The following is a 144,179-nucleotide window of genomic DNA, read 5'->3' as shown; positions in this document are numbered from 1 at the left end:
ATTGTAAACGTAAAGTTGCTTGAAATGTCTGAAAACCTGTGTTATTATATAAAAAATGTTCATGAAAAAACCATTTTAACATCTGTATGAATGCATTGTAGCAACCAAGGGCGTATCCAGCTAAGGGGTCGAAAGGGTCCGGACTCCCTCCCCAAATTTTTAATTTTTACAATTACTTTTTTAGTAAACGATTATTATTATTTAAATAATTCAGTATTACTGACATGTACCGATGAAAGGTCGATCTCAATAAAGAAACGGACTAAGAACTTTTTAAGGAACAAAAATGGGGCCTCACTCTCTGTCCACTACGGGAAAATATTAGTTGCCTGGACACCCCCCCCCCAATTTTTTCCTGGCTACGCTCTTGGTAACAACCTGGAGAGCAATAGTTGCAGACCTTCTAAGAAACTCCATAACAAGGTTTCCGCGAGCTGGCGTTTGCAGGAAAGACAATGAGGGATTAAAAACATATAGCATTATTGTTAACAAAATGTGATTGACTAACTGAGGCTATCATTTACGGCGAGCAGTTCAATATTGGGCAATGTACCGCTCCAATAATTTCGCTACAAAATTCTTGTTTCATCCATCAAAATGAAAATATATGAAAATCCATTTTATCCCTATATTCCTGGTTATATATATATATATATATATATATATATATATATATATATATATATATATTTACCGTATTTGATCCTCCATTATAAAACTATAATAATGAATTTACCCACATTCTAACCTTTTCTGAGAGAACATGTGTCGGAAGGCGTAGTAAAAGGACTTAAACATCAGAAATATAATTCCATTAGCAAATCCTGACATTAACTGTTTCAGAACCTTGATGTGCCACTTGCTGGCTACTTACCCGTCAGAAATTATCGGGATTAGAGGAGAGGAGGAGTATTAATAAAGGACAGTTTAAAAGTAAACACGTTTTAGTCGGAAATATTTGGGAGAGCCCGAATTCATGTTACTTTGTCTCGCCAGATGATTACTCGTGGGAACATATTATCGGCCCCGACAGTGGAAGAAATAAGGTACTACGACCATGATTGGCCGATCTAAGTATCAAATTACTCAACCGAACAGTCACGACTACAAACATGAAGATCTTACCACTTCCTAGAGGGCTACCTGCTTGACTTAGCGATTGTTGTAGGTGTAGCGACCACAATATCATAGGCAGATTCCTATCCATTATGATTTGATATATTGTGTCCTATCACTAAAATGTCCAGGGGAAATTCGATTGGTCATTTTTATTTGTATTATTGTTTTTATTTTACTTCTCAAAACCATACTGTATAACTCATCATACTTCTTTGAGTCTTTGTTGGAAGAGTTGTTAGGCTATAATTTGTTATTACCATTTCAAAATGTTTATATAAGAAACTACGTATAACATAATTTAATTTATTTCTAATGGTAATTAGTACGTGAGTTATATAAATTCAATTCTGTTTCAACACCGAAACACTGGACACTGCTGAGAATATTACACTAAGTCCAATAGATAACAGCTGATGGGTTGGTCACTGAACTCTGCCGTCTAGAGACAGGCTAAGTGGCGATGATTTACAATTGTCCAGGCAGTGGGTCAAGTAGACCGGACTAGAGACAATCACTGAGTATATACATGTGCGTGCATGACTTGATACAACAACAGCTGATGGGTTGGTCACTGAACTCTGCCGTCTAGAGACAGGCTAAGTGGCGATGATTTACAATTGTCCAGGCAGTGGGTCAAGTAGACCGGACCAGAGACAATCACTGAGTATATACATGTGCGTGCATGACTTGATACAACAACAGCTGATGAGTTGGTCACTGAACTCTGCCGTCTAGAGACAGGCTAAGTGGCGATGATTTACAATTGTCCAGGCAGTGGGTCAAGTAGACCGGACTAGAGACAATCACTGAGTATATACATGTGCGTGCATGACTGGATACAACAACAGCTGATGAGTTGGTCACTGAACTCTGCCGTCTAGAGACAGGCTAAGTGGCGATGATTTACAATTGTCCAGGCAGTGGGTCAAGTAGACCGGACTAGAGACAATCACTGAGTATATACATGTGCGTGCATGACTGGATACAACAACAGCTGATGGGTTGGTCACTGAACTCTGCCGTCTAGAGACAGGCTAAGTGGCGATGATTTACAATTGTCCAGGCAGTGGGTCAAGTAGGCCGGACTAGAGACAATCACTGAGTATATACATGTGCGTGCATGACTGGATACAACAACAGCTGATGAGTTGGTCACTGAAACTCTGCCGTCTAGAGACAGGCTAAGTGGCGATGATTTACAATTGTCCAGGCAGTGGGTCAAGTAGGCCGGACCAGAGACAATCACTGAGTATACACATGAGTGTCCATGACTTGGAATCGAAAACATCGCTTTTTATCTCAGCCTTCAACACTTCCCGATGGGGATTTTTGGCAGTTTCAGCAGGATACATGATTAGGTATTGTATACATTTCAACTTAGACTATAGAACGGATTATAAAATATATAATACACATAATATATGTGAAGTGGAAGACCGTAGTTATTATAATATTAGTTAAGATAAGATGTCTGGGTTTTGTTGAAAATAACCGCTTTCGTGTCTTGACATTTGATCCCTAGCAGTTATGAACGGGTGTGAACAAGCATTTGTGGATAATAAACAGATTTAAATGGATTTGAAGCTGGATTTAATCAACCAACTCTAAACTCATGTTCTATGGAGTATCTAGAATTTGAGGTTGGGACTAAAGTCTATCATCTTTTTCTCGTCAGAAAGTGGCTCGTCGATTGTAAATGACTTTCTTTATTTCAGATTCAAGGGTTTTTTGAAAATTTGACCACAACTTCAAGAAATTGTTCAATCAATATGATTCGACAGTAAAGTTTCGTCTCTGAAATGGATTGTATTTAATACAGTACATGGGGCTGGAACTATACCCGAATGTGTACCCGAATCTACAGTGTTATGTGTTACACTATAAAGCTTATATAATAGCGGTCCAGCTATAATACAAACTACTACAAGATACAAATCTACGCATTAAGCAAACGTGAAATGAATATCGACAGATTAAGTTAATGTAAAATCGTATTTCGATAAATTTATATAACAGTAATGCGCGGCTGTAAACATCTCTGAAATATAAACCAATGAATCAATCGGATTGAATTTTTCAATTGATCAGGGTTTCCCACCTGAGAGATAAAAGTGAGGTGACCTAACCTCTCATCAATAACAAGCGTGGCTAATGACTCACGACGCATGCGCCGCACGCACTGCTCTCATACCGGATGTGTGTGATACTCCCTCCTTATTTATAATAATAATAATACTCTTTATTGCGTCAATAATTACAAGATTGCATGCATGCGTCAGGTACATTCATAATAATATAGATTTGCATTAATTCTATTGCAGTTGTAACTTAAAAATCAATTGTATTACAGAACTGGGGTTTTATTTGATTATTGTTTTCAATAGTTTTCAATAATTTTCATCCCACCAACTCAGCATGAACTCTTCAACGGAGTAAAACGCCTTTGACACCACCAGAAGGTCTTTTAATCGAGATTTAATCGTTTATAACTGAGATGTTTAATTCCTTCAGGCAGCTTATTTATCAGTTTCACATTAACTAGGGACGGCAAGTGTTCAAATGCAGTCGTTCTATGTTGTTACAGTCCGAAAGTTGTCCCTGCCTCTTGTCTCGTATTGGTGGACGTCACTGCCTTGGACAACTCATTTGACTGCATTTGAGTCGACAGTATAGAACGACGTCGAGAATATAGAGACAGGGGAAAGTTAACAATCCAAGCTCTCTGAGGGCATCTTTGCACGACTCTCTGAAATCCAATTTGTAAATAATTCTGATAGCTTTCTTTTGAGCTCTAAATACTTTTTTTAATTTGTATTTAGAACAGCTGCCGCATAGTATCAAACCATAAGACAAATATGGATGTATCAGGCCAAAGTAGACAATTTTTAATACATCAATAGAACAGAATTTTGCAAGATTACGCAAAACATAAATGCCAGAAGTAACCTTGGAGCAGATGCTGTCAATGTGAAAGCCCCAAGTCAGCCCTCGGGTACATTCCAAGGAACTTAACGGATTCGGACTCTTCCAAGAGAACATCATCCATCATTGCCGCGGGACGATACTCTTGTTCTTGTCAATGCCGAAGGCAACAATTTATTGAGTTTGATTTTGAGCTGTTTGTTTTCAAATTAATTCTTGAGAAATATTCGATAAATATATATATGAATTTAAATCGATAAGTGACTTCACTTCAAGATCATTTTTAGATTTAGATTTAATACAGAGAGTCGTGCCATTAGCATATTGGATCACCTTTCCATTCTGGATTGATGTATTCAATTTATTGACATAAATAAAGAAGAGAACTGGCCCCAATATTGATCCCTGAGGGACTCTAGAGTAGGATACGAACATGAGGTGAGTAGACCCACAAAGTCGCAATCTACCCACTGTTGTTGGTGCCGAACAATGATAACGCAGCCACTCGCACATGACATGTACCGAAGTTAGGACGGTGAGGGGAGAAGTGATGTACGTCCACGGTAGTCAATGAGATAAAGTTAGCATTTAAAGAGAGATGGAGGATGTGGCTGGGCTTTGTCCCATCTAGAATATTTTGTATGCAAATAAACCCAAACCTCCTAGACTTCTTATCATCGTGTACACAAAGGAATTCCTCATAACTGATTCACCACAAAATCTATGGAACTACTGAAAGGATTTAAATGGCATGTTACACACGGAACGTCTCATTTCTTCGTTAAAAATGTGTTAAAAATTTTACAATCACGCTGCTGACAGAAATGTCTTATTTACGACCGACTACTCAGAGATGAAAGTAGAAATTTTGAATTCGCAAATTTGACAAAATTATCAATCAGTGCCCAAAATTTCGCAATTATATTGCGCATATCTGTAACCACGAACACACACACACACACACACACACACACACACACACACACACACACACACACACACACACACACACACACACACACACACACACACACTTGTGTGTTTATATCATATTTCCCGGACTGAACGGTTAAATGAGATGCGATGTTAATTAAGACTTTAAACTTTGAACTTCTATATGAACTTTATGCTTCTATTTATAAACACGATTTCTACAGAAACGATTTTGATGTGTTTTGTTCTCATTTTGGAAGTTGCGCCAAGGAACTCACATCACGTTCAAATTTTTTAACTGTAAACGAAATAAGGTCTTAGAAACTACTGAATAAAATACAGTACCAATATGAGTTTTGAAATACATTCACAAATTACAATTATTCCGTGCGATGTTGTTCCTGGAAATCATGCTCCAGAAGTCTTACAATTAGTGAAAAGTCATAAATTTTAAACAATCACTAATATTATGCCATACATTTTACAGTGATATTCACGCTATCCATTACTACCGTATAGTCTTTATCTTAAATGCCAAACTTCACACAGCTAGCCTTCAAAGCAGACAGTAAAAACTGCCTACAGTAATGAAATCATACGATATATAAAAATCCTATTACTGGACTACTTCTGCCATGTATAAACAATCACGTTCGTAGTACAAGAAAAATTTTTTCTCTACGGCCTCCAGGCTCCACCATATTGTATTAAATGCACGTATAAAATCCTACTGGACTACTTCTGCCATGTATAAACATTCACGTTCGTATTACAAGAAAATCGCTTTTCTCTACGGCCTCCAGGCTCCACCATATATTGTATTAAATGCAACGTATACAATCCTACTGGACTACTTTCTGCCATGTATAAACATTCACGTTCGTATTACAAGAAAAACGCTTTTTCTCTACGGCCTCCAAGCTCCACCATATTGTATTAAATGCACGTATAAAATCGCCATACTGGACTACTTCTGCCATGTATAAAACATTCACGTTCGTAGTTACAAGAAACGCTTTTTCTCTACGGCCGCCAGGCTCCACCATATTGTATTAAATGCACGTATAAAAATCCTACTGGACTTACTTCTGCCATGTATAAACATTCACGTTCGTAGTACAAGAAAACGCTTTTTCTCTACGGCCTCCAAGCTCCACCATATTGTATTAAATGCATGTATAAAATCCTACTGGACTACTTCTGCCATGTATAAACATTCACGTTCGTAGTACAAGAAAACGCTTTTTCTCTACGGCCTCCAAAGCTCCACCATATTGTATTAAATGCATGTATAAAATCCTACTGGACTACTTCTCGCATGTATAAATTCACGTTCGTTAGTACAAGAAAACGCTTTTCTCTACGGCCTCCAAGCTCCACCATATTGTATTAAATGCATGTATAAAATCCTACTGGACTACTTCTGCCATGTATAAACATTAACGTTCGTATTACAAGAAAACGCTTTTTCTCTACGGCCTCCAAGGCTCCACCATATTGTATTAAATGCATGTATAAAAATCCTACTGGGACTACTTCTGCCATGTATAAACAATCAAGTTCGTAGTACAAGAAAACGCTTTTTCTCTACGGCCTCCAAGGCTCCACCATATTGTATTAAATGCATGTATAAAATCCTACTGGACTACTTCTGCCATGTATAAACATTCTCGTTCGTATTACAAGAAAACGCTTTTTCTCTACGGCCTTCCAAGGCTCCACCATATTGTATTAAATGCACGTATAAAATCCTACTGGACTACTTCTGCCATGTATAAACATTCACGTTCGTATTACAAGAAATCGCTTTTCTCTACGGCCTCCAGGCTCCACCATATTGTATTAAATGCATGTATAAAATCCCTACTGGACGACTACTTCTGCCATGTATAAACATTCACGTTCGTAGTACAAGAAAACTCTTTTTCTCTACGGCTCCAAGCTCCACCATATTGTATTAAATGCATGTATAAAATCCTACTGGACTACTTCTGCCATGTATAAACATTCACGTTCGTAGTACAAGAAAACGCTTTTTCTCTACGGCCTCCAGGCTCCACCATATTGTATTAAATGCATGTATAAAATCCTACTGGACTACTTCTGCCATGTATAAACATTCACGTTCGTAGTACAAGAAAACGCTTTTTCTCTACGGCCTCCAGGCTCCACCATATTGTATTAAATGCATGTATAAAATCCTACTGGACTACTTCTGCCATGTATAAACATTCACGTTCGTAGTACAAGAAAACGCTTTTTCTCTACGGCCTCCAGGCTCCACCATATTGTATTAAATGCATGTATAAAATCCTACTGGACTACTTCTGCCATTTATAAACATTCACGTTCGTAGTACAAGAAAACGCTTTTTCTCTACTGCCTCCAGGCTCCACCATATTGTATTAAATGCATGTATAAAATCCTACTGGACTACTTCTGCCATGTATAAACATTCACGTTCGTATTACAAGAAAACGCTTTTTCTCTACGGCCTCCAGGCTCCACCATATTGTATTAAATGCATGTATAAACTCCTACTGGACTACTTCTGCCATGTATAAACATTCACGTTCGTATTACAAGAAAACGCTTTTTCTCTACGGCCTCCAGGCTCCACCATATTGTATTAAATGCATGTATAAAATCCTACTGGACTACTTCTGCCATGTATAAACATTCACGTTCGTAGTACAAGAAAACGCTTTTTCTCTACGGCCTCCAGGCTCCACCATATTGTATTAAATGCATGTATAAAATCCTACTGGACTACTTCTGCCATGTATAAATATTCACGTTCGTAGTACAAGAACACGCTTTTTCTCTACGGCCTCCAGGCTCCACCATATTGTATTAAATGCATGTATAAAATCCTACTGGACTACTTCTGCCATGTATAAACATTCACGTTCGTAGTACAAGAAAACGCTTTTTCTCTACGGCCTCCAGGCTCCACCATATTGTATTAAATGCATGTATAAAATCCTACTGGACTACTTCTGCCATGTATAAACATTCACGTTCGTAGTACAAGAAAACGCTTTTTCTCTACGGCCTCCAAGCTCCACCATATTGTATTAAATGCATGTATAAAATCCTACTGGACTACTTCTGCCATGTATAAACATTCACGTTCGTAGTACAAGAAAACGCTTTTTCTCTACGGCCTCCAAGCTCCACCATATTGTATTAAATGCATGTATAAAATCCTACTGGACTGCTTCTTCCCGTGTATAAGTGACCGGTGATACCTGTGTTGAGGAAAAGAATTTCTTGATATATGCAGTAATATGGTTAAAAGAAGAAAACAATAAGTCAGTTAAGTCGCATAAATCACTATCTATATTGTATAGTTGGCAATTTGTGGTCATGGTTCTCATGAACCTATGGGATATCCTGTATCTTTATCCATCTATATTTATCTATTTATCCTGTAGAAAGTTCATTACTATTAAAACTCATCGTACATATTTTAGCCCCTAAGATCGATCAGTCTTTGCTGAAACTTCCATCACATGGACCAAACTGTAGGTACGATTGTGCTAGAATTGGACATATAAAATTTGTGGTTTGATCTACTCTTTCATTGAGTATAGCTGTAAACTACTTGTTTTATATTCCTAACTCCATATTATATAGGTTATTTACGGAAACACAAGCAATTTCCCTTATGATCATTTTAGCTTAATATTAAAATGTCACTTTTTTTAAGAAGCAGTACTGCTATTTAAGCAGTTGTTTGTACCATTAATTGAGATTAATTTCTAAAGTGTCGGCGATAATTTAACAAACCAAAAGAAACAATGTTTTATTATGACGTAAATAATTACGCGTAATGTTAATGAGATGGAACTGTGCTCCCTTTTTGGGTCTTTTGTGCAAGAGATGTTTTAATTTAATTTTCATTGAGAATCATATATAAGCACGTCATATTGTTTTCGGAAACATTTCACTACTCTTTTAAACTTTTAAGATAATAAAGTAAACATGAAACTAAAATATTTTTGAAATCAATAATCAGTAATTTGCTTACATTTTTACTGTAAGGATGAAATTTTTCTCCGAATTACTCTAAATAATGGTTTATTAAATTGTAACCATTTCTAATGCTTAACAAAATGTATCACATCACATATCTATTCAAATTTTCATTTAAAGTGTATAAATAAATAAATTTTAAACGATATGTAGTACAAAATTACATTTAACCATTTCAGTATCAGGTGGAGAAGTATGGTGTCTCCAGTCTCGTATTTTATACTGTCAGAGACTATAAAGTACTAGTAATTTACTTAATTTACTAATTACCAGCGTGATTTAAACCTAACGGATAGCTGGCTTAGTGCACTTTGTTCACACACACACACACACACACACACACACACACACACACACACACACACACACACACACACATATATATATATATATATATATATATATATATATACATATTTCTTGTGTTCGTGTGTATGTGACTGAACTCCTCCTAAAACGACTGGACCGATTTTGACGAAATTTTGTGTGTGTGTTGAAGGGGATTCGGGAATGGTTCAGATTCACAATTTGGTCCAATTTAAATAGTTTATTTAATTAATTTTTTTAATTATAAATATTGTTGTTGATGTTGGAGTGTTTTTATATTGGATCCGACAGACTGCGCTACGACACGTAATACAAAGCGAACTGGTACTTAACAGCTGTTAATACTTTCAGCTGAAGTTCATCAAAGAGGCAGAAACATTTGTTTACATTTAAAATTTAGAAAATTGTTATTGTAAAGTGCTAATATATTGTTAAATATGTGTCAAGGCCAACTTGTGAATACTTGTATGCGAATATTTCCTTCTTTTATAACTGGGGATGTTTTAAATAATTTACTGTATATCAAATGAACAACTAAACAAAAATGTACGTATGCCGCGTACGTACGTGCGGTGTACAAAAACGTATTGTTGTCAACATGAACAACTAAACAAAAAATGTACATATGCCGCGTACGTACGTGTGGTGTACAAAAACGTATTGTTGTCAACATGAACAACTAAACAAAAATGTACATATGCCGCGTACGTACGTGCGGTGTACAAAAACGTATTGTTGTCAACATGAACAACTAAACAAAAATGTACATATGCCGCGTACGTACGTGTGGTGTACAAAAACGTATTGTTGTCAACATGAACAACTAAACAAAAATGTACGTATGTCGCGTACGTACGTGTGGTGTACCAAAACGTATTGTTGTCAACATGAACAACTAAACAAAAATGTACGTATGTCGCGTACGTACGTGTGGTGTACAAAAACGTATTGTTGTCAACATGGCATAAACTTTTCTTGCGTTTTCAATCACATCTGACTTATTTTAATTTATTGCAACCTAGAAAAATCAAATTCCAAATAAAATACATTACCAAATTTAAATTTAGGATAAATATTAATGAGATAGTGTGTTTATTATCAATAATGCCTAATAAGCCGAGTATACATAAGCCTAATAGACTAGATCAGAATCTTTGGATTTTAAAATAATCCAGTTTTTTTTTTTAACTTTCCCTGCTTGACTCAAAATAACTTATAGATCACTGACAATTCTAAAAAATGCACTTTTTTGATTAAAGTAAAAAGAATTGTGTACTTTCTTTGGATGTTAATAAATGTCTTAGGAAACCCCAACACATGTGAACGGTTTCCGAACAATAAATAAAAATCAATTTTTTAAACAGTGTTTTAAAATCTGGTTTTAACAGAAACATAATAGACCTAATTATTATTCATTGTATTGTGTTAGCCACCCAAATCAATAACAAAGCTTATTTTTTAATTTATAAAGTTTCCAAAAACAGATTTATTTAAAAAGTAATATTTTTTTAATTTGTAGTTTTTAGTTATTTAGGACATAATTTTTGCAATATCCTTTAAGAAGTAGAAGAATGTTTATGCCCATTACATTATGCTAAGCAGTCAATATAATTCTCGCAACAATTGTATGTAAAACATGAAACTAAAAATGAACATGCATTATTTATTAAGCTGTGGATGTAAAATCGATGTCATAAAATGTAAAATAATTGTTTTGCTCCAAATAAAATGTAAAAAGCAAATAACAAATAACAAAAAAGTAATAACAGAATATTTGCTATTGGTTCAACTGAGAGGAAATCAGCTGCCAGAGTCAATAACCTAATTAACGTTCCAAGTAATTAACTCAATAAACTGTCCTGACGCCTAGAGCTAAGAGCTAAGAGCTAATCACTTACAGCGAATACGATGTCCTCCTTATTATCCGTATCAGACACAGGAGCACAGGACACTGATAACAACAACAAGGACAACAAGAGTGCGCGCACCAAGGAGGCCGCCATAGTGTCTCTCGGCAGTTAGCCTCGACCGACACAGGGTCCACGGTACTTATAGATGGCGCTAGCGACAGGTGACTCAAACCTCACCACGTCACTTTTCTTTACTAGGAACTTTTATTGGCTCCTATTCAAAAATCCAAGCCGGTTTTTGAGTAGTTTGTTGCCCTCGTTTTGGATTCTAATCTTTTCCTCGAATTTCTGGACACTTTTCATAATAAAACTGATTCTGCACGCATATCCGAAGCCCATTGGACGAATCTTGTCAGTCATGGCACAGAAAGCCCTTTTAGAATTATTCGCAATTCTCCAAATAACCAGAAATTAGTGTATTCTAATAAATGTCCGTGATGAAAGACTACAAAGCAACGTCAGATCATCTGGTCCAAACTGTTTTCGGATATCATGTACCGTTATTTAGTTGTACTTCATATAGTACATATTTTCGCAACCCAGTTTACTCGTTACTGGTTAGTATAAGTTACATCCGATGTTCTTGGAACTAAATTCTTGGCAGATTGATAACCTAATTGGCACGCGTATTAATTTTTTTCTCTCGGAAACTTTATAGCTGCCGTTCTTGCTGCCGAGTAACATTCTCGCGCGCCTTGTCCGTAAGTAAAATTTATATTTTCGTATTTAAGTTAGCCCTTTCATGCGAGACATCTAACTTTGAATGTAATGTGAAGTAAAATTATAAGTTACAAAGTAACTTACCTTGAATGTGTTTTATTTGCCAGATAAACTTGGATAATATTTGTGGCGATGTCCTTCTGACGAGACCACGTTGTCGTGATTATAAGTTGTCTCGATAAATGGCTAATACGGACTAGATTTTGTTTTAGGCGAGTTGCAGATCGCTCTTCGAGCTCACTTTTTGAGTTCAAGCCCAATTACTTCATGTTTTAGACTTCCCTTTTCCGACTACAGCTGCATTGTCGAGCCAAGAATGCTGACGCCCGCGTTTGTGAGTCGAGTTCATCATAAAGGGAAGTTATTTGTAAAGTTTTCATAATTATTAATTTCGAAGGTAGGCTACAATCCATAGAACATTGGAATATTTACGCCCATTCCATGGTATAATATTTTAGTTCATTCATACTCTATCTGGCAGCAACGTGGCAATACTTTATTTTATTCACCAACTAGAAGTGGTGCTTTTATGTTTATTTGCCAATATTAAACATATACGTAAACTTCGAATTTCGAGTATTCATTACTTTACCAGTATGTACCGTATGAATAGTTTTAAAATAAGTTGACACAAGGGAATGAAATGTTTATATGCGAAGCATGCATTTTACAAAAATGCTAAATGCTTGTAGCTCTCTTTGATAAGCAGATTCATCGAACAAACCTTGTTTCCTTTACCTGTGTGTAAGAAAATACAGAGGTGTGACTTTGAAAAGAAAACAATCTAAACATACAATTTTATTGACATTAATTTGTTTGTTACCTGCCGGTTGTAAAACTAAGTCTGAAGCGGGATGAATAAGTTTTTGTTTTGTTTTCAACGTTTTAACCTCTCGTAGACAAGGTATAATGCTGCAGACACTCTTACATTATAAAAGAACACTGTAACGTAAAAACATGAATTTATTATAATCAAACCTAAATGTTTCCTTTCAATGTTGGATGCAGCTTCAGTTCACCTTCTTTTTCTTGCAGCATCTGGCATCTGACGCTATCTCAGACTTGACTCCTGGAATCTGGAGTCATGTTCGTCTGAAGAGATCGAATAAACAATATAACGCGGCTTGTTTAAGCTGTCCCAAAGAAGCCCAAACAAATTAAACTTGGAACGAAAATTAATTGATCTAAAAGTTCCGTTATGAACCTCAAGAAAAATTAAAAGTGGTTTGGGATGCCTAGAACATCTCCTAAACATTTTTTTGTTACATGCAATTTTCTATGTAGCAAACGGTTTCAAGATATAGAGTACACGCAAATCCCATGAGAATAAATTAATAATATTTCAGTTGTCAAAAAATCCACCTGTTTTTTCCGACTGACCGGGACTATTTTTATTATTATTCAGCAATATTCAATTAGAAAATACAAGTTTTAAAATAATTTCTAATACTAAAGTTCTATAGTGAAGTAGGTGTAAGGCGTTCATAGAGTTCGTTTTTTGTAACAACGGATTTATTACAGTACTCTAGAGTAGGTGACTCAGATAGGCTCCATACCCGAGGCCACTCTGCTTTTACAAGAGGCTAAAGTTCAAAGGTCAAGTTTATTAGTTTATAACAAGCCTGATGTCCATTTCTATGATTCAGGAGTGACTAACTTACTTTACACCGTTTATTTGCTACGCAACCAAGGCGTCTACTAACCAAGCTCCTTTTTAAATCTCTTTAAAAGTTAGATTCATATTTCAGAATACTTTTAGCGCTCTATGGGCTGACTTGATTTCCAGATCATTCCGAACATCGTAATATATTAATATTAAATCCTATATATATATATATATATATATATATATATATATATATATATATATACATCCTTGTTTACATCTAAATTTTAGAAAATGTTAAATTATTGTAAAGTTCTTGATCAGCAGTGAATGCAGATTTTAAAAGACGAAGTTATAATCATCAACATTATAATATTATAACACAATCATAATATGTTTAATTAACTTAAGTAGCATTTTAAATGAATTGATGCATATATAGCCTTGAAAGCATAGAGTAAGCATAAACATATAAAAATAATATCACTTCTTACTTCAATATTTTCTGTTATCACTTTGGAGCACAGAGGTTATCCAGATATAAAATTGGAAGCTTATTGGAAGCTATTTCGTAAAATATACTTTTAACTAAAATGTTTAGTAAATATTAAGTATGCAGCTCAATTAGTAGGCCTAGCGTAATGCAGGAATTACGGATAATGTTACTATATATATATTGCTACAGATATAAAGTTATAAAACCCAACTTAAATTTTTTGTAAGAAGTCGCTTATCAGACCTTTATAAGCTATGTGTATATTTTCTTGTCACGAAAATCAACTGTGTAACCACAAATATCTTAGGCCGGATGTATATTACAACGGGCATAAGTATACTTTGGTACGGGCATAAGTGTACTTTTTGAAATATTTACTTGATCATGGCACCATGGCAAACTCAACCATGGCGTAGAAAACATAATTCTTTCAAATCGGGAGTATTCATCTACACGCAGAGTAAAAAATAAGAGCCATTAGCAATTTTTCTTATCAATTGAAGTTGTTAACCATGGACACTAACATAATTTATAACAAAAAAAGCTTATTTCCATTCCTTAACTGCACAGAATTCTACCATGCATTTTATCATTAATTCATTTTGTCTTTGACTTAAGGATTCCTGCACACTTGCCTACAATAGTTAAATTGTTATTGAGATCGTTGGAGAAATTCAATAACTATCATGGAACGTTGGAGGGAAAATCGAATCTTATAAAAACAGTTTTAACTCTTGGCTTCAGGGTCCTAAAACACTGTTATTTCAACTTAAATCTAAAATGAATCAGGAGATTGGAATAGTTGTGAGTGACTTTCAATTATCTCAGGAGTGTTTAGAATGTCGTAAAAAAAGAATACGTGAATAAAAAGTCCTGCTTTTCAACAGAAAATTGCGTACGGAAGCCGTGGGTAACTACTAGTTTATATAATTTTCTTTTTATATGTCGTCACTTCGACATACCGTAAAATGTTTTTTGCTGTTCGAAACAGACGAGTGTCAGTCGGCTCTTCAGAGTCGTGTCGGCCGGTCTTAAGTGTAGACAAGCCCCAGGAAGGACTCACCTCTGGCCTGTACTTTCCTGTTGAAACAGGCGAGTGACAGTCGGCTGTTCAGAGTCGTGTCGTCCGGTCTTAAGTGTAGACAAGCCCCAGGAAGACTCACCTCTGGCCTGTACTTTCCTGTTGAAACAGACGAGTGACAGTCGGCTGTTCAGAGTCGTGTCGGCCGGTCTTAAGTGTAGACAAGCCCCAGGAAGACTCACCTCTGGCCTGTACTTTCCTGTTGAAACAGGCGAGTGACAGTCGGCTGTTCAGAGTCGTGTCGGCCGGTCTTAAGTGTAGACAAGCCCCAGGAGGAATCACCTCTGGCCTGTACTTTCCAGTTGAAACAGGCGAGTGACAGTCGGCTGTTCAGAGTCGTGTCGGCCGGTCTTAAGTGTAGACAAGCCCCAGGAAGACTCACCTCTGGCCTGTACTTTCCTGTTGAAACAGGTGAGTGACAGTCGGCTGTTCAGAGTGGTTCAAGTCGTGTCGGCCGGTCTTAAGTGTAGATAAGCCCCAGGAGGAATCAACTCTGGCCTGTACTTTCCTGTTGAAACAGACGAGTGACAGTCGGCTGTTCAAGTCGTGTAGTCCGGTCTTAAGTGTAGATAAGCCCCAGGAGGAATCACCTCTGGCCTGTACTTTCCTGTTGAAACAGGCGAGTGACAGTCGGCTGTTCAGATTCGTGTCGGCTGGTCTTAAGTGTAGATAAGCCCCAGGAGGAAATCTCCTCTGGCCTGTACTTTCCTGTTGAAACAGGCGAGTGACAGTCGGCTCTTTAAGATTGGTGTCGGCCGGTCTCAAGTGTAGATAAGCCCCAGGAGGAATCACCTCTGGCCGGTACTTTCCTGTTGAAACAGGCGAGTGACAGTCGGCTGGTTCAGAGTCGTGTCGGCCGGTCTTAAGTGTAGACAAGCCCCAGGAAGACTGACCTCTGGCCTGTACTTTCCTGTTGAAACAGGCGAGTGACAGTCGGCTGTTCAGAGGTCGTGTCGGCGGTCTTAAGTGTAGACAAGGCCCCAGGAGGAATCACCTCTGCCTGCCCTGTACTTTCCAGTTGAAAACAGGCGAGTGACAGTCGGCTGTTCAGAGTCGTGGTCGGCTGGTCTTTAAGTGTAGACAAGCCCCCAGGAAGACTCACCTCTTGGGCCTGTACTTTCCTGTTGAAACAGGTGAGTGACAGTCGGCTGTTCAGAGTCGTGTCGGCCGGTCTTAAGTGTAGAGATAAGCCCCAGGAGGAATCGCCTCTGGCCTGTACTTTCCTGTTGAAACAGGACGAGTGACAGTCGGCTGTTCAGAGTCGTGTCGTCCGGTCTTAAGTGTAGATAAGCCCCAGGAGGAATCACCTCTGGCCTGTACTTTCCTGTTGAAACAGGCGAGTGACAGTCGGCTGTTCGGATTCGTGTCGGCCGGTCTTAAGTGTAGATAAGCCCCAGGAGAAATCACCTCTGGCCTGTACTTTCCTGTTGAAACAGGCGAGTGACAGTCGGCTGTTCAGAGTCGTGTCGGCCGGTCTTAAGTGTAGACAAGCCCCAGGAAGACTGACCTCTGGCCTGTACTTTCCTGTTGAAACAGACGAGTGACAGTCGGCTGTTCAGAGTCGTGTCGTCCGGTCTTAAGTGTAGATAAGCCCACAAGAGGAATCACCTCTGGCCTGTACTTTCCTGTTGAAACAGGCGAGTGACAGTCGGCTGTTCAGATTCGTGTCGGACGGTCTAAGTGTAAGATAAGCCCCAGGAGAAATCACCTCTGGCCTGTACTTTTTCTGTTGAAAACAGGCTAGTGACAGTCGGCTGTTCAGAGTCGTGTCGGCCGGTCTTAAGTGTAGACAAGCCCCAGGAGGAATCACCTCTGGCCGGTACTTTCCTGTTGAAACAGACGAGTGACAGTCGGCTGTTCAGAGTCGTGTCGGCCGGTCTTAAGTGTAGACAAGCCCCAGGAGGAAACACCTCTGGCCTGTACTTTCCAATTGAAACAGGCGAGTGACAGTCGGCTGTTCAGATTCGTGTCGGCCGGTCTTAAGTGTAGACAAGCCCCAGGAAAGGGACTCACCTCTGGCCTGTACTTTCCTGTTGAAACAGGCAAGTGACAGTCGGCTGTTCAGAGTCGTGTCGTCCGGTCTTAAGTGTAGATAAGCCCCAGGAGGAATCACCTCTGGCCTGTACTTTCCTGTTGAAACAGGCGAATGACAGTCGGCTGTTCAGATTCGTGTCGGGCCGGTCTTAAGTTGTAGATAAGCCCCAGGAGAAATCACCTCTGGCCTGTACTTTCCTATTGAAACAGGCGAGTGACAGTCGGCTGTTCAGAGTCGTGTCGGCCGGTCTTAAGTGTAGACAAGCCCCAGGAGGAATCACCTCTGGCCTGTACTTTCCTGTTGAAACAGACGAGTGACAGTCGGCTGTTCAGAGTCGTGTCGGCCGGGTCTTAAGTGTAGACAAGCCCCAGGAGGAAACACCTCTGGCCTGTACTTTCCAATTGAAACAGGCGAGTGACAGTCGGCTGTTCAGATTCGTGTCGGCCGGTCTTAAGTGTAGACAAGCCCAGGAAGACTCACCTCTGGCCTGTACTTTCCTGTTGAAAACAGGCGAGTGGACAGTCGGCTGTTCAGATTCGTGTCGGCTGGTCTTAAGTATAGATAAGCCCCAGGAGAAATTCTCCTCTGGCCTGTACTTTCCTGTTGAAACAGGCGAGTGACAGTCGGCTCTTAAGATTGGTGTCGGCCGGTCTCAAGTGTAGATAAGCCCCAGGAGGAAATCAACCTCTGGCCGGTACTTTCCCAGTTGAAACAGGCGAGTGACAGTCGGCTGGTCAGAGTCGTGTCGGCCGGTCTTAAGTGTAGAACAAGCCCCAGGAAGACTGACCTCTGGCCTGTACTTTCCTGTTGAAACAGGCGAGTGACAGTCGGCTGTTCAGAGTCCGTGTCGGCCGGTCTTAAGTGTAGACAAGGCCCAGGAGGAATCACCTCTGGCCTGTACTTTCCCAGTTGAAAACAGGCGAGTGACAGTCGGCTGTTTCAGAGTCGTGTCGGCTGGTCTTAAGTGTAGACAAGCCCCAGGAAGACTCACCTCTGGCCTGTACTTTCCTGTTGAAACAGGTGAGTGACAGTCGGCTGTTCAGAGTCGTGTCGGCCGGTCTTAAGTGTAGATAAGCCCCAGGAGGAATCGCCTCTGGCCTGTACTTTCCTGTTGAAACAGACGAGTGACAGTCGGCTGTTCAGAGTCGTGTAGTCCGGTCTTAAGTGTAGATAAGCCCCAGGAGGAATCACCTCTGGCCTGTACTTTCCTGTTGAAAACAGGCGAGTGGACAGTCGGCTGTGCGGATTCGTGTCGCCGGTCTTAAGTGTAGATAAGCCCCAGGAGAAATCACCTCTGGCCTGTACTTTCCTGTTGAAACAGGCGAGTGACAGTCGGCTGTTCAGAGTCGTGTCGGCCGGTCTTAAGTGTAGACAAAGCCCCAGGAAGACTGACCTCTGGCCTGTACTTTCCTGTTGAAACAGGACGAGTGACAGTCGGCTGTTCAGAGTCGTGTCGTCCGGTCTTAAGTGTAGATAAGCCCCAAGAGGAATCACCTCTGGCCTGTACTTTCCTGTTGAAACAGGCGAGTGATGACAGTCGGCTGTTCAGATTTCGTGTCGGCCGGTCTTAAGTGTAGATAAGCCCCAGGAGAAATCACCTCTGGCCTGTACTTTCCTGTTGAAACAGGCGAGTGACAGTCGGCTGTTCAGAGTCGTGTCGGCCGGTCTTAAGTGTAGACAAGCCCCAGGAGGAAAACACCTCTGGCCTGTACTTTCCAATTGAAACAGGCGAGTGACAGTCGGGCTGTTCAGATTCGTGTCGGCCAGTCTTAAGTGTAGACAAGCCCCAGGAAGACTCACCTCTGGCCTGTACTTTCCTGTTGAAACAGGCAAGTGACAGTCGGCTGTTCAGAGTCGTGGTCGTCCGGTCTTAAGTGTAGATAAGCCCCAGGAGGAATCACCTCTGGCCTGTACTTTCCTGTTGAAACAGGCGAGTGGACAGTCGGCTGTTCAGATTCGTGTCGGCCGGTCTTAAGTGTAGATAAGCCCCAGGAGAAATCACCTCTGGCCTGTACTTTCCTGTTGAAACAGGCGAGTGACAGTCGGCTGTTCAGAGTCGTGTCGGCCGGTCTTAAGTGTAGACAAGCCCCAGGAGGAATCACCTCTGGCCTGTACTTTCCTGTTGAAACAGACGAGTGACAGTCGGCTGTTCAGAGTCGTGTCGGCCGGTCTTAAGTGTAGACAAGCCCCAGGAGGAAACACCTCTGGCCTGTACTTTCCAATTGAAACAGGCGAGTGACAGTCGGCTGTTCAGATTTCGTGTCGGCCGGTCTTAAGTGTAGACAAGCCCCAGGAAGACTCACCTCTGGCCTGTATACTTTCCTGTTGAAACAGGCAAGTGACAGTCGGCTGTTCAGAGTCGTGTCGGCCGGTCTTAAGTGTATACAAGCCCCAGGAGGAATCACCTCTGGCCTGTACTTTCCTGTTGAAACAGTCGAGTGACCAGTCGGCTCTTGAGATTGGTGTCGGCCGGACTCAAGTGTAGATAAGCCCCCAGGAGGAATCACCTCTGGCCTGTACTTTCCAGTTGAAACAGGCGAGTGACAGTCGGCTGTTCAGAGTCGTGTCGGCCGGTCTTAAGTGTAGACAAGCCCCAGGAGGAATCACCTCTGGCCTGTACTTTCCAGTTGAAACAGGCGAGTGACAGTCGGCTGTTCAGAGTCGTGTCGGCCGGTCTTAAGTGTAGACAAGCCCCAGGAAGGACTCACCTCTGGCCGGTACTTTCCTGTTGAAACAGGTGAGTGACAGTCGGCTGTTCAGAGTCGTGTCGGCCGGTCTTAAATGTAGATAAGCCCCAGGAGGAATCACCTCTGGCCTGTACTTTTCCTGTTGAAACAGACGAGTGACAGTCGGCTGTTCAGAGTCGTGTCGTCCGGTCTTAAGTGTAGATAAGCCCCAGGAGGAATCACCTCTGGCCTGTACTTTCCTGTTGAAACAGGCGAGTGACAGTCGGCTGTTCAGGTTCGTGTGTCGGCCGGTCTTAAGTGTAGATAAGCCCCAGGAGAAATCACCTCTCACCTGTACTTTCCTGTTGAAACAGGCGCGAGTGACAAGTCGGCTCTTGAGATTGGTGTCGACCGGTCTCAAGTGTAGATAAGCCCCAGGAGGAATCACCTCTGGTCGGTACTTTCCAGTTGAAACAGGCGAGTGACAGTCGGCTGTTCAGAGTCGTGTCGGCCCGGTCTTAAGTGTAGACAAGGCCCCAGGTGGAATCACCTCTGGCCTGTACTTTCCAGTTGAAACAGGCGAGTGACAGTCGGCTGTTCAGAGTCGTGTCGGCTGGTCTTAAGTGTAGACAAGCCCCAGGAAGACTCACCTCTGGCCTGTACTTTCCTGTTGAAACAGGCGAGTGGACAGTCGGCTGTTCAGATTCGTGTCGGCCGGTCTTAAGTGTAGACAAAGCCCCAGGAGAAATCACCTCTGGCCTGTACTTTCCAGTTGAAACAGGCGAGTGACAGTCGGCTGTTCAGAGTCGTGTCGGCCGGTCTTAAGTGTAGACAAGCCCCAGGAAGACTCACCTCTGGCCTGTACTTTCCTGTTGAAACAGGTGAGTGACAGTCGGCTGTTTCAGAGTCGTGTCGGCCGGTCTTAAGTGTAGATAAGCCCCAGGAGGAATCACCTCTGGCCTGTACTTTCCTGTTGAAACAGACGAGTGACAGTCGGCTGTTTCAGAGTCGTGTCGTCCGGTCTTAAGTGTAGATAAGCCCCAGGAGGAATCATCTCTGGCCTGTACTTTCTGTTGAAACAGGCGAGTGACAGTCGGCTGTTCAGATTCGTGTCGGCCGGTCTTAAGTGTAGATAAGCCCAGGAGAAAATCACCTCTGGCCTGTTACTTTCCTGTTGAAAACAGGCGAGTGACAGTCGGCTCTTGAGATTGGTGTCGGGGGCGGTCTCAAGTGTAGATAAGCCCCAGGAGGAATCACCTCTGGCCGGTACTTTCCAGTTGAAACAGGCGAGTGACAGTCGGCTGTTCAGAGTCGTGTCGGCTAGTCTTAAGTGTAGACAAGCCCCAGGAAGACTCACCTCTGGCCTGTACTTTCCTGTTGAAACAGGCGAGTGACAGTCGGCTGTTCGGAGTCGTGTCGGCCGGTCTTAAGTGTAGACAAGGCCCAGGAGGAATCACCTCTGGCCTGTACTTTCCACAGTTGAAACAGGGCGAGTGACAGGTCGGCTGTTCAGAGTCGTGTCGGCTGGTCTTAAGTGTAGACAAGCCCCAGGAAGACTCACCTCTGGCCTGTACTTTCTGTTGTTGAAACAGGCGAGTGACAGTCGGCTGTTCAGATTCGTGTCGGCCGGTCTTAAGTGTAGACAAGCCCCAGGAGAAATCACCTCTGGCCTGTACTTTCCAGTTGAAACAGGCGAGTGACAGTCGGCTGTTCAGAGTCGTGTCGGCCGGTCTTAAGTGTAGACAAGCCCCAGGAGGAATCACCTCTGGCCTGTACTTTCCTGTTGAAACAGGCGAGTGACAGTCGGCTCTTGAGATTGGTGTCGGGCGGTCTCAAGTGTAGATAAGCCCCAGGAGGAATCACCTCTGGCCGGTACTTTCCAGTTGAAACAGGCGAGTGACAGTCGGCTGTTCAGGAGTCGTGTCGGCCGGTCTTAAGTGTAGACAAGCCCCAGGAAGACTGACCTCTGGCCTGTACTTTCCAGTTGAAACAGGCGAGTGACAGTCGGCTGTTCAGAGTCGTGTCGGCTAGTCTTAAGTGTAGACAAGCCCCAGGAAGACTCACTCTGGCCTGTACTTTCCTGTTGAAACAGGTGAGTGACAGTCGGCTGTTCAGAGTCGTGTCGGCCGGTCTTAAGTGTAGATAAGCCCCAGGAGGAATCACCTCTGGGCCGGTACTTTCCAGTTGAAACAGGCGAGAGTGGACAGTCGGCTGTTCAGAGTCGTGTCGGCCGGTCTTAAGTGTAGACAAGCCCCAGGAAGACTGACCTCTGGCCTGTACTTTCCTGTTGAAACAGGCGAGTGACAGTCGGCTGTTCAGAGTCGTGTCGGCCGGTCTTAAGTGTAGACAAGGCCCAGGAGGAATCACCTCTGGCCTGTACTTTCCATTTTAAACAGGCGAGTGACAGTCGGCTGTTGAGAGTCGAGTCGGCTGGTCTTAAGTGTAGACAAGCCCCCAGGAAGACTCACCTCTGGCCTGTACTTTTCCTGTTGAAAACAGGTGAGTGACAGTCGGCTGTTCAGGTCGTGTCGGCCGGTCTTAAGTGTAGATAAGCCCCAGGAGGAATCAAACTCTGGCCTGTACTTTCCTGTTGAAACAGACGACGAGTGACAGTCGGCTGTTCAGAGTCGTGTCGTCCGGTCTTAAGTGTAGATAAGCCCCAGGAGGAATCACCTCTGGCCTGTACTTTCCTGTTGAAAGAGGCGAGTGACAGTCGGGCTGTTCAGAGTCGTGTCGGCCGGTCTTAAGTGTAGACAAGCCCCAGGAAGACTCACCTCTGGCCTGTTACTTTCCTGTTGAAAACAGGCGAGTGACAGTCGGCTGTTCAGAGTCGTGTCGGCCGGTCTTAAGTGTAGACAAGGCCCAGGAGGAATCACCTCTGGCCTGTACTTTCCAGTTGAAAACAGGCGAGTGACAGTCGGCTGCTGTTCAGAGTCGTGTCGGCTGGTCTTAAGTGTAGACAAGCCCCAGGAAGACTCACCTCTGGCCTGTACTTTCCTTTTGAAACAGGTGAGAGTGACAGTCGGCTGTTCAGAGTCGTGTCGGCCCGGTCTTAAGTGTAGATAAGCCCCAGGAGGAATCACCTCTGGCCTGTACTTTCCTGTTGAAACAGGCGAGTGACAGTCGGCTGTTCAGAGTCGTGTCGGCCGGTCTTAAGTGTAGACAAGGCCCAGGAGGAATCACCTCTGGCCTGTTACTTTCCAGTTGAAAACAGGCGAGTGACAGTCGGCTGTTCAGAGTCGTGTCGGCTGGTCTTAAGTGTAGACAAGCCCCAGGAAGGACTCACCTCTGGCCTGTACTTTCCTTTTGAAACAGGTGAGTGACAGTCGGCTGTTCAGAGTCGTGTCGGCCGGTCTTAAGTGTAGATAAGCCCCAGGAGGAATCACCTCTGGCCTGTACTTTCCTGTTGAAACAGGCGAGTGACAGTCGGCTGTTCAGAGTCGTTGTCGGCCGGTCTTAAGTCTAGACAAGCCCCAGGAAGACTGACCTCTGGCCTGTACTTTCCTGTTGAAACAGGCGAGTGACAGTCGGCTGTTCAGAGTCGTGTCGGCCGGTCTTAAGTGTAGACAAGGCCCAGGAGGAATCACCTCTGGCCTGTACTTTCCAGTTGAAACAGGGCGAGTGACAGTCGGCTGTTCAGAGTCGTGTCGGCTGGTCTTAAGTGTAGACAAGCCCCAGGAAGACTCACCTCTGGCCTGTACTTTCCTGTTGAAACAGGCGAGAAGTGACAGTCGGCTGTTCAGAGTCGTGTCGGCCGGTCTTAAGTGTAGATAAGCCCCAGGAAGACTCACCTCTGGCCGGTACTTTCCAGTTGAAACAGGCGAGTGACAGTCGGCTGTTCAGAGTCGTGTCGGCCGGTCTCAAGTGTAGATAAGCCCCAGGAGGAATCACCTCTGGCCGGTACTTTCCAGTTGAAACAGGCAAGTGACAGTCGGCTGTTCAGAGTCGTGTCGGCCGGTCTCAAGTGTAGATAAGCCCCAGGAAGAATCACCTCTGGCCGGTACTTTCCAGTTGAAACAGGCGCGAGTGACAGTCGGCTGTTCAGAGTCGTGTCGGCCGGTCTCAAGTGTAGATAAGCCCCAGGAGGAATCACCTCTGGCCGGTACTTTACCAGTTGAAACAGGCGAGTGACAGTCGGCTGTTCAGAGTCGTGTCGGCCGGTCTCAAGTGTAGATAAGCCCCAGGAGGAATCACCTCTGGCCGTTACTTTCCAGTTGAAACAGGCGAGTGACAGTCGGCTGTTCAGAGTCGTGTCGGCCGGTCTTAAGTGTAGACAAGGCCCAGGAGGAATCACCTCTGGCTGTACTTTCCATTTTAAAACAGGCGAGTGACAGTCGGCTGATGAGAGTCGAGTCGGCTGGTCTTAAGTGTAGACAAGCCCCAGGAAGACTCACCTCTGGCCTGTACTTTCCTGTTGAAACAGGTGAGTGACAGTCGGCTGTTCAGAGTCGTGTCGGCCGGTCTTAAGTGTAGATAAGCCCCAGGAGGAATCAACTCTGGCCTGTACTTTCTGTTGAAACAGACGAGTGACAGTCGGCTGTTTCAGAGTCGTGTCGTCCGGTCTTAAGTGTAGATAAGCCCCAGGAGGAATCACCTCTGGCCTGTACTTTCCTGTTGAAAGAGGCGAGTGACAGTCGGCTGTTCAGAGTCGTGTCGGCCGGTCTTAAGTGTAGACAAGCCCCAGGAAGACTCACCTCTGGCCTGTACTTTCCTGTTGAAACAGGCGAGTGACAGTCGGCTGTTCAGAGTCGTGTCGGCCGGTCTTAAGTGTAGACAAGGCCCAGGAGGAATCACCTCTGGCCTGTAACTTTCCAGTTGAAAACAGGCGAGTGACAGTCGGCTGTTCAGAGTCGTGTCGGCTGGTCTTAAGTGTAGGACAAGCCCCAGGAAGACTCACCTCTGGCCTGTTACTTTCCTTTTGAAACAGGTGAGTGACAGTCGGCTGTTCAGAGTCGTGTCGGCCGGTCTCTTAAGTGTAGATAAGCCCCAGGAGGAATCACCTCTGGCCTGTACTTTCCTGTTGAAACAGGCGAGTGACAGTCGGCTGTTCAGAGTCGTGTCGGCCGGTCTTAAGTGTAGACAAGGCCCAGGAGGAATCACCTCTGGCCTGTACTTTCCAGTTTGAAACAGGCGAACGGAGTGACAGTCGGCTGTTCAGAGTCGTGTCGGCTGGTCTTAAAGTGTAGACAAGCCCCAGGAAGACTCACCTCTGGCCTGTACTTTCCTTTTGAAACAGGTGAGTGACAGTCGGCTGTTCAGAGTCGTGTCGGCCGGTCTTAAGTGTAGATAAGCCCCAGGAGGAATCACCTTCTGGCCTGTACTTTCCAGTTGAAACAGGCGAGTGACAGTCGGCTGTTCAGAGTCGTGTCGGCCGGTCTTAAGTCTAGACAAGCCCCAGGAAGACTGACCTCTGGCCTGTACTTTCCTGTTGAAACAGGCGAGTGACAGTCGGCTGTTCAGAGTCGTGTCGGCCGGTCTTAAGTGTAGACAAGGCCCAGGAGGAATCACCTCTGGCCTGTACTTTCCAGTTGAAACAGGCGAGTGACAGTCGGCTGTTCAGAGTCGTGTCGGCTGGTCTTAAGTGTAGACAAGCCCCAGGAAGACTCACCTCTGGCCTGTACTTTCCTGTTGAAACAGGCGAGTGACAGTCGGCTGTTCAGAGTCGTGTCGGCCGGTCTTAAGTGTAGATAAGCCCCAGGAAGACTCACCTCTGGCCGGTTACTTTCCAGTTTGAAACAGGCGAGTGACAGTCGGCTGTTCAGAGTCGTGTCGGCCGGGTCTCAAGTGTAGATAAGCCCCAGGAGGAAATCACCTCTGGCCGGTACTTTCCAGTTGAAACAGGCAAGTGACAGTCGGCTGTTCAGAGTCGTGTCGGCCGGTCTCAAGTGTAGATAAGCCCCCAGGAAGAATCACCTCTGGCCGGTACTTTCCAGTTGAAACAGGCGAGTGACAGTCGGGCTGTTCAGAGAGTCGTGTCGGCCGGTCTCAAGTGTAGATAAGCCCCAGGAGGAATCACCTCTGGCCGGTACTTTTCCAGTTGAAACAGGCGAGTGACAGTCGGCTGTTCAGAGTCGTGTCGGCCGGTCTCAAGTGTAGATAAGCCCCAGGAGGAATCACCTCTGGCCGGTACTTTTCCAGTTGAAAACAGGCGAGTGACAGTCGGCTGTTCAGAGTCGTGTCGGCGGTCTACAAGTGTAGATAAGCCCCAGGAGGAATCAACTCTGGCCGGTACTTTCCAGTTGAAACAGGCGAGTGACAGTCGGCTGTTCAGAGTCGTGTCGGCCGGTCTCAAGTGTAGATAAGCCCCAGGAGGAATCACCTCTGGCCGGTACTTTCCAGTTGAAACAGGCAAGTGACAGTCGGCTGTTCAGAGTCGTGTCGCCGGTCTCAAGTGTAGATAAGCCCCAGGAGGAATCACCTCTGGCCGGTACTTTCCAGTTGAAACAGGCGAGTGACAGTCGGCTCTTGAGAGTCGTGTCAGCCGGTCTTAAGTGTAGACAAGCCCCAGGAAGACTCACCTCTGGCCTGTACTTTCCTGTTGAAACAGGCGAGTGACAGTCGGCTGTTCAGAGTCGTGTCGGCCGGTCTTAAGTGTAGATAAGCCCCAGGAAGACTCACCTCTGGCCGGTACTTTCCAGTTGAAACAGGCGAGTGACAGTCGGCTGTTCAGAGTCGTGTCGGCCGGTCTCAAGTGTAGATAAGCCCCAGGAGGAATCACCTCTGGCCGGTACTTTCCAGTTGAAACAGGCAAGTGACAGTCGGCTGTTCAGAGTCGTGTTCGGCCGGTCTCAAGTGTAGATAAAGCCCCAGGAAGAATCACCTCTGGCCGGTACTTTTCCAGTTGAAACAGGCGAGTGACAGTCGGCTGTTCAGAGTCGTGTCGGCCGGTCTCAAGTGTAGATAAGCCCCAGGAGGAATCACCTCTGGCCGGTACTTTCCAGTTGAAACAGGCGAGTGACAGTCGGCTGTTCAGAGTCGTGTCGGCCGGTCTCAAGTGTAGATAAGCCCCAGGAGGAATCACCTCTGGCCGGTACTTTCCAGTTGAAAACAGGCGAGTGACAGTCGGCTGTTCAGAGTCGTGTCGGCCGGTCTTAAGTGTAGACAAGGCCCAGGAGGAATCACCTCTGGCCTGTACTTTCCATTTTAAACAGGCGAGTGACAGTCGGCTGTTTGAGAGTCGAGTCGGCTGGTCTTAAGTGTAGACAAGCCCCAGGAAGACTCACCTCTGGCCTGTACTTTCCTGTTGAAACAGGTGAGTGACAGTCGGCTGTTCAGAGTCGTGTCGTGTCGGCCGGTCTTAAGTGTAGATAAAGCCCCAGGAGGAATCAACTCTGGCCTGTACTTTCCTGTTGAAACAGACGAGTGACAGTCGGCTGTTCAGAGTCGTGTCGTCCGGTCCTTAAGTGTAGATAAGCCCCATGGAGGAATCACCTCTGGCCTGTACTTTCCTGTTGAAAGAGGCGAGTGACAGTCGGCTGTTCAGAGTCGTGTCGGCCGGTCTTAAGTGTAGACAAGCCCCAGGAAGACTCACCTCTGGCCTGTACTTTCCTGTTGAAACAGGCGAGTGACAGTCGGCTGTTCAGAGTCGTGTCGGCCGGTCTTAAGTGTAGACAAGGCCCAGGAGGAATCACCTCTGGCCTGTACTTTCCAGTTGAAACTGGCGAGTGACAGTCGGCTGTTCAGAGTTCGTGTCGGCTGGTCTTAAGTGTAGACAAGCCCCAGGAAGACTCACCTCTGGCCTGTACTTTCCTTTGAAACAGGTGAGTGACAGTCGGCTGTTCAGAGTCGTGGATGTCGGCCGGTCTTAAGTGTAGATAAGCCCCAGGAGGAATCACCTCTGGCCTGTACTTTCCTGTTGAAACAGGCGAGTGACAGTCGGCTGTTCAGAGTCGTGTCGGCCGGTCTTAAGTGTAGACAAGGCCCAGGAGGAATCACCTCTGGCCTGTACTTTCCAGTTGAAACAGGCGAGTGACAGTCGGCTGTTCAGAGTCGTGTCGGCTGGTCTTAAGTGTAGACAAGCCCCAGGAAGACTCACCTCTGGCCTGTACTTTCCTTTTGAAACAGGTGAGTGACAGTCGGCTGTTCAGAGTCGTGTCGGCCGTCTTAAGTGTAGATAAGCCCCAGGAGGAATCTCCTCTGGCCTGTACTTTCCAGTTGAAACAGGCGATAGACAGTCGGCTGTTCAGAGTCGTGTCGGCCGGTCTTAAGTCTAGACAAGCCCCAGGAAAGACTGACCTCTGGCCTGTACTTTCCTGTTGAAACAGGCGAGTGACAGTCGGCTGTTCAGAGTCGTGTCGGCCGGTCTTAAGTGTAGACAAGGCCCAGGAGGAATCACCTCTGGCCTGTACTTTTCCAGTTGAAACAGGCGAGTGACAGTCGGCTGTTCAGAGTCGTGTCGGCTGGTCTTAAGTGTAGACAAGCCCCAGGAAGACTCACCTCTGGCCTGTACTTTCCTGTTGAAACAGGCGAGTGACAGTCGGCTGTTCAGAGTCGTGTCGGCCGGTCTTAAGTGTAGATAAGCCCCAGGAAGACTCACCTCTGGCCGGTACTTTCCAGTTGAAAACAGGCGAGTGACAGTCGGCTGTTCAGAGTCGTGTCGGCCGGTCTCAAGTGTAGATAAGCCCCAGGAGGAATCACCTCTGGCCGGTACTTTCCAGTTGAAACAGGCAAGTGACAGTCGGCTGTTCAGAGTCGTGTCGGCCGGTCTCAAGTGTAGATAAGCCCCAGGAAGAATCACCTCTGGCCGGTACTTTCCAGTTGAAACAGGCGAGTGACAGTCGGCTGTTCAGAGTCGTGTCGGCCGGTCTCAAGTGTAGATAAGCCCCAGGAGGAATCACCTCTGGCCGGTACTTTCCAGTTGAAACAGGCGAGTGACAGTCGGCTGTTCAGAGTCGTGTCGGCCGGTCTCAAGTGTAGATAAGCCCCAGGAGGAATCACCTCTGGCCGGTACTTTCCAGTTGAAACAGGCGAGTGACAGTCGGCTGTTCAGAGTCGTGTCGGCCGGTCTCAAGTGTAGATAAGCCCCAGGAGGAATCACCTCTGGCCGGTACTTTCCAGTTGAAACAGGCGAGTGACAGTCGGCTGTTCAGAGTCGTGTCGGCCGGTCTCAAGTGTAGATAAGCCCCAGGAGGAATCACCTCTGGCCGGTACTTTCCAGTTGAAACAGGCAAGTGACAGTCGGCTGTTCAGAGTCGTGTCGGCCGGTCTCAAGTGTAGATAAGCCCCAGGAGGAATCACCTCTGGCCGGTACTTTCCAGTTGAAACAGGCGAGTGACAGTCGGCTCTTGAGAGTCGTGTCAGCCGGTCTTAAGTGTAGACAAGCCCCAGGAGGACTCACCTCTGGCCGGTACTTTCCAGTTGAAACAGGCGAGTGACAGTCGGCTCTTGAGAGTCGTGTCAGCTGGTCTTAAGTGTAGACAAGCCCCAGGAAGACTCACCTCTGGTCGGTACTTTCCAGTTGAAACAGACGAGTGCCAGTCAGCTCTTGAGAGTCGTGTCAGCCGGTCTTAAGTGTAGACAAGGCCCAGGAAGACTCACCTCTGGCCGGTACTTTCCAGTTGAAACAGACGAGTGACAGTCGGCTCTTGAGAGTCGTGTCGGCCGGTCTTAAGTGTAGACAAGCTCCAGAAGGGTTCACTTCTGGCTGGTTAATACCTTCCACTTGAACCTACCCTGGGTACACTAAAAAGTAATATTATTAAAATCTAGGCTACCTTAGGGATGTTCAGAAACGGTACAACGCAAACCGTAAATTTTGAGATATTGGAGATTAAAGGTAGATTGAGAGGCCTTGTCTGCGGAGGATGACACTCCCTAAGTGTTAAAGGCAGCTGCTAGTTTAAACATAAGAGCGTGCTAACCTCTGGTCGCTTTGACTAAAGACGCTGACACAGAGCTGTCCTCTCGTCTTGGAATGACTGAGATGAAATGTCCATCATCATTCCTCATAGATCTCGATAGGAGGCGGTTCTAGCCATAACCTTACCCAACCAAAATATCTTGTAATTCCGAAGACAGCACAAACATAATTTCGAACTGACTTAATTATCTTGACTTATATATGTATCAATTTGTGTTTTATAAACCTAAAATAAAATAAAATTGTGAAATATTACGAACAAATTAGTGTAACTTCTCAATTATGAATAGCTGATCCGTCGTACCGCTGCTACACCCGGGTCTGATCGTAGGTTAGAGAGATGAGCTTTACGTTTAGGCTTTGTCGTTTATAGCGCTTTTACAATGAATGCCTACTGATTAATTAGTAATAGAATGCATTATTGCCACGAATCAATAATTGAGAATTATTCACATTCATTACTATTATCGGTGTAAGGAACACATATATAGTATATTCGCGTTAAGAGGTTACCCACAATTTCTGTTCAAGGGAAGAACATAACTTAGTTCCAGACATGATTATTACAAATTCTGTATTATATATAATTAGTTATATAATGCATTATTGCCACGAATCACATTCATTACTATTATTGGTGTACGGAACACAGTTATAGTATATTCGTGTTTAGAGGTTACCCACAATTTCTGTTCAAGGGAACAACAGAGCTTAGTTCCAGACATCATTATTACAAATACTGTATTGTATATCTTTAGTTATAGAATGTATTATTGCCACGAATCAATCCACATTCATTACTATTATTGGTGTAAGGGCATATACACAAATGTTTTCATACACACCCACAACACGAGTGACACATTCCTGAGACTGACAAACTCCTGGCTACGAGAACCAGGCTGTAAGGGAATTCCCGCCAAGGCGGGAAGTAGGCCTACATATAAAGGTGTGAATGTGGACAGAGTGTAAATGGAATTGAAATCACCTAATTAATATAAACTTTTTATTTGATTGTCCTCTTCCTTTCTACCTAGAAAGTGTTCTTCCCTGAAATGTTATTCTGGAAGTTTTGCTACGTAAGTCGGTTACGTAATATATTACTGTCAGCTAGAGGGAGTAGCTGATCAAATAGCCATCAATTCACTAAACAATTCAGCAATAGATCAAATGTTTAGTACATTTTTAACACTATTTCACAGTCTTGTAGAATGTAGTTAATAACATCACAAATCTTTGTACTCAATAGTTCAATAGTTAGATGTTACAATTTTGTCATACAGTTGATTCCTTGTTTCTCGTGTCTTATGACGCTTCCACCCCCCCCCCCCCCCCTAGAACTTCCCGCACAAATATTTTGCAAAATCCGAGCAGCAGTAAATGCAATCAGTGTGTTGTGTGTACTCTGGAGCCAATATAGACTAAGTTATAAATCTCCAGAAACCTGTACATTGGTATCTGAAAACCCTAAAAGATTCAGCTTATTGTTCATCTTTCTTTCAACCTAAAAAATGCATATTAATAATACAAAGAGAAGACTAATAATCATATAAAGTTAAATGTGGTACAAGTTTTTTTTTTCAATTACACTAGTCAAATTAATGTCTTGTGTTACCTAATAACCGATACACATCTTTTGAAAAGTATGATATATTTGCTTTTTTCCGACTTTGCTGACATATACAAGATTTGTTTAAAAATTACTGTGTATGTAAGTAGTTTTATGTTCCTGCGGAGTAACAGAAAAAAATCTCTGTATTACTGTGTGGCTCCCTTCCCCCCATTAAAAACTAACATTAACAACCTCTCCTCCTACACGCCGAACCTCGGGCAATGTATGTTATTAACTGGACGAAAATTTACTCGATTTACAACGCTCCACAAAACAATATTTTTAAGAGCAATACTTTATGTTTAGGAAGTTGAATAACATTAAATTAAAGTAGTTGGGTTTATAGGTAAGTTAGGGGTGAAATGGAAAAATAGATCTATTCAAATCTGCATTCCCTCCCACACTAGCATATAACGGCCGTATTTACACAATTCAAAGAATATACAATTTATTTGGAATATATTTGTTTTCTAAACTTTATTTATAATTCGTTTAATGCAATATGTTCCATGAGCAATTTGGACATAAGTATATTATTTGTGTATAATCTTGAGCTTTTTCTGACAATCTGACAACTGACTGACGAAATCGTCCCCTCTCCTCTCCTCTCCAAAGTAAAGATATAAAAATCCGTTTACATAAGTAATTATCCTATTTTTATTAATTTGTGTTCACTCAATTTTATTTGTTTTTGTGTACTTTTTCTACAATATTGCTAATTATCAGAATTCCTAAGTTATATTCATAAGTTATTCTGCTTCAGATATACTTACTCTTTACTCTCTATATAATACTTCTTTCAATTAAAAAATTTATAAAATTAATTTACACACTGCTCAAGATAAAATTCGAATCCTAACAATTTCAACTTGAGTCTACGCACAGGCCATTAAGGCCCATGTAGACTCTTTTCCCATTATTTTAACTTATTCAGAAATTATGTAGCAAATTAAATGCTGTTTTCACTACGTTTGTGTGTATATATTTATGTATGTATATTTTAATTTATCTCTTTATTTCATTACATGGATTTATTCATTGTGATATAAGACCATTTTATATTATTTTAGCACTAATTATTTATTGTTAATTATTTTGAAGTGTATTACTAGAACACTTTTGTATATTTTGTAATAATTATATATCCAAATGCTACATTTGTTATCCTTTTCACTATACAGATTTACTTGTCTTTCATTTTTTTGTGTGGAATAAACGTGATTTGATTTGATTTTCAGTTAAAACAGGCTCGCCTAGGTGCGCGCACCGCTATTACAATATTACGAGTATAAAAAACTATGTCACTTGTCATGTTTTATTATCGTACATAATACGCTGTACGTACATACTTAATACAAGACCATGACTGTGAATGTGCAGGACTAGTGTATGTTGACATTAAGAGCAGAGCAGCGGGTTGAAGTATCTCTTCCCGGTGCGAGCAGCGGGCAGCGGGTTCCGCGCCTTCGTGAGAGCGAGGAAAGGTTCATCTTGGTATTTTAGAAGAAAACTGTTTAGCTTGCGCTGGACATACATTGAATTTGGCTGAAGCCGGGTGTTATCTTAATGCTGTAAGCCGTTTCGATTTTTTGGAAGAGATTTTCCTATATTTCACTGTCTCGACCAACAGATATCAGACTCTAACCGTGTGCTTGAACCGAGCAGCAACTGAAAAAAACGTTCTTGCGCCAAAAAGGACGACAACACGATGGTCACGTCGAGCTGATGCTACCAAAGCTCTTTTGCAAGTATATCAAGAAATAAAGCAGACACTGGTGAAACTTTCAGAAGACCTGGAGGATTCAGGGAAATCAAGAGTAGCTGCTTTGGGTTTAGTTCTACAAATGAACAAATTGGAGCCAGGGCTGTATACCGATTTTTTTAGTACGATATTTAGGTCAAGTATACAAAACAAGTGAATCTTTACAGAACCCTAAAATCGACGTGACCAAAGCGCATCATTGTTGAAATCTTTGAGAAGCCTGATTTTAAGTGTCCATAAAAGTTTTAAAGTTATGTTTACTTATGTGGCTTATCTTTACCTAAAATAGCCTGAGATACATTAACGATATAATAACTAAAAGTTTCTCATCCATATGGGTACAAACATTAGAATTATTATATCTGACAAAGCATAAATATTTGTAGGCCAGATAATAAGAATATTTAGAGCAAATTCAACTAAAACCATTATTTCGCACCTTATTTTTCAAATTTTCCCGGGAAGAATACCCTCCGGTGCTCCCTTTCACCGAGCCCAGGGCCCGGAATATAAGTGGAGCCTAGGTCCTGTTTTTTTCTAAATACAATCCTGACTGATTGTATAGAGAAAGTTATTATCCGAGTCACCCGTGACTTGAAAGCAAAAGAGGCCACCGCTTACCTGGCCTTGCACGATCATCATTGGGATTTCCGAGACTGCTCTTATCATACAACAACGCGTTTTGGCCCCTTCAAGAGGACAATCAAACTACTTTACTACCATGAATACTTATGCGCAGTAATTAGCCCGGGATGCGTTTAAATTTCAATCGTCAGAGAAGATGGCGGCAAAATGGTGCTTCAAAGTATCTAAGTATCTGTCTGTCTCTGTCCCCCCTCTCCCCTCTCACCCCTCTCTCTCCCTCCCTCCCTCACTGTATGTGTGTGAGGGTATTTGATTTGATTTGGATACCCTGTATAAATGGTAGGTTTTATATAGATTACACATAAAATTCATAGAAGATATTTTATTGAGTAAAAAAGTCATGATATTTTTACACAGATTGACCATGTCGTCGAATTGGGCACCCAGTGCAGGTCGTCCCATCGTTTCTGAGACTTGGCCGCAGAAGAATCAGGAGGAACAATCTCCATTCTTGAAAGGTTGGCCCTTTTTCGTGGGTTTCTAGGAGATACTCTGGCTGAAGCCTTCGATGTGGAAAACAAAAACTAAAAAGGCTCTCCTGCTGCAAGCGAACGAATAAGTGATGTATCTTCCCAGAAACTTCTTTCTTCTTTGTTCGTCAGTCACTTGAAAATCCTTCGGTGTCTTCTTAGTTGAATTCAAAAGCACTTTCTTTTAGGAGATTAACTCTGGCTGATGCTTCGATGTATGAAACTAAAAAGGCTGTCCTGCTGGGGAAGCGAAAAAGTTATGATATCTTCCGAGAAACTTCTTTCTTCTTTTCGTCAGTCACTTGAAAATCCTTCGGTGTCTTCTAGTTGAATCAAAAAGCACTTTCTTTTTAGGAGATACTCTGGCTGAAGCTTCGATGTGAAACTAAAAAGGCTGCTGTGCCTGCTGGAGGAACGAAAAAAGATATGTATCTTCCCAGAAACTTCTTTCTTCTTTTCGATAAGTACAGTCACTTGAAAATCCTTCGGTGTCTTCTAAGAGTTGAATCAAAAGGCACTTACCTTTAGGAGATACTCTGGCTGATGCTTCGATAAGTCGATATATACTAAAAAGGCACTTACATTTCAAAATTAGTTTTTGTTTGTACATTCGCCTCCTAAATCTCTTCGCATGAAAATTCGACTGACTTGCGCCAAAGTTCCCGACTAAAAGACAATCGTATCCTTGGAAATAAATTAAAAGACAACAAATATTTTATAATTAGTTCTTCATTAGTTTCCATGGATTTTGCTGATTGTAGAGTGAACAAACAAAATTTGGGGTCCACAAGATGAAAAACCTCAGTAATGTCATAATGCTAATTGTAATTTTTAAGACTCATTTGGCTTCAATATTTCACATATTAAGAGGGTTTTATGAACACTGAGAAAGTACTACCCTTAGGAGTGATTTTAAACTTGCATTTCTTTGTTTTTGTTATAAACGAGGCTGGATACACTGTTTTGCCTGGCTGTGTTATACGTACTACTAACAGTTTGTTAAGCAGAAAATAATGAAATCTCAGAAAGCATTTTAACCAACAGCCATACACAATAGAGTCTGCCTGAAATAGAAACTCAAATCACTTACAAGAACCTATTTCGGCGCCCTCCCACCGAAACACCATTTCTGCTCACCACGGACCATTCTTTATTTATGCTGCCCCCCCATTGTATTAAACTTTTTTGTACGATATATGTTTATTATTTTTGTAATAGTATCCGCTCCATAACGATCACAATCACACCAAAGCTGTCTAACAGATAATGTTAGTTTTTTAAGCACAAGTACAACGATTACACTCTCCACTTGATATGTATGAGGAAAGTTGAAGTAATAACCCGGAGAAAACTGGCTTTCAAATTAAATGAATACCTATCATATTCACCGGAAAGTGTTCATGGTCGACACATTTAAGTGTTTTCCGCATGTTTGTGTTAATGTAAATATGGATTCAATCGTTTAACTGAGGATTAGCAGTAGTTTCTTGAATATATTCGGGCTTGTGTATTGTTATACACCGAAATATATATCAAACCACGCCTTCTGACATTTTTTCTTAAGTAAATTTGTGCATTTACTCATTCACATTAAAAAAAGTAATTAGTGGCATTTGAAGGTAATCTCTTTATATACGTACTAGCAGTAGCAATAGCTGTCGTTGTCTGGGACAAGCCGCAGCAGTTTACCGTTACAATACCGATTAATGGCCTCATGTGGTATTGCTTGTGCTGGCATATCTGTTTATAAAACCTAGAAGTAGTACAGTGTTGTAAGAGTTAAGATACTGCATGTTATCTTCCTGATGTAAACAGCGCGTTCACAGTTTTGCCAAATCAGTGTAATATACATATATTATTTCATTATTTTTTACATGTCGATTTAGTAAACTATTGGTAGGTGATTTTTTTCTGACTTATTGTTACTAACCACTATAAATAGTCGTAAATGTGACATTAAACCCAATTTTTAATGCAACTTCAGTCTGAGGTTTTCTACTGAAATTTTTTATTTTTATTTACTGATCCTTTTTTAAAATTTTTGGGTTATCTCTCTCTCTCTCCCCTTTCATCTCTCCCTCCTCCTCCCTGAACGCCATGAACTCCATCCCTCCGCACGGGGACGTCACTGTGGGCGGTGTGTGAGTGTGTGTGTACTAATTAATCTCTATTTCATTACATTGGATTTATTTGTTTTGATATGACTTTTTTAATATTATGTTTTAGCGTTTAATGAATTTAATGTTTATTATTTTGAAGTCTATTACTCATGTACAGTTACGTCACACAGACTCAATTTGTAACACGGTATCAATCAAGGGCCCCCCCCCCCTTTAAAACTGACATTTGAAACAGCATCAAAATGCAGAACTAATTCCACAAAACACAAGACATAGAAATGGGACTCTTTGTCTGTACTGACAATGCCGCCTACTAACTACTTCCATTACTCGGCTGACGGTTCTGACCTTCCAGCCAAAGTTGAATGGACAGTTATGTTTCCATTTCCTGTCTGCAGCCAGCGCGAGTGGTTATTGCGTGTCATGTCAACAGCCCAGGTCATGCTGCTCTGTGATTGTAATCACTTCCTGTGGCGCCTCGGGAGCGTGTCATCAGTCATCAGTCATCACCGCTCAGGTTCTCGACCTGTTTGTTGAGTGAATTGTGGCAAGCTTTGATGATTCAAGATGCCCGCGTCCGAAGCTCTCCTGCCTATCTTCAAGTACCCTACCGGATCTGACTGTGATCATATTATTGGTACCTGGATTTGAATCAAACAAGTATTACTATAATGTAATGACGTAACCCTTTTGTACAATCCAATGGCTCAACTGCTATTTTGTACGGGCATTTTATAATTAGTGAACTGTTTCTAGAAGTAAGTTTCATTATGTTTTAATCCATATGTAATCTACTTCATTATGTTGCCTACGGTGAAAGCTGAGCACAACTCATAATGCACAGGGTGACACAATAAGGGACAATTTAGCAAGATATAATATCACTGAATAATTAATATATCTATTTGTAAATTCACCCTCAAAATCCTACATTTATTATAAAAATAAAACAATTATTATAGTATAATGCTTTCAAATTCGTAGCCCAAAAATCAAAGTCTGTTTTGTATTGACGTATCCCTCGGTCATTTTTATGAGTGTCACAATACTCAAAGCGCAATGTTCCGGAAACAATTATTTTAAAGTCTTAATCTATCTAATTCATAGCCCAAAAATCAAAGTCTGTTATGTGGGATTGATCCCCTCGGTCATTTATGAGTGTCACACAATAATCAAGCGCAATGTTAATCAGTTAAAAACTTAATTTACATACAATCCAGTTAGGTTATAATTTTCCTCAATTGTGCTTCCGTACCATTTGCTATACGTTAGGGTAAAGATGGGTAGTTTAGTCTACGGCTAAGGTTGAGTAGTAGAACCGCTACACGTAGTAGCCTACACTGTACACTCTGAGACCTTATGTGAAATCTACCTTTTAAGGAATATTTATAAATAGCAATAAGTTTGTACCACCACATAAGAACTAGTTATTCCGCGGAATCATCCTACATTTCTAACTACTTTGTAGTGTTGGAGTTCAAATACTCAAAATATAATGAATCCGATGAACTGTTCTCGATAATTCATGTTCTCGCATGACTTATCGAAGTTTATCTGACAATATGTCATAGGTACATAACAGGTGTGTCACAGGTCCATCGAACTGCAGGTGTGTCACAGCGTTATCAATAAATATAAACAACAGGAATCATAGCCATCTCATTTTAAGAAGAACAGGGGTATCCTATGACTTTTGTATTCTTCAAGAAAATGTTTATGACGACTTTTATTAACAGGTTTCACGAAAGCATTTTAATAAGTGCAACCATAGCCTATGTTGGTCTAAATAGTAATAACTGCAAATTAATTCAGTAGATGATCTGACATCTATATCTCTCCTTATCCGAAAGGATAAAAAATATATTGAAGGAAATAAAGTGGTGATAGATAATTAAACGATAGACCTGGTAGCACGTGGGTCTGCATGCCGAGGGTGTGGATACAATCCGCTCGTACAGGTGGCGATATATTTAGCGCAGTTCTCCACTACGTCATTGCTTCCGGCGATCAGCACAAGCCAATCAGAAGGTGAAAAATTTGTTACTATCACCTCGAGGAGTTAAGCACCTGTTTTGCAAAATTCTCGATCGATTATGATCGGGCTAACGTGTTTTCCGAGCAGACCAGCGCTGTGCCTAGTATGACTTTCACCTTCTATTAGCACTGACTATTTTAGATAAAGTCTTGGGTTTACTTTGTGCCTAGGTTTTTGGAGGTTTCTCTATATATTCCTTATCATACAAGTTGGTCTACACTTCAATTTTATCGAGTGGTCCCAGACTGTTTTGATTTTCCTGATTTTGAAGTGTGCAATTTTCTGCTGTTATTTGTGTATTTACTTTTCACTTTTATCCAAGACCAGTTTTTGTTTTCCCTAGTTCAATTTATCGATTTTACTTTGCCACTCAAACATCGAACTACGGCCTTTCAAACCTTAACTGTAATCTTCAGGCCGCAAATAAATTCATTTATTACCTGCTCCGATTCACTTTTGCAGGGTGCAGCAGTAAAAGTAATGGGCTATGGCATCAATACAAAGCGACTGTACGCAACGGTCGGCGAAGCCGGGTCTCTATTCATAGCGACAGATACTGTAGTTGAATCAGACATACTAGCGACATATATCTTATGAGTGAATTGCAAGAGGCGAGTGTCACGCTGAATAAGTGACTGCGCTCAGTTTTAAGCTGGGTTATACCTCCTTCAACTGTTCATTCTGCACGATTTGTGTCTCATCGGGGGAATCGAGGCTGCTGGAGTGATGCTCGCGGTATCGGTAGGAAATATCCCAGCAGGCGAAGGCGTACCAGACGAGGCTGGAGGTTGACGAGACAGGCGATGAAGAGCTTAGTGTGACATCCGTCGAAAAAGTTGCGGACACAGCAAAGATGACAACGAATGTCCCAGTGATAAAACGAGGAGCAATGCTATAGGCAATAAGTCGAGACTGTAACGAGACGATTGACAACGAGGTAGAACACGAGTTTGGGGCAACGAATGTCCCAGGTGATAAAACGAGGAGCAATGCTATAGGCAATAAGTCGAGACTGTAACGAGACGATTGGCAACGAGGTAGAATACGAGTTTGTGGGCAACGAATGTCTCAGGTGATAAAACTAGGGGCAATGCTATAGGCAATAAGTTGAGACAGTAAAGAAACGATTGTTGACAACGAGGTAGAACACGAGTTTGTGGGCAACGAATGTCCCAGGTGATAAAACGAGGGGCATTGCTATAGGCAATAAGTCGAGACAGTAACAAGACGATTGACAACGAGGTAGAACACGAGTTTGTGGGCAACGAATGTTCCAGGTGATAGAACGAGGGGCATTGCTATAGGCAATAAGTCGAGACAGTAACGAGACGATTGTCAACGAGGTAGAACAAGAGTTTGTGGGCAACGAATGTTCCAGGTGATAGGACGAGGGGCATTGCTATAGGCAAGAAGTCGAGGCAGTAACGAGACGATTGTTGACTACGAGGTAGAACACGAGTTTATGGGCAACGAATGTCTCAGGTGTTAAAACGAGGAGCAATGCTATAGGCAATAAGTCGAGACTGTAACGAGACGATTGGCTACGAGGTAGAATACGAGTTTGTGGGCAACGAATGTCTCAGGTGATAAAACTAGGGGCAATGCTATAGGCAATAAGTTGAGACAGTAAAGAAACGATTGTTGACTACGAGGTAGAACACGAGTTTGTGGGCAACGAGTGTCCCAGGTGATAAAACGAGGGGTATTGGTATGGGCAATAAGTCGAGACAGCAACGAGACGATTATTGACAACGAGGTAGAACACGAGTTTATGGGAAACGAATGTCCCAGGTGTAAAACGTAGGGCATTGTAGGGCATTGCTATAAGCAATAAGTCGAGACAGTAACGAGACGATTGACAACGAGGTAGAACAAGAGTTTGTGGGCAACGAATGTCCCAAGTAATAAAACGTAGGGCATTGTAGGGCATTGCTATAGGCAATAAGTCGAGACAGTAACGAGACGATTGACAACGAGGTAGAACACGAGTTTGTGGGTAACGAATGGCGTCTCATGGTGATTGCGCGAGCGCGCGCGTACCTGTGTGTGTGTGTGTGTGTGTGTGTGTGTGTGTGTGTGTGTGTGTGTGTGTGTGTGTGTGTGTGTGTGTGTGTGTGTGTGTGTTACACCACTTATAATCACGCACTTGAATTCTGGATCTGTTTTTAATGAAGCGTACAATTTCTCCCAAGGCACGTTAAGAAACAGACCCGTTTTTATAAACTGTATATTGTCTAGATTTGTACCTCACAGGGTTTTCCAGTTTTCGTCTTTTGAATTTTAAATGCCAAATGCTGCCATTGTATTTCATAATACCATTAAAATATTTTTTGAAACAATTTATTTAAAATACATCAATACGATTGAAATTGCTAATAGTAATACGTTTAGTTTATTAGTAAAAATATCATTAATAATAAATATGAACAACACAGATACACTGCACAACACAAGCTGGACTCCCCACAGAAATGAACTGATGGCGACAAGGCACACTTGCTAGGATGGCGAGCTAGGGAGGATGCGGTACCTGAAGAAGAGGGCGGATACCAATCCCAAAACGTAGTTTTCAACTTTTGTCATGTATTTATAAGAAATAATATTGTTGAATACTCTGTGCTAAACATTTATTTATGTTTCAATATCTTAACAACACTACATCTCAATTTAAGAGGTTAATTTCAAAATAGTCTTCAAACATTTCTTATCAAAGTGATATACGTATGTACTGAAGGAATCATTAAATAGGAATGTACTGAAACAGTCATGTCTGGTAATAGACATTCCTAACCGGTGGTTCAGATACTCCCTCAAGTTTTAACTTCATAAAACTTGCGAAATATTTTACACTGTGATGGCAATGATACAGTTGTCTATTAAAAGTAATGTACTTTGTGAACTTCTCTCAAACGTTTCAATCAGTGAACATTAAACTGTTGTTAATTTAATAAAGTTCACTGATGGGTCATTAATCTGTTTAGTTTTATTAAAAAGGACAACAAAAGAAAGTTACTCCAATGAACTTTTTAAAGGTACCGCGCGCGGTGTCCTCCAAGTTTCGTGTCTGGGTCCAATTTTATTTTAATCTTATACACTGCTAACCTTGAAAATGAAAATTTGTATGGTGTCTTTTAGTCACATCAAAACGATGCTGAACTTCTTTTGTGCAATACTGAACAAAGTTGTGCAATGTGTTAATGGCAACTTGCTCAAGATAGAAAGCTGGACGGATGGACACTGGCTTAAACTAAATACAGATAAATGTTCTGTTTTAATTTTTGCTCTTCATCTATTAAGGAATTTAAAACTATTTGGAGGATAGAGATAACAATAACTTTAAAAAAATTGTAAGTTATAGAGATCATAGTTGACACAACGCAGTTTTCTTAAGCGCGTTAGTAATATTTCTCACCGTGCAATGAAAAGTTACGGCATTTGAATAGGTTTAGAACTTTGATTCCTGCATCATCGAAGCTACACATTTCTTTGATTTTCAACATTATTTGCAGTTTGTTTAAAGTTTGTTATTGACGATGGAAGGATTTGAAAGGATTTCGGACTTTTGCCATCATTTACCTTTTGAAACATATAAAGATGACAAATGTCCGAAATCTTGTTACTATTTTATACTTTTAACATTAAATTATCGTCATCGTGTTTGGAAATTGTTTGGTTCAGGAGCTTCATACATACCTTTCATGGAGGCAAAATTGTGCTCTAAGGTTTGTAATTTGAGAAAATTTGTTCACATTTCTCACAATAGAAAGCGAGCCAATTTTCTCCATTTACACTATGTAAGTCTTATATACACATCAGGACTAAAAGAACACATGTAATAGTTCGGATACCATTGGTTTATTGAGGTCTTATAAAACAAGCCTTGTTTTAAAAGCAGTTTTTTTCCTTTCCTGAGGGAAGAGGACAGTTTGTCCCCGCGCTTAGTCCTAAAAAAGACCTTTGCGTCTTCCTTACTTTAATTTTGTGCCCTCAAAGACCGAGGCTTTTGCAAAAACCAATCAGATTTAAGGGCTCCTATTCTCTAATGTCCTTGGGGCTGAGAAGATATGCTCCCAGGTATCTTTTCCGAATCTCTACGATGGCAGGACAATCTAACCAAATGTGCTCCGCTGACTCCTCCTCCTCTCCAAAGAGTCTACATTCGCTACTCTGATTAAGGCCTACCTAGGTGCTTCCTCAGAGGGCCATGTCCTGTCAACATTCCTAATATTAGTCTTATATCCTCCTTATTCTGGTCTAGGAGAGCTGTCCACCCTTTAGCGTAAGGAGGGATAAACAATTTGGATAGTCTTAAACCTGAGGCTCTACTCCAATTCTTGTGTCTTGTCCTATTTTCCCAATCTTTGACCAGAGCTTTAATGTTGGAGAAGGCTATCCCACAACCTGGCTCAGGCCCCACCAATGTGGATTCTGCTCCCTTTTTGGCGAGGATGTCCGCTTTTTCATTCCCATGAATACCTTCATGACCCGGTACCCAACCGAGTGTTACTTTGTTATTCGTTGCCAGCTCTGCTAGAGCATTCCTGCATTCCCAGACCGCTTTCGAATCAAACGAACAGGTATCCAGTGCCTTCAGTGCAGCCTGACTATCAGAAAGTATTAGGTATGGTAATCCTTTTGTCCTCAATTGTATGAGTCTTCTGGAACATGAGTCTATTGCCATGACCTCCGCCTGAAAACCCGTGGCATGTCTTCCTGGGGGCACAGCCATGTCAACTCCAGGTCCATGTATTCCGTATCCTGCCCTAGAGCCTAGGAGTGAACCATCAGTGAAAAACTTCAGGACTCCTTTGTAGGGTAGGCCTTTAAAGGCAGTTGTTTTGCATTCATCAAAAACAGTATTGCGATAGACAGTTTTTTTTTAACTTCTCTATTTATGAAGGCAACATTTTAAAAATACAATGTGTAATCAATTTTGAAAAAGGTTAAAAAAAGAACCATGCAATATTTTATTTTAATTAAACTACACCTACACGCATAACTTTAGCAGAATTAAAATATCCATGAATTTGATTAGACTATACGTTTGATGAGAGTTTTACCATGAACTGAAATTCAACTTTCAGACCCCAAGTGTTCCTGTAACTTGAGAATACTGTTGTTTAGATATATACAGTTGCAAAGTGGTGAGTTACCGAGAATTCTTGCATGTGGACAATAATACTTCACAGCATAAAAATCCACAATATCGAGTTACATCAAGTATAAATTAGCTGATGGTTAACGACTGTTTCATTACTAAGGCAGACATAAGGGATCTAAGGGGTCCGGACCTCCCCCTAAAATTTAAATTATTTAAATTTTTTAGCAAACGATTATTATGAGAAAAACGGCCTCCTTAGAAAAAAAAAACAGGCGAAAGAAGACGTGCCTTGGTGGACTAGGAGATTAGAAACACTCAAAAACAAAATCCGTAAAATTCTCAAATATGAAAAAAGGATAGATGACTTTATCTCTTACCAATATGCCCTACATGAGTTCAAGAAAAAAATTAGGAAAATTAAAAGAAGAATCTGGAGGATGTTTTGTTAAACATTAACAGCCCACAGGAGGCTGCCAAGCTTTATGAAACCCTCCAAATTGATCACTATAATTTTTGGGGTCCTTAGTAAAAGCCAATGGTGGCCTTACAGTGAACAAATGGAAGACTATAGAACTGTTGTTGGAGTCGCACTTTCCAGACGGTCTCTAACCTCGAAATGAGGATTTTTATTCTCTGGTCGGTAGGTTGCTAAATCCAGACAACAATTAAAACGAATTTTTACATATCAGAGGATTAAATGGACATAAGATCTCTTAAGCCATTTAAATCTCCTGGGGCGGATGTAGTTTTCCCGGCCCTTCTCCAAGAAGGGCTAGATATTCTACTAGACACACTCACTATTCTATTAAGAAGCAGTGATGCCCTAGGATTTATTCCATAGAACTGGAGGACGGCACTTGTGGTGTATGTGCGAGAAAAGGACAGGGATCAGTCTCAAACCAACTCATACAGACCTACAAGCCTAACCTCCTTCACGGTAAAAACTATAAAAAATAATTAATAGGCACATAAGGGATGAAACCTTCCAGGTATACCCACTACGTCGGTATCAACATGCATACATCGAAGGTAAGACAACTACGGTGGTGGTCACCTTCAAAGAAATGGACATTGAAGAAGCTTTCGACCGAGTAGCATATTAATCCATGGAGCAGCTCTGGAACAGCTATCCGGCTACCATATGCTGTCAAGAGGATAGTATATAAGCAACTGGTGTCATGGAGATTAACGGATTAACCCATCTAAAACAAGTATTATAACCTTTACCAGAAAAAGAAAGTTCTAGCTTGTACAACCTGTTCTGGAAGCCATCAGGATAAAACACTCTGTCAAGTATCTAGGCGTAGTTCTGGATGAGAGGCTGACCTGGAACCCACATATTGAGAACAAAATAGCTAAAGCGACAAAGGCACTTGGGGCCTGTAAAACACTCTTTGGACTGAACTGGGGACTGAAACCCAAAATGATTTATTGGATCTGTCAAACCATAATAAAACCAATGGTCACATATGCTGCATGAGTCTCGTGGTCGAAAGTAGAGCAAAAAAAAGTTGCTAAGAAATTACAGAGACTTCAAAGGTTAGCTTGAGTAAGCATCAAAGGGGCAATGAGCTCCTGTCCAACTCTGGCACTTGGAGTGGTTCTGGGATACGCTTTTCTGGAGCAGGAGGTGATGAACACAGCAGCTCTAAGTGCAATAAAGCTTCTGGGAACGGAGGTGATTAAGTCTACCTTCTCAGAAGGGAACATGAAAATAACTCAGAAATTTCCTGAGGCTGAAATGATAACCAACATATGAGAAAGAATAGTTAAGAAAAACTCCTTTTAAAAACCTCACATGGTCTCTATTGAAGAGGCCTACCATACTAAAGGAGTCCAGAAGTTTTACATAGATGGTTCACGCCTTAACTCTGGAGCAGGATTGGTATTTACGGAACAGGAGTTAACCTAGCTGTGCCCCTGGGAAAACACACCCTGATCTTCCAAGCAGAAGTCATGGCAATAGAATTATTCGCCAGAAGACTCATACAAATGAGGCCAAGAGGAGCAGAATACTTAATCCTCTCTGATAGCCAAGCTGCACTAAAGGCACTTGACGCCTGCTCGTTTGACTCAAAAGCAGTATGGGAATGCAAAAATGTTCTGGTGGAACTGGTAAAGAAGAACAGAGTTACATTCTGTTGGGTGCCGGGCCATGAAGGCATCCATGGAAATAAAAAAGCAGATACCCTTGCCAAAATAGGTACAGAATCCCTTATGGTAGGGCCTGAGCCAGCCATCTCCTACATCAAAGCTCTCATAAAAGATTGGGAAAAAGAGAATTAGATCCAATAACTGGAGTAGGACCTCATGATTAAGACAATCTAAAATGTTTATCTCTCTTTATGATAAAGGGTGGGCATCTCTCCTTGAAAAAAGTAAGGAAGATATAAGATTGATATTACGGATGTTAGTGATATAAGGACATGGCTTCCTTAAAAAAACACCTTATGAAGATGGGTCATAGTCAGACTGATGAATGCAGACTCTGCGGAGAAGCAGAAGCCCCAAGGACATCAGAGAACAGGAGCCCTCAAATTTGGTTAGCTTCTGTAAGTCTCAGATTTTGAGGGCACAAACATGAGTAAGGGAGGTGCAAAGGTCCTTTTAGGACTACTTGCGGGGACTACTGTCTCTTTCTCTCGAAGAAAAAAAAAACAAATATTGTTATTTAAATAATTCAGTATTACTGACATGAAATGCTGAATGATCGTTCTCAACATTGAAATGGGTCAAGAACTTTTTAAGGAACAAAATGGCGAATGAGTGGTTGACTGCACTGCCTTACTTTCTGGCCTTACGGGAAACATCAGTTAACTTTATCTCCCAATGTTTTTTCCTGACTTTGTTGCAGCATGGCTTTAATTTGTATAATACTTGTATATGCTTCAAATATTGAATAGGATGATAATAGGAACAACTATGCTGTACGTTGGATGTAGGAAAAGACAAAAAAGAAAGAAGAGCTAATTTTATGTTTTAACAATTTGAAGTGTTGTTAGTGAAAAGTTTCTCCCAAACCTCTAATAATTTAGTATTTGAACAAACCTTATTAAAACAATTAAAAACCAAAATGTAAACAAACCTCTTATGAAACACAATGTACAAGAAATAATTTAGTTTTTTGTTTCTTCTACTAATAGAAGATACTAATACTAATATTGATTAATAGGGAAAAAGAATTATATAAAGAAGCATAATGGTTTATATTAAATATGGAAAAACGTATACTGTATTTTATAGTAATATAATTAATAGGAATATGATAAAATGATACTGGTCAGGTGATAACCACCAAATAATAATAATAGTTAGTAGTGGATAGTTATAATAGGTATTATGATATGGTAACTTCCATATTTAAGATATTATTTATTTTCTAGAATCACATACTACAATTTCAATAAAATGTCAAACTAGTGTAACTTATACTGTAATATGTTATAATAATTTGATATGTCGTCCTTGAAGCACAATTATTAAGGCAAAGATGATATAATGTTAAATTTTATATCCAATTTTATTCGTCCTCATACTCGTTGTCCTGGAACTCTGGATCCACATAGACCTCCTCAACTTGATCATCAGGATTCTCCGGTAGTCTAGCCACGACTTCCTCTTCCACTTCTGTCCCCTCATCCATCTCCGGCTCTGGTTCAAATTGCTTGTTAATGGCTTCCACTACTAGTTTTGTCCTCTCCTCCACCTCTGCCTGGAGTTCCACCAAAGTTTTTTTGATACCGTCCACTACCAGTTTGTCGTACAACAAGAAAGCGCTGTGGCCTTGAATCCTCGCGTCAATCAAGAATGGAAGCAGCTGACTCCGTGTCTTGCTCACCTGTCGGCATATTTAAAATCGATTACAGTGGCAATTAAAACTTCAGAAGGCACAAAAATACTCACATCTCTATTAAAAGTTTTACTATCCCCCTGCCATTCCTTATAAATAAATATCTTGTTTGGGATTCTTTATTGATGCTCTTTACATTATAAGCAGATAACTAAACATTTTAAAATAAATTATTTTTGTGTCTAAATGAACTGACAAAGTATTTTGGAATGCTATTTGAGTATTGCCCTTTCCTGAGATAAAAAATCAAAAGCACCTTTTATTTACAGCCTAAGAAATTTCAGTATGTCAGGGATGTTTTTGTATTTTATTAACAAATATGTATAATGAGATATCTAAGGAGGATGAAATGATAGTTTAACACGTAAAACTTTTTTTGTAAAATGTCTTTCCCCTCCCCCTAGGTGTTATTTTAAGTAGTGGTATTTGACTATTGTTTACTCTCACTACAATATTATTGTATATTGCGATGGGGTAAAACAGAGAAACTGTTTTGTTGTTTCACATCTTTGTGATTTGGCAATCCGGTAGTTGTTACACTCTATATTGATAATATCTGTAACTTGTAGGAAAGAATAAAGAGTTCAGTCAGACTAGTTTACTCTCACTACAATATTATTGTATATTGCGATGGGGTAAAACAGAGAATGCAATCCAATAGTTGTTACAATCTCTATATTGAATATGTCTTGTAGGAAAGAATACCAAGTTCAGTCATACTATTTTTCTTTATACATATTTTTTTGCATAGTATTTGTACCATGAAACCAGGTATTTTTATTCAACTTTCATTGTTATTTATTACCCATTGTTTATAGTTACCAAGGACCTAGCCAGTGAGGGAGTCTTAGGGGTCCGGTCCCTCCAAAATTTTCAATTTGTTCAATTGCTTTTTTAGTAAACGATTATTATTGTTTAAACAATTCAGTATTACTGACGTGTACTGCTGAAAGATCGTTCTCAACAAAGAAACTGGTCAAGAACTTTTTAAGGAACAAAATGGGTCCTTACTCTCTGTCCACTACGGAATAATATCATTTGTCTGGATCCCTCCAAAACTTTTTCCTGGCAGCGTTTTAAATAGATACATTTTCAAACTGTAACTTTATCATATAATTGTATTTATTTATAAAATAGTTGCCAAAAATAAAAATTTGTTTTCCAGATTAATTCAATTATATTGGGTGACTATTGTATTTGTAAAATTAACTGTTTTGTAACATTGTTTTGTCATACGTAGCTATGATGAAGGGTCAATTGAATGTGAATGTTGAGTTTAGCTCCATAGAGCTATTCTCGTGAGACTTCTAGAGTTGTCTCCAAATTTATTAAGAACAGCATTTAGGCAGTCCGGAAGTTACACCAAATCTCTCTTATACTCGGGCTCCGAGTAATTATATCATATCATATTATATCACTGAACTGGTTTCAAAATCAGGTGAACCCTACAACCTAAACTTCAAAATTATTCCTACCTGTTCACTGTAATCAGGGGACACCCAAATGTTAGAGTGACTCAACCTGCTACGAGCTCCCAGCACTTTCATCCTGGTGGCAAAGTTGGCAAACTTGACAACGATTACCCGGTGTTTATAAAAGGTGTTGTTGTCGTCAGCGACGTCTGCTCGAAGGGCAACTGTAATGTCGGAGGGGCTGGCCCGCACTTTCATAACTCTGTTCAGGATGAAAAGAACCTTCTGTAGAGTGGATCTGTGATTCTCTCTCTTGTTCTCGGTCACATTGTAGAATATCAAGTTGTTCGTCTTCACTTGTTGTTCAATAATATCCACTTTATCGATGAGCTTCTTATTGGCTTCTTCGAGCTTGGCAATTTTATCTTCTTGCGATTTCAGTTGAGACATCAAGTTGTCCACTTTTTCAGCAAGGTTTTCCAATGTTGAGGATGTCGTAGGGTCCTGAACGGGTTCTTCGAGTTCGGGCTGGTCGTAGTCTAGAGGGTTCGAGAGTACGAGTGTGTTGGGAAGTTCAGGCTTCATCAGAGCTACCCATGGGTCCGGCTCTTCCAGTTCTGAGGTGTCTTCCAGTGGTGCAAACACCAACCATTGGCTGTAACAAGAAGTTAGAACCACCAGAAAACACACAATTTCACCTATAGGTCGCATGATGTGAGACAGAAACCCACTGTATTAACAAAACACTGAACTCGAAACTGTTTGGATTTCCACAATTATACTTATCAACTGATTGTTTGAACTTTGACTCAGACTCACTGATAATATACTATGAATTATTTACGTCTATTCCACACGCGAAATGAGAATGCATTTACAGCCAATCATTACAGCAAGCAATCAGTAATACTCGATATCATAATTTTATTTTTGTATAATAATGTACCACATTGAAAAATATAAAACTTTATCCTTGACATTTTAGGTTATCAAGACTTGAGGAATACTCACTCCTAAGGTCATTAACAATAGATTAATATTGTGAAAGACACATATTTTTAAAAACAAGTCATATAAGTATAATTCAATACCTCAATGTAATAAAATCTCCATTCATTATTTTAATTCTATGTTATAATTTAGAATACGGTACCAATACATTTAATGAAAATACCTAAAATTGTGATGCAAACATTTTTTATACTCTAAAATGATTTCTATTAAAACTTTACTATGTTATATATTGTACATTTCAAATCTATAAATTTATGTACAACTGGGTTTATAACAAAGTTTTCAATACTTTACTGAATTTCATTAATAAAACTGTAGTCATTTGAAAATCTTAAGAGTTTATTTATAGAAAAATACAAATTATAAATAAAAAACAAGAAAAACAATATTTATTACGCGAATAATTGTGTTTATTTCATATAATATACTAAAATAATTTGAAAAGCTTAAAATACAAATAAATTTAAACGTAATAAAACTATAACAATCAATATAGTACACTTGCCAGCTTGTGTGATTTGACAAAGGCTTTTGACTGTGCTCCACACGACATCCTCCTTAACAAATTACAACATTATGGCCTAAATGGTGTTGAGCTAAACTTCTTTCGAACTTACCTGTCTGATCGCACTCAGAGGGTGTACTTCAACAACACACTCTCTGAGTTAGCTTCAGTTAAGGGTGGTGTACCACAGGGATCGGTCCTTGGCCCATTCTTATTCTTAGTTCTTATAATTGATTTGCCTACCAATGTGGATTGCGGCTCAGTAATTTTTGCAGATGACTCCACGTTTTATTGTATAAATAACGATATAGATACCTTGTTTGTAGAGAGAACTCATGTCCTCCACCAAGCTAACCACTGGTTTTCATCTAATGGTCTGTTACTAAATGATAATAAATCACAAAATATTTTATTTTCTCTTTGTAAAAATCTTACGCTAACGAAGTATAATTTAAATTTAAAGTCCTGTGTAAGACTGTTGGGTATAACTTTAGATTCTAAGTTGACTTGGCAACCCCATGTTCAGAGTGTCTGTTGTAGGCTGTCAAGAGTAATTTTTTTGCTGCGCCACCTAAAGAAACTTGTTCCCAAAGATTATCTTAAATCCGCATATTATGCATTTTTTCATAACACCATATCGTATGGAATCACCATATGGGGTAACAGTCATGATATTCATAAAGTATTACTGTTACAGAAAAAGGCTGTTAGAATTTTAGCAGGAGTCTCCTCCTTAACTACATGTAAACCTATTTTTGCAGAGGAAGGTATTCTAACTGTTATCAACCTTTATATTTATTCATGTCTGATTAAATTAAAACAGAATCTTGGCGACTTTTCTCTTAGAAATGACATTCATCACTATCCTACTAGAGGCAACTTATATTTAGATCAGCCCTACTGCAGATTAAGTAAAACACAATCTATGTATTCTTTTATTGGTATCCGTTTGTTTAATAAACTACCTCTTACCAGTCATAACATTAGTCTTAGTAAATATAAATCAGTGATGTATAGATGGCTGTTAACTAGACCTTTTTATAGTATAGATGAATACCTGACACTGTCTGTGATAGATGTTTCTTTTTAAATTTTAAACCTGTCTATATTGTAGCCCACATAAATGTTTTAAATGTTACTGTTTTAAATTGTCTGTTATTGTACTATTTATTTATTTATTATTGAATGTTAACCATTTTATTACAATGTTATTAATTAATTTTCTCTTAAATCTATTAATACATGGATTTATTGTTGATTGTCCATGCTTAGTTATACATAGTATACTGTTATTTCATCTGGCCAGTCAGGTTTTCACTGGAATTAACATTTAATGTAATGTATCTAGATTTAATATTTTATTGAAGCTCTGGTGACGATGTCAATGCATTTTAATAATGTTATTATGACTAATAAAGATTCTTGATTCTCTTGATAACCAAAACTATTTTAACTATTCTAGTACAAAATTAAAATGTTTCATTATTGTTAAAACTTTCAGTTTAAAGAGGAGACACTGTAACAGCCTAGGCGTGTTACAATATAATTTATTTTAGTTTACAATCTACCCTATAACAAAAGAGTGGTGGTCATATACTTCTACAGCTTTGTCCCTTTCTGTTTCCAGGGCAAAGTTTAATATATTAGTTTTTATGTATACCAGATTACTTTAAGACTATTTTTTTTAATCAGTGGCATTTTTATATGCATTATTTATTTTACAGAGAAAGGAAGAATAATGAATAAATAAATGAATGCTTGAACAAAGATATGATAAATGGGTTAATATTTCCTGAATAGAGTTTGTGTACACAGTTATTTAAAACATAATCATACTGGGCTTTATAATTCTTTAACACTTATTTTGGTGTCTCCAACCTCCTTTTACAAAAAAATTATGTTTGTCTAAAAAACATTTAACAATATTAAAATTCTCTGGCGTATACTTACTTTGGTACCTAATACAATTATATTCGAATACTATTTCCTTTTATATTCTTTGTAGAAGTTCCTAATTTTGACCATATATGTTCCAAAACTGCACAATTTATCTTAATAGATGTTTTCGTGATACCATACCTCTAACAGGTTCATGTTTCCAGTGAAATTGTCTAAATAGTTCAAACATAACCTTCAGAGGTGGCTGTTAGCAGAAAACCCTTTAATAGTCCTAAAACACCAATAAGACAGCAATACAAAAAATAGAAATTTTCATCAAACCATAACCCAAGAATAATATAAGGTGTTGTTTTCAAACAAAATAAACATTTATTGTTACATAAGTCATTGAGGAGATTTATTGGCATAAAAGCATATTCAAGAGTATAATAGTACTACATACTCAAAGTTAGATAAACTAACCAGTGATGAAAATCTAATTGTACCTAACGGAATCTTATAGCCTGATCTTGTCTAAATAGGCAGATGTGACCTTTGACCTCCAGTCCTTATCTTTTTTGTTTTCACTGACTATCTGGGTAAACATTGCTAGGTCATTTCTTCATATAAGTCTTACAGAGTTTTTCCCTTAGGTTTGAGATTTGAACCACTCTATGACGATACATGTGGGGCTGAACAATAAACATTTAAAATATGCACTCATGGAACTCGATGTAATAACCTAAGCTGTAATTTCCAAGGACATATCAGTTTAGTTTAAAATCTTAACTGAAGATGGTTCCAACAGCGAGGCTAATATATCTCAAGATGTTACTAGTCACATAAGCTGTAATTCCCAAGTTCATATCAGTTTCAGTTTAAAATCTTAACTGAAGATGGTTCCAGCAGCGAGGCTAATATATCTCAAGATGTTACTAGTCACATACTGTAAGCTGTGATTTCTAAGTTCATATCAGTTTCAGTTTAAAATCTTAACTGAAGATGGTTCCAGCAGCGTGGCTAATATATCTCAAGATGTTACTAGTCACATACTGTAAGCTGTAATTCCCAAGTTCATATCAGTTTCAGTTTAAAATCTTAACTGAAGATGGTTCCAGCAGTGAGGCTGACATATGTCAAGATGTTACTAGTAACATAAGCTGTAATTCCCAAGTACATATCAGTTTCAGTTTAAAATCTTAACTGAAGATGGTTCCAACAGCGAGGCTAGTATATCTCAAGATGTTATTAGTCCCATAAACTGTGATTTCCAAGTTCATATCAGTTTCAGTTTAAAATCTTAACTGAAGATGGTTCCAACAGCGAGGTTAGTATATCTCAAGATGTTATTAGTCCCATAAACTGTGATTTCCAAGTTCATATCAGTTTCAGTTTAAAATCTTAACTGAAGATGGTTCCAACAGCGAGGCTAGTATATCTCAAGATATTATTAGTCCCATAAAATGTGATTTCCAAGTTCGTAACAGTTTCAGTTTAAAATCTTAACTGAAGATGGTTCCAACAGCGAGGCTAGTATATCTCAAGATGTTATTAGTCCCATAAGCTGTGATTTCCAAGTTCATATCAGTTTCAGTTTAAAATCTTAACTGAAGATGGTTCCAGCAGCGAGGCTAGTATATCTCAAGATGTTACTAGTCACATAAGCTGTAATTCCCAAGTTCATATCAGTTTCAGTTTAAAATCTTAACTGAAGATGGTTCCAACAGCGAGGCTAATATATGTCAAAATGTTACAGTCACATAAGCTGTAATTCCCAAGTTCATATCAGTTTCAGTTTAAAATCTTAACTGAAGATGGTTCCAGCAGTGAGGCTGACATATGTCAAGATGTTACTAGTAACATAAGCTGTAATTCCCAAGTACATATCAGTTTCAGTTTAAAATCTTAACTGAAGATGGTTCCAACAGCGAGGCTAGTATATCTCAAGATGTTATTAGTCCCATAAAGCTGTGATTTCCAAGTTCATATCAGTTTCAGTTTAAAATCTTAACTGAAGATGGTTCCAACAGCGAGGTTAGTATATCTCAAGATGTTATTAGTCCCATAAAGCTGTGATTTCCAAGTTCATATCAGTTTCAGTTTAAAATCTTAACTGAAGATGGTTCCAACAGCGAGGCTAGTATATCTCAAGATGTTATTAGTCCCATAAAGCTGTGATTTCCAAGTTCATATCAGTTTCAGTTTAAAATCTTAACTGAAGATGGTTCCAACAGCGAGGCTAGTATATCTCAAGATGTTATTAGTCCCATAAGCTGTGATTTCCAAGTTCATATCAGTTTCAGTTTAATATCTTAACTGAAGATGGTTCCAACAGTGAGACTAATATATGTCAAGATGTTACTAGTCACATGAGCTTGTAATTCCCAAGTTCATATCAGTTTCAGTTTAAAATCTTAACTGAAGATGGTTCCAACAGTGAGGCTAATATATGTCAAGATGTTACTAGTCACATATAAGCTGTAATTCCCAAGTTCATATCAGTTTCAGTTTAAAATCTTAACTGAAGATGGTTCCAGCAGTGAGGCTAATATTATGGCAAGATGTTACTAGTCATATAAGCCTAAAAACTAAAATTACAACAAAAATGTTTCCATAACAATTGAGAATTAAACCTCAGGTCAAACATTTTTGTTCCCTTCACAGTATTTTTTGACATAATAACAGATGCTACGCCAAGTCTTTGTTACTGACTCAATATACTTATAAGAAAGGTACCCTCCCTAAAGGACACATTCAAGTACGAGTTACGGAAAATGTTATTAGTTTGTAGTTCTTGTACTTTTCTGTTCCGTTCCATTGTGTGTTATGTACTAATTGTGTAAAAGGTTGAGCTGTTATTTTTAACATACTGGAGGAAAAAAATATAATTGTACAAATATAATGTACACCTTTAATACAGTGAAAATGACCAGCATTTCCATCACTGAAGCGCTGACATGCAGCCTTTTCTTTTCAAAATGTACAATCTAATTTAAATTTGAGTGTAGGATCAGACAGCTATAACCTACATGTGAAATGAATGAATGAATTAGTTTATTTATTTCCTGAAGATTTGACAATATACACAGGAACAGAAAAGGTACAAGAGATAATTATTATTAATCTAAAGAAACAAATAAAAGTAACTAAATGGGTTTCTTATAATAAATTCTTATCTTATATGCCTGATGAAAGGTTGCTCTAAGGAAATGGGTCTACATAGGCAATGTGGCCTGTGTGTAGACCCGAGTTGCTTAAGTAAAAATAATAATTGCAACAATTATTCCAGAAAGGATGAGTTTGAACTATTGTTTGGTTTAATCGATTAAAGCCCCAACCACAACTATATGCAGCCAATGCCAATGTATGTCTTGAGTAAATGTGACGGAGTGTGTCCGGAGGAGGGGGGTTGGCAGAGAGGTAACGGTCAAACCCGGACTCAGTCTCTGATACAATTAAATTAAAAATTATGTTATTTATGTGTTAAAAAAAAAAAAAAATTTAAGGCGCGGAAAAAATATAAGTATTGTTTAAATTTTAAGAAATATTTCGATATAAAATTTGGGAGATGTAGTGGCCATTAATTGTTGAGATCTATTTACTCACTGAGAGATCGAATTCCAGTACTATTGGAATAGCGTGTATTACGAGTATGTGAATGTGAAACTGGAGAAAAGAGGCTACTGGAATTTTTGTAAATAATAAGTAGGAGATTCTTGATATGAAGTTGTCTTATGGTAAATATTTTGTTTCTCTGTAAAGAGTGTCAGTTGGGAGACGTCGAGGCTTTTTAAATCCTGTTTTAAAAATAGTTTTGTGAACAATATTGAGTGGTTCAAGTATTGTTTTGTATGCACCACCCCAAACAGTTATTCCAAAAGAGAGACGCGATTTGACATACGCGTAGTCCGCCAATCTTACCTCTCACCTGCCTAGAACATCACTCAGCTGATGAAATGCAAATATATATATATATATATATGCGACATAATGTCACCAAGAGGCCATTTGATACATATATCGATGTGTCATCTTGCAGTGATAGGTCAAATATTTAGCAAATAAACCTCATCTGAAGTGTAAGTGACTCTTGGCTGTAATATTGTGTAAATGCTGTATTGTGCAATAGACAGCTGTTAGGTACCAAATTTTTTCTGATTTTCTAAAACCTGTGAAATGTGCATTTGGGCTAAGTGAAGAAGTCATAATGACTACCACAGCTTTTCTATCGACAACCATTTATGTGGTAGTTAGGGTCACTCTAAAATTGACAATGTTCTAAAATAACATGACATCCGGAGACACAAGTTCCATGGCATTAGCATTTCACCGACTACTGGCACGGCACGGTAATGCCATCCCAGCTGATCAAGATTTTTTGGTGATGGTGGACCTGTGTTTAATCGCAATCTGCTACAGTCACTTACGAAATAGTATTTCTGAATTCCCTGTTATGTATTTTTGTTATATTATTGTTGTTTTTGTATTGACTTAGTTTATATTTATTTGTTATTTACATCTTTGTTATATTATTGTTGTTGTTATATTGACTTAGTTTATATTTATTTGTTATTTATAGTAATAAGTTTACATTCATTTATTGAGATATTATTTCTTGGCTTTGTTGATACACACCAATCTGCATAATCTGCTGCATATATAAAACTGCATGTACTTTTGTATGTAACAACATTACTGTTTGAATATAAAATTAATAAACTACTAATGTTATCAAGAAACTGCTGAAGACATTCTTGAGGTAGGGATGTTTTGACTCTAAAAGTCTTCAGAAAGCAATAGATAATCCACTCAAATCACACTCCCAATATCATTAATAAAAAAGCAAAAGAGCAGTGAGCCTAAGTATGAGCCTTGGGGGAACTCAAAATGGCACAGAAAAAGGTAACGAGGTAGCACCATCAAACTTGACCATAAGCTCTCTGCTAGTTAACCATAACTCCTGAACCACTCTAGCAATGAAACACAAATGCCACATCTCCCTAGTTTGGCAAGCAGAATGCGGTGGTTAACTTTGTCAAAGGCTTTGGCGCAGTTAAAGTAGACATAATCTACAGAACAGGAACTAAGAAATGTGGACATTATATATTCCTGGAACTGAAGTATATTAATTATTGTTAAACTCCCATGTATAAATCCATGTTGTTCTTGGTTATGCATTTACTAAGGTGGAAATGTAAAAAAATCTAGAATAATGCTTTCAAATACCGTAGCAAGGGTTGGCTGGATAACAGTTGGTCTCTAATTTCTGACATCAGTTTTATCACCCTGCTTAAAAATAGGTACCACAAAGTATTTATTCAATGAAAACAGGAAAACCCTAATTTCCAGTAGGGCCCTAAAAAGGATGGTTAGATGAGGAACCAGTACAGGGCTACAAACCTTCAGCACTATACGGGGTATGTTGTCAGGACCGGCTCCCTTTTTGATGTCCAGTTCTTCAAGCTTATCCATAATAGGATCCACCCATACGGCACAAATTGAAAGAGACAAGTTCCAGCTGAAATAAAAAGATTGTACTGCTGTTCATATATTCCTACGTACTATGTTGTGGACGAACATTTATTTGACCAAATCCTACATGAGCATCGGTTTGTCTCCGGAAGTACCTTTGAATAAATCTTTATAGTAATAAAAATTCCTCAATTTAATACATGCAAGATATAGCAACAAGCAATCCATGAATAATGAGATTTAACCAAATAATATGTAAACATGTATCAACTAGACAAGCGAGTCCACTCTTGGCTGAGTCTATGAGTTTCATTTAGTCTTAAGGTTGAGTGGAAGTAACTAATGCAAATCACTCCTTAATTATTTATGTGTTATAATTCAGAAATGAACAATTTTATTTTATGCTGAAGTTGTAAATATAGTTAGCAAAATTTGCACAAATGTTGATGTAACTGTGGCTGTAAAAAACTGTTAACATCGGTTAAGACTGAACTTTTATGGTAATAGAAGATAACATGATTTCACTGACACTAGTTGGCAGACCTGAATACCAGAACGGGTCTCTACACAACAAAGCTAGATACCTTGTGTTTGCATAGAATACAAGTTACCTGTGGAGAGTTAGTGAGGTCCTGGACTTAAGGAAAGGAACCCATTATGACCATTCATTCTATAGAATAAATGTTAACCTAAAATAGTTGTTCAGCATCCTTTTCAGCCCAAAAGGCAGAGTTCAAGGTCAATAAATGCTTGTCATCTGAATCAAAATTGGTATATAAATTTAAAGCATTTTATAAAAAATATAAGAAACCAAAAATAGTTTGTAGGTGTTACGCAGTGAAGCAATCTCAAGATAGAATCCGTATATTTTGACAAAATTTAGCATGAATATATTTAATGGAATAAATGGTAACTGAGAATAATTAATGAGTGTCCTAAGAGCTGATGGGATGGAGCTCAAAGATCTTAACGCTTTTTGTACTGTAAGAGATTTTACCGAGAGAGATTCTACAGTGCTTCATAGTCGAGATGTGCAGTCTCAAGGCAAAACGTTTTCTATACAGTTACTTTTGAAAATTTATGAATCTATGGAGCTCGATATAAATTGGTATGAACTTTACTAAGCCAGACAGTGTTAGGACAGACAATAACTAAGATTCCAAAGGGGGGAAGCTCTAAAGCAATAAACATTTTAATATTGTTATGATTAACAAAAGCCTCTAGAGACCAGGATCTCTAAGAGGTCTAGATCTTTTAGTGTTCTGGAACTTTTATGACTCAAATCTCCCACAAACCTGTAGCTTCCAGAGAGTAGGTTCTTATGGCCAAAAGCTTTTAGAGACCAGGAACTCTAAGAAGTCTAGATCTCCCAGTGTTCAGGAACTTTTATGACTCGAATCTCCCACAAACCCGGAGCTTCCAGAGGGTGAGTTCTTATGGCCAAAAGCTTTTAGAGACCAGGAACTCTTAGAGATCAAGATCTCCCAGTGTTCGGGAAATTTTATGACTTGAATCTCCCACAAACCCAGAGCTTCCAGAGGGTGGATTGTTATGATGGCCAAGATCTTTTAGAGGGGGAAATTTCCAAAGGCAGAGGCTAAAGAGGCCAAAAGTTTCTATAATGGAAGTTTAAGAATCCAGGTACTGTCTGTGGCAGTAATTATCCAGGGCTCCACCCCTGAAGGTGGGCATCTTAGAAGCTTATAGCTCTGAGATTTTAGTCTTGTCATGCTAATTTTAAAATTTTAAACTAAATTTAAAATGTACATAAATATAATTCATATAAAACACATGAAATGCGTTTCGTTTTGCACAATATACAGGGTGTCCCACGAGTAACCCAAGACACTTGTCAAATATGTTTATATGAACTTTTTTCATTATTTTGATGAGAGGAAACCACCTGAGAAGTTATTAATGTCAGTAATATTAAAATTTTATCTCAGAATGTATAAAAACTCTAATTTATCAATCATGTCTGAATGGTGTCATAACCATTATGCAGAATTGCGATCAGGGCAGTCACTGTAGATTTTGGCATATCAAGGGGCTCATGCAATGAAATTTATTCTAATGTTTTGGGTATGAAACGTGTGGCAGCAAATATGTTCAAAACTTGTTGAATTTGAACACAAACAGTGGTAAATTGAAGTTGATCAGGAGTCATTAAATGAAGTCAAAAATGATGCAGAATTACTGAAACATGTTATGACAGGTGACGAAACACGGGGTTTACAGATGACAAGAGCTCAATCGTCCCAGTGGACAAGTGCAGTCGAACGTGGATGTTCTTCTGTGTGTTCATGGCACAGTGCATCATGAATTCTTGCCACAAGGTCAAACAGTTACTACCATGGTGCAACACCATCCACCATGACATCGCAGTACTGTAAAGATGCCCCTCACTAGGACATGGAAGCTCCTAGTGACACGGCACTGTGTGACTTATAATTGGTCAGGTCCTTGGGGAGGAGGAGGGAAACAAGCATAGATGACATTAAAAGTGCATCACCAAAAAGTCTAAAGACTATAGATCGAGTTTGAGAAATTTTTTGAGGATCGGAAGAAGAGCTAGCACAAGTGTTTTAGAGTAAAATGCATTACAAAACTTATATTAAATTTGATAGTTTTGTTTACAAAGTGTAGGTCAAATAAAAGCACTTTTATAATTTTTTTTATTTATTCATACAAATTGTTCTTGAAAATGACACAACATTAAAACACTGTACAACTGTCAACGTCATGACAAATCGTATAAATTTGTTTACAGAAATTAATAATACATAAATAAATACAAATATTATTATCAAAACAACATATGTACAAAAACAAAAATAGTAATACTATCACTTTAGACGGCTAGGTCCTTATTTTACTTGAAGACAGTAGTTATAAAAGAGCAATGTCTAGCAAAATATAAATCTTTGAAACTTAACATCTTCTACCGCGCTTTGTACATGGGTACGTACGTAACTATATACAGTTTTCTGAAAATGAATAAAAACCACTGATATTGAATTGTAGAAAAAGCACCAGATGGCAAATTTTCTTATTGTTTTCAGTAAATAATCGACTTAAAACCAGAATCGTAATTACTTGTCACAGCAAAATAAGGTGTAATACAAGGTAACATATTTCATAAGCTCATTACTTTTTGTCTTAAAAGTATGATACAGTTGTAGATCTTCAGAGCAGGGCCCAGTTTCAATCCAAGTACTTTGGTTAGATCGCACTGAGTCAACATTAGGAAGGCTTCTCCATCGATCTCCTACAATCAGAAGGAACAACTTTACAAAGTGAGTTAGTAGTAAATATCAGTGCACTAAGTAGGAAACAGTTTTAGATCTTCAGAGAGGCCCAGTTACAATACAAGTACTTTGGTTAGATCGCACTGAGTCAACATTAGGAAGGCTTCTCCATCGATCTCCTACAATCAGAAGGAACAACTTTACAAAGTGAGTTAGTAGTAAATATCAGTGCACTAAATAGGAAACAGTTGTAGATCTTCAGAGAGGGGCCCAGTTACAATACAAGTACTTTGGTTAGATCGCACTGAGTCAACATTAGGAAGGCTTCTCCATCGATCTCCTACAATCAGAAGGAACAACTTTACAAAGTGAGTTAGTAGTAAATATCAGTGCACTAAATAGGAAACAGTTTTAGATCTTCAGAGAGGGGCCCAGTTACAATACAAGTACTTTGGTTAGATCGCACTGAGTCAGCATTAGGAAGGCTTCTCCATCGATCTCCTACAATCAGAAGGAACAACTTTACAAAGTGAGTTAGTAGTAAATATCAGTGCACTAAGTAGGAAACAGTTGTAGATCTTCAGAGAGGGCCCAGTTACAATACAAGTACTTTGGTTAGATCGCACTGAGTCAACATTAGGAAGGCTTCTCCATCGATCTCCTACAATCAGAAGGAACAACTTTACAAAGTGAGTTAGTAGTAAATATCCGTGCACTAAGTAGGAAACAGTTTTAGATCTTCAGAGAGGGCCCAGTTACAATACAAGTACTTTGGTTAGATCGCACTGAGTCAACATTAGGAAGGCTTCTCCACAGCCACACCAAAACGCTATTGGATGATTTTAGATAGGAGAGGTTCGATTATCCTCCGTACAGGCCAGATTTAGCATTAAGTGATTACCACCTCTTTCCAGCCATGAAGCCCTGGCTTTTTCTTCTCAGTTGGAATCGAAAGATTAGTGGCACGTTATGATAAGTACCCCAATTTGAACGGGACTTATGTTGAAAAATAGTGTAAAAAATGTAACTTTCAAATGTATATAATATAATTTTTTCACTTAACTTATGTTTTACTTTTTTGTGTTACTGTCTTGACATGCTTCTACTGTACAGTGTTATTTTAGACATACTTGATAGATAAACACACATTCAAATAACGTGATCCAAGAAATCATTCAGTTCAGTGCCAAAATAAAGAAAAACAACAAATGTATGCATAGCTGTTATAACAATTTATTTGTTATGTTCAATTTTTACTATTACTAGAGGTTCTACTGACCTGATCAAGGAAGAGCTTGGCACGGCTGGGAATGACTGTGTTGACAAACGCTGCTACCTGCTTGTGGTTCCATGCACGGGGGTCTCCCCCAGTAACATTCACTTTGTGGCCCAGTGTCGCCACATGTTTCACCCACATTTCCTGTTGCGCCGGTGCCGGCTGGTACCCAGGTTCCAGGACGGTACGGATGAGTTCCTTTCGCAACCGGTCTAACTGATCCGTCCTGCTCTCTGCTTCTGGCAGTTTCCTGTCACATACAAAAAATTGTATTATACAGATTCATCTCTCCGGGACAGTATGGAAGATTTCCTTTCGCAGCCGGTCCAACTGCTCCGTCCTGCTCTCTGCTTCTGGCAGTTTCCTGGCACACACAACTGTCATTATACATTTTCACATCTCCGGGACAGTACGGATGAGTTCCTTTCGCAGCCGGTCTAACTGCTCTGTCCTGCTCTCTGCTTCACACAACAACTGTAATTATTCAGGTTAACCTCTCCAGGCTTAAAGTTACAGATTGTAGGGCAGATAATACAGATGAGACACAAGTATTGGCATTATATAATAAATATTATTAAAACTGCTGATACCAAATTGCAATAATAATATAGCATTACAGTGTAAAAACTGCCAAATTATCGTTTATAGATTTTTTTATACGAAAATGACACCTAAAATACTGAAAAAAGTATTACACCAACATTAATGACCATTAATGACTATTAATGAACATTAATGATAATGTTTATGAAAGTAATTTAGTTTTAGAACATTTTGTTTAATAAAAACTGCAATAACTGAAATAAAAATTTTTTTAAGATAACACTTTTTATCTTAATACCTTTTACGACCTCTCCTTTCAATTCTTTCTTCTGTCTTCTCTTCAGTCTCTACTTTCACAGACGGTTCTTCTTTGTTTTCTTCTTTCACTGAGGCTGTAGAGTGTCTAGTCTTAATCCTTGACTCTGAATTTGAATCCTCTCCGATGTCTTGCTTTATGCTAAAAATTGCAGAGCAGAATTAAAGTAAACTATAACAGCAAATATATATGCACAATTGTGATTGTTTGCTTTACATCGTTGAGTTTTTAAGACAGCAGAAGTCAACTGCCTTAATATAGTAAAAAGAACATCTAAAATGTTGTAAAGGATATCAAGATTGAACAAAAGTACCCAAATATCAGGTTTCAAACTTTTTTATGATTGTTCCCATGAATTATAGTTTTAACCATTATCAAATTAACCCCTGGGAGAAGCCTGCACAATAGACTTACATCACGGTTTGTTCATCATTGCACGATCCCAACCTCAACAGTAAGAAGAATAAGAATAATTTATTCACATGACAGAACATAAAGGTTTACTGTGCAAGTCAAAACATCAGAATAAAAAGTAATCAGAACGATTTACAATCTAAACGTAAAACACAGTACATTCTTGTAACAATTATAAATTATTCCTACTACAAAAACTATTGGTCTCATCAAGACATGGGTTTCACTAGAGCCTCTTGGAGACTGTAGAAAGCCTTCCTGATCAAGTAACATTCATCAGTAAATTGTAAAATTTAGTATCAAAATAAAAAATTGAGTTTTTGAAAAGGTTAAGCATGAAACGGTCTGAAACTAGGTCATTTCTGTGGTGTATCTGTGTTATGGTCATGATTTAAATGTTGAAAAATATTGATATTTTGAATAACATTGTCGAATGAAAATTGAGAGGTTAGCTGGTCTCATTCCTCAGATGACCCTCAGTAACAAACTTAGCTGAGTTTTAGGAAACTATATACTCATCTCGATTTGAACATTGTTTATAGAAATACTACTCAGTACGAATTTATAGAAATAGTAGTGATATTTCAAACATGTAATTCTTACCTAGGAGTCTTTGTCTTGCTTATCGGTTCAGGAACCTCATAGAAGTCCGGATTGACACAGAACCTGTCCGGAACAGTGTCCTTGTTCAGGTTCTGAGGGGCATAAGGACAGAGGGCTGCAGTCGTGTGTTTGGCCAGGAATCCGCCCTTCACATTACCGTCACCTGCGCAGTCCTTGGTTCCACACTCGCTTTTCACCGGTGACGCTGTAACAAGTCCCATCACATCTACATCACATACACAACACCGAGACAACTTCAGATTGACACAGAACCTGTCCGGAACAGTATCCTTGTTCAGGTTCAATTTTATATTGTTATTAGTTATACTAAGTAATAGTTTAGGATGATGAAAAGAGTTGTTCTGCAAAACAAACAGATCTCAGGAACTCTTAATAATAAAAATGAACTTTTCTAGTTTCTTGAAAGAAGAGGATTAAATGTGTCAGTAAAATAGATTAATTGTATACCATGCTGCACCCTTAACCGACATACTTCAAAATTTGAATTTATCATTCATGAATAATTAAACGTATGGCTTATGTTAGTTTGTTTTTAAGAGTATCAGATCTGAACATTCTTACTGAAGATTTATTGGAATTAATTTTTCATTCAATAAAATCTTTCATGGCACCAATAGCCCAATAGTAATGATTACTGAATGATTTATACAGTTTATAGTGTTCTGCGGTACTTACTGGGTGGAGGAGTGATCGGATGTCCAGTCTTGTGTCCCCACCCGGTTGGGTGAATATCGGGACAGTCGTCGTCCACCCAGTACCCGAACTCCTCTGGGTAGCCATCGAAGGTGATCTTGATCTGGTAGTCCTTCACCTCCACAACGGTCGCGGGCCTCAGTAGAGACGGAGCTCGCTTATCAATCGCCTCCAGTTTCATCCCACGCTTGAACGCGTTCGGTGGTCTCGGCTTGAACGCCCGGGCAGGTGCCGCCACCGACTTGGTCTCTTTCAGGTACACGTCCCATGAGAACTGGCTGGGATTCTTGTATGCTGAAACAGATGTTCTGTAAAATAGCTGCTCATACCACTTGCTAATTCATTATGTATAAAACTGCCGTTGTTCAAAACCTTTCCAACCACAGAGATAAAACTCCTTTAAAATACTAAAATGCAGATTTTCAAAGATGAATTTGTATAATGAGACTCACAGTTCGGTGGAGTCAAGTCATGACCATTCTCCTCGCACCAACCGACAGGGTGGATGTAGGGAGAGCTGGGGTCGGTCCAGTAGTCGTAAACATCACCCCAACTGTCGAAGTGGATCAGTATTCGATTGTCTATCAAGTTGGCGACACTGGCTACACAAACCAGGGAAGAGTTCTTGCGGTCCACAGCCTCCAACTTCATCCCCACCCGGAACTGACTCGGACACAGTGGCTGCAAAATAGTTATGGATTATTTCGTTAATTATAGATTGTCTATCAAGTTGGTGACACTTGTTACCCAAAACAGGAAAGAGTTCTTGCAGTCCACAGCCTCCAACTTCATCCCCACCCGGAACTGATTGGAAAACAGTGGCTGCAACATCAGTTATGGGTTATTTTGTTAATCATAGATTGTCTATCAAGTTGGCGACACTGGCTACACAAACCAGGGAAGAGTTCTTGCGGTTCATAGCCTCCAACTTCATCCCCATCTGGAACTGATTGGAAAACAGTGGCTGCAATATCAGTTATGGATTATTTTGTTAATCATAGATTGTCTATCAAGTTGGCGACACTGGCTACACAAACCAGGAAAGAGTTCTTGCGGTCCACAGCCTCCAACTTCATCTCCACCCTAGACTAACTAGGACACAGTGTCTGCAATATCGGTTATGGATTATCTAGTTAATCATAGATTGTCTATCAAGTTGGCGACACTGGCTACACAAACCAGGGAAGAATTCTTGCGGTCCACAGCCTCCAACTTCATTGCCACCCTAGACTACAATATTGTGATCATATCTCATTGCCTTCAACTGACGTGTAAGATGCTGTAGCATATATGACCTTATACCTGGAGTGCCAGCCAATAGATCTACATAAAGAATCCACATTTAGTGGCATTTTATTTATATTCACACAGGACACAACAAACACAATATACAGTAGTTAACTCACTGCATTAGACTTGGGGAACAGAGACTTCGGAGCCGGTTGTGCCCGACACTGTTTCAGATACATGTTCCAACTGAAGTTCTCCGTCGTGTAGCCGCGGGGAGGGTCTAGGTTATGGCTGTTCCGTTCACACCACCCGGGTGGGAAGATATCCGGAGAGTCTGCATTTGCCCAGAAGTCATGGTACTCCGGATACCCATCGAAGTGCAATCTTATCCGGTATCCTGAAATATAAGGAAGAGCGTTAATTTTGTTTCATCATGATGGCCTGTCTGAACGTAAAATGAGATGTTTAATAAGGTGTTTTAAATGAGGTAAGTGATAAAATACAGCAAACACATTTTTATGAAATACATAGAATTAGTATATTATGAAAGTAAATTACCTAAATTATTATGATCTGTTTGTGGACTGTGCCTACTTGAGTTTGTGCACAGGGTACTACTATTATACACCATATCAATGTAGTTTATCTCCTCTCTACAGTGTTTCATAATAATATACATAAACTACACTAAATTTATTATTGCTTTTTGTTTTGCCACCAGTGAACAGTATGGATGTCAATGGTCAAGTGAAAAGCAAGACTGTAAACAATCAGTGATATTGTATTGATTACACATGCATCTTTGTTTAGAGTGCAACTTTGACTTGATTTAGCATTCCCATATTTTATTATATTTCACACTTGTAATCATAGTAAACTTTTAGCTAACAACTCCATGGGATTTGGGAAACAAAGTACATACGTCAAGTATCAAATAATTTTGTCACACTTGCTACATCGAACTCATAATTCTTACAATGAATTACACCGGTGACTAAGACATGCGCAGTTGTATCGCTTGGTTGTGTGGATGACACATGACATTTACTAATTTGGATTCATAGGAAAATTACAGCTATTCTGGAAAGTAAAGATTGGATTGCAAAGTTGGAACCAATAGTTACCTCTGACTTGGGCGACAGTGAGGACAGAAATGATGGCTTGGTGCTCCGGGTCGATACCTTCCAGTTTCATCCCCACCTTGAACCCATTTTTGCCGTCCGGGAACGGATTCTTGAACAGTCGGACGGGAGCTGCTTTTGCTTTGTTGCAACACTTCTGGAGGTAAGTGGACCACATGAACTCCCCTGAACTGTTCAGCCAAGCTTCCTTGTTAACATCCAATGACTGAAAATCAGTAATTCCAACATCAGTTTAACCTCAACGACTCATTTTATTGACTCTCAAGCATCAGAATTGATTCTATATTGCCATGAAGTTCATCAAAATCCAATTGTTATTAGATAGTCAAAAATTGTTTAGACAGAAAATAATACATGTCTTTACACGTTCGTCTGAGATATAGTTAGTATTATCAGTCGAAAGTTCTGGAGAACAGTTCTTCTGCACAAGAGACATCAAACACACACTTGTTACCCTTGCAGGTTTACACAAATTATTAAAATAATGCAAGCAATACAAATATAAAAACTCAATTAACTATAAAAATATATTTTCTTGTTGTTGGTATTTGTACTTATTTTAAACCTTCAATGCAGAATATTTTTATTGATGACTTGCAACAATTGTAACACTGGCTGAGTCCATTCACAGCTGTTAAAGTGTTAAACAGCACAGTTAGAGGAAATGTTACAGATAAAATAATCTGCTTCCTGGAACAAAACCACTGTTATACAACTTGGAGTTTAAATGATGAACTATTACTTAATGGATTGTACACAGAAAATCGTGTTTGATACTCACAGCTGTCCTGTCGGAAGATGCATCGTCCTCGCTGGGGTTGCTTCCGGCAGGCGACCTCGAGATGGTCTCACTGACTTCCGAGTCCGAGATAGTCGGGGAGGCTCCTCGCAAATCATCCGAGTCAGAGACCTGCAAGTTGATCTTAATGTTGCCTTCAGACGGTTTCTTGATTTTACGCAATTCCACCATTTTGGTGGACCATGCTTTAGAAATAAGTTCGGCTTCATCCACTGGTTCCACCTATTAAAATGGTGTTAACTTTGATATAAATCGACCTTAGTGCTCTGGAGACCAGGAAGAATAGAAAGGAGTTGGGGAACAAGACAGTTGTGGTAGAAAATAATAAAAGAATAGGAAATGATGGACAGGAGAGAAAAGAAATCGAGCAAAGCATACAACGAAATTACATAACACAGTATATTTTAAATAATGTCATTTCAAAAGCAATCATTAGGATGATGAGAAATTTCATATGTTATCATATACTACAAAACAAGCTATAATTCCAGTATCATTAAAATATCAATGTAAAATAGTACTCTTTATTAATACCAAAATTTTGTTATAATTACTCATAATCGTACTAATTATAAAAAATTATAACAATTATTATTAAAAAAGTATAAGTTATTGTATACTGAAAACTTTTTCGCATGATCTAACTTCTTTTATTAAAACCTCTCAGCAAGTAACTCGAAAACTAAAAAAAGCTTATTCTCTACATTGATGGCATTCAGATTTAATGTGAAGCATGGAAAAAACTTCCAAAACTTCTTCAGACCTAAGTTGACAATTTATGATTTTAACCGTATTGAGAAATCAAACCTTGGCATCGCCTTGCTCCTTGCCACTCTTTTGATCAATGCTGCCTCTCTTCGATCTTTGCGCAAGGATTTTAATCTTCCTTCGTTTCCGCCTCAATCGCAGCTCTCTCATCTTGTCATCTTGCCGCTTCTTCTTTATCTCAGTCCGAGCTAGCACGATCTTCTTGCAGCCGACACTGCAGAACCGAGTATCCATGAGAAACTCTGTGTAGAGGCCGTAACAGCCGCAGCCTTCGCAGCAGTATATCTTGTCCGATGCCTCTCCCAGAATGTCCTTTGTGGTTTTACTCTCTGAAACATTCCAGGACAGTTTCAGTCTACAATACTTTCGTGAAAGTTTAATATTGTGAAATTTTTAAAAGTAAGACATGATGATGGAAAGTTCTTAGGTTATTACTCAATGCAAAATTAATTATTTTACTAGTTACTCGATGTTGTTCCTTCCTGTGAGTAGGAATGTTACTAAGTAGCACACAATTGATAGCATCACAAAATCACAATTATCGGGATTTAAATATGAGAATTTATAGATTTCAACAAGTTTTTTAATTTGAAAACTGATGCTATTCACCGATAAAAACGTTTTATAGTACTTATTTTAACTCACAATATTATTTTGTTAATAATTGATAGAGCAATTAACTTTGCACAATGCTAATGTAGAACAAAAATATTTTAAAAATGAAACTCAAAAGTAACCTTTTACTTTTCCTTCATACCTGTATTGGGCGGTTTGTCATCGGAGCTGCGTCGGCTCGAGTTTGGTGTGTTTGAAGAAGATTCATCCTTGTTACTATCCACCACGAGATCTAATCCATACTCATTGATACGGAACTGTAAAATAAAATCCATGAATAAATTAACATTGTCATCGTAGCTGTGTCGGCTCGAGTTTGGTGTGTTTGAAGAAGATTCATCCTTGTTACTATCCACCACGAGATCTAATCCATACTCATTGATACGGAACTGCAAAATAAAATCCATGTATAAATTAACTTTGTCATTTTCAGTAAGAAAAGAAATTACAGAAAATATACCCATCTCCATATTCTAATAACACATTGATATAGTTTTGTAGAATTTGTAACGCACTTACTATGGAAGTCAAAAGAATTTAATAACCACAAGTATCTGATTAATATTTAATGACATGTCAGTTTTTGAGCTATAATATGACAGCTATAATACAAAATTAGTAGTATAATGGATAACCACTATAATGATAGTGATACCACAAAAAATACTCTATAGTTAAGTCAAAATTCATAAATTTTTGCATGTGACTCAGTTTTAATTTTGTGCAACCAGTAAACACGAAAGAGTCTGTCAAATTAATTTCATTATATGTCCTTTTTGAAACGTTTTATTTATAAATATTTATAAGAAAAGTTTCAATAATTTCACTGAAGAAAATCCCAATTTTGTGAATCAATGTAAATATTTCTTAACCAAAGAACATCCAAATCTAATAGTAGTGTTCAAACATTATGTTTCCCCCAAAAAGAAGAAATTATACTGAAATGACTTATAAATATAGCATTTTTAACTGTGGGAGAAGTTGTAATAAAAATGTTGACTGTTTACAGAACTTTTTTTAGGTTGTAGATTACTTAGTGATTCATTGTATTAACTGATTTTATATGATCATATTGTATATTATTTTAATTTAATTTTATTTTAAGTTACTGACAATGCACTTGTTTGCGTGTTGTAATTTTATTAGATGAAACAGTGTTTGGTGCAATAGAGAATTAATTGCTTAATATATGATCAAACACTCCAATAAATGAAAAATTTTTATTTTGTGAGGCCTTTCGTGCTCAAAGAACACATCGTCAGACCCACATAACTGAAATAAAAGACCCACACAACTGAAATAAAACTTTTATTTCAGTTATGAGGGTCTGACGATGTGTTCTTTGAGCACGAAAGGCCTCACAAAATAAAAAATTTTCATTTATTGGAGTGTTTGATCATATATTAAGCATTTAGTTTCCAATAAGAAGAAGCTGGTAAAATGTAGAGAATTAATCGATTAAAAATAAATAAACATTTGTCAAATCTTTTTAATAGCATTAAATAATCAAATTCAGTGCAACTATGCAAATGTTTAAAAATGAACAGTTTTGAAATTTTGTTATTTGGCATTTTTAATGAGTAACATCATTCGAAAGTATATACCTTGATATTACTTCCTGGAAGTTTTCCAACACCTTGGTGATCCCATTCCAAGACCTCCATGGGGTTCAGATCTTCCGGCTTCTGATACCTGGGTGGAGGGAGTTTCTGTCGTTCTGGTTTCACCAATTCTATCTTCACGTCATCATCTATCTGTTTCTTCTTCATCAACTCTATTTTCACATCATCCTCCACCTGTTTCTTCTTGACCAGCTCAATTTTTACATCATCTTCTATCTGTTTCTTCTCCGGAATTTCTTCCTTGTCCGGTCCAACAAGTCTTCTCACTGTCACCTCCCCATCCAGAACCAAGCCTTCGCTACAATCGGTGCCTCTCATCCCCATTTCCTCTGCTCTGCACTCATCGTCTACCCTCACAATTGTGGCCATAGAGGTTCCCTCGCTCACCATCGGGGTCCGCTCTATTGTCATTTCATCAGATATTTTTTCAGGTTTGTTCTAGAAAATAAAACAAATAACTTAAATACAAAAGGATTCAATTGGACAAGGAAACATTTCACAATCTACAATTTTTACTTTTTTAAAGGCGATAGAAATAAGTATATATAAATTTTGGCATATCAACTAGGATATCAAGAAAGAGAAACCCCTGATTTTATAAAAACTCATAATTAAAATTCAAGTGTAATGTATAAACGATTTTCAGTGTCGATTTAGTACATAAAACAGTTTCTGATACACATAATCAGTGGTCTGATAAAATCTATATAATATTTATGAAGAATTTTAAATGGATAACTAAAGTAAGGAAATATTAATTGTGGTTCTGTAATTATATTGACTTAATACTTGTATAAGATTACACAAATAACACACTACTAATAAAAAAATAGTACATTTACAAGAAAAAAGTAAAAAAAATTTAGACCTACTCATTTTCATAGTAAGGTTGAAAAGAAACCACAAAAAACTCAGAAGAAAGGTAAACTAAAACTCAAATATTCAATAAGAAAGAATAAGATAAGAAAACTTGAGCTGTCTGCTTATATTAACATTCACAGAGAAATGATGTAATTACTTTGGCTTTGCATATTTCTTAATGACTTGAAGTCAAAGAGTTATAGTTTTACTCTCCAATTGTCTGCACAGTATGGATGCCAGTGGTATCAGCAAATATGTTGAAATCCATATAGAGCAGAAATGGATGAATGAACACCAGTTTCTGACTTAATTACTTTATCTAATCACATCCCATTGATGATCAATGTGCACTATAGAAGTAACAGTTGTAATATAGGTGATATATTTACCTTGATGGTCTTGATGTCCGATGTGGGAGTCATAACCAGGGACTCCGGCATGTTCAGTCCATTGGGTGCCTTGCCAATACCATTATAGGAACAGTTGTAAAAGGTGGTAAATAATATTTACCTTGATGGTCTCAATGTCCGATATGGGAGTCATGACCAGGGACTCCGGCATTTTGAGTCCATTGGGTGCCTTGCCAATACCATTATTGGAACAGTTGTAAAAGGTGGTAAATAATATTTACCTTGATGGCCTCGATGTCCGATATGGGAGTCATGACCAGGGACTCCGGCATGTTCAGTCCATTGGGTGCCTTGCCAATACCATTATTGGAACAGTTGTAAAAGGTGGTAAATAATATTTACCTTGATGGCCTCGATGTCCGATATGGGAGTCATGACCAGGGACTTCGGCATGTTGAGCCCATTGGGTGCCTTGGCTAAGAGTGTCTTGCCAATACCATTATTGGAACAGTTGTAATAGGTGATATATTTACCTTGACGGTCTCAATGTCCGATATGGGAGTAATGACCAGGGACTCCGGCATGTTGAGTCCATTGGGCGCCTTGCCAATACCATTATTGGAACAGTTTTAAAAGGTGATAAATAATATTTACCTTGATGGCCTCGATGTCTGATATGGGAGTCATGACCAGGGACTCCGGCATGTTGAGTCCATTGGGTGCCTTGGCTAGGAGTGTCTTGCCAATACCATTATTGGAACTGATAGGCTGGAGGGGGGGCAGAGAGGGGAAATTCCCTCCCTCTGGTGGCTTCACCAGGACTGACTGTTTGTTGTCTCTTCCTGCAGCAAATATTGTTGGTCGGGTTACTGTACATTCATTACAAATAGTTTGTAGATAATCAAACAATACTCAGCAAATACATTATTAAATTTTCTATTTACTATAAATCTATATATTTTTGTATCTACGTTGTCGTTACTTTTATTTTTTCAAAACAAAAAGTAATGTAGTTTTCTATTTTCCCCATATATGAGCCAATTGTAATTCAGTAATTGTTGCAAAAATAACATAGCCATGTTATAATACAGTACCACAAAAATCTACAATAGATTAAAAAATGTAAATATGTATCTAAACAAACTTTTTTACATATACACTGTATAAACCTAAGTTTTATGATTCTACATAGTTTTCACTGAACAAAATATTAATTTTTGGACTATTAATTTTATATTAAAACTTTTTATACGTTTGCAATATTGATAAGTTCCTATAGAATATTACAGCATCTTCTTTACTCTGTTTCTTAGACATACGTATAACTGTGTAAATGCTTAGTGTACATTCAAAATAAAGTACAATAAAATACATGTATTTATTTGACATTTTAAAGTAAATAACCTTCTTACATTACGGCACGGCATCGTAGAGTGCTGTCTTTTAAACAAATTTATGATTTACTAATACTAATTTCTAACAAGTTTAAATCCCCAAAGAGCGTAAACAACAATGGTTAATGCCCTCCATTTGATATTAGAATGACAGTCACTATATTTGTATTGGTAAACACTAAGCGATAGACACTTACCTATCGAGCTGGGGTCAAGACTCTTCTTGCCGTTGGAGTAGGTGGCCGGGTGAAGCAGTGAGCCCTTGCTGTTGGGTCCAACCGAGACCGGGACCAATAAACTCTTGGTGGGGGGTGTGGGGGGAGCCCCCGTGGGGGGTACCATGAGTCCACTGATGGGCGCAGAACACTGGGGGGCCTGACTCTGGGGGATAATCAGGCTAGTCATGTGGCCGGATCCGATGGAACTGGCGCTACTGTAACCGTAAAGACCTATATTAACACCTCACTTCCTCCGGCCTATGATATCTTCATCTTCTGTAACACTTTTGTTTTGTTTATGTGTGACAACTAAATTATATTTATTCTCAATCTTACTGTCACGTAGTAAACCAAAAGTACCTTTAAATGTACAGAGAAAATATTTGGTGATTGCTTAAATACTATACAAATGCAAACCATTAATGTTATCCACTTATGTGTATCCAAAAAAACCATACCGATGTTACAGCCTAGACCTATATTCACTTTTCAGTGCTGCCCATACATCTATGTGAACTTACTGATCTACATGAAACCATTTTAAGTAGATTATATTCTCATTAAACAGAAGTTATTTTATTTTATGCCTTCACTCAATGTGCTTTTTGTTTCATTCAACTGTTTATATTTAGTTATATTTCATGTGTAAAAAAATCCCAGAAAAAAATGTTTACAAGCACTTGTGAAAACACCAGTATACATACTATTTTACTGCACAATACGCCCAAACGATGTGCATGAGTCACTTAGTTAGGCATGAATGATAGGCCTAAGCTTAGTCATGAGGATAAAGTGAATAATTTAATACACATTTATTATTAATTTTGATATTAAGGTATATCTATATTTGTAAAAGTATGCCAGTGAAGATGATGAACTGAAATGGTTGACTAACTGTTGGTGGAGGTAGGCTATCTAACTCCCATAGTGAGCAAACATATGATCGAGGAAATCCCCACATTAAAAGAGGTATACTGATTTCATCTAGCTAATACATGCTAACAACCACACCAACCACCTCTCGACCATGTTTATTGATAAGAATCAAGAATTGTATTTTTCATTAAGTAAGCAAGTTACAATTATAGGCATCGTCATACATAAAACAAAGCTAGATTACAAGATCCACCATATTACAGTCCATATATTATTCAACCGTATAAAATGCTTTACTCTTAAACCACTTAGCTACAGAGTAGAACTGTATTTTTTACTTGGAAGCGATCTAACAGAAATTGGCAGTTTACTGTACATCAAAACCTGTTGATATTTAAAACTATTGAAATATTTATTCATCTAATATTACGTTTAATAAGGTTTTATATTTGTCTTCTGTAGTAGTTATGTATAGAATTACGATCATTGAAGTTGTTAATATTTTCTTTTACAATGTTAAAAGGCGTAACATATAACTTTTTATATGTTAATATAAATATAAATGAGAGTCATAATAATTATTAAGTTGTTGAAAAATGGTTTTACATGAATGAGATTTAAATAATCCACTTATTATTCTCAGAGCTTTCTTTTATATGGCAAATTTGTATATGCCAGCTTTCAAGTAAATGCCCTTTTGGCTGAACCGGCATTACCCCAAAGTCATATTCCACAGATTACATGACTGTGAAAAATGCCAAAATATACCATAATACCTAAGTACTTTCTGGTTCACACAATCCTTTAGTTTTCTTAAGAGACAACATACTCTAGAGAGGTTTTTACAGAGATAATTTACATGTTCATCCCAACATAGTTTGCTATTCAGTTTGAAACCAAGTAATTTTAAAGGCTTAAACAGATCAATCTCATCAATATCTAAATGGTTCTTTAAATAAAACAGATTGTATTGTCTTATTTTAATTTATTATTAAGTTATTTTCTGCAAACCAGTGTTGTGCTTGTTCCATTGAACTTTTAAGTTTACCTTTAACATTCAAGACGTCTAAACCTTAATTAATGATGGTTGTATCATCAGCGTAATGGACAGAGAAAGGGTCTCAGTGGCTAATGGTAATTTCTCCCAATATAAACATGTGGTAACTTATATTTGGATGTGGTTTTACTATTGAGACAACCGGTATGTAGCCTAACTGTCATCTCACTCAAAACACAATTATAATTATGTGTTCATCGTTATTTCTACCAGTCTCTGCTATGACAACCGAAAACTAGCAAAACTCATATTGAACAATAATGTGTTCACCACACGCTTTAGTAACAATTTTATAATGAGCCACAAAAGCGGTCAGACTTTGTACTCTTGAATTATTTTCTTTCAAGCAAATATCACTAGTTTATCAACGTACAGCTGTCAGGCATTAGATAACAAGTAAGCTATTGAAAATGTGTTAACACAGACTTGGCATACAACAAGTTTGAACAAAATGCTGTTATGCAAAATTATTGAAGTTAATCATTACCCTATACAAATATTTTTTATCTTTAAAATCTGTATTGCTTTAATGCCTACAGAAGCTATGCACATTGTTTTTCTTTGTAGACAGAATTTTTGTGTCTCAAATGTGTCACACTAAGTGTATACTACATTCATATACAGTGATACACTTAGCGTATCTTATAATTGTATAAGAGGAAACCACCTCTTACTCGGGGGGGGCTCATCAATAATGGTAAATTGTGGCTTGAAATATGAACATATAAATGTATCTAAATATTGTATTAATTATTTATGTTAAGTGTCTGCTATTTTACTGTTAGATTTTTATTTTATTTTATTAAATGTATATAGAACTCCAGACTCAGATTTTAATAATTTTATAAACAATTTTGAACGCTTAATATTGGATTTATTGGATAGACCACACACACACATTTTACTTTATGCGGGGATGTAAATGTTGATATTTTAAAACCAAATAGGCCCTATGTACAGTATTTTTTTAATGTTCTTAGGTCTACTAAGGTATATTATGTTAATGAGCAGCCATCCAGAAATTATTTGTGTCTTGATAATGTCTATGCAAATGTCAAACAGGAGCTATATTGTTGTTCTCTCATTAACCAGGATATAGTCTCAGACCATGTTGGGGTCTTGGTTGAGTTTGACTTAAATAAAGTTAGGCCAAAACAATGTAATGACATACAATCAACAACACGACATCTTTCAAGGGAACGATTGTTTAGCCTTATTAAAATTTAAAGAAATGACAGACTGGACTCTTTTGTATCTTGTTAGTGATGTAAATATAGCATTTGAATTCTTTGTAAATATTGTATCTAATATTTTTAACTGTCCAATAGTCAGTGTAAAAGGCAAGGGCAATTCAAGACAACGTTTTAAAAGATGGTTCACACCTCAACTACAAAATATGAGAGCTTACTTGTTAATTTCATGATAAGTGGAAGAAAAGTTGTAATACAGTTGATAAGGATAGATATGAGATATAGGAAAATTTACAACAAGACCATTTCTGAAGAAAAAATTTCTGCAAATAATTATCTAATATCAAATGCTCCAAATAAATGTAAAATGGCATGGAATATTGTAAGAAATGAATCTGGAGTTAAGAAATCAAATATCTCAAAAAATATACCACTCTTGCCAGGAGAGTTAAACAGTTATTTTGTTAATGTACTATTGACTAACAACACCATAAAGTCTGTAAATGGTTTAACTCACAATGACTTTTTGAATAATTTTCCTCTCCCTGATAAAGGGAATTTGAATTTTAAGTGGAACACGATTGATGGTAGTTTGGTAAAATTTATTGTTAATAGGTTAATATACATGCAGTGAGGATATTTATGGGTTCTCAAATTTTGTATAAATATAATAATATATATAATAATAATATATATATATAAATAAAGCATATAATTAATGTGATAATAGTGCTTCTTACTTACTTGATAAATTTAACTGTGTTTAAAGGCCAATTTCCAGATTGTCTAAAATCAGCTAGTCACTCTAGTTTTAAAAAAAGGTAACAGAAATCTACCAGAGAATTACCGACCCATTGCAATTGTGCCTGTTTTTAGTAAAATAATTGAATCTTGTTTGTTGTCTCAATTGCATAATTATTTTGTAAATAATTCATTGCTATATGACCATCAATATGGGTTTAGGCCTAAACTCCCCACTGTAATGGCTGTGGAAACTAATGTTGATGTAATTTTAAAAGATTTTGAAAGCAAGTTAGTTATAGGGTTCTAGTCTGATTGACTTAAGCAAAACCTTTGGCAATATGTCCCATAGTATATTATGTAGAAAACTAGAATATTGTGGCATTAAGATGTGGAGTTAAATTTGTTAGAAAGTTAAGTAACTAATAGAAAGCAGGTTGTTAAAGTAAATAATTCTCAATCTGATTATTTAAATGTCATAGCCGGTGTCCCTCAAGGATCTTTATTGGGGCCTTTTCTTTTTTTAATCTATGTAAATGACTTTAGTGTAAATATACCTTGCCTATCTGTACTATACGCAGATGACACCACACTGATTAGTGTAGATGGAAATATTGCCAATGTAATGTTGCAATTAAATAAATCCCTAGAAGTAGCTAAAGCTTGATATTCTGCAAATAGCCTTTTAATAAATGAAAACAAAACTGAAAATATAATATTCGCACTTAAAAACTATTGAATTAATGATAGTTTATTCAAATCTATAAAACTACTTGGCTTCTATCTAGATAGAGAATTGTGCTGGAATGTGCATATTGATAATCTCTGTAAAAAATTATCTAGGGTAATTTTCCTACTAAGAAAATTGAAGTACTGTGTAAACTTAGAAACACTTATAATGACGTACAACGGCTTATTTCATAGCCACTTGTGTTACGGCCTTCCACTGTGGGGTAATTCCAGTACAGCAAAAAACGTTTTTGTCTGGCAGAAAAAAGCAATTAAAATATTAACTGGATTATCATACCAAGAGTCCAGACATTTTTCTAGGCTTAAAATTATGACCTTGGCATGTACTTATATTTTCTATAACCTAATATATGTAAAAGAAAATGAAGATAGGTTTGAAACACAATGTACACTCTATGAGTATGATACCAGATCAAAAGATAATCTAAGAACTCCTAATATAAGGCTAGATAAATATTATAAAAGCCATAAATACCAGCAACTAAAACTATTTAATAAGCTTCCTCTTTTTGTTAGAGCTTTACCTTTAAAACAATTTAATCAAATATGTCAGAGTGGCTTAAGCTTAAGGAATTTTACAGTGTTGAGGAGTATATGAAACGTGATATGTTGTAAGTAAACAAAAAATATATAAAGATACTCCATAATTTATTATATTTATTTTAAATTTTATATTTTAACTCCATGTCTCTGTATTTTTAATGTTTTATTTATTTGAGTAGATTTCAGAATTTATTATAACAGATATGACTGGAAACTAGTATATATATATATATATATATATATATATATATATATATATATCACTGGAATTAGGCTAAAAAAATAATAAGTTTTTTGACGAAGCCTATTCTAATCTTTGGATTACTTAATGGCCAATAAAACTTCTGATTTGTGATTTCATAATTAACAGAATTGTAACAAGATAATGAAACAATCCAGTCGATTTGAGTAAAACCGTTGTCCATAGTTGCATCAGACTAAGTGCATCAATGTATATTCCATTCATAATTAACAGAATTATTATAAGACAATGAAATAATCTAGTTGATTTAAGTAAAACTGATATCCATAGTTACAACAGTCAGTGTTAAAATCAGCTATTGCAGGAAAACTTAAAACAGAAAACTAGCTCATTTAAATCAATAATATGTATAAGATATGATTTGTTTTTAAGATCATATCTTTAAATATATGAAAAAAATTATAGACCAAATGTAATGCTTCCCCCACAGTTCAACTTAGTATATTTTTATAGATCATCTTTAATTGGAATAAATTTTCAATGTATAACTAATTGTAAAACTTTAAATTAGCCATCATTACATAACTTTTTATAGGCTACTTATAATATGATAATTATAATTTAGCTAACCACATAAAACTGAGTCATATAACCACATAATTACTAAAGTAAAGTTGAATATTAAACACTGCAGAAACAGTATCATATAATAATAACAGTTAGCTCATAATATTATTAAATAAAAGATATAAACGGTTAAATATTACAGGTATTATTTATTGTTAGTATTTCAAAGAAGAATTTGAAAGTATCCATCATAAATATGCATGTAATACAAGTTTTTTTAAGAGCAACAAAATTAATTCAACCACTCACTTCTAACCTATTTAGTTTTATTCAAGGTTATCATTTACAAGTAGCCTAACACCACTATAAACATTCTAGATTTATTGTGGAAGGAAAATGAAAAGTAACCTTACAAGAAGTAGTGTAACAGACAATAGATGGTCCTAAAACACTATTTCACTGAGCTAGCTACCAGCTGAATCTGACCTGACTCACACTTAATCAGCTGTTTATGATTGTTGTAACTACACATTCTGGGAGTAACACAACAGCTGATAAATAACTTCAAGGTGATTGTCTAACTTTCCACAAGTTCTTGTAGTGAGGTTTTCTAAGCTAGCTACCAGCTGAATCTGACCTACCTCTAGTTTGACTCACACTTAATCAGCTGTTTATGATTGTTGTAACTACACATTCTGGGAGTAACACAACAGCTGATAAATAATGTCAAGGTGATTGTTTATCTCCCCACCAGTTATTGTTGTAAGATTTAAAGCAGTCATAAGTTTTTAATATCTTTTACAATATTACACTAAATTATTATTTGTTTTACCTTGTCATAGTTTAGGTCAAATAGTGATTTATAAATCTTGATTTCACAAAAAATATTGTGTAATTTATTGATAGACCACATAATTACTATCTAGTGAAAACCAATTGATAAATCTGTGCAATGAATGAATAACACTAAAATTAGATATGATTGTTGGACAAATAATCTAACTAGTTAGACCTCTCCTTCAAATCACACACATCAAATTATTGAATTTTTATCTATTTATTATTGTTAAAATATCATTATTATTGTTATTATTATTATTATTGTTATTGTTTCTAACTTATTTATTTATACATTGTTAAATTTGATGCTTTTTTTCTGTTAGTGTAACAACATAGTAAGTAGATTGGTTGAGCAGTGTATATTGTTAGTTGCTTTTTGTTATTATTTAATTTACTCGTTATTGTTATGGATTTTAGTTGTTTTTGATATTCTTATCAATGTATCTGTTACTTATTTAGACTATCTTGGTAAATTCTCATTGATATAATATAATTATTAAGTAAGTAGTCAAGTATTCTTGAGTCTATAATTTGTTATTGAATGGAAATGGTGTAACCGTTGATACAATAAATAAATAAATAAATATCACATTAAACATTAACATGTTTAAAAATTACATTATGTTGTATATCATAGTTTAACAATATTCAAAAGTAATGCTTAATTTTCAGTGTTTAGTGATAAAGAAGTCTTCTGAAATAGTTTTCAAATATTAAAATTAAAGAATTTGTTAGTTTACCAGATATTTTACTGAGCTCCTCATCACTTGTAGTAACAGTTATTAGGAATTATCAAACAAAAAACACTTGTACTAACTGAAAACGTTTAAAAGTTACCCAGTTACTGCTACACTACTGCATTGTACTGGAGAGAGATAATGTGTGACTGGGCAGTCAGCCTTAGCGTTACACCATACATCTGGGCTTTATCAGATAATAGCTGTAAAGTGCAGTGAGTTCTTGCATAACTCAGGTATAATCTTTCTGTTACTCATCAACATAATGCAGGAATGTACTATCCTCCAACAATATTTATCCTCAACTGGATATTACTATTAAAATCATGTTTAATATTTAATATTATAATATACACTTAATGTTCTAATTAGGTAATTTATGTACAAAGCTCAAGTTTTTTTAAGGAAAGATGGAAATGTTATATTACATTAACTTCCATTTATCATCGATCGAACAAACACTGAGCAATAAAAATAGAAAAAGTATAATTTTCAAATAAAAAGTAATTGCTATTTCCAAACAACGAATTGCTACACCAAAGCCAACGTAGTAGAAGATGCTTTAGCAATGTTTTTTAGGTATACAGACTGTGTTTATTAGAGTGCTTATATAAATTTCTAAGAACGTAATAAAAATATAAAACCTTTGATTGCATTTATTTATTGTTTAGATTTGTTCACATAGTGGGATTTGAAAAAAAGTCTAGTCTAAAACATTTCTTTAATTAAGGGCTGATAAAATGTTAATATTGTTTAGGCTCTCCAGAATTCTATCCAGTTTCTAAAAATATATACCTTTTTTAGTAGAATAACACAATTATAACAATAAAAGTAGAATGCTGTATTAACTAAACTAACTCAGGACATTAGGTTCCTCTTGAAAACTGTCTTCATCAGTTAATTTCTAAAAATAATCATATGTTAAGGTGATTTTTTTAAGGAGATAAGGCAATAGGCTCTACATGTCAGTGGTAACAATGTCTAACCTAACTACGGACAAAATGGAAAACAAATGGAGTGTTAAATCATTTTAGAAACAATAAAAACTAATTGCCTAATTATCAATAACATTACATTGTGAAATAGTAAACTGATATTAAACAGGTATATCAATAATTATTTATTCACCGTACCAAACAGAAATATTGTGCCATAAATCATATCGCCAACTAAAATGAGTCTGTATTATGGAAATGTCTCATAAACAAAGTTGAACCCAACATTCAGCATAACTTAACAGTTACGAAACCAAACATAACTGATTTCTAACACTGATTAGAAGGAAAATAATGTTAGTGGCCAACATGTATCATACTGAGGCTGTATTATGGAACTGTCTCATAAACAAAGCTGAATCGAATGTTGAGTATAACTTAACAGTAACGAAATCAAACCTAACTGATTTCTAACACTGATTAGAAGGAAAATAATGGTAGTGGCCAACATGTATCATACTGATGGCTGTAACTTATGGACCTGTCTCATAAACAAAGCTGAAGTCGGAAACGTTGAGTATAACTTAACAGTAACGAAATCAAACCTAACTGATTTCTAACACTGATTATAAGGAAAAATTTTTAATGTTAGTGGCCCACATGTATCATACTGAGGCTGTATTATTGAACTGTCTCATAAACAAAGCTGAATCGAACGTTGAGTATAACTTAACAGTAACGAAATCAAACCTAACTGATTTCTAACACTGATTAGAAGGAAAATAATGGTAGTGGCCAACATGTATCATACTGAGGCTGTATTATGGAAATGTCACATAAACAAAGCTGAATCGAACGTTGAAGTATAAACTTAACAGTAACAAAATCACACTAACTAATTTCTAACACTGAGATTAGAAGGAAATAATGTTAGTGGCCAACATGTATCATACTGAAGCTGTATTATGGAACTGTCTCATAAACAAAGCTGAATCGAATGTTGAGTATAAACTTAACAGTAACGAAATCAAACCTAACTGATTTCTAACACTGATTAGAAGAATATAATGTTAGTGGCCAACATGTATCATACTGAAGCTGTATTATGGAACTGTCTCATAAACAAAGCTGAATCAAAACGTTGAGTATAACTTAAACAGTAACAAAATCACACCTAACTGATTTCTAACACTGATTAGAAGGAAAAAAATGTTAGTGGTGCCAACATGTATCATACCTGAAGCTGTATTATGGAACTGTCTCATAAACAAAGCTGAATCAAACGTTGAGTATAACTTAACAGTAACAAAATCACACCTAACTGATTTCTAACACTGATTAGAAGGAAAATAATGTTAGTGGCCAACATGTATCAGACTGAGGCTGTATTATGGAACTGTCTCATAAACAAAGCTGAATCGAACGTTTGAGTATAAACTTAACAGTAAACGAAATCAAACCTAACTGATTTCTAACACTGATTAGAAGGAAAATAATGGTAGTGGCCCAACATGTATCATACTGAGGCTGTATTATGGAAATGTCACATAAACAAAGCTGGAATCGAACGTTGAGTATAACTTAACAGTAACAAAATCACACCTAACTAATTTCTAACACTGATTAAAAAGAAGGAAAATAATGTTAGTGGCTCCAAAACATGTATCATACTGAAGCTGTATTATGGAACTGTCTCATAAACCAAAGCTGAATCAAACGTTGAGTATACAAACTTAACAGTAACAAAATCACACCTATACTGATTTCTAACACTGATTAGAAGGAAAATAATGTTAGTGGCCAAACTGTATTCATACTGAGGCTGTTGTTATTATGGAACAGTCCCTCATAAACAAAGCTGAATCGAATGTTGAGTATAACTTAATCGGAGTAACGAAATCAAACCTAACTGATTTCTAACACTGATTATAAGGAAAAATAATGGTAGTGGCCAACATGTTCTCATACTGAGGCTGTATTATGGAACTGTCTCATAAACAAAGCTGAATCGAATGTTGAGTGTAACTTAACAGTAACGAAATCAAACCTAACTGATTCTTAACACTGATGATAAGGAAAATAATGGTAGTGGCAACAACATGTATCATACTGAGGCTGTATTATGGAACTGTCTCATAAACAAAGCGGAATCGAATGTTGAGTATAACTTAACAGTAACGAATATCAAACCTAAAAATATAATAAATGATTTCTAACACAGATTAATAAGGAAATAATGGTAGTGGCCAACATGTATCATACTGAGGCTGTATTATGGAACTGTCTCATATAAATAAAAAAAAAACAATAGCTGAATCGAATGTTGAGTATAACTTAACAGTAACAAAATCAAACCTTAACTGATTTCTAACACTGATTATAAGGAAAATAATGTTTAGTGGCCAACATGTATCATACTGAGGCTGTATTATGGAACTGTCTCATAAACAAAGCTGAATCGAATGTTGTGTATAACTTAACAGTAACGAAATCAAACCTAACTGATTTCTACACTGATATATAAGGAAAATAATGGTATGTGGCCAACATGTATCATACTGAGGCTGTATTATGGAAACTGTCTCATAAACAAAGCTGAATCGAATGTTGAGTATAACTTAACAGTAACAAAATCAAACCTAACTGATTTCTACACACTGATTATAAGGAAAATAATGTTAGTGCCAACATGTATCATACTGAGGCTGTATTATGGAACTGTCTCATAAACAAAGCTGAATCGAACGTTGAGTTATAACTTAACCAGTTAACGAAATCAAACCCTAACTGATTTCTAACACTGATTAGAAGGAAAATAATGGTAGTGCCAACATGTATCATACTGAGGCTGTATTATGAACTGTCTTCATAAACAACAGCTGAATCGAACGTTGAGTATAACTTTGAACAGTAACGATAATCAAACCTAACTGATTTCTAACACTGATTATAAGGAAAAATAATGTTAGTGGCCAACATGTATCATACTGATGGCTGTATTATGGAACAGTGTCACCATAAACAAAGCTGAATCGAAACGTTGAGTATAACTTAACAAGAAAGAAATCAAAACCTAAACTGATTTCTAACACTGATTAGAAGGAAAATAATGGTTTGAGTAGGCCAACATGTATCATACTGGACGGCTGTATTATGGAAAATGTCACATAAACAAAGCTGAATCGAACGTTGGATTAATAACTTAACCAGTAACAAAATCACACCTAACTAATTTCTAACACTGATTAGAAGGAAAATAATGTTAGTGGCCAAACATGTATCATACTGAAGCTGTATTATGGAACTGTCTCATAAACAAAGCTGAATCGAATGTTGAGTATAACTTAACAGTAACGAAATCAAACTAACTGATTTCTAACACTGATTAGAAGGAATATAATGTTAGTGGCCAAAACATGTATCATACTGAAGCTGTATTATTGGAAATGTCTCATAAACAAGCTGATCAAACGTGAGAGTATAACTTAACAGTAACAAAAATCACACCTAAACTGATTTCTAACACTGATTAGAAGGAAAATAATGTTAGTGGCCAACATGCTATCATACTGAAGCTGTTATTATGGAACTGTACTCATAAACAAAGCTGAATCAAACGTTGAGTATATACTTAACAGTAAACAAAATCACACCTAACTGATTTCTAACACTGATTATAGAGGAAAAAAAATGTTAGAAAATGGCGCAACATGTTATCATACTGACGGCTGTAAATTATGGAATCTGTCGTCATAAACAAAGCTGAATCGAACGTTGAGTATAACTTAACAGTTAACGAAATCAAACTAACTGATTTCTAACACTGATTAGAAGGAAAATAATGGGTAGTGGCCAAACATGTATCATACTGAGGGCTGTATTATGGAAATGTCACATAAACAAAGCTGAATCGAACGTGTTGAGTATAACTTAAACAGTAACAAATCACACCTAACTAATTTCTAACACTGATTAGAAGGAAAATAATGTTAGTGGCCAACATGTATCATTACTGAAGCTGTATTTATGGAACTGTCCTCATAAACAAAGCTGAATCAAACGTTGAGTATATACTTAACAGTAACAAAATCACACCTAACTGATGTCTTAAACACTGATTAGAAGGAAAATAATGTTAGTGGCCAACATGTATCATACTGAGTCTGTATTATGGAACAGTCCTCATAAACAAAGCTGAATCGAATGTTGAGTATAACTTAACAGTAACGAAATCAAACCTAACTGATTTCAACACTGATTAATAAGGAAAATAATGTAAGTGGCCAACATGTATCATAACTGAGGCAGTATTATGGAACTGTCTCATAAACAAAGCTGAAATCGAATGTTGAGTGGTAACTTAAACAGTAACGAAATCAAACCTAACTGATTTCTAACACTGATTAAAAGGAAAATAATGTAGTGGCTCAACATGTAATCATACTGAGGTCTGTTATTATGGAACTGTCTCATAAACAAAGCTGAAATCGAATGTTTGAGTATAACTTAACAGTAACGAAAATCAAACCTAACTGATTTCTAACACTGATTATAATGAAAATAATGGTATAGGCCAACATGTATCATACTGAGGCTGTATTATGGAACTGTCTCATAAACAAAGCTAGATCGAATGTTGAGTATAACTTAACAGTAACAAAATCAAACCTAACTGATTTCTAACACTGATTATAAGGAAAAATAATGTTAGTGGCCAACATGTATCATACTGAGGCTGTATTATGGAACTGTTCTCATAAACAAAGCTGAATCGAAATGTTTAGTTATAACTTAACAGTAACGAAATCAAACCTAACTGATTTCTAACACTGATTATAAGGAAAATAATGGTAGTGGCCAACATGTAATCATACTGATGCTGTATTATGGAACTGTCTCATAAACAAAGCTGAATCGAATGTTGAGTATAACTTAACAGTACAAAATCAAAACCCTAACTGATTACTAACACTGATTATAAAGGAAAATAATGTTAGTGGCCAACATGTATCATACTGAGGCTGTATTATGGAAACTGTCTCATAAACAAAGCTGAATCGAATGTTGAGTATAACTTAACAGTAACGAAATCAAACCTAACTGATTTCTAACACTGATTATAAGGAAAATAATGGTAGTGGCCAACATGTATCATACTGAGGCTGTATTATGGAACTGTCTCATAAACAAAGCTGAATCGAATGTTGAGTATAACTTAACAGTAACGAAATCAAACCTAACTGATTTCTAACACTGATTATAAGGAAAATAATGGTAGTGGCCAACATGTATCATACTGAGGCTGTATTATGGAACTGTCTCATAAACAAAGCTGAATCGAATGTTGAGTATAACTTAACAGTAACGAAATCAAACCTAACTGATTTCTAACACTGATTATAAGGAAAATAATGGTAGTGGCCAACATGTATCATACTGAGGCTGTATTATGGAACTGTCTCATAAACAAAGCTGAATCGAATGTTGAGTATAACTTAACAGTAACGAAATCAAACCTAACTGATTTCTAACACTGATTATAAGGAAAATAATGGTAGTGGCCAACATGTATCATACTGAGGCTGTATTATGGAACTGTCTCATAAACAAAGCTGAATCGAATGTTGAGTATAACTTAACAGTAACGAAATCAAACCTAACTGATTTCTAACACTGATTATAAGGAAAATAATGTTAGTGGCCAACATGTATCATACTGAGGCTGTATTATGGAACTGTCTCATAAACAAAGCTGAATCGAATGTTGAGTATAACTTAACAGTAACGAAATCAAACCTAACTGATTTCTAACACTGATTAGAAGGAAAATAATGGTAGTAGCCAACATGTACCATACTGAGACTGTATTATGGAAATGTCACATAAACAAAGCTGAACCGAACTTACGAAACCAAACCCAACTGACTTCTAAAATACCATAAGGAGAGATAAATATTTATGAAATGTAAGATTTTGATGGAAATTTCACCATGTTCAATGTAATGGGAAAATATCAAGAAATGTATTAAAGAGGTTGGAAAAATTGAAATTGTAATATATGTATGTTTTCTAATGATCAGAAAACAATTACTTTTAATAAAAAAAGCAAATGTAAATACTCTGTAAAATCTGTATAAGAATAGTAAACATGTATTTTATCTGTTATTTTCAATTTTATCATGACAAATATGGTGCTAAAATCCAACTGTTATCATCACACCCATCAGTAGATTTCCACTACTAGAACAAGAATTTCCTCAAAATGTTGAAAATAATATAGCACAAAATTAATCAATGATTGAAGAAAAATAGAAAGAAACCCTTGTTCCCTTTGGAGGAACTAATAATAATGCAAAATATTCTAAAAAGACAATATATAAACCTTTGAGACATATTTGATCATTCCGCAGGTGTGTGGCACATGATAGCGATGCTACAATATATAAAATAGTACTCATAGAGTTTCTGATACTATATTTTAGTACCAAAGTAAAAGAGTGTTGTGAGAACTAAACCATGTTTAATTTGTTTCTACAAAGTTTCATAAGTACCTTCCTTCTGTTTTTACTATCTGCCTGTATACATTACGTTTTTAATGTGTATTTTAGTCATCTTGTTTCATTACATACTGGTCCCACAGACTCTCACGACAACCCAAAAAAAGTAAGTACGTTTTTCGATTCATGGGCAAAAAAGTTAGGATTTTCAGTTCCTGCCTACTTACTTTAATTTTAGAATTAAAATACTCATTTTCTAACATTAAAATATCATTATGTCAAAATTTAGTGTCGTACAGCAACGAAAACTACATCGGTTCATAAATAATTTAATTAGAACACAGGAAACAGATTTTGTCACTACAAGAGTCACAAGAACTCCAATAAAAAAGGGTGCTAATAGAAAAGGTAAATAGGTTACAAGATTAGTATAACTACGATTTGTGCCAACATTTTAAGCTTCAATAGAATACAAAGCTGTATAAATTGAAGATTTAGTTAGAAGATAAAGTTTTGTAGACGGGAGGTTTAGAGTTATGGGAATATTTAATAGAATTTAGTCATGCGATGTACTTTGTTCCATGCTAACAAAGTAAATTATAGAATTTGGTCAAAGTATTTTTGCTACCTGTTGCTACCGGAGATAAGAAGGCTAGCGGCGACAGGGGTGTTGGTGGCCGTGCTCGAAGTGATGATCAGATTAGTGAGCTGCGACTGGTTGCCGGTGGATTGTGGAACGATGATTCCGTGGGACTGGCCACCTGACGATTGTGGCATGATGATTCCGTGAGCCTGGCCTCCCGGTTGCTGCGGGACTATGATCCCGTGGGGTTGGCCCGCCGTCGACTGAGGAACTATGATTCCGTGTGATCCGGGACTAGTGGGGAGAATCAGACCGACAGAAGTAGGTGGCTGTTTGTTATTCGTGTTTGTGTTCGGTGTGAGCAACAAACTAGTCATCTGTGGCGGGTTTGTCGTGTTTGATGGAGAGAAAATCCCGACGACGTTCTTTCCCGAAGGATTGTTCGATTGGCGTATTATGTTGGGAACATTCGGTGGCTTGTTATTCATGTTCTGCTGTGGAATTATGATGTTTGGAATCGGTACTTTTTTGTTGGGAGCAATGTTCGGGTACTTTGCGTTCGGTGGTAGAAGAAGGCTTGCAACCGTCGTTTTATTGGTGTTTGAAGCCGTTGGATTGTTCGGAACCATGATTCCGGTGATAGTCGTCTTGTTCGAGACTGTCCCTATTTGCGGCAGGATCAGACTCGTGATCGATGACTTGTTTCCGGTGTTTTGGTTCGGACTGTTGGGCAAAATCAGGTTAACTTGGTTTGACTTGTTGTTGTTGGGTGAGTTTATCGACGTTACAAACACTTTCTTGGGTGCATCCTTTATTGTCTTTGTCTGATGATACACTTGCCTCATTGGGACGTAGGAGTAGGTACTGGGGTTAGGGGAAGAATGGATGATCTGGGGATTTCCACCTCCAGTCAGCTGAATCTGGAATATACCACAACACCAAATAATGGTAAGAACAGGTCAACTATATTGATAGATGATGATTCTAACTAAACCAATGACTCATTACTAATTATCATGCAAATTTGAATAATCAACGATGAAATAAACATATGAACTAATGAAACACCACAAAATATATTAACCCCAAGAAGTATGTTTAATATCATTAAAATCAATATTTGAACAAAAACATTCGAAAGTTATGAATAGTTGTAGCAATTACTCAGCCAGCTGTCGATACATTGTACTTCACCCAGTTTCTTGTCTAATGATTTATTTCAACAATCAATACAAATTTACACAGAATTTACTTTTCATGCATAAAAATACAACTCAAAGTTGGCTAACTTAATTATTTTGTCCAATGGGACACGTTTTTGTTTTTGTAACTCTTCCGGTTAGCTTTAGTTTACTAAATACTATTTATTAAATATCATTATTCCTATCAAAATTAAATTTTAAAATTTCTAAACTTTGGAGCAAGTACTTTTTGCGATTCAATGTTTATTGAAATTATATATATATATATATACATATATATTGTTATATCATACTAAAACTATAGAACTGTTCATTAAACAAAAGCAGTACACAGAACTGGAAAAATGAAGTTTCAAACTATAAAATTCTGATATTTCATTACATCAAAAAAATTCAAATACCTTACTAGTTCAAAAGGTAATGATTTTCATTGTACAAGTTGTATTTTGAGTCTATCTAATAATCTGCCATCACAAGTACATTATTTAGGCCTCAAATTCTGTAAATGTAGCACTGGGTAACATATGGATGTAATGAAACCGACCTGAGGCATGGCTGTCAGAATGGTCTGACCCGAGGTTGACGATACCACGGAGTTGGGGGAGGGTGCAGCCGACACGACCGGCTTCATGTTTGGCTGGTTGACGTACAGAACTGGCATGATGCGCTGAACACCTGCAGGGTTTGTAGGGGCAGGAGAGTTGGGGGCAGGGTTGGACACGGAGATTGGAACATTCACACCACCTTCCTGCACATTCATAGTTCCCGTGCCTGAAACAATATTAAACAATTATAGTTTTTCATCACTCTACATGAAAAGTTCTGAGCATTATCTCCTGTCCCTCTTTTACAATTGAAAAGGTACATTATTTAATAATACCAAACCAACATCATCTGGAAAGTTGAATACTTTCAAATTTGTGTAGTTTTTATGTATTTACACTTCTTGGGTTTTAAAATAATTTATTACACTAAAACTAAGTTGAGCAATTAATGTGCTGCAACAAATAGTTTCCATTTAACAGAGTATTCGATGATTTAATAATTGACTTTTAACAAAAGCAGAATAAAACTATAGGCTACATAGCCTTGAAGATATCCGAGTCATTTTTTAAATTTTGAATATTATACAACTTGATTTGAACTTATATTATCTTGCATATCATGTTGGTCCTCAAAGTACATGATGTGAGGTGGAATGAAAATTGAAAAGTCCAAAAGCTTGTAAATGAAATATATACTCTTGTCTGATTACTACATTCAATTTATTGAGAAAAATTCAAATGGAAATATACTTATTTGGTACGAGACTTCTTGTAAAAAAATATCAGGTTTATAAAGTTGTTGTAACTTTGAGCTCTTTTTAAAGTTATGTATATAACTTTTTTCGACAATGATAGATGAGTGATGTAAGGAGAGCTTGTTAGATTATCTGTATTTGAATAAAACTTACTGACATGAAGCAAAATTATTGCTGTGCTGTGTAGTGAGGTAGCATCAAAGTGAAAGGAAAAATTAAGTCTATGACATTAGCAGAAAATTTAAGGAAAAATATACACATAAATTAGTGTATGATTTACAGCAAACCTTTTTAGAAGGGCATTTAGATGCAACACAAAATTACATTAAACTTAAATTTAATTTAGCTAACCTTTAATGTTGTTTGTATAACTCATAACTGTGTTATTAAATTTTAACTTTTAGCATTAATTTTTATGTTATCTCAACTGGAGCGTCATTTTGTTTTGGACATAAAAACTTTTCTTTATTTTTTTTTACAATAGACACCTCAGTGACAGGGTCCAGAACTCACACAAAATGTTTGCTGGTGCTAGAATAGACACCTCAGTGACAGGGTGCAGAACTCACACAAAATGTCTGCTGGTGCTAGAATAGACACCTCAGTGACAGGGTGCAGAATTCACACAAAATGTCTGCTGGTACTACTATAGACACCTCAGTGACAGGGTCCAGAACTCACACAAAATTTCTGCTGGTGCTACAATAGACACCTCAGTGACAGGGTTCAGAACTCACAAAAAATGTCTGCTGGTGCTACAATAGACACCTCAGTGACAGGGTTCAGAACTCACAAAAAATGTCTGCTGGTGCTACAATAGACACATCAGTTAAAGGGTACAGAACTCACACAAAATGTCTGCTGGTGCTACAATAGACACCTCAGTGACAGGGTTCAGAACTCACAAAAAATGTCTGCTGGTGCTACAATAGACACCTCAGTGACAGGGTCCAGAACTCACACAAAATGTCTGCTGGTGCTACAATAGACACATCAGTTAAAGGGTACAGAACTCACACAAAATGTCTGCTGGTGCTACAATAGACACCTCAGTGACAGGGTTCAGAACTCACAAAAAATGTCTGCTGGTGCTACAATAGACACCTCAGTGACAGGGTCCAGAACTCACACAAAATGTCTGCTGGTGCTACAATAGACACCTCAGTGACAGGGTCCAGAACTCACACAAAATGTCTGCTGGTGCTACAATAGACACCTCAGTGACAGGGTTCAGAACTCACAAAAAATGTCTGCTGGTGCTACAATAGACACCTCAGTGACAGGGTTCAGAACTCACAAAAAATGTCTGCTGGTGCTACAATAGACACATCAGTTAAAGGGTACAGAACTCACACAAAATGTCTGCTGGTGCTACAATAGACACCTCAGTGACAGGGTTCAGAACTCACAAAAAATGTCTGCTGGTGCTACAATAGACACCTCAGTGACAGGGTCCAGAACTCACACAAAATGTCTGCTGGTGCTACAATAGACACATCAGTTAAAGGGTACAGAACTCACACAAAATGTCTGCTGGTGCTACAATAGACACCTCAGTGACAGGGTTCAGAACTCACAAAAAATGTCTGCTGGTGCTACAATAGACACCTCAGTGACAGGGTCCAGAACTCACACAAAATGTCTGCTGGTGCTACAATAGACACCTCAGTGACAGGGTCCAGAACTCACACAAAATGTCTGCTGGTGCTACTATAGACACCTTATTTTTTTATTTGCAGAACTCACGCAAAATGTCTGAGTAAATATTATGTGATCAAAAAGGTTAATTATATTATTATTTTTATTGATTAAATCTAAAAAAATTAAACTGGGAGTATATTTGTAACACAATTAAAACATTAATACAACTCTTGAAAATCCAAGTACAGCGAGTAATATAGATGGTTTATACAACAGGAATGTTGACTCTTACTAGGGTACAGTTTTAGGCTAAAACTGGTATTAATAAAGTTGAATATTCTAAGTTTACAATATGACATAAATTTACTCTTTAATTGTAATGCAGACTTAATAGAGTTTGTCCATATCTGTTTTATGTGTTACAGGTACAGAAGAAATAAATATCTCAGAAGGAATAACTGTAGGTAAAATCTGCACCTCTACTACACAAGTGTACAGAGTTGATAGAATCCTTTAACTACATTTCAGGATTGTACATGATTTATAACAAAGTCCAGATCTTGACAAGAAAACTATTAGGATGGGTAAACAATTGTGGGGCTCTTCTTATCTTAAAATAACCAAAAAGCTAATAAATGCAGTTACACTCAATTAAGTAAACAATAAACATTATACCAGTTTTGTAGAAATATATTTGATAATTTATTGATAAATTTAATATTTATATTGAAAATGGATTTATAATTGTATAAAAATGTTTCACGTTTGTGAAACACTCAGACAAAATTATACTCTGATGCTATACTTATACTGACTGGGTGCTCCAAAATTACAGGACCAAACTTCACCAAATTGTTCAGAAGGTCAAACTGAACAAAAAATGTTATATAATGTATAGTCCTATCTTGCTTCGTTTACCTTAGATCGGCCATTTTGTTTTTTACATACAATTAATTTTTTTTTCAATACGGGTTTACTGATTTTGTTGAAACTTGGCATAAATATTATAAACATGAATATAAGTTGTAAAAACATATTTAAAAAAATCTTATGTGTATTTTCAAAATGGCGGCCATTAAAAAAAAAACGGTTGGTTTTCAAGTTATTTAAAATTTAATATTTTAAATGGCCGCCATTTTGAAAATACACATAAGATTTAAAAAAATATATTTTTTTACAGAGAATGAAATAATCCCTACCAAAACTTCCTAGCTGGTTTCAGCAGAACCAAGCATCTCCCTGGTCGAAGGGTAGCTACGGAATGGCCCAAAGATCACTCAAATTATCACAGTTTTACTTGTGATTTTTGAGACATTTGAAAAGTTATGTTACCGATGAACTATAGGACAAGGGAAGGGATTGCAGTATACTGTGTCGTGTATCTGTATGTGTGTATGTGTGTGGATTTATGTATATGTATGTATGTGTATGTGAATTTATGTAGTAATTTAATTATTTTTTATATGTTGTGGTAATGTAATGTATTGAATTTCATTATGAAATACAACTTAATTGTGTGCTTTGTTTTAAATATTGGTATGGTTTATTCATTACTCTAATTATGTATATTTTACTCTGAAAGAGGAGCTGCCAGGCCCATCTGCCTTAAATTAATTAGTGATGGCAACCTTAACTCAGCTAATAGCTCAGAGGTGCCTATCCATTGTACTTTTGTATACTTTTTGATGTAATTTTTGTGTGAACAAATTATTGTAATGTACTTTGGAAATAAAGATTCTTAATTCTTGAGTATACTAATTCCTGAAGAAGCATTACACAATACAGTGTTAGCTTTCTACTAGTTGTCAAACCGTAGATGGAACAATATTCTAAACATTTATTGTGACCAATTTAATTTATATGATAGATTAAAGTTTATTTTATTAAAATCTTCAATAATCAGTGAGTTTTTAATTTTTATTGTATATTTAATTGATAATGCTCCACTCACATACCAAAGCAAGGAAAAATTTGTTGACCTGTCACCCAAATAATAATAGGGGGGGGGGGGGTTAATAGGGAGATTGTTTAGAGTTGTGACTTAGTTAGTTTTTAATTAGAAAGAAACAGGCTATTACATGATTTGCCATCCAACAGAAGTACTTTTTGAAATCCTACATGGATTGTCCCCCTAGACTGAAAAATTACAATCAATATCACAACATAGAAAAAAATTATAACTGTAAATATAATAACTATTTTTTGTCTCCAATATTTTATCATATATTATTGGGCAGCTCACCCAAAGCTATAAAGTTGGGGAAGGAAAACTTTAATTTCTGTCAGTCTGTCTACACGAACTCTGGATAACAAACGGACCTATAGACTTAAAATTGTGCATTACTCTTCATTTCTACATGAGGAAAACTGAGTTCGATGATGATACATGTTACTCTTTGGGATTTGGCTGAGCATTAGCGAACATTTTTTGCAATGGTCTTATGGTTAACCATTATGGTAACAAGTGAATAGCAAGATAAATAAATTTGTAAACAAACTCAAAACATCCTTAAGGGATACAAAAATGTGACAAATTACCACACATAGCCTAATAATCCCATCACATACAGTGACAGTGTGCTGATTTTTATTATTTAAATGCTGATATAAACCCAATTTAATGATAAAAATTTCAAGTGTATCAAGTGGGAAACATATGTTGAGAAAGATTTCATATGTAGAGAGTTACCTGAAAAAAAGACAAGTACTTAAACACATATTTACACTCGGCCTAATAGAATTATAATAGTTCTGTATCATTAGGAGACTGAAAAATAAATTTTATTTCAAGATGAACTTTGATTTTTTCATATGGCAAGATTATGAGCTATAGGAACCCCTAACTTATCTATTACTCATAGGCTTATTTTCCTATGTGATTTACGGATATTTGATCCATAACCATTGTTACTACATACCTTATAGCCTATAGTTTAATTTTTTAGCCTAGCGTAAATCACTGTGTAGACAAAAACTGATTAGTATTGTTTTTATTTAATAATGTAATAAATTTTAGAGTTGCATAAAATATATTTATTTAAGAAATACTAAAAGCTGATAACATCAAGTTTGTATTCTTGAAAGGAATCTTTAACCGCATATATTTAAATCTTACTCTGATATTCCTAAAATCCATCAATGATTTGCTTAAAAAAACTTTAACTGCATGAGAATACAACTGTTTTAATACATCCTATTCGAAATTAAGACTTAAGTATGGTTTAATCTAAGTTTTCCTAAAAATTAAACGATGCTTTCATCAGGAAGGGTTAGCCTATTATGAAACCAGTGAATTTCTTTTTCCACATTAAAAAACAACATAAGATCTGTTCAATTTTCTTTCTTCAATTTGATAGGCTAATCAGAATAGCTTGAATCAAGTATTATAGCTGTTTGTGTGGCAAGAGCAAAGAAGTTGACTGACAGAAAGGAATACTTCGAAAGCAAACAGGCAGGCCTATGTAGAAAAGGAGCCAAAAGCCAATTTGTTTGTATTAAATAAGCACACAACATATTTATTGTTGAAATCAATAGAAAAATTTCCTTTAGGAAAGAAAATTATTGTCAGCTATACTAGTTTTAGTAGAGGTCGAAATGGGAGAAACAATCAAACTGTCAGACACAAAAATAAATGTTAAGTCAGTGTCAGCTAACCATATACACACCCATATACACACCATGGTTCTCTGATGGTGACATAATGACAGTAGCCCATTTAGTCACAAATATACAAAAAACTAAAGTGAAATTTTAAGAGTAAAAATTATTAGTTCTTAAGAAAATCTCTCTGTAGGTCAAATATATAAGTTAAAAAATGAACTAAAATTTAAAAATATAGGATGTATTAGCTTATGTGCAACTTCAATGTATGTGAATACATATATGCAGTAAAGGTTATAGTAATATTGTTAGTGTAATCAAAGTAGGTTAATTTTCTTATAATAATAATAAATATAATTATAACACACATGTTTCATACATCTCTGAGTGTAAAACACCAGTCTGTTGACTAGATAGTGAGGTTGGGGAAGGAGCTGTAATTGAGAGTAATCAATGAGACTGCAAATGTGTATGGCTAATATTAATGGACAATATTGACAACTGATTTTTTAGCCAGTGGTTTTGCTTAGGCAAATATATAAAATCAAAACCTTTTTGGTTTTACTGAAGGGAATTGTAAATATATAGGTTTATATTTTATGATTATGAAATTCCTAAAACTGATCTGACCTTACAAAATCAGTAAATTATTACCTAGCTTTGTAATTGTAAGTTAGGCTATATCTACTCCCTTTCGGATTTTATTTACATTTTTTACATTAACATTTGCAATAACAATGGGGTTTTAAGTCCAGTTTAAACACATAAGCCCCTCAAAATAACTGGGCTATAACCCTGCTGATAATCCAATGACAGTTTATACTAACTAGATCACACATAGCATTCTCATGCATTATAATATCGTTAACAAAATAAAAGAGTTAGGCCACTTATATTCAAAACATGTTATAATATTAGACTTTTACTGTATTTGCTGTTTCATAAATAACACTGTACTTTTATATTTATACTATATATTACTGATATTTTGATACTAGTTAGTAAATATATTGAGTATACTAAATTTAAAAATAACTTTTTTCAAAATGATTTGAATTTATTGTACAAGAGATTGCTAAGAAACACATACTAAAATTGAATGTAAAACAGCAAGAAATGTTAAGCCCTTTAGCATGACGAAACTTTTTGTAATGTTTTTCTGGTACATACTTTAGAAATAACACCTTACTTTTTTCTAAATGGTGTACTGAATAAGAGAAAGGTAGAAATAAGAAAAAAATCCAAATGTTTTATAAACACTGTACATTATAAGTACAGCATTTAAAAAGATATATGGATATTTTCCTATTTTATTACTCACCATAAAATAGCCTACAATATTATAACACTATTTAATAATAATTTGATTGGTACAAAACTAAAACAATATTTCACTTTGTGTCTTTGTTTTATTTTTTTGTTTACCATTAGTTTACTATAAGAACAAAAAATAATTTTACCATAAGAAAGCTATGGGTAAAGAGACTATTGCGGACTACACAGCCCAAATTGTGTTCTTGGATAATGTACTTTGAAGGCTATAAATAGCTCAATCATCCTTAATACTTAAAGGGTTAACACAAACTTATTATAGAAATTACATTAGTTAAAAATTACTATACTGTAGTAAAGATAAAGTAATGGATGTGTCTTTTCCAAGCATTATATTTTGCTAAGTAGGTTTCACCAACACACAGCAGGTTTAGTGGAATATAAATTTATTTTGAGTGAACTCATATAAAACTACATTGTTGAGGCCTTCTCTAATATTGAATATATAAATTATATATATATATATATATATATATAGTTATGTTCTATAAATTCTTGGTTACACTGACAGCTTATGCTTTAAGCTAAAAAAAGATATGATAAATTATTAGAAAAAGGAAAATAATAAATATTAACAAGACTAAGGAAATAAAGGGTTTGGATAGACTAAAAATCAACATATATGAATTGTAAATAGCTACAATAAGAAATGTAATAAGCCATTCTACCAAAGAGAAAAATAAAATTTAATCTAGCCTTGTTATTGTAAAATCTAAAACAATATATATATATATATATATTGATTGCGGCAGACGCACGTCACTACTATTACTCCCACTGTCCTAATGTCCGTACATGGCTTTTATTGTAGTGAGGTTGTTACTACGATATAATATATCTAGAGAAATAACATACTGACAGCGATAGAAGTACATCACTATTACTCCCACTATCCTAAAGTTAGCCCATTACTAGTGTCGCATTGAAAGGTGTTCATATAACTTTACTACAGTAAACTAAATGATTAATTATGTGATAACTGTTCATATTAACACTTTTCACACCACCATTATTTTGTTAGTTAGCTAAAACTGCCCCGATATTTTAATCTGCATTTAAAGTTTCACATAGCCTAAATTAACATGTAATACAAGTAAACTTTTATGGAAATCTTAACTTTTATATAGGTAATTAAATAACATTTGACTACAACATTATATTAATGGCTTTTACATTTTTTTCGTGTTTATATTCTAAATAGAAAAATGGTTTTTATTTAACTTAATTACATTAAAACATAAAACCAATATTTAATACTTTTATTTTTGTGAGGCCTTTCGATAGCAAGGCTATCTTCGTCAGACACATCACAAAACATCTTTTGGCTATATCTGACGGCTATATATTGGTTTTATGTTTTAATGTAATTATGTTAACAGTAACCAATATAAGCTCCATCTACAACATTGTTTTTATTTGTTTTTTTTTTGTGATTAGAGATACATAAATCCATTTCAACTGACCTTATTTTGTCATTAAGTAGTTTGCTATTATACATAGAAAGGTATTATTCTAAAATCAGTATGAGAGATATTTGAAATGACTTACATTTACGAACTTATTTAAAAGAAAGGGTAGGGTACAATAAGCGGATCCAGTTTTTTATATCGAAATTGGCAAACGATATTACTTACTTAATCATAACCATCGATATAATCAATCGATACTGATTAATTATTTTGAATTATTAATTTAGATAGTAATTTAGTAGTGTTCTATATCAACAGCTGTAAACACTTTAAAAACACTTTAAAATAATACACGTAAGTTAGGGTAATATTTCAATTTTACATTTTTAAAAATAATTTTAATTATTAAAAATGGCAGTAAATTTTAGAAAACTACATGACATTGCTTTGAAAGTTGATAAGAAATAAATAAAATACGAGTTGTTTTTGTGGCTTCAACATGTTGGACTCGTACCGAAAAACCCCATTATGTGAAATTTGTGGGAAAGAAACAACTGTAACTGTGAGAGGAGCAAATATGGTCGTCTTCAGTTTTCCTAATTTTTGTTATAATAATTTGTTTGATCACTGTAAATATTAAATTCATATTTTAATTTAAAACATATGATTGTTATTGAGGACTATAGATACTTTTATATCGATTGATAGTCTAGGATTTGAAATGCGAATATTAGATATCAAAGACTACATTGTTCAATATAAAAAATCGGGTCCACTTATCGTACCCTACCCAAAAGAAATAAAATAAAAGTATATAAGCTACTTTTACTAAAAACAATGTGTGGAACACAAAAAACCACAAAGTATTTTTCCATATGGTTTAAGATCAGTAATTCCATGTAATTTCTAAATCTTTGTTTGGTCAGGAGTGTGAAAGAAAAATAAATACAATGGTCTGCTTATATCACAGCGTATTTAGTGTACAACTAATCATCTTTTAAAAATTAAATAACAGCCTATAATAAATTAATCCACAAGTAAGATATTGGAAAATCAACAAAAAAATATTCTTAAGGGTTTGCAAGAAAATAGTTTATAACTCAAAAGTTTTTTAACTTACAGCCAAGAAAATACAGTAGTACTTTTTTCGGTCATATAAAGTTCGTAAAAAATACTTCATGAGAAGTCATTTTAGGTATAAAATCAAAAGTTTCAGCTTGGTATAGGCCTATATAAAACATGTTTGATTGAGTGAATCAATCTTCATACAAGCTAACTGCGGTATATTATAAAAAGTTAGGCTCTTCTTTGTTCAAAAGTATAGTTTGTCAGTAACTTAAAATAGTATTAAAAGTGTTAATTAACTATTGAACAATTTTATGAGTATACAGTACAAGAAACTTCTGAACAAATTACATAATTGTAATTGGTTATCTAATATTATTAAATGTATTTATTAAAAATTAACTGTGTCAAGGTCAATTACAACAAACTCTAAACATCAACATAACCAAATGAACATTAAACAAAAAAACGTATAAATATTAATTACTTTGCACATAAAATAAATTTGATATAGGTTCAACAGATTAGCTTTCAACAAAGTTGGTATGTGCAACCCAACGAAAATAAAATATTGTGTACGTCTTCTAATAGTGCAATTAAGGGAAACATATTTGGATTACTTATACCAAATATTCCCAAGAATATTTCTCGATAATTTCTTGTACAATCTATGAGAAGGTACAAGAGGATTTTTAGAGAATGCAAAAGTAATAGTCACTACAGAACACTGAAGGTGATTTTTATTCATTAGATTTTGTATCACTTTTATGATAAAACTTACTGTTTGTTAGTTAATATAAATCGACATATGAATAAAAAAATGTTACGTAATTTTTTTTACAAACTTTTTCTATACATACCCAATATTCTCCAAAAATCTGGAATTAATAAACTGGCGACTGCTGATTCACAATAGCTCAATCCCCTCCCTCCTGCAAGTTACTGTATTCATACAAAATATTTTATATTCTCCATGTAATTCATAGTTCAAAAACTATTAAACACTCATCTGAAACAACAAAGTTGAGCTATTGAACTTCAAGAACTTTTTCCTTGTAGATTCAAACACTAAAATCTTTACGTTTTCAAAATAATATTTATTTTTGCGAACACGGCAAAGCCCGAAAGCCCGTTTTCACGTCATGTACAACGCGCGTGTGCGCCGATCGTCATCTATTTCACAGCCAACAGGAGGGGATAACATGAGTAAAATGGCTGGAGGCTGGTGACGTCATAGCGAAGGCGCGTTTTCGCTGCAAAGTCCCATCTATTTAATTGTAGGAATTGGGTTGTTATAGATCGAATTAATTCGAAACAAAATATCATTTCTTTAGTAGCTGATATTAAACTTATGTAGTAATCTATTTAAGAAAACAATAAAGAGTAAAACTTGAATACAACATTTCAAACACAACTCAGGGCTACCAACAACATAATATCCCTTGTTCTAACTATGGGGACAAACTCAAATTTAATCGAAAGGTTTAAATCTGATTTTTGGGCTTTGGAGCAGATTTAACCCCTTTTGAAAATAAATAAATATATATTTATATTTTACATAGACTTCCATATTTTATAAAAAGGGATTGTCTATGTAATTTATTTATTCTTTGTTTGATGCACGTTGACTGAGTTGTGAATGTTGTCGTTCTCGAATCAATGTTGGATTGAGCAGTTTATTTTCAGCCATTAATCAATGAGTCAGGATTTCTCTTAAAATTATGATAGCAATTCAAACAACTATTACTAAAATAACTTCTGGCTGTTTTAAGTACTTAAATACTTAAAATCTTGAAAATGACTTTCATAAACTTGAATAAAGAGAAATAAAATTAAGTAAACAATGATTGGGTAGCGTTTGTGACTACTTGGTAGTAAACTTATTATTAATTGTAGCATGATAGCAGACGGTCAAAACTGAAAATTTATAGATGTAGAGCAGTACGGCTTAAAATGGTATTAAATAGATATCCTATACAGAATAGTGATGAAATATTCTTTTACACTGCAATGTGGCCATTGTCTGATTCTGAAAGTGACAAGAACCAGGGTTTATCTTTCTTAAACTAAATGAACACGTTTAACTAGTATAATTAGGAAATGTATAATTTGTGTCTAACTGAACTAAAATTCCTTTACTGTGACATATTGAATGAGTTATGCTTTACAGATTTTAAGTTCTACTTTATTATAGAAAAAGGGAAAAGTTCTTTTTAAAATGAAAATTCCCCAAGCAAGTGTTGCGCCGCGCATGCGCTTACACCCCCACTGCCCGGGTCGTTTGTATGATCTAAATTTTCGACCAATCAGCATTCGACCTGAGGAGACTGCCTACAGATAGCGTTGACTGTCGCTCGCTGCTGTTCCTGTTTCATTAAAATCTGCTGTCAGGCGATCAGCTGTCTGCTTGTGAAGTGTGTCAGGAAGGAGAATAAACACTGTTGTATTTTTGTCTTATGATTTGATTTCGTCAATTTTTACGTCTTGGTTTATGTTTTGAACAATCAATTATCTTGAATGACAGTAAACTGTATAATATTTATGTGCGCGTAAAAATAATTATTCATTGTTTTATGCCGTTTAACTAGGTAAGGAATTGTCTTTTGTTTTCGTGTTACCAAATGTGGCTGATATACAAGATGCATGTATAATTCTAACGACGTATCCTCCATTTTCTTAAATATTGACATTTTGTGATATTGGGTAGCTGATATGTGTATCAGTATTACACGATCATGTTTTCTCCCAGCCTTAAAAGTAAACAGTTGATTATTGTCTTTCTCAGAATAGTAAGTTAACTTATAACTGCTTGATATAACTTCTGCCTTTGCTTTGTTATTTTCCAACATATCTCTTTTTACTTAAAGCAAACTTGAATCTGTGTATTTTAGTCAAATTGCTATTACACAATTAACTAAATTGTAATATACTAAACATTGTATTTTATTACCTGTAGCCTAGTAGCAAACACTTTAAATAATGAGGCTTTAATCAGAGGTCAAAGTGTTAAAAAAATACTATTTAGCTAGAATTAGAGGTATCCTTAATTTCAAAAACCTATATTTAAACTTGAACAATTCTATAAAACTAAGTATATTGAGAAGCCATTACATTTTAATCTTGTCTGTTTTAGTAATAAATCAATTTAAAAAAATATATTGATATATCCTTTCAATATATTTGTTTTAGCATCACCAACAATTTTGATTTCAATAAAAAAAAATGCCACATCATAATAAAACTGTTTGGTAACATAAGTTAAGCTAGAATAGAAATTCAGGTTGCTCTGACCATAGATTTATAAAATCTAGATAGCGTATCCAAATCATCCTTTGTGATATTTTGTTACACATTGAAAGTATGAAGTTTGAGTCCATGCCCAGAAGTCACATGATAATGTTAGCATAGGTACTGAGTTGGTGGTGACTCTTGAGTGCAGACTAATGTGCTGTGTGATACCAAATATGTTCTTGTTGTAAAATCATGTGGTTTCTCATCATTATTTCAAAATGCTTTCTTAGGCTAGTTATGTGGTGCTAAGTTTTAATAGTACAGGTTATATGTAGTACAGAAGCAACACATTATGTGAAAGGATTACAATTTTGCCAGGTTATCAGTAATGTTTTTGGGTAGGGTACAATAAGCAGACCCAGTTTTTTACATAGAAATTGGCAAACGATATTATTTATTCATAACCACCGATATAATCAATCTATACTGATTAATTATTTTGAACAGTTAACTATAATCTATATCAACAGCTGTAAACAGCTTTCAAATAATACACGTAAGCTTAAAGTAATATTTCAATTTTACATAAGTAGGCCTAAGTAAAATTTGATTATTATAAATAGCAGTCAATTTTAGAAAACTACACAACATTGTTTTGAAAGTTGATGACATGTCATTCGTGGATTCAACATGTTGGACTCGTACCAAAAAACCCATTGTGTGAAATTTGTGGGAAAGAAACAACTGTAACTGTGAGAGGAGCAAATATGCTTGTCTTCAGTTTTCCTAATTTTGATTATAATAGTTTGTTTCATTACTGTAAATATTAAATTCATATTGTTATTTGAAACATATGATTGTTATTGAGGAATATGTATACTTTCACATCGATTGATAGTGTAGGATTTGAGATGCGAATATTAGGTATCGATGATTACATTCTTCGATATGAAAAACCGAGTCCGCTTATCGTACCCTATCCATATTTTTCTAAAAATGAGATGAAAAATAACTTAGGACTAATTTGCAAGCCTGGGTTTAATATTCATATTAACAAACGGCGTTATTTTACAATTAGAACCAGTTGTTAATGTGATCAACCGATGAAATTGACTAATTAATTTTAACAAATTACTTAAATAACACCATCTTTAATAATTGTTGGCACAGTTTCGAACTGTGAATACAGTATATTGGCTTTTTATGTAGAGATAACGAGAACTAACGGGTATAGTACGATATTTGATGTGACTCCATTGAAATAAAACTGATTGAGAAAACTAACCAAATAAGCATTGAAAGACAATATACTGTGTTTTCTTAGTTTCTATATCATTTTTTAATTGCCATGTTTTCTTTGTTATTTCAATTTGATTTTTACTATTACCTATCCTAATTATTGTTAGTTTGATGGTTAGGCTTTGGTTTCTTTATTGTTTATGGAGTATGTCAATATTTTATTGAATTCATTCTTTTAATTTCAAACATATGATTTTTATTTCCTATTTTAGATATGTTGAGTACGTAGTTCTAATATTCGATATATGAATTATCAATGATGTTCTAGGCGGCGTAAAACCAGGGAACTAAAATAGTTTTAACAGATAATTAACTATGTTTTTCTTGGCTTCAAGATAACGGGCTTGTGCCGAAAAGCCTGTCATGTATACAGAAGGGAAGTACGGTTGAAGACAACCCTTTTAACCACTTTTTGAAAGTAGCAGTTGTGCATTGTTATCCAGGAAAGAGCTTCTGAAAGGGTCACAAAAAATTTACAAAAAAATTGCCTATTTCTTGTTTAAAAATTTTTTATTTAGTTATGGTTCCGTTATATTTTTATGAGTTTAGGGTTTATTACATTAATATTTATTGTTATGGATACATAGATGCCATGAGTTCTATTTGTAAATCTTACAATGCAAATAAATTTGTAGGTTACGTAAAAAAATAATAAAATAATAAGTACATAGGCAAGTATAATCATCTCTGAATTTTACCTTTATTATTTTACAAATAATTTATTTGAAACATAATGTGCGAAATGATTGTATTTTATCAATAAATACTTATATAATTAAAATTAATAAAATAGTACATTTGGAATCGGTTTAAAATATAATTTGTCATGAAAAAAAAGAAGGACCGGGTGATTTTCTAAAAGCTGCCATGGAAATGCGAATCCAAGTGTAAAATATTTTCCTTTGCTGAACTGTTTATATTTCTGTTTTCTTTCAATGTTCTCTCTCAAGTGACATACATCATCGTAACAAGTAAACATAAGCACTAGGATCTGGTTACAAGGTCTGAACCCCACTTAACAAGAGTGGGGAAAAATTGCTTGTTGATGAGTGTCTCAAGTGATATGCTTCTTAAAATTACAGGAGCTTCAGGGCTTCAAAACAACATATCCATTTTAAAATAGATAAATTTACATAAAAGAAATTATTAGCAGACCTGAGTATGAACTGTGGATTTATTGACGGATATAACCCCTTTCGGACTCATTTAAAAGATTGAATTTCTCTATCCGGTTGTTTTTAAATGTTCAGTTAAAGTACAGTGTTGTATATTTTGAACTAACACTTTTCGTTTTGAAAAAATAGGGTAATGTATGATTATGCTTTAAATGTATAGGTAAAACAAGGTATAAAACAATGGTTTTTGGTACACCATTAAATTTTGGTAATTCTAAGCAATATATGGGTCAACCTCGATTTTTTCTCATATTACAATATAATGTTCCAATAGTCAATTAGAAAAGGAAATGACTAGAATTTCTTGCCGGAAAGCAGTTATAGGGAGCAGGCAACCGCCAGACGGTCATATATTGCTTAGAGTTACCTATTAGTGATCAGGGGCACTGACGTGATCTGGGCTTCAAATTTGGAACTACTCGAGTTAATTTTTTTTTTCCAAAAGAGCAAGCAGCGCGAAGCGCTGCGCAGCGGGCAGGCATCGTGCGTGATCCTTTTTTTTAGTAAAAATTTCTGATAAATTGTTATTACATATTACAATATAATGTAGGTAATGTATGTAAAACAATTTTAAACACATAATTACATGCTGGAAAGCAAAGTAAACCAATATAATCTGCCCAATACAAAATCTCCGTAAAAATCTGGTAAAGGAATCTGTGTCATTACTTTGGCCTGAATCAATTCAGTATAGACGAAGATCACGCACGATGCTTGCCCGCTGCGCAGCGCTTTGCGCTGCTTGCTCTTTTAGAAAAAAAATTAACTCGAGTAGTTCCAAATTTGAAGCCCAGATCACGTCAGTGCCCCTGATCACTAATAGGTAATTCTCGCGGTTGCCTGCTCCTTATAACTGCTTTCCAGCAAGAAATTCTAGTCATTTCCTGTTCTAATTGACTATTGGAATATTATATTGTAATATGAGTTGCCTGCTCCCTATAACTGCTTTCCGGCAAGAAATTCTAGTCATTTCCTTTTCTAATTGACTATTGAAACATTATATTGTAATATGAGAAAAATCGAGGTTGACCCATATATTGCTTAGAATTACCTAAATTTTTACTTTATAATTTAATAATTAAAACAAATATTTTGTTGTTGTTTTTAAACCAAAATCCCAAGAAGTTTAATGTGTATTTTAAAGCTGTTGGTGCATCAAATCATATTTGTTTTATTAAACATGTGTATGTTAACTTATTTCTATTGTTTTGTAATATTATCAGTACTCCAATAAACTGTAAAAAATAAAATTTACATATCCATTGCTAGGGTTATCTAGGCCTATCTGTCTCTTCATCACTGGATGTTAAATCGTCGTCTAGTATGTCATTAATTTGTAATCCAATTGTACTTGCAGCCATCAGAATATTAACCCTTTAAGCGTCATGAAAAATTAGACCTGATCTTTGATAAAGTTACAATTTTTTTAAATTTCCAATGTGTAAAGTTAAATTTTTTTTCGTTTCTGTATGTCAAAATAGAGTTATTTAACGGTAAATAAAATTTTTTTAGCCTTTTTTAGATTACCTAGGATAATTTTTAACTTTTGAGAATATCGTAGAATAGCAGTGTAGTTGTCACTAATATTTTTATAATTTATTCAGTGAGTATGGGAATGAAACACAGTTTTATAGATAAACGTATACTATATTACAAACCAATAAAATTAGAAAAATACAAAAGTAGACAAAGAGTGTTTATTTGGTGGCGGGCTGTCACAACTGACATTCCGCGCGTCTCCCGCAAGCCACTGTTATCGCGTGGACTTTGAACCATCTTATCGCTCGGCAACCTGTAGGACAGCCTTGCAGGGCTTGAATTATGTTTCTTGCTTTGTGATAACATCCTTTTGACCGTAGTAAAATATTAAAAAGTTTGGGGTTGACCAAGTAATTGCTCAGAATTACAAATCTTCAAATTCCAAATCGTTTGGATTCGCCATTCACACGAATAATGGTAAAAAAACTAAATAAATACTGGAAACTGCTGTATTTAATATGAATAATTTACTTTAAAAAGAATAAAACACAACAGAAAATTAGCGATAACCGAAATACATATGCGTGTACCGGACGCTTCTCACTAACAACTGGCTAGATGCCTTGACGGGAGCTCCCGTCAATGACTTTGTGAAAGGCGCGGGGCCACGCCCGCTAGACAGTGTTTTGGCCAATTAGAAGCAACTGCCACTCCCATTGTAACAGAATTCGAGGCAGGGCAACCCGTCTGTATGTCGCAATGCCTACTAGAACCATCTAGCAGCAAAATATTCAACTAACATAGCAGTAAGAAAATAAAGAATGCAAAAACGCGGATCCACGGCAATAACGTTTTGAGCTTGTAGTGGCCCTCCGCGGATCCGCGTCAATAACGCTGGAAAGGTTAAATAGTACTAAATTAATAATCCACACACTCTTTCAACACTATAGCCTAGCATCTCAATCCAAAGTAATGAAAGTTATGTTCTTTCAAAACTACTAAGTTAAGTAATAAAATAATGGTCAGCCTGACAAGAGAATTATTAAATGTTGAAATAAAAGTGTACACTTTGTTAACTGTTGAAATTTAAGAAAATAAAATTCTTTATTCTTTAACTTCAAAAAGATAGGCCTAAAACTGATTATATTGTTTAGTTGCACTTTATCCTCATATTTACAATAGATTAAAAAGTAAAACAAACTTGTACTGAGACAAAAACAACAGCAATAAAATTACAAAGAACCTGATACACAGTGGCTCGACTAGTTTGTTTACATTGGCAGATAATTCACTCAGCTGGAACTTTTGTCATGAAATAAGTAAATGTACTGGGGAAAACCAGCTGCAATATTTTTTCAAATAGTTCAAACAATTCCCGAGAGTTAGCAGCACTATGCTGAGCCAAAGAACCCACCGAATTGATCTCATACTTGAGGGAAATGAGATGTAGTACGCCATCCGTGCTGTCTGTGTGATTCATCCACTAGTGGAACTGCTGCCTGGTAGGGTTAATGGAGGGCCTTCCAAGCTAAAACCCTCAAAAATAAAAAAATAATAAAAATTAAAATACTTATAAATTCGTAAAATATTTATGTCAAAAACTGTATTGATGTGTTGGGTATGTTAGCAAATAAAATAAATTGATTCAAATATCTCATGTTTAATAACATATAAGTATATTTGTATGCACGGATATGTCATGAAATTCGTGGAAAACCATCTGATAACTTTGTGTTACCGTACGATTTGCTTTGACCTACCTTTTATGTAGGAGTATGTCATGATGGAGTCATTGTCTATTAATGAGTGATTAGCATACACCAGAGTTACAGTTTCAATGGACTGATGTCTGGATAGCCAGACGAACTTAGAATGTAAATCAGATGTTAAACCACGTTGGTAAAACTGGGTCAGTTTGGCCGAAGTGCATAATTACTGGGTCAGTGACACCGTGTGATATTGGCTTACAAGACGTAAGTTTCTTTTTTTGCGTTGTATCAAACAAAATTATGAGGCTCTAGTTTTACTGAATTTTAAATTGGCATTTTTCTATCATATTAATTTTTTATAAATTCACCCTTTTGTACAGTACGTTGTTACAAATAGTCATTTTTCATTGTCATATATAAAACAAATATCACAAAATAATAAAATATTATAACTAGTAACGAAATAAGATCATTGGACTAATAGAAATTCAATGAGTCAAATTTAGACTTTTTTTATAGTGAGTAGTTTAGGAGCCACAAATGCTTCTTTTTAACTCTTCAGTTGAAGTTGAATAACTCCTGTAGTGGGCAGTAGACGTGCCAGTGGAAAATCCTTTAATTAAAAATTAAAGCAGTAGTCTACTGTAAAGAGACTAATTATTGGACCATTTTTACAAAAAAAAAAAAAAAAAAAAAAAAAAAAAAAAAAAAAAAAAAAAAAAAAAAAAAAAACGTTTCACATTCATTTAGGTTTTGATGTTGAGTGTTGAAATTCAAATTTTTACATCTTTATTCATCACTGCATACATAGAGAAAAATTAGATTGAATAGAGTCATTACTATGGATTAAATTAATACAGTAAAACAAACTAATTAACATTTTATGACAAATTTATGCAATTAAGAAGAATAAAACATCTAGCTACAGTTAATTTTTTAATGTAAATAATACATGGTATCCATAAATGAATATCAGGGTTTTAACACTTTATAGTTTATCTACGTGTGACTTAAAATTATAATCATACATCAAATCAAAGAGCAACTCAGTTTTGTTTTTTGTCACCTGTGCACATGTGAATGCAATGTTTTCTCCGCCATCCTTTAACACATAGCCACATAAATCAGTTCGGAAGGCTAGTCGTGAATTAGTAATTCCAGTGACGACTGTTTGGAAAGTTTTATGGAAAAGCTTAAAACTACGTCTTTATCGTTTGCAGTTGTTACTCATGATTTTTCTTGGACATAATTTACCCAATTTAATGACTTCTTGGACATAACCAACTATCATTAGTGAAAGTCAAGATTTGGCTAAGCTACAAGCCAATTAATGTGCATAATTTTTCCTTCCTGGTGTCATTGAGCTGCCCGGTAATGCTAATATGAGGTTTGTTTGATGTTTACCGCAATTAACATTTCATCCATAATTGATATTTCTCAATGCTTTTCATATAATAAGAAACTAGAAAAGCGGCATTATTAATTTATTCATATGTCGTCTTTATTTTTCTGCTATACACTGTCAAGAGACCGCAGATAATTGTAGCTTTGCATATTGTCAGCTGGACTCATTGTCTCTTGTTATGCGAGTTAAAATAATAAAATATAAAGATTTTTAGCTTTTTTTAATCATAATACAAGCCAAAAAAATGTAAAATGCCAATACCAACTAAGGACTCTTTTTGGTTGGTATAAAACTGATTTGTTTAAGTATTTGTTTGAATAGACCAGATTTTTATAGCTTTTCAACAGGTACAAATAACGTGTTTTTGTCCCTGTGCTGTTTAAAAAAAATGTGGTAGTAATATATATAAAATAAATTTGTCTTTAATTTGGATTTTTATTTGAATGAGTTTAGTATAGTGCTATGCTGTGCTTAATGTGAAAAACTATTCAAAAATATTACAAAAAAAAATCTTCCTAAAACAGTTAATAGCTTTTCTACATGCAACGGTAATTGTAATTATTATTTTCTAATTCTGTAACTTTCTTTCAAAAAAGGATATATATATATATATATATATATATGTTATACTTTGGTAATTTTTATGTACTTATTAATTACTTTGAACTCATGCTTGTAAAACTCCTAAAAACGTATAGCACTACAGTGGAATATAGTGAGCACTTAAAGGGTTAAGATTCAATAGTGTTTTATTATGTGTTAATTTTACATGTTTTTTTAACTTCCGTATTTTTACACACCTGTCGATTGGACTTACGTTCTGTAGATACATGTAGTAAAAACTACAAAAACAAATTTTGGAACTGTTGATAAGGTAAAGTAGGCCTACCATATATTTGTCTATAATTATAGTTTCATGGCTATTACAAACATGGGTTTAATTTTTTTTTCATTGACACATTCTTTTTTTATTGAATTATACATAGAAATAATTGTTGTATTTCAAAATTACTTATTATTATTTAGTTTGAAAATAATCTTTCATTGCACCTAGTCCTACAACATTCAGTAAAACCAAGTTGATCTTGCTCACATTGCAGCAAGTTACACACAATACAGTAACTCTTTATATGTTGAACTGCACTTACAAATAGAGTCGACCAAGGTGAATAGTATACGTACAGCAGGTATCTTCCACTTTTCTTACATATTTAGATGTGCTTGTCTGTAACTTTTGATTATAGGGGTTAATAACGCACTACATTAGGTTATATAAATTATTGTGTTCATACATAGTTTGAAGAGTATATATATATTACCTAAAACAGTGAACACATTGGTTTACCAAGAACTTTACTTCAACATATTCTACTTGTAGAGGTGAAATGTTTGTTATGAGAGATATAAGGGAACGTGAAAAAAGTTGGTCATATACAATATTTAGTTATTGAAATTTGGGCTTACAGTTAACAGTGAACTATTAACGACGCCGTAGCTACATGTCAAGATAATCTTTGTAATGACTAACCCATAATAACAAGATCAGCTTGTTTATTTATTCTGTATTCAGCACAATACAGTAAGTGGTTGAAGGTCACTGATAAAAGCTACCTTGAACTACAATATCAACATATTTGAAGAGATCACGTGTCTTGAATTTTGTTCTGCTTTCATCCGTCAGTAACATTGGCACCACTGACTTGTGAGAGTTGTTAGTTTTCTGTTCTCAATAGTTTTTGTGAGTACTTATTCCTTTACTTGCTTAGTTCTTAAAATAAACAATAACAATTAAAGTTGTATGGTTGTAACAAATATTTTTAATTGTACAATATTATTATTTATAGCCTAAAAAATAATGGATGTTTTGCGCTGAAGCTGTTTAAAAACATGTAGCCTAATTTTGTTTCAGTATTTTGACCGCAATTTTATTAAGTTTATTGTAAAAGGCTTTATTATTCCACAAGTAGTAGAGAAAATAGGCGCTGTGTTTGCAAAGAGGGTGGGGGGAGCGAGATATTTCGGTTTATAAAGAGGTTAGAGAGTACTCACAATATAATTTGGCCATTCTATACTATAAATTCATTTAAAACTAAATTGTAAAATGTTTTGTAGCATATTGGAGAGGTGAACTAACATTTTTTTGTTTTAGTTTATTTCAATTTTTAGAACTGGAGGAAATTATCCCTTTTCCCATATCAATGGCACTGGCTACAACCACAAGCTTCCTGAAGTATATTACCTCTGTACTTATTGTGTATTAACCAAAGTTCATAGTTCATATCAAATTGTTTGTAAACTGAAACTTACTGAAACTTCCGTTACCAACTTGACTCAACGAATAAAAAAACAATTTGATTTCTTCATATTTTCAGAATAATCATTTAAAAATGACGCTACACTATCATAATCTTAGCACTTTGTCTCGAATGAGCAATATAAACTAATCATTGTCACTATAAATGTGTGTGTTAAAGTCATTGTGATTAGTCAGGCGTTAATTATAATGTCTGGTTATTGCTCATAATGACCAAATTCACTAGCCAAAGTGATAAATTAGTTACTAATTATACGTAGTAGCTAAAAATGATTCAGCTAAGTAATAATATTAGGAAAATAATCACTTTGAAGAGACATTATGAAGAATACATTTAATTGATCAGCTTCTCTCGAGGAACTATGTCAAGAGATATTTCTTTTTTAACACTAGAGGTGCGTCATCAAGTCAGGGGCATTTGGCATCGGTATTTTCCATACCAAAACATCTAACATGATCTGAGTATTGGAAAGTACAGATCAGAAATGCGCCTGCCCAGAATGTGAGCTTTAGTGGCGAAAGAAAGAAAACATTCCTCATGATAGTACCTAGATTGAAGCTCGGATCACATAAGCACATAAATCATGATCAATCGCTTTGACCATCGGCTCATTCCGTATAAAATCGACTCATTCAATTAAAAAAATTACTTGACCACCACATTATTTGGTGAAATTAAGGTAGTCCTGATATAGATTAGGAAAAATTTCCAATTTTCCCCTGAATATTTCAAACGGTTTTAAAGATACTGCTATGTAAAGTTTCTCACAAACCGCCAAAAAACTGGAACCAACATATTTTGAAATGACCATAACTTTTCTCCTAATCGAGCTAGAGAGATAAGTAAAGTTTGAGAATGATCTGTGTATTTCAGACTATAAGGGACATTCACTATGGGAGATGTATCTTTAAATTTGTTGAAAGCAAAGTTTGAGAATGATCTTTGTATTTCATACTGTAAGAGACATTCACTATGGGAGATATATCTTTAAATGTGTTGAAAGCTAAGTTTGAGAATGATCTGTGTATTTCAGACTGTAAGGGACATTCACTGTGGGAGATGTATCTTTAAATTTGTTGAAAGCAAAGTTTGAGAATGATTTTTGTATTTCAGACTGTAAGGGACATTCACTATGGGAGGTGCGGTCAGTACTGGTTTGGACAACGATGACTTGATTGACAATCTGATGCAAGCACATTACATCAAGACACCGGAGATTGAGAGGGTGTTTCGTGCAGTGGACCGTGCTGCATACTTCCTGCCCGATTTTCAGATGAATGCGTACAAGGACCTGGCGTGGAAGAGTGGGAACATTCACATCTCGGCACCGTGTATATACAGTGTCGTGATGGAGAACCTGCAGTTGTCTCCTGGTCTCAGCTTCCTCAATGTCGGGTCTGGCACCGGATACCTGAGCACCATGGTCGGGCTCATGCTAGGTAACTCACCTACTGTCTCTCGGTCTGCTGTAGTATCCATAAGCATTTTAGCGGTCTATACATTTCGATTATACAGAACACTATAATCAATAAACAATGATATACGCAATATTTTCATCAGCTTTTATTCAGATTTTTTAACTTAGAAAAGTGGAATTAATAGTTGACAGTTCGAAGATAATTTTGAATACAGTACAGTTTTGTCATACTTATCCATTTCTTTATAGCATTTGAGTGGTATTTAAATTTATCAATCAGTCTTCTTTCGCAAATTTTAATATAGCTTTTCTGGTTCAAAACTGTTTTTTGTTTAAATTATTGTAAAAAATAACGATTCTCTCTTTGGTGTAGTAACCCAGTAGGAAATAACTTATAATGATGTACTGTTCACATAGGCTATCTTCTATCTACCTAATAAAAGTCACAGTCTATGCTATAGTAGGTATCATCTTTTTTATCCTCTTCGGGGAGCTATCACGTGTATTGGTATATGTACATAAGATCTTTGATATAATATGAAATATAACATTTGTAGTATTTATGAATGGAGATATTTAGATAATTTTACATATTTTCCCTTATTTTAATAATGATTAAATAATATCACTGTCTGTATTAATTAACTTTTGTTGACATTCAAGTTCTGATATGTAAATATTGATTTATGTGATTAGTGGTTTTGTTGTATACTGATTTATTTCGACATTTCTCTTAAAATCCTATGTTTATGTGTGTTCAAAATACACTACTCACGGTTTATACATGTCAATTAACAGAACACTAAAATCAATACACAACTATATACACAATTTTAATAAGCTAAAACAAGAAAAAACATTTTTTAGGCTTAATTGTTGACATCTTTTATTTTATTTTGTAGTATAAGAAGTTTTTAAAAATATTTAGTGTTGATGTACACATTTTTGTATAAACACAACAAAAATTATAAAAATTCGCCAAAATTATTATATTTCATAAAAACCATATGCAAATTGCTAAAAAATGGCACAACACTTTTGGATAACACCTGCAAAAATACTCTTGGCATAATTGACTAACATTCCAAAAAAAGTCTGGCACCGAAAGGGTTAATGTCAGGATACCACTAATTGTGCTATAACCTTCCTCTGAAAAGGAATGAGATTAACGGCTAGCTAATAACAATGAAATAAATTAAATACAACCAAATAAACTATTATACATTATAGTTTAATCTTTCATTCTTTCATCTCAGTCAAAAACCTAATATATAAAAATAATTTGAACAAATAACATAGCACATATTGGAATCTCAAATGAAAACATCAAAAAGTTTTTAAATTGGTTTTAGACAATATTTTTTAATTTACTCAAAATTTTGTTTAGTAAATTCAAAGAGAAGAATGTTATATTGAAGAACGAATAGTTGTGTAAACTTTGTGAGCAATTTAAAATAGTTTTTTATATACATAATAATAATGTGTAAAATTATACCTATATCAAAATAAAAATAATGAGTATGTTTTAATTTTTAAATTCTGTATTCTAGAGTAATATGAGACTAATGAATGTGAGTATTCCAGTGTTTATGATGGCCGTCTGAGGCTCAAGGTCAGCTCAGTTGTTTACAAATTCAGTCCCAGCTGATAATTGACTATTGAGTTGGCAAGAAGATGTAGCTAAACATACATTGACACTATTTTAAACCATCTATTAGAGTTGATATTTCCTGATTACACCTGTTACAGTGGTTTACCTTTGACCTTTCTCTTATACACACAAACGCTAACTGTTCAACACTATCCTGATTTTACCAAATTTATTCCTAAAAACATGCAATTTTCTGAAAAATGTGAATGAGAAACATTGTTTGAATGGCACTTATTATATTACTATAATTTATTTATTTATTTAACATTTTAATTGTACTTATTTATTGTTATCTTGTTATTTCTCTTCAAATTCTATGAAACTTGTTATTGTTTATTGTTATTTAATGTTTAGTACTCTGTATGCTGAAAATTTACAACTTGTTAAATTTTCTGTTAGGCTATTTAATATTTAATTTATTATGTAAAACATTTACACAACTATTAAAAATAGGCCTAGGCCTACTCGAAATTCTAATACATGTTTGAAACACAAACTAGGCTTAATACTAGTTTTTGGGAAAACATTAAATTGTGAATCTGACAATAACTTTGGTAGCATTTTTTATGTCACTGCATGTAACTGCCTTTTGACAATAAAGAGATTTCATTTGATCACGTTTGCCAATGTTTTATTGGCAGATATTATTTGCCAATGGTATGTTGCTTTTTGTTTGAGTTAAAAAAAAGAAGGTCTTATTTTACCAGGCGAAGTTAGGGCTAAGAAGCCCTCTCTAACACTTAACCTGGGGACACAGTAACAGAAAGACATTTTGGGAGAACTGAATAATATTCTTCTTCCAATGTTAAATCCTGAAACATTAAGTTTAACATGAAAAAATTAAAGCATGTTTAAATGTTGACATCAGTTTATATTTGTCAATCATGATGTATTTGAGTTATTAACGTTTTGCATGCTTAACCTTGCGTTTTAAAGTTTAATCACTAAAGAAGAAGGTTAATTCTCTTTCTCCAAAAGTCATGTTTGTGTTGTTTTAACACATAATGATGGCAAGCTTGTGTAATCATATTAACCTTTTGTTGCATGTTTAACCTTGTGTTTTAAGGTTTCATCATTAAAGAAGAGGGTTAATTCTCTTTCTCCAAAAGTCATGTTTGTGTTGTTTTAACACATAATGATGGCAAGCTTGTGTAATCATATTAACCTTTTGTTGCATGTTTAACCTTGTGTTTTAAGGTTTAATCATTAAAGAAGAGGGTTAATTCTCTTTCTCCAAAAGTCATGTTTGTGTTGTTTTAACACATAATGATGGCAAGCTTGTGTAATTATATTAACCTTTTGTTGCATGTTTAACCTTGTGTTTTAAGGTTTAATCATTAAAGAAGAGGGTTAATTCTGTTTTTCCAATAGTCATGGTTTTGTTTTTTAAAACACATAATTCAAATTCAAACACTTTATTGTCACAATTTTCATAACATACATTCTTTTTAATCCAGCACAACTGGAAGAATGGGTGACATTGTCAAGATATAAAATAGAAAGTAATATTACTATCAGTTAGCCCTCGCGAGACAAATCAATGGGTACGCCAAGGGATATGGACTTAAGAGTATCAGCTCAACTCTTTAGTTGACAAATGCCTTGAACTAAAAAAATCTCACAGTATAAAGAGATTATTACAATTCTAAAAACAAAGATAAAGAGATATAGACTTTCAAACAAAAATACTAATTCATGAATTAAATTCTGCAAAAACCAAAATAAAAGACTACAATACAGTTATTGAGATGCTACAAAATAAAAACACAATCTTACAGGAAAAATTGAAAAATCTGGAAGGTAGCATAAATAGATGTATTCACTGTTTTCCTCCACTAAGCCAAATCTCAGGTACTCCTGACAAAACTTGGAAAACTGTGGGAGGCTTTAAAACTAGACTTGCTAGCCAGCAAGCAAGTAATAGTCTCCCTAACCACTTAATGAAATGAAATGAATCTTTTATTCTCTCTTTACAATCAATTAATTGTAACGAAACAACAACAATATTATACTTTTATACCTAGTGTCTGATCAAATAACGTGTTAACTAATTAGGATGTGTTTTTATATTATTGAAAATAAATGTTGTAATAGGAATTATTGAACAAAACAGAAATATAAGCTGCTGCAGAACTGCTGAGAGAATAAATACACATGCAAGAGAAGATAAATTCTTCTGTTTTTTTTCGTGGGAGTCACCAGTATTTTATATTTTCAATTTGGAATTTTATTCTTGTCTTGTTGTTACGGGTTAATGTCAGTTAACCCGTATGAAAAGTTAAGGGAAGATAATACAAAAAGTAATGAAGACGTTCATAATGAGTCAGACAGACATAAAACAGACTGAGATAAGAGAAAAAACACTTCAAGTAATGTATCAGCAGACTTCCAAGGATCAAAGGCAACCAAATCAAAACTTAGAGGTCAAGAAAGAGAAAAAGGCAGTATTTATTGTGGGAGATAGCCACTGTAGACAGCCATAAATAATGCGAGAGATGTGGAGAAAATGCACAGCTTTCAAATATGGTTAGGCCAGGAGCTGAGATTGAAAGAATCTTCACAGAGGTAAAACGCTTCCACCCGATAAAGATCGGTTGTGTTGTATTTTTGGCTGGAGCCAATAATTTGTAGAACGGTAACACAAAAAACCTTAAATGATGAGGTGTTATCTGTAATTGAGCATTGTAAGCACGACAAGCTTCTAATAGGCAATGTCACCTTTAGAAGAAATATTCCTCTTTCTCATCCTGTCTATAAGAACATCATGTAATTTAATCTTTTTGTTTATGAACATTCACAGATTTTCAAGCATGTTTTATTTCTAGACCTAACTCAAAGAGAGAATGGAGAATGGGTGCTATGATCAGGCTGGAGTACATATTAACAATACTGGAAAAAATCCTTCTAAGTAGTAAAATTCCCAATGACAAATTTTATGGGAAATACTAAAATTAACTGCTGAATTTTCCATCCTGTGATTCATTTAGCCCTATAATTAAAATAATCGAAGCCGATATGAGGGAAGCTATAGATGAATACAGCACAAGCAAAATCCAGAATGCAGCATTCGCTCATTGTGTGTCTGAAGATTTTCATATGAACGCTAGGGTCTTTAGGAGAAAGTTTGGTAAACCTTGTTCTGATGACTACTGGTGCAGCAACCTAACTTACCAAAAGACTGCCTGTGGGACTTCGGTCTACAGCATAGTTACTAAGCCTATGTATTACCAGAAACCTACAAAGGAAGTTTACGATTTGGCTTTTGAACAACTGACAGAACCCTTCAGAAAAAATAAATTTAATCTACTTGTATGCTCGCCGATGGGGTGTACCAGAGATCTTATCTCTATAAGCAATTTCATTTTAAATCTTGTAAAGTTTCAACATAGCACAGGTGCCTCAGTACTCATCGTGACTTTTAACGAACGGTCCAGAAAAGAGTTAAGGAACGGACTTACATTTTTTGAATTTTGCCAAAACCTTCAATAGGAAATCTCCAACTATGCAGAGAGGATGGGCATAACAACAGATGAGAGTGACCATTTCCAACCTGGCAGAGAGGATCCTAGAGTTTCTGCTACTCCAACATCTTTAGCTATTGAATCGGACTATATGGTAACTACAGAGAAGGAGACAACGGGAGACCTTCAACTACATCTCTCTCAATGGTGGCTTCTAGTGTGGACTGTTTTACACTATGTGGTGACTCTCCTACTCCAACTATGACAGACTGCAACTCTACCAGCAACGAAAGAGACAAGGAGAATAAGACTCAAGCCTCTATGAATGACCTGGAGAACCCATGCACATCGCAAACAGATCTCAGTGATCAACAAGGAGCAAACTACTCCCAAAATGTACAGCCGGATGCTTCATGTTTAAACTCCCAAACAACCACACACATCACAGACAGATAAATAATCACACTAAATCTACAACAATTTTTCAACAAAATATTCAAAACTTAAAACCACGTGTAGAACCATTATACAAATAACTTTAGCTGAACTGAATCCTGATATAATTGTTTTAACAGAGTATAATATGAACAGTATTGAATTAGAATGATTTAACCTAGAAAACTATTCTGTAATTTCACAATATACTCACTCTACTTCAACTGGAGGGGGAGTGGTGATTTTGTCAAAAAAGAGTTTGAACATGAAGCAGGTGGTTAATTTAAAAGTAAATAATCTATATCAGGATAAATTGTTTGAGTGTTGCTTAGCCAAATTCAAATTAAATTGTTTGAATTGTTTATTGATAGGGATTTACAGAACTCCAAAGTATGAAAGCTTAGAATTCTTAAGTAGTTTGAACCTTCTGATGGAATTTTTGATAAACAAACAAAAATATACGGTTATATAAATAATTAAAAAACACTTTGATTCGTCATGGAATGGACCATCTGATCAACTTCCTAACTAGATTAACATCAACTACTAAGACATGTTTAGATAATTTTTTTACAAACTTAGGCAGAAAAGATACCAAGGCTTGTGGTATTGTCACTGCTCTATCTGATCATGAAAGACAGATTTTGGAAATAAATAACTCATCAAACAATGTAAATAATCAAAATTCAAATTACTCTGGACGAAAATTTTCAGCAGAAAACATTAAACTATTTATATCTTTATTATAAAAAGAATATTGGGAATAAGTTTTTTCTCTTCGGTTACTTCAATTTGTCATTTCCTGTTGTTCAAAGAAAAATTAAAGGAAACACTAAAAGCTGGATATCCCAAGAACTCAAAGAAGAAGAAAATTAAAATAAGCCTTAATTATAAGTAATTCTCAAATTAAAAAAAATTAATTTAAAGTTAAATGTTCTATGCATAAGTCAAAGTTAGTAGAAACCAAAAAAGATTACTTTGATGAAAGTTAAAAATTTGAAAAATGTTTGTAAAACTTCCTGGGAAATAATTAACAAAGAAAAGTAATGGTAAACTGAAAGAAAACTTAATCCTAGAATTTGATGATAAAATATTTTCCCACCCACTTGAGGTTAGCAATTGCAATAGCCTGAACTGTGTTTTGTCCAGCTCTAAAACCATATTGTTTATCTGCAAACAAATTATTGTGTTCAAAATGAGATATTATTTTATCTGTCGCTATTTTTTCAAACACTTTGGAAAAAGGAGTCAAAATTGATACTGGCCTATAGTTTTCTGAATTGTGCTTACTTCCTTTCTTGAAAATTGGTTTTATTTCTGCATATTTAAGTTGGTAAGGAACATAATCCGTCTCAAATGATCTATTAATTATGATACAAAGGGGCAAAGCAATGAAATCCACAGCTTGCTTCATCAAATACACAGGAATTTCATCCTAATCTGATGACTTTTTGTTTTTCAGTTGTTTAATTGTATTATTTACTTACTGTGTGGACTGAAACAGGTTTAATGTTAAATTGGACAGGGTTTAGAGTTTTTAAATTAGACAAATACTTAAGTGATTGGTTTACATCTGGGTTCAGATTAATCTCTCTAGAAATGTTGACGAACTTAAAATATTCCGAAATTTTCTGTCCATCAGATATTATGTCATTATTACAATTAAGTTCAGAGAAAAATTCTGTTAGCTTATGGCTATCTAGTTCAGATTTTAAAATTGACTATGCTGCCTTACTTTTATTTTCTGAGGATTCGATAAGCTTACAATTAACTAGTTACTTAGATTTATTACAAACAGATCTCAGTTGCGACTTTATGAGGGTATACCCTGTATCTTTGTCATTCACATTCTGTTTCCTGTCAAGTAGTGGGATACCTGAACACTTAAGGTGGAAACAGCTCGAGGGGGACGACACTACAAGGGGACACTCTGTATATTTGTTATCCATATGACAGTATTTACAAGGCCCTTGTATAGAACCTTATCAAAACTAGTTAAGCCTCTAGATAAAAACCAGTTAGATAATTATGTTTGTGCTTTCTTTATGTTTGTAATACAGTAGCACTACAAAGGTTTAATCGGTTACACAGGTCCGTATGGAGTTAACCACGGTGTTGAGATGCACGCAGATGTCATTAAGTATGCGTATGACAAGCTTCATGAGTTTAAGAAAAACTCACCTGCCTTGGATTGTTTTGAATTCTGTGACCCTATTTTTATCAAAGGTGAGTTTATATTTAGGCATTTTTGATGGATTTTTATATTACCTGCCTATTGACCAAAGTGGGAATGGGGAAATGTCCAAATTTATAAATGGAATGAATGACCCATCAAGTAATATCTCAAAATTGAAGAATAATTCAAAACCAATTTCTGATCATTCCATCTAAAATGGGTTGGCATAATAAGAATAAAAATAAAATAATTTAATTTTGAAACTTATGCTTTACTTTAGCTTGGGGGGGTTAGCTTCTAGTGTTGACTCACAGCATCGTCAATGTATGCACTGTACACCTTGTAAATGAAGGGTCTGGTATTAGCAGCAGCTTGTACAAGTTAGCAAACAACTGTTACACAACATCGTCAATGTATGCAGCAGTGGTACAACTTGTAAATTCAGGGTCTGGTATTAACAGCAGCTTGTATAAGTTAGCAAACAACTGTTACACAATGCTTCAGTTAGTCCAGTGTTAAAACATAAAGAATAGTGATCAAATATGGTAGCTTATGGAATAATTTATCATGACATTGATGAGATCTCTCTCTCAGTTCACATTGTGTTAAAATTTTCATTTACAATTCAATTTTTTTTGTAAAATTGAGTTCAGTGTGAGGCAAGCTTATTGCCACAATTTTAGTTCTTAGAACTTTACGACCGGTGTCATAACTAATCTCTTTTTTCAGTTCACATTGCTGTGTTCAAATGTTGGTTTTTGACTCATGAGGAAGAAGTTATATTTCAGTCCTTAATACATAGTGTTCTATTTTTGTAACATATTATGATGGCCTATTTTCAAAATTTCTTGTTATTCTTTCGCATCATCAATCGTTTACAAATTTTATACCCAAGAATAGAGAGAAGCTGAGTTTTCAACAGGTGTAATTAAGCAATTATATATGTTCTGTTTAAAGTTTGTTATTATACCCATGTACTGTTGTGATGCCAAGTTTGTGAACAGGTAATGGACTCTGCCTGCCCAGTGACATGCGTCAGTACGATAGAGTCTACTGCGGAGCTGCGTGTCCAGATAATCATGAGAACTACATGAGGAATTTGATCAAAGTGAGTCACTTGTTCTTTGTGGACAACCTTAGAGTGATAAGTACATAAAATTCACACTGACATTTTGACTTCCCCTCTATCACTAAACAGGGTGCAATTAATTGATGTCTGATTGGCATTTTGCTCCTTTCTTTAGGATACTAATAGCGATAAAGTCACAGCCACGGAACGCAATCTCTATGGCCTATCAGCTACCATAATTTCTTATCTGCTCATTTCTTTCGAATACTAATAGCGATAAAGTTACAGCAACGGAACACAATCTCTATGGCCTATCAGCTACCATGATTTCTTACCTGCTCCTTTCTTTTGGATACTAACAGCGATAAATTCGCAGTTGCATTTAAAATGATTTAGGCCACTAGGATCTGCTTCATTGGCTCTTAAGCATCGTATTGTCTGCTCTTCAATCCTACAAATACCCGTAGAGGAAAATATATCCGTGTAAGCTTTTATTTGAAGCACGATTGTAGTCAAATCAGAGGTTTTACCTAAAATAAGGTAGAAAAATCTACGTTTCAAGTCAAGGTGGCAGAACCTCAAGGTAAAAATAATTATGAACCCTTTTCTGAGAGAACTCTGTGGGATAAAGTTCTATAGAAAACTTGACATTGTAATGTTTTGATTAAATTCCAAGGTAAAGACCCAATTTAAGCGATCCCCAGTTAAAGGAATGAGTCCAAAGGAGGATGGAGAATTTTTGCTTTGAGGTTTGAGAATCCAGAAAACTATACTAAGTTGGATTGTATAACTGGCTGAACATGTAATAATATTCTAATTGTCAGCCAATATGAACATTTAATAACATACGAGTATATCAAACCATTTCTGTCTGTTTGTGCAATCGCATTTTGGTCCTCTTGTAAATCTACAACTTAAGTTTGTTATTAAACCATATTGTACCTAAAGGGGAAAGCACTACAAAAATAACGATAGTCAGTGATTACCATATAATGAGTTTAAGTGATAAAAAAATTTTACATTCTGATATTATATGTTCACCCCAAATATATTTTCTGATTTGAATTTAGTGTGACCAGAGGGGGTGAAGACGTTAAGTGAATAGTGAAAATGGTTTGTAATTTTATGTTAATAAGTAGAATTGTTCATGTACAATGTCAGCAAATATAACATTATTAACCTAATCCCTTGAACCCAAGAGTCGAGGAGTATCATCGGTGACGCCGTTCGGTGTAGCGCACAAACTAATAGAAGTGTCCATATTCTTCACTGATCTGTTTCCCTCTTTATATCTAATGCGAAATTGTGTACATTTATAAATGATTTAAATGCTTAATAGGTTTTATTGTATTTTAGTGACAATACTGTATTAGAAAAGTGAGGGTTTTTATGACTGAAATCTTGGCCATTATCTAAAAAATGTATATTTAAATGAAATATATGGATATGGAAGCAATTTTCTGTAAATATAAAATGGCTTGAAAGTAATTTGCTGATGGACACAATAAATATTAGAAAATCACTCGAGGGGCTAGAAAACTTTCATTTCTGCCAGTCTCTGTATATGTTTGTCTGTCCAAATTCATTTTAACAAAACACAGTGACTTATAAGACTGGGAAATTGTAAAAGCTGCCATTACACACACTGACTTTGTCAGCAATATCGTTACATCAAACATACAACGGTGTTCTTCATGTTTAGTTTTCACGCTTTATTCTTATCAGGATACACACATATGTAAATAGACTGAGTAGTCTTGTGTCATTTTAACATATAACACAGAAACTTATAAGACAGGGAAAATGTAAAAGCTGCCATTAAACACACTGACTGTGTCAGCAATATCGTTACATCAAACATACAACGGTGTTCTTCATGTTTGGTTTTCACGCTTTATTCTTATCAGGATTGTCACATTTGATTCAGTGGTAACTTCTTTTCACCACGCTGCTTAATGGCATATAACTGGCCACACATATATAGCATATTTTTTTGCTGTATGGCATATTTAGCTCTCACATATACATTTCCCTCAATCTAGGCATGATCGCACAGGCCCTATGGCAACTTCATATGGTAATTGTTGCCAGCTTTAATGATTATTAACTTAAAATTAAACAATCACATAAGGTAGATTTTATTATTGCATCAGGCCGTTCACCTTCAAAGAAAGCTTTATCCGACCCTCAAAACTGAATACAAATGACTTCACACAAAAATAAAATCAACATCATTGGAAACCATGATGTATTAAAGTTTATGTAATAAGTACAATACAATACAATACAATACAAATTCACTTTATTCATAATTTGTACATAACATGTAACAAACATAAAATGGCGTCAGTTTATAATATGTACCATACATTACAATAACCATGGTATCATAAGATAATACAAGGTGCATAATGCCTACTCAATCTACAAAATTTTTATTCTAGGCCCATGAAAAATCGGTCATTATAACAGTTATCATTATGTACAAGATTACTTTGTGTATTTTACATTTCAGTCCTTAAGGCTACTAACTAAAGACAAAAAACTCATCAAATGAATAAAGTGGTCTACTAATCAAATACTGCTTTAGCTTATTTTTAAAGTTTTGAAAATTGTCAATTGCTAAAATATCTTTAGGTAAATTATTGTAAAATCTAATGCCTGCAACTATTGGTTTTTTTTCCTTGTGAACTGCAAATTAATCTGTGGAGCTGCCAATTGATTACGGTGTCTAGTTAAATAGTTTATGGAAGGTGCCTAATCTAGGTAAGCTGTAATTAGCTTTCCTTACTTCTAATATCGTGTCCCATAATGTAAAGCCCATAAATAGTTAAAATACCTAAATCCGAAAATATTTGTTTCACTGACTCCTGTCTCTGTAAATTTAACATAACCCTCATAGCCTTTTTTTGTAACAGCAAAATACTTTGCAAATTAGCATTACTGGTTGCTCCGTACAAAGCAACACCAAAAGAAATATGCGAGTGAATATGTGAGTAATAAACCATTTTTAAAGTTTCCAGATTACAATATTTTGAAATTGATTTTAATGCGTAAAGACCAGAAGATATTTTCCTTTGAATTACCTGTATGTGACCATCCCAAGTTAAGCATTCATCCAATGTCAAACCTAGAAATTTAATTTTATCTACTCTTTCTATTTGTGTGTTCTGAACCTCAATTTTTGGCTGTGTACTGAGTTTATTTTTTGTGTGTACAAAATGAAATATATTTAGTTTTATCTGCATTAAGTGACAAATTTTTTTCACAAAAATAATTATATATTGATGTCATATTTTGGTTTGCTATATTTTCTATTTCGTTTAGAGATTTATGAGATATAACTAGGTTACAGTCATCTGCATACAAACACATCTTACTATTTAAATTTAATACAGTATTCGGTAAGCCTTTAATATAGCACAGAAATAATAAGGGGCCAAGTATAGAGCCTTGAGGGACTCCATATTTAATTATTTTCATTTTTGATTTAACAGAGGTTAGTTGCCCAATCCTGAATATGAGGAAGTTCAACGTATTGTTTTCTCTCTTTAAGATAGGAAATAAACCAGTTCAACGGCACACCCACAATTCCTAAATGTTCTAATGTTCTAATAAGAGTATTATGGCAGACTCTGTCAAATGCTTTGCTGAGGTCCATAAATATACCGAAAGCACGATTACCCACCCGAGTCCACAGAATCCAGAACTGACTCCACAAACTCAATTCCAGCAGTGATGACAGATCTACCCGACCTAAACCCATGCTGCTCCTCCTCAAATAACCCATTAGTTTCTAAGAATTCCACTAACCTAATATGCATTACACGCTCAAATATTTTGGAGAAGGTTGGCAGTATTGACAATGGACGAAAATTAGTAGGATCAGTTGTACTACCTTTCTTAAAAACTGTTTTTATTTTAGAAATTTTCAGTTTTTTTTGGAAATATTCCACTCACAAAAGAAGAGTTAATAACATGCATCAATGGTTTAATCAATAGATATTTTTGCATTTTTTATAATAGGCATAGGGACATCGTCATACCCCGCAGAGAAATTTATTTTTAAAAGATGATATGACTTTATCAAGTTCGATTTCGCTTAAAGGCTTTATAAACGAAGCTGTTTTGATGGGTGGATTTTGAGTATTTAAATTATTACTATTAATGGTTAACACAGATAGGGAAATTTTTAACTATACTGTCATCTACAACATTTATGAAGTGACTATTAAATATTTCACAAACTTTGTATGGATCGGAGCTCATTTGGCCATCTGCAATCAATCTAATGTCATTGTTTCTTTCTATTTTAGGTTTTATTTATTTATTTATTATTTTCCCAAGTAGATTTGCAGACATTATCAGAATTCATGATTTTATTATTTATAAATTCCTTTTTTTGCATCAATGGCATTTAAAATGATATCTTTTTTTTTCTTTCATTAAGTAATTCTTTTTGTAGCTCTATCTTTTGTTAACCTTACAGTCTGACTTAATGCAATTAATTCTTCCTTTTCTTTTTTAAGTTCATAGTTTTATCCAATTGTCCTTATTAATGTTATCAACCCTGGATTTTACTAATGGAAAACACAAATTAAAATAATACATAAATATGCCGTAAAAAGTGTCATATTTATGTTCTACTGGAGCATTGTACAGATCTAGCCATGTTTCTGAAGCTAATTTTTTAACAAATAAATCATTATTTTCTTTTTGTAAATTTTCGTTTTAGTTGTGAAATTGGCTGGTTTTCTTTTTTATTAGGATAAGCTATTTCTAACAGCTGAGCATCATGATCAGATAGCTCCGTGACCAGACCAGAAACCGAAAGTTGTGACTTATCAATATTAGTAATAATATTATCTATACCACTTCAGAACCAATGGTAACCCTTGTAGAAAAATTGACAAGATATTGTATGTTGTGTTGAATTAAAAGTATTCTTCATCTATTATGGGCTGAATTCTCCCTTTAAAACATCTATATTTATGTCCCCTGCCAGAATTATATTTTCATATTTAGTAAGTAACATACCTAGAGCAATGTCAAGCTTATTCAAGAACACATTATCATACATTATGCCAGGAGTTCTGTACAATCCAACTATAATTATTGACAAATTGCCTAGTTTACCCATCTACTGCACAACACTCAAATTCTTTTTCACTTATTAATTCTGTAATTTTTGGAATATTAACAGTTTTTTAATTGTGTACTACTTTTGCTGTTAATAAGTATCATAACTCCTCCTCCTCCAAAAGTTTTGCGACAGAAAAATGACTTTATTGCGTAGTTGTTTACTGTTGCAATTTATTACTTCAAAATCTTGCAATTTATGTTCCGAGAGAATAACAATATCTGGATTAATTTCTTCAAGTATTATTTCCAAAGCAAGTTTACGGGAGCTGAAATGTTGAATATTTTGGTGGAGGATTGATATTTTAGATTTATTTTGAACTTTAGTTTTTATTTTAGAGAGAGAGGAGGAGTTATTCACATGGAGGTGAGTTTTTAAGTTTGAGGCAAGAGTTGGTATGAATTGTCCAAAAAATCTGATTGCTGTTGCTGAGGACTGACATCCCGGATTGAGGTCTCCGTAGGAAAGACGTAGAAGGTGGAGTAATCATTACTACTTCTGGTGTAAGGTATTTTCAGTGCAGGTAAGACATAATACTGTTTGACTGCCATGAGGAAGAAGGTGACAGGAATTATCATTAATATGCTTTTGGTGTTCTATGTATGTGAAGAGGAGCGTGTGTATGAAATTTCACCTTTCTAGGACAGCAGGAAGATGGAAAATAAAAATATAGTTCTTCTAGGGATTGCAATCATATTTCAACTCGTATAGTAATTAAGATTCATAAGGATGCTCCAATTTTTCTATGTAAGTCATGAGGCACGTGTGTCAAATTTCATGTTCCTAGGACATTGGGAAGTTCTAAGGATTAAAACCTCATTTGAACCCCTATGGGTGGGTTATATTTACGAAAATGATTTAGTTTGTCTATTTCATTCATGTGGCACACTTGTGATTAGTGAAATTGTGCCTAATTTCAACTTTATGAGGTTTCGGGGAGTTGGTGAATTAGTAGTAAGTGTATGAGGGCTCTGCCTTTTACATATAGAGATACAGTACTTTAAATTTTAAACAACTTTTGAAACTAAAAATCATTCAGAAATAATATTTATTCGATTCTTTTAAAACAGCAAACTCAAAAATGTACTATACATTTATAAAATTAGAAAAATAAACAACCTAGATTTTGTAATCAATTGGAAAAATAAGCGTTCAGCCTTACATCATTATTTTATTGCTTTAAATTAAAAATAATGACTAATAAACATGTACAATTTATGATATAAAAAATAAATGATACTGTAATGTTTTGTCATAAAAACTGTAGTTTTAGTATACCTTTTTATTTTATAAATTGGTATTGTGTATTATTATAGAATTATAAATGTGAGTTTTTGTGCATATCCTCAGTGTTATATGTACTTACTGTGGATATTGTAAATCATGTACAGAAATTATATTTATAACCGATTTATACAATTCTTTTAACCGATAAATATTTAGTCTGCATGTACTTTTTCTGTACACTTTAGAGAGTATTTATAATTAGATTTACTTTTTTGTAAAGATGGAAACCTGATTTCGTCATCAGCAACTGGTGGAAGAATTTTGTTGAATGCTCACTGATATTTAGTTAGTTACTTGGTTGTTTTTCTTTCTTTTTTTTCAATAATGGGATATTTTTATCACTATAAATATATTGACCAAGTATATATTACATATCCACAAACTAACAGGGATAGCATTTACATGTATTGAGATCATACCGGTACTACTTTACAATGTTTAATGAACCTGTTACTCATTGTCACCTCCACCCCTCACCATGTGATCTGTGATCCCTCAATTAAGGAGTCAGCGTAAAATTTAAAAATATACCAATCCTTTAAAAAAAAAACGTAGTGTAGTAATTTTGTAAATTTCACACTATAGAGAAGTATTTATATAAATTGAATATTTTCCAATAAACATTGTTGTGGTGTCAGGTCGGAGGTGTACTCGTGATGCCTCACAATGACCAGCTGCTGCAGATCACCCGGGTCACACAGACCCAGTGGGAACACAAGAGTGTTCTGCCAGTATCCTTCTCCACTCTGCAGATACCTACTTCCTTGGACACCAAGTCCAACCTTGCACTACGTAAGACTGCTACCACTACTCATTCTAATTATACACGTTTACCGGGTAGCTCACGGAGCCTTTTCCTGGAGTTTGTTATTGATGGTTCATTTTTAAGGTGTATTGGTAGTTTATTGAACAGTTTTCTTCCCATATAGCCAGGTTTTTTTTTCATAAGAAGATCTTTTATGAATTGGAAGAATTATATTATTTCAATGTCTTGTAAAGTAGAATGACTGAGTAAAAACTTTGGGAGAAACTGAAAGGTTTCTGTTTTACAAACGAGAGTGTATGATAGATATAGTTGCATGGAAGCAGAAGAATGTTTAGTCTTGAAAAAAGAGGTGTGCATGATGACCTTCTCGGGGCATTAGCAATTACAGGAATTATCCTTTTTTTTAATTAAAAAAAATTATCTAACTATGGTGGAAAGATCTCCAAAACAGCACACCACAGAGAAGATGAGAGAATAGCATAGTGTGCTCTATTTAATGTGTTTGAAAGTCTTTTCATGTGACACTGCCCTCGATTTGGAGGCCCAGAAACTTTCTTCTCGGACTCGTGTTGAGCAGTGCCTAGCATTCATTTCATAGTTGGGATGAAAATTTATTACGAATTTTTTTTGTGTTTAGAAGCAGGCCATTATTTCAGAACCACTCTTTTATTTTTGTAACATCTGATGTAATATGATGAAGTAGTTGCACCCTATTTGAAATTCTTAATGAAGATGGTAGTATCATCAATATATGAAATAAGAGTACAGTTCGAAAGACATTTTTTAAGGTCATTTAGTGTTATAAAATACAACTTACCTATTCGTCATTGACAAAACACTTATCAGATGCAGAAGTAGCAGTTTTGTGTCTAATGGTGTGACATGTGGTGTGTAGCGGATACTGAGCCAATCTCGCTGCAAGCGGTGTGTCGCAGCTGTATACGGCGCACCCTGCGAAGTAACGCAGAACGTGAGTTCCCAGAACTGACCAAGCCCAGAGCCCGGCGCACCTACCACCGCAAGAAACGGGCCATCCGCAATCTGGTTATACCCTTTCTGGAATCATCTGATGACGAGGATTCGGCCCTCCACAGTCCCGGCCTACTCATTGGTGGACAGGGACGCATCACCGCAGTCTTCAACGTCGGCAGAAGCTGGCCAGGTACGCATAGCATACAGTCAGCAATCTGGTTATACCCTTTCAGAAGTGGTGTGAGACAAGGATCCTGCCCTCTACAGTCCCGGCCTACTCATTGGTGGACAGGGAAGCATCATCACCGCAGTCTTAAACGTCGGCAGAAGCTGGCCAGGTACGCATAGCATACAGTCAGCAATCTGGTTATACCCTTTCTGGAGTAGTGTGATGACAAGGATTCTGCCCTCCACAGTCTTGGCCTACTCATTGGTGGACAGGGATGCATCACCGCAGTCTTCAACGTCGGCAGAAGCTGGCCAGGTACGCATAGCATACAGTCAGCAATCTGGTTATACCCTTTCTGGAGTAGTGTGATGACAAGGATCCTGCCCTCCACAGTCCTGGCCTACTCATTGGTGGACAGGGTCGCATCACCGCAGTCTTCAACGTGGGCAGGAAGCTGGCCAGGTACGCATAGCATACAGTCAGCAATCTGGTTATACCCTCTCTGGAGTGGTGTGATAACAAAGATCCGGCCCTCCACAGTCCCAGCCTACTCATTGGTGGACAGGGACGCATCACCGCAGTCTGCAACGTCGGCAGGAGCTGGCCAGGTACGTATAGCCTACAGTTAGCAATCTGGTTATACCCTTTCTGGAGTGGTGTGATGACAAGGATTCTGCCCTCCACAAGACCTTCTATAGATAGTAAAATACTAGGCCACCACTCAGCCTCAAAGTATTTTAATTTACTCATCTTCAGCTGGGATATTGAACATGTGAGCATTAAATTCATTATACAAATATGGAGCTAAATGTTTCGTTGTTCTTTAGAACTATAATTTTTATCTTCCTAGGTTGTAATAGTGCCCTGGTTGATGAAGTACATATTCTTGTAAAACAAAACCATTGTCAGAAACCATACACTCAAGAAAGTACTTGCAGCAGGTTTCAAGTACCAGATGAAGGAATGTGCACTTGTCCAAGTTAATTTCAACTGACCATTTGTAAAACAAAATCATCGTCAGAAACCACACACTCTAGAAAGTACGTGCAACAGGTTTCAAGTACCAGATGAAGGAATGTGCACTTGTCCAAGTTAATTTCAACTGATCATATAGAGATGCTGGTATTATGTGTTATCAACACACAGCTGGGTTTTGTACAGTATTATTGAATATAAAGGGAGAATATCTTATCAATAATAAGTGTTTTCTAAAATACTGCGTTTAGCTTTCTCTTTTGCATACAAAATTCTAGGCTGATGGAGTTAAAGAAAATGTATTTCCTCACCTGTGTAGCAGTTGAAACTTTTTTTCAGAAATATGATTCCTGTTTTTACGGTTCATTGATGATAATGTGTGAAAAACTGATAAATCACTAGAATGTACTCCTTTCTTCAGAGGATATCCTGCATCCACACATCTCTACTATGTCTTTTCTTTTTACTAACAACTAATATCTAATCAGATCTAAAATTAATTTTTGATATTCTGTGTAGTACTATATGTTATCTTTAGGAGTTTCATTAAATTATGGTGAACAGATAGGACTCTCCTGCCTTCACCAACAATAATGTTAACAATATAAACATAATAAATATTTCAATTGTATAAAATTGAACGAATATTCATAGCATCGCATGTTGCTCTTATGTGTATTGTTTGCTATTTTTTTTAATACAATGTGCTACAAGGAAAAATTATAGCTTTCAATGCCTATATTTTTTCTTGTTCGTTACAGGTCATTTACTTATAAATATATTTATTGTTCATATTCTACTTAGATTTTATGTTACAGTGAGTATGTGATTTTGGTATTATTTGTTAATTGGTAACATTTAAAAGTACCTTTCCTTCTCATTTGACCATTTTAACTTAATGTATTTTTCTCTTGTTAGGGATACTTTCGTTGATTGTGTGTTTATTTGTATAATCATGAACCTAACTGTTATTCATAAAGTGGGACTATTTATAAATGAACTATTTTTGTATAATTCTCATAAATGAATATATGACCCAACCGGACTACCACCCCCAGAATTTTTTGCTGTAGATTAAATATATTACTTTTGTAGAAACATGGGCTATGTCACACTAATTTAAAAATATAGTTACTCATTACTGAAAATTCTACAACACGTCTGCCACAGGTCAAAACCCTATCATATTCCTATTATGACAAGTATATTATGATTTTATTTATAGATAATCACATAGGTATTCCGAGCACTTTCCATAAAAAAGTAATCCTTACCAAATAGTGAACCCTTAACAATTACCATTGGAAAACTTGAAAGGATGCTTACCATGAGAAGAGCACACCACTGCTGCTACTGTAACTTCAAATATGACTATAGCTCCAAAGTCAACTCAACAAGAACTGTAGCAAAAAGGCTGAACTTTCAGTTAGATTCTTTTGGTTGAAAACAACATCATTATTGATACATAATGGATCCATCTGCCGTCAACCGCCCTTCGATTGGTAAAAAGCACCCATCATTTTCGGATATTCCTAAATTCAAATTTATGCACTCAGTGTTCTTCATTATAAATTTCTTCCTTCCTGTTTCCTCTCCTGTTTTCCCTTTAGGGGGGAAGATTGTGCTGGTTAATCACCACATATATCAGAGCATTGGATCGACGGATGGAACCAGACATATCATGTGCTGATAAGGTATCGGGGGAATGGAGCGGAACGAGGAGTCGCGAGTAAGTGAAGGACTGTAGTGTACCGTTCTGGAGGTGAGGAATACCGCAAGTCTTACCCTAACTTTTTGCATATTTGATATTAGCGTTATTATGGAATAATTTAATTAGTAGGAACGGGGTAGGTGCCGGAAAATTATGAGTGGTGAATTGGTTTTCTAAATTAATGGATCGGTTTTAGCATGATTGGGGATCGGCATGTGTGTGATCTTATTTTGTCCGGTTTAAGCTAATTAAGGGTTTAAAATGTTTTAGTTGTTTTCTTTAATATATTATTTAATTATCAAAGCTGGCAGGAGAATGGGTGTAACCAAGAATTATGGTCGCTCCACCCCTTATTGTGCACGGGTAAAGTGTCTAGCCCTGCAAAGTGTCTTTATCGCTTCTACCTTACACACCCACAATCGTAAACAACAAGTATAAAATGGTCACGTGTGTTAGAAAGTTAATAAATACATTTAAAAAAACAGTGTAGCATCTGTGTTGTGCAGAGATTTGTATTGTATTGTAAAGTGTTGGACTTCAGATACACATACTCGACTTATAAGTTTGGTATTATCATCATTTTTTAAACTTTCTGGTACGTTTAGGGTTGGACCCCTAAAAAAGATTGCTGATACAAGTTCTTGAAATTTTGTATCGTGTTTCACAACAATAGAGTCCTACTAATTGAGACCAAACACTTCGAATAACGGATTTCACGAATAATATCGGCGTTGATCGGCTCGTGAACTGAAAGTCAGAAGGGAAGGGCAGTTTAATCACACTCAGACCTCTCCTTTCGCTCCATCATCACAAGATTATGTTTTGTTTATGCGGCAATGGTGGGACATTGCATCAAGGCAATTCACTGCACTTAGTCACAAAAAAATCACTATCTTTATTTTTTAAGTGTGCGTGAATTAGTTTAGTGTTTTCTTCAAACCTAGGCTCTAAGCACATTTATGTCTTTATTAAACATCCTTGTACAGTATATTTTGTATAACAATAAATGTATGTTTTTTCATGAAAATCTTCTTAATTTCTATTTTCTTCTTTCTTTTAGTTTTAAAGTTATAAATCTGACCTTAGTAATTTTTTACTAAAAAAAATCTTTAATCAATATTTTTTCTGAACTCTCTTCAGAATAGGTAGATTTTCAGAATAGCAGGACTCTACTGTATTCTTTAAGTCTATCAAGGCATACAATACCTCATTAAAACATACTACTCCGTACTAGATTGTATAAGTAAAAAATATTCTATCTTTTAATGTGTCTACATTTGTATTTCTATCTAAAGCGTAATGCACTCATCAGATTTGAATTTAAATTTGACTTTTATTCTTGTTATCAAACAAAGTAAAATACAAATCAGCTCTTACCTGTCCTTGTACTAGCTGTGTCTGTTGCAGGTCGGCGGCGGATAGTTGTGAGAGGCAACATTCCTTCTGTGAGGGCCGAGTCGCACGACGACAACCCGTCGGCAGTGTCAGGGCACAATCAAGAGGAAATAAGGGATGCAGAAGAAATAGTAAAAGCGTCTGATAATGGCGAGGCTTCTACAATAAAGAAACGTAATGTGAACGTACCGAAACGAGAAAAATTCGACAGCGGCGTCGTCGAAGACTTGGACAACGGAAAGGGACTCACCTCTTCGGACGAGGAGACTGAAACTAACGCCAATTGTCTGATGTCGTCGGACGACAAGAACATGGAAGTAGATACCGACTCTGATTTCGTGGAAGCGAGTGATGACGAAGGTGTTGAAGAAGATTTGTCCCCGTTGCCGAAGAAAGGCTCCGGAGTCAGCTCAAAGCGTGAGAAGGAAGAACCGGAATACACGTACAGTTCTGTGATGCAAGCTAAGATTAAATCACTCCCGTTACCTCCTGTACTGAAATCTTACCTGAATCTGTACAGGGATTTCTAATTCTGTTTTTTCCTGAGTTACTATAACTATAGATTATATTATAAGTTATTTTGTTAAGAGTTCTATGTTTGATAATTATTGCATAGTATTATATTTTAAGATCATGTTCTAACAGACTATTGATTTTGGTATATTAAACCTACTTAATTAATTGTACACATACAGTGCACTCGGATCTAGAGAAGAATTATTTTCAAGAGTGTTTTTGTAACTTACTTTGTTGTTCAAGAGCTGACAATTTTTAATACTTTCTTTTTAATATTGTAAGTTACCATCTTCAGGTTATAACTTCTAAATACTCCATTAATGGAAATGGTTTTTAATTTCAGGTATTGTGAATATTATTTTATTTTATAAGTTTTTTTAACATACCGTAACAGTTGGAATATAATATATAAACCACAGTCTAGAAAAATTGTAATAACTCTTTGGAACGTTTTAATGCTATTTGACAAGTTGAACTCAGTTTTAATAGGATCGTGGACTGAAGCACTAGACGTCTACATCTGAACCAGTTACAAGTCACTGGACACAAAATTTAACAAACTCATAATTTTATATCAGCTTTAAATTTTATCTGAAAAGCCGTTGAAACAAAAAATATTTTACTGTGGTATAACATTACTTATGTGCTGGTGCAAGGGACGTTTATTATCTGGGATCGTTAAAAATCAACATTCATGAAACTAATTACAAATATTTACATGTGAATAGTAAATCTGTATGGATGTTTACTGAAAAGAATTGTTAAGATTTCTGTGTGATTTTGTATTTTTCATTGTTACCCTCACTCACTTTATAATACAATTCATAGCAGTTAAAATGGTACAACATGTATTCAATGGAGTTACATCAACTGTTTTATTTGAAATTAATGAGTCTGTTGTAAAACTTATATCCAAATAATAATTTAGGATATTTATTTTGAAAATGCATCATAATTGTTTAATTTTGTATATTGCATTTCAAAGGAATTTGTTATTTGTACGAATTAAGATCAGGTCAACTACAAAACAACCAGATGATTTTAAGCTTTAATACTGTATAAATTGTGTATTTTTTTAACCTGAAACTACTTCCTAACTACAGTCCTTAGCACACTGCTATGTCTAATTCATTACTGGTGGGAGAATCCAGCTGACACAGTGGCCTAGCTGCTAGCTGAGGCCTAGTCTGGATTCAACTTTGTATGTATAGGGAGTGATAATGTTGGCCATCATAGTGTGATATATTTTATATGTATTAGTCGACACATATGTGGATTTTATAGATAATATTTATGTACCCGGGCCATATTGTATATAATTAGTGCCTTTTGTATTAGTTATAGTCACGATATATTTGTACTTTGTTCAGCATTGTCCCAACAAATAGTAGTGTGTTATTTTGCATTTTAAAGCGTATTAAAGAATATCATACAATTTTATTTGATTATTGCATTTAGTTCAGCTAGGAATGTTCCCTCGCCATGTTCTTGTTACGGAGTATATATCTATTTGTTACTTGTCTGACTGAATAAATACTTAAAAATTATATTGTTCTATTTATTATTTAATTCATGAAGCCAATAATAACACAGAAGATGGTTATTAAGGGGATTCTCTCTACCACATTAAATGTTTTTAAGAGGAAATGTCCACAAACCCATTAGGATTGATAGGGTAAGTGTTTATTGATATTGTAGGCTAACTATAAAATCCATGAAATGTAGTACAAATTGCCAGAAGCCTAGTTTGCAGGAGTTACAATTTTGTCCGTCACATAATGTACTTGCTGATTCAAACTTAGCTTCGTGTTCAGGTTGTCTTGAGTGTAATTTCTTAAGAGTTAACGGTTTTGCTTCGTATATGAATGAAGAATATTTAGTACTGAGTTTAACATAATCTTCAATAACCCAACTTTATGATTTCTGACAACATTAATTTTGTGAATCTGGTGTAAAATTAATGATCCACATCTGATCAATCACAAACTTATCTAATGAAGATTAACATTTCATCATAAGGAGTCAAAAGTACAAACAATTAAGTTATAATAATTAATTTAAGTTCTAATAATTTAGGTAAGATTGGATTTAGAAAGATTAACCCTTTTAGTGCCATGTCATTTTTCGTTCCTGTGGGAAAAGTGCCATTCTACTTAAAAATGTGGAGTTTTATGTAAAATTGCATGGTTCAGAATCTTTATTTTTGTACACAGTTTCTTCTAATTTTTACCATTTCAAAAAATAAACTGGGCTTTAAAATAATTACAAAAATGTAGGTTAAAACATATACTATTCTTTTAATATAATTTTCATTGAAATATATGTTAAAATTTAGAACAGATCCATGACACAAAAATAACATAACATGTTGGTTTAAAGTTTGGTTTAAACAATTTGAAGAAACTGGATCAGTTAAGAAACAGAAATCAACCAACATACCAGGTGTACCAGACAAAATGGTTCAACTAATTAAACAATCAGCAATTAGATGTCCTGGGAAATCCACCCCTCATCGAAGTATTGAATTAGATATTCCAAAAACGACAGTTCACAAAGTTAAAAAAACTCAAATTACAGGCTTATAAAATCCAGATACTGCAGGAATTTAAACCCAATGATTGTGTAAGCCATTACAATTTCGCTATTGAGAAATGTTAGACAGAATAAGAGAAAACAAATTATTTTTAGATGATATAATTTTTACAGACGAAGCTACTTCCCATGTGTTAAAAACCCACATGTAATTTTGTTAGGAAACAACATGATTCGCCTAAAGTTAACGTTTGGTGTGGTGTGATGATGTGATGAAAAATCGCGTAATAGAGCCTTTCTTCTTTGCTGAAAAAACAATTAATGGATTTGTGTATCATGTCATGTTAGCCAATTTTTGCTTTACTCAGCTAGATGAACTCGAAAACATTTATCAACTTCATTTCCAACAAGTTGGTGCTCCCCCATACTTCAGTGCATTGGTCACGGACGCTCTGAGTGAAAAGTTTGGAGATTGATGGATAAGCCAGTAAGGACCATACACGTTGTGATTTTTTCTTGTGAGGGTACACAAAAGGATTGTTTAATCATAAAAAATTCGTGACCTGAACTACTTAAAACACAGGATTAATGAAGCGATGACAACCATAACCGAAGAAATGTTAACGAATGTTTGAAGAGAGTTGAGAATCATTTGTACATTTGTCGAGTGACTAAAGGTGCACGCATTGAAATTTATTACTTATGTAAAAATAACTGTTCAAGATGACAAATTAGATGAATAACCAACATTAACTGTAATTTAGCTTTTCTTTAAACTATATTAGAAACCGCACCATTCTTTTATAATAACGCTGCATAAGAAATCCTTTTGGTATCAGTCATTGATTTATATTGTTGTGTATTAACAATAAAGTAAGTTAACCGGTTGACAAGTGCGATTCTGTCAAGTTTTTCGTTGTGTTGCACCGTTTAGTAAATTGTTTCTTCATTATTTTAAAGAAACTCGAGTAATGTAATTGTAGCATTTGCTACATAGGCAATTTAAAATTTATTTATTAAATATTTATGGGAGAAAATGTTACAGAATTTAGTTAGTGATGTCAATAGGTAAATTAAATTATGTAATTTCTCAAGAAAGGGTCTGCGGATGTAGGATGATACTATGAGATAGCAGGTTTTTCTGGTAGTCTAGTTTGTTAACGTGATCACAATAGGAGTAGTATGAAGATTACTTTGTTCTCTCTGACCTTGTGATTGGATAGGTGAAGGTCAATCAAAGGTTTGGTGTTTAGTTAGCTGGTTTACTGGGAGGGGAGGTATTGATAGCTACGACACACGATTCTCGCCGTCTTTTGGAGTGTTTTTATGCATTAATTTAGTTCGTGGTTTGCGTCTTAATAGTTTTCCTTACCCATCTGTGAGGGATTTTGCGTAAGTAACTCTTTTATAATCGAATTACAATTTTTAGATGGGAGTTTTGCTGTTTACTGAAGGTAGCTTTTTTTATAGAGATTTGTATACATTTTTTATACAAAGGGAAATAAGGAGATTTGAATTCACATAATAATTAACGCAAGTTTTCAAGAGGTACATGTCGTTTGTAAGTATAGTTCAGTTTAAATTCTTTAATTTTAATATTATTTAAAAATTACTGGTAATAACCATTTAGTATTCGACAGTCAAAATAATTTTTATGCTTCAAAATATAAAGTTTTTGATAAATATTTTGGGGTGAAACATAATTAAATTACAGTTTGAACTTTGACACTACCAACAGTAACAGGTTGTGACATGAATTACGAAGAAAATGGTACAAAGAATTTTCAGGAAGTTTTTTAATTCAGTTCTATTTAGCCTTGTTTATAAGAGAAAATTACATTTTATATTGAATTAAATTTTAAATTTTATTTTATTTAAGTTTTATTAAAAAAAGTTAAATATTTAGTTTGATTTGATTTTTTTAAACAGAAAGTTAACTTTAATTTAAATGATTTTATTTGAAAGAATTAAACCTTTTCTTGAAGAAAATTTTGCAACAAAAATGGTTGAGTAAGCTTTCGGGAATTAAAATATAAATAAATATCTAACAAGTACAAGGATCGTTATTGTATAAGTCTAAATTAATGAACTGCTAATAAATAAACAATGTTTAAAGTGATTTGAGAAAGTATTTTCCTATCTATCTACCCTAATAAATATAATTAATTAGTTTTTAAACTGGATAATTAAGTGCAGATAAGCTAATCAAAAATTTATGTGAAGGGATTTTGTGAAATTTGCAGTAATAATTACAGTAATAATTATTGTCTTGTACTGAAGTGGCAATAGATTTCCTGAAGGTAGGTATTAAAAAGTACTGTAACAAATTTGTTTTAATATTTATACAAAAGGATCAACTTGCAGAATCTACAACCATGTTATGCATTGTGTGGCTAAACTCTACACAGGATAATTCTTGGTATTATTGTTTTATCTTGATCGTTTTAGGTAAACTTTGTATACAAAATCACCTTATTGCACTGGCCCTTATTGGTAGCACTTACTGACAATTTCTGCATAATTTCACTGAACATAACCTCCAAGGCTAAAAACCCTGTTCCAAATGCTATATAACGCAGTTGTAGAAACAATAACTGTCCCAAAAATAGTCCAAAGAAGTTGAAACTTGGTACAAAAAGATTGATCTTAAAAATGTCTCATCTAAAATCATTGGCCAGCTTAGTACGCAATTTCATTTAAAATGGTGGCCATTTAACCCGTTTGCAATGATCATATTTTATTGATTTTTTAGGTATTTTGCAATATATATGTCAAAAAACTGTATAAGTTTTATTGTGCAAAAAACGTTCTTGGCCATTCCAATATATTGCAAGTGTATTTGATAAATCTATTACAAATACAGCTGGGTTAAACTCGCTATACATAAGCTCTAGAGCCCCACATTGGCGTGAACGTGTTAAACCTTAAAAAATTTCACAACTCCGTTATTTATGAACCTAGAGAAAAAATAGCTGTACTGGAATGTTCATAACATTTCCTAAATCTTTTTTTACACTTTTTTTGTATCTGAAACGTTTTTGAGATACTGAGTACATGTAAATCAGTACAAATTAATAATATTTCAGTTGTAAAATCGACCTACTTCTACCAATTGAGCGGAAGGACTATTTATTGTTACACTTCGTTGAAGTCTGTCCACCTGCTGCTTTCTTAAGCATTCAAAATTAAATTAAATATTAAAATGAAATTGAATGTACTGATTGCCATAGTGACTATATGGGTCAAATAAAAACAGGAACTTTACAAATTTCTTTGTTTTAAGGAATACTGACCCCACCCTAAAATAAACAAAAATATCTTCTTTTGACCAACATCCAATCCTTCATAATCATTGCGTATGTAAGATAGACGACAGCTTAGAGCCAGAACCTTTTTACATGTTTGGAATAATGGAAGAAATTATAAAAATTGAATAATACGAGACATACAAAATTTAAAAGCTATGAAACACAACATTTAATGCTGAATGGCAAATGATCAGCCCCACTCATTGCCAACAACAAAGTACATCTGTCTCTCCAATCTGATAAGGATAATAAGCCAACCAGTTTATCATTGCTCACACTACACTAAGATTGTATTGGTGTTGTGTATCATGACTATCATGTTTCGCAGTGTTATTTTCACCTAAAAAGGCCATCTGGTTAATCAACAACTTCCATTCAACAAACAAGGTCACGATAATGCAGTTCTGTGAGGGATCAGTAAAATGGTACATAAGTAATCTAGAAGTTACTTTGATGGGCAAGTTGATAATGCAGCCCTGTGAGAAATCAGTAAATGGTACATAAGTAATCTAGAAGTTACTTTGATGGGCAAGTTGATAATACAGTCCTGTGAGGAATCAGTAAATGGTACATAAGTAATCTAGAAGTTACTTTGATGAACAGGTTAATAATGCAGTACTGTGAGGAATCAGTAAATGGTACATAAGTAATCTAGAAGTTACTTTGATGGGCAAGTTGGTAATGCAGTCCTGTGAGGAACCAGTAAATGGTACATAAGTAATCTAGAAGTTACTTTGATGAACAGGTTAATAATGCAGTACTGTGAGGAATCAGTAAATGGTACATAAGTAATCTAGAAGTTACTTTGATGGGCAAGTTGGTAATGCAGTCCTGTGAGGAACCAGTAAATGGTACATAAGTAATCTAGAAGTTACTTTGATGAACAGGTTAATAATGCAGTACTGTGAGGAATCAGTAAATGGTACATAAGTAATCTAGAAGTTACTTTGATGGGCAAGTTGGTAATGCAGTCCTGTGAGGAACCAGTAAATGGTACATAAGTAATGTAGAAGTTACTTTGATGGGCAAGTTGGTAATGCAGTCCTGTGAGGAATCAGTAAATGATACATAAGTAATGTAGAAGTTACTTTGATGGGCAAGTTGATAATACAGTCCTGTGAGGAATCAGTAAATGGTACATAAGTAATCTAGAATTTACTTTGATGAACAGGTTAATAATGCAGTACTGTGAGGAATCAGTAAATGGTACATAAGTAATCTAGAAGTTACTTTGATTGACAGGTTGATAATGCAGTCCTGTGAGGAATCAGTAAATGGCACATAAGTAATCTAGAAGTTACTTTGATCGACAGGTTGATAATGCAGTCCTGTGAGGAATCAGTAAATGGTACATAAGTAATCTAGAAGTTACTTTGATCGACAGGTTGATAATGCAGTCCTGTGAGGAATCAGTAAATGGTACATAAGTAATCTAGAAGTTACTTTGATCGACAGGTTGATAATGCAGTCCTGTGAGGAATCAGTAAATGGTACAAAGTAATCTAGAAGTTACTTTGTCAGGCAGATTGGCTTCATAAAACAGTAGAATATGTTAACATTATATTTATAGTGATCTAAACACCAAATGGCTCACCATATTTTATAATGTGGATTATTCAATGGGATTACTTATGATAGCAGTATGGACCATATTGTATAGTAGTTTAAAAGTCACAGTTATAGTTAACTTGCTTTCTCTTCTCTCTGTTAAGAACTCAAACTTTGTTACTGTTTTTAAACCACTTTCACAGAGAAATAGAAACTTGAAATTTTGGACAAAAATCGTAACTGTATAAGAATGGAACATTATAAAACTTT

General features: G+C 35.7%; 4 protein-coding genes across 13 annotated transcripts in view; 1 reads left to right on the top strand and 3 right to left on the bottom strand.

The window, feature by feature from the left end:
* Nucleotides 1–11,377, bottom strand: part of LOC124367189 (matrix metalloproteinase-17-like) — a 14,114-nt gene extending 2,737 nt beyond the window's left edge. Inside the window, exon 1 of the mRNA XM_046823840.1 lies at nt 11,238–11,377. Coding sequence (XP_046679796.1) covers nt 11,238–11,342 — 105 coding nt within the window. The 5' untranslated portion in view covers nt 11,343–11,377. The remainder of the gene's footprint in view (nt 1–11,237) is intronic.
* Nucleotides 11,378–46,814: 35,437 nt separating this feature from the next.
* On the bottom strand, nt 46,815–49,577 carry LOC124367225. The gene is made up of 2 exons (XM_046823901.1): nt 48,783–49,577; nt 46,815–47,295 (listed from the first exon to the last, which is right to left on the bottom strand). Exons 1-2 carry the CDS (start codon nt 49,428–49,430, stop codon nt 46,978–46,980), a joined length of 966 nt encoding a protein of 321 aa, XP_046679857.1. The 5' UTR covers nt 49,431–49,577; the 3' UTR covers nt 46,815–46,977.
* Nucleotides 49,578–60,249: 10,672 nt separating this feature from the next.
* On the bottom strand, nt 60,250–101,952 carry LOC124367224 (lethal(3)malignant brain tumor-like protein 3). 8 transcript variants are annotated; one of them, XM_046823897.1, is made up of 17 exons: nt 101,629–101,949; nt 90,966–91,192; nt 89,265–90,139; nt 73,681–73,916; nt 72,744–72,958; nt 70,861–71,316; nt 69,399–69,645; nt 68,681–68,970; nt 67,856–67,984; nt 67,057–67,279; nt 66,109–66,329; nt 65,155–65,383; nt 64,685–64,996; nt 63,989–64,193; nt 62,954–63,112; nt 62,116–62,362; nt 60,250–60,856 (listed from the first exon to the last, which is right to left on the bottom strand). In XM_046823897.1, the coding sequence occupies exons 2-17, from the start codon at nt 91,179–91,181 to the stop codon at nt 60,725–60,727; spliced, it is 4,392 nt and encodes a 1,463-aa protein (XP_046679853.1). In that variant the 5' UTR covers nt 91,182–91,192; nt 101,629–101,949; the 3' UTR covers nt 60,250–60,724. The 8 variants fall into 8 exon arrangements, with proteins under 8 accessions (XP_046679853.1, XP_046679848.1, XP_046679849.1 ...); XM_046823892.1 differs by having other exon boundaries at nt 67,856–68,095; nt 101,629–101,948; XM_046823893.1 differs by having other exon boundaries at nt 67,856–68,095; nt 72,744–72,931; nt 101,629–101,948.
* Nucleotides 101,953–103,112: 1,160 nt separating this feature from the next.
* Nucleotides 103,113–138,068, top strand: LOC124367223 (protein-L-isoaspartate O-methyltransferase domain-containing protein 1-like). Of its 3 annotated transcripts, none has more exons than XM_046823889.1 (7): nt 103,113–103,356; nt 114,495–114,820; nt 122,437–122,571; nt 123,526–123,629; nt 130,656–130,809; nt 131,679–131,945; nt 136,018–138,068. In XM_046823889.1, the coding sequence occupies exons 2-7, from the start codon at nt 114,514–114,516 to the stop codon at nt 136,533–136,535; spliced, it is 1,485 nt and encodes a 494-aa protein (XP_046679845.1). In that variant the 5' UTR covers nt 103,113–103,356; nt 114,495–114,513; the 3' UTR covers nt 136,536–138,068. The 3 variants fall into 3 exon arrangements, with proteins under 3 accessions (XP_046679845.1, XP_046679846.1, XP_046679847.1); XM_046823890.1 differs by lacking the exon at nt 103,113–103,356 and adding an exon at nt 103,419–103,557; XM_046823891.1 differs by lacking the exon at nt 103,113–103,356 and adding an exon at nt 112,718–112,804.
* Nucleotides 138,069–144,179: the final 6,111 nt, after the last annotated feature.

This window comes from Homalodisca vitripennis, chromosome 8 (genome assembly GCF_021130785.1).
Source record: "Homalodisca vitripennis isolate AUS2020 chromosome 8, UT_GWSS_2.1, whole genome shotgun sequence".
NCBI classification, from domain to species: Eukaryota; Metazoa; Arthropoda; class Insecta; order Hemiptera; family Cicadellidae; genus Homalodisca; species Homalodisca vitripennis.
Note: the sequence above shows the minus strand (reverse complement) of the source record. Positions and strands in the feature narration are given on the sequence as shown.

Coding starts and splice junctions, on each gene's coding strand:
- LOC124367224 (XM_046823892.1), bottom strand. CDS start 91,181: ATGAATGTGCAGGAAGGTGGTGTGAATGTTCCAATCTCCGTGTCCAAC. Junction 90,140..90,965: donor TTCTGACAGCCATGCCTCAG/GTCGGTTTCATT, acceptor GGTATATTCCAG/ATTCAGCTGACTGGAGGTGG. Junction 72,959..73,680: donor TCTTGACCCCAGCTCGATAG/GTAAGTGTCTAT, acceptor ATGAATGTACAG/TAACCCGACCAACAATATTT.
- LOC124367225 (XM_046823901.1), bottom strand. CDS start 49,430: ATGCGACCTATAGGTGAAATTGTGTGTTTTCTGGTGGTTCTAACTTCT. Junction 47,296..48,782: donor CCCCTGATTACAGTGAACAG/GTAGGAATAATT, acceptor ATATGCCGACAG/GTGAGCAAGACACGGAGTCA.
- LOC124367223 (XM_046823889.1), top strand. CDS start 114,514: ATGGGAGGTGCGGTCAGTACTGGTTTGGACAACGATGACTTGATTGAC. Junction 122,572..123,525: donor TGACCCTATTTTTATCAAAG/GTGAGTTTATAT, acceptor GTTTGTGAACAG/GTAATGGACTCTGCCTGCCC. Junction 130,810..131,678: donor CAAGTCCAACCTTGCACTAC/GTAAGACTGCTA, acceptor TGTGGTGTGTAG/CGGATACTGAGCCAATCTCG.